The sequence below is a fragment of the Pinus tabuliformis genome, chromosome J (genome assembly GCF_031772625.1).
Source record: "Pinus tabuliformis cultivar Carrire ecotype Pingquan chromosome J, CPIR1, whole genome shotgun sequence".
Lineage (NCBI taxonomy): Eukaryota > Viridiplantae > Streptophyta > Pinopsida > Pinales > Pinaceae > Pinus > Pinus tabuliformis.
In genome coordinates, this window is record NC_142295.1 from 962,036,105 (window position 1) to 962,156,889 (window position 120,785).

Consider the following 120,785-nt stretch of genomic DNA (forward strand, 5'->3'; position numbering starts at 1 on the left):
ATTAAAATAGAGGATCAACACAACACCGGTTCTAGCACTTCCAAATCTCAAACAACCATTTGAAATTCAGATTGGTGCAACTAGATATGCAATGGGAGTAGTGTTGATGCAGCATGGTAAGCCAATATGTTATCATTATGAGACTTTTTCTAATGTAGTAATTAACTATCCAACCTATGATAAGGAGTTGTATGCTCTAGTTCAATGTGTGAAGGAATGGAAACACTATTTGATGGGTAAAGAAATAATTATTCATATTGACTATCAACCTTTGCAATATATTCAATTGCAAACTAAGCTACAACAAGCAAGGCATTTTAGGTGGATGGGATTTTTACAACAATTTCATTTGGTCATCAGGTATAATAAAGGAATTTATAATAAAGTTGCAGATATGTTATCCAAACCTAGAGTCAATGCATCTACCATTCTTAAGCATAATTTGGCCATGCATGAAAGCTATATTGAACAATATGCTCAAGATGAAGACATTAAAGATGTATATGCGACTTTATGTTAAGGCAATCATGTTGAAGAGTTGGATTATCATGTTCATAACAAGTTATTATATAATCTTGGCAAGATGTGTGTTCCACAAGGTGAAAGAGTTAATGTAATAAGAGAAGCCCACACTTCTCTTATTGTTGGTCACTTTGGTGTAGGTAAAACAATTGCTCAACTGCAAAGGTATTATTATTGGCCTCGTATGAATGAAATTGTGTCAAGATATGTAAGAGGATGTTTTAAGTGCGCTACTAGTAAGCTAAGTATCAGGAAATTGGGTTTGTATACTCCACTTCCTATTCCTGGTTATCCTTGGGAAAGGATTTCTATGGATTTTGTAGGAGGATTACTTATGTCTAGAAAAGGTCATGATTATTTGTATGTTGTGGTGGATCAATTAAGCAAAATGTGTGTTTTGATGCCTTGTAAGAAATAGGTAACAAATGAACAAACTACACAAATGTTCTTTCAGAGTGTATACTTTGGCTTACCCACTTCTATTATATCTTATCGAGATTCTCGATTTATTGGGAAGTTTTGGTCAAGTTTTTGGGAACTCATGGATGCAAAATTGAAAAAGAGCACAACCTTTCATCCATGAACTAATAGTCGAACATAGGTAGTGAACAAGACAGTAGTGCATCTACTACGTGGATATTGTGGTAAGCATCATAAACTTTGGGATGAACATTTACATTGTATCCAACATGGATACAATCGAGCCAAGCATTCATCAACTTAGACATCTCCATTCGAAGAATGTATTGGATATTTTCCAAAGTATCCTTTGGAATTTATATTTGGCAAGGATATTGGAGTGGATGGACATAGTGATGTGGATAAAGCCAAGTGATTCATTGAACAAATCCAATTGATGCATCACACAATACAGGGACAATTGGAAAATAGTCAGGTCAGGTACAAAGCTAGGCATGATAAGTAACGAGTTAATTATTATCTTCAATTTGGAGATCAAGTATGGTTGTATATCAGCAAGGAAATACTACAAGGTGGAGGTAAAAAGCTAAAACCAATCAGGTATGGTCCTTTCAAGATTGTGGAAAAGATTGTTAATAATGCTTTTCGATTAGATTTGCCACCTTACATGCAAATTTATTCTGTTGTGAATGTGGAAAACTTGAGGTTGTATGAACCTCTTATGATCGTTGATCAAGAAGATAATGTTCAAATTCCATCTATATAATAATTTTCTCTTGAATACTTAGATGAACTGCAAGAAGCTACCATTCTTGATAGGAGAATAATAACTTCACACAGAGGTAATGTGGAATATCTTCGTGTGGGGCTCAAAGGTACCAATATAATTAAAGCACAATGGATAGAGATCGGGAAAGTGAGGGAGTTGTACCCTCACTTACTTGCTGAGTAAGAACAAACTTTTGGTGGTCCAAAAGCTTTTAGTGGGGAGGAGTGATCCAAGGGATCTAGAAAATGCTCAAAAATCAAAGTGCTCATATTCTCCTGAAACTAGCGCCAAGTTGTAGAGATCATCACTTTGATTCCAATGATGCTTGAATCGTGTCAATCTGACACCGTATGAGCAAGTTATGGCATTTTGAAGTTTTTTCCAAACAGTAAAAGAGTAAACCTACAGGGTTGACAGTGCAGGGTACGAATGTTGGCGTTGCAGTCCATACGCTGACGTGGTAATTGATGGTTGGTGGTATGGATAGGCAGATAGGCCAATTGCACAAGGGTACATGGCACTGACATTTGCAATACGGTATTGAGGTGGGCCAATTAGAGGGCACCACATGGCCCTATGAAAGGCCACTAAGTGGCCTCAAATTTCATGCCAACATTTCTTGGTCGAACTGGCCTCCGAAGGATTTGAACCATTGGCCTTCTTTCTATGAAACCAACGTTCGACCAATAGGGATATGTTATGGCTTATTAAACGACGGGCAGATGTTTTAATTTATTATCATAATAATTGAAGGTTTGCAATAAAACGCTTGACAACTCTAACGCTTGGTTATATGGCATATACGTGACCAACGATAGGTGCTATAGGAAGAGGTGGCATAAACAATAACGTGCTTGGTTGTATGGGATTCCACATGCCTAGAGCCATCAGAATATGCTCGAAGCTATGGTTCAACACCAATGTGAATAGGTGTTACACCAAGGGTTATATGGTGGCACGTGACTAGAGGCAGGGCTGACGACTGGTGCTAATCACCAATGGTGGATCGCCAAATATGACTAGTGCGCAAACCGCTCGATGGTTATAATTTTGTATTATTTAATATAAACAATATTCAACACAACCACCGACACGTTTAGCTATTCAAACCCATGACCAATGCCATAACAATGCTTGCACCAAACTAGTCGGGATACGAGCCCATATTGTTGAATCTTTTGCAGAACAAAGCCTTTTTGTAGAGTTGTTTAATAGTCCTATGTTGTAAGGGGGGTATTTTGCTCATTTTTAAGCCTTTTTGAGCTCCGAGAGAACCTACATGGGGGGTTTTTTAGCATTTTGAACAACATGGAAGTGTTAGTTTTTCAGTCTGAAGCTGGTAAATTGATGTATTAAGCACTTGAACATTTTAATAAAGCGGTCACCACTGGAAGTTAGACTAGGATATGTAGCCAAAGATGGGTAAACTTCGTTATCAAGTTGTGGCTTGTCTATGTTGTGTTTTTATCCTCTTTGTTTTGTAATTTCCTGCAATTTACTTTCGTTTATGTATTTTTGAAATTATGATTTGTTGCGCAAAGAGACATAAACTAACTTGCAAATTGTTTAGTAATACCTTCACTTTTGTTTTTTGGATCAAATTTGGTATCAGAGCATGGTTGTGTAAAGGTTTGACAGGATTTGCATGAATCTAAAAATAAAGGAACTAAAACCTTTACTTTGCCTAAAAAAAAGGGTGGCAAAGATCCAATGTTATACCTTCTAAAGCTTGCACCTATTGTTTCTTAAGAACATGAGTAGATTATTACAAATTGTTGGCATAGGATGATGTAAGAACAAAACATTTCTAACATTTGAGAGAAATCGACCCATTGCTAGACCCATGGGAGGCAAGAGAGTTTTTGACACCAGATTTCGGGGCTTTCTTGTTTCGATTTTTCCTAGTTCTAGCTAAAGGAGTGGAATAATGCATATTATTTTTTAGCACATCTAAATAGGAAGGAGAAGAAGATGGGGGGTTTAATTTCCTCCTCATCCTTCGTTCCAACTTATTCTTCTTTCTTTTCTATAGGGATTTTGTCAGTATCCTCGGATAAAGACTTTTCCTCGACAGATGAATTAATATTCTTTGGAGACACTTGATTTATGAATGGTTTATCAAATTAGGCCTCATCACCCATAACTTCTGCCACTTGAGACTTCAAAACTTCATATCTACTGCTAAAGAAAGGATGTTTAGGCTTGTTAGCATGCTACCTCTTAGTCATTTGCTTCTTGTGTTTCCTTTTAACTAGTTTGAATGCTCCTTGCTCATCATTTCTATGAGAAAATGATAGAGGATTAGAAGAAAGTTGAGAAGTTGGAGCCTTAGGACAATTTTTTACAAAGTGCCCATACTCATGAAAATAATTACATTTAAAGGAACTTGTTCATAAACTAGGGTCTGAAGATGGGATCGACTATCCAAGTTAAGCTGAATAACCTCAGGAAGTCCCTTTGAAAAATCCATTTCAACATAAATTATGGCACAAGAGAAGTTATTCTCCTTATCCATGTCACTAGAAATAAATCAACACAATTTATATCCTATAGCCTTGAAAATACCTTCACCCTAGAAAAGAAGGGGAATATATGACAATCTAATCCACACTGGTGTAGAAGAAATTTTCATGGGGTTGAAATCTAGAGACCAATGGGTGAGAAACATTCCTCTAGTGCCCATGAAAAAAGGTCAATATTTGTAGATTTGATGTCTATCCTCCTTGTTTTAAAAAGAAAAGAATAATAATTACTTCCATGATAGAAAATACCAACGAGCTCGTGATTTACCCAATTAACAAAGACCCGTTCTAAAACATAATTATAGCTAGGGAAAGTGCCAATGAACCTTCCAATCAACCATCTTTCTTTCAATATAGTCACATTCTTCTTCGCAGAGGAGAAAATTCCAAATCAAGAGAGGGAATTGATTCCACCTTTTCAACAAATCTACTTTGGAGACCCATTGAACAAGCAATGATCTCAACCACTCAAGAACTAGAGAAACACCACTAGATCATAGTCTAGCAACAGGAAAGACCCCAATGAGCTGGGAACACATGGAACAAGAAAATAATTGCCAAGATAATAGCAAACTGAGCTAGCTGAAAATCAAGACAAACCCCGATTCAATGGAAAAAAACTCCAAAGGTATCATGAAGACTGAAAAAATCTGCACTTAACCACAAATGAAACTCCAATGCACAGCAAAAATGATCAACACAAAGGGGACGAACAACAACCACTAGAATACCCTAGATTCTCACTCTCAAATCTTCAATTCCATTACTTCCCTAAGATAGTTGTATTACAAAAAATGTACGAAGATTACATGTTTTGAGGCATTTGGCTAGCCAGATACAAGATTGTGCTAGAAGCAAAAGAGGCTAGTTATCACAAAATTGTGGTAGGTAGGACCACCTGCCTTTGTGAAGAAAACCAAATGACCACCCAAATAGTTTATATCATAAAAAAAATAGCAGAAGGGTAGAAGCCTCAAAATGACTCGAGTCACAATGGAAGACTAAGCAATGTTAAGTGTTACTTGTTGGGGTTATCCTTACCCTACTTAAGCTCAGGAGGATCTTACCATTCCACTAGTGTTGTTCTATAGTAGTCCTCATCATTAGGTGGAGGGTGCTTAGTTGGCCGAGGGTGCCCAACTGGTGGATGGTGCATTACTAAAAAAGAGTGCCCATCTAACGGTTGATGCATTATAGGTAGAGAATGGGTGACAAAGCTTGGGAAACCAGTATGAGCTTCCTTACTACAAGATGTTCTAGGATCCACAAGAATGTTCTCCATGGTATTACACTATTATCGAGGCCTAAATGAGGATTGTCCCTCAATGTGACGTGTATGTTTCCTGCAGGGTCTAGTATCTTGCAAGGTAGAATCCATAAAGCTTTGTGAAAAGGAGTTGTTTGCAGATGAGCAAGTATGTTGGAGTTAAATCCCTAGAGCACTAACGATGGCTGTAGAAATTATGGTATAGATTTGCAATTGCTCATGAAGTTTTAATCAAAATCACAGGACATAAACCTAATCTACTACTCTGCGGAAGTTAATTCACATTTTAGAACAAAAATTTCAGGCATGCAATAAGAAATCACACACATGCAAATAAAATTTTCTCGAGGAAAGAAAACTGCTAAAAACCCCAATGCCTGCTTGCATTAATATGATGAATAAAGATGTGTTACAATTGCTTTGCTCAATTGAGCACAACCTACAAGTGAATAACCTATCTCTCTACTCACTTAGAAGCTCTGACCCAAACTTAGTCAAAATTTTCCTTTGCTTGAGCCCTTATTTTCTTACACAATTCCTGAGTAATTGAGCCTCTATTAAATAGGAAATTCCTCTAATTCATTGGCAATTCCCAAGGATGGTCAACCTGCTCTCATGCAATACTCGTACACTCAACTAGTCTGCAAATGTTGGTTAATTGCCTTGGAAACTCCACCACAACTGGGCAACTCATATTCTTTGTATGCATGAGCTAATTATTAGCTGGCTGATCAGTTAATTAGATGATCACTGAGTTAGACTGATGTTCCACTACTTAACTGACTACCAACTAGTTATATTAATAATTAGAACTAGTTTAATTGGTTACAACTGAAATTAACTCAACCTAGGCTCCTAAAATTTAAGAATCACAACATACAACTGAACTTCATGCCCCTAACTTGAATTAACTGAGCTAGACTCCTATAAATTAGGAGTCAACTCAATTACACTGAACTTCAACTCATTAACTCGGATTGAGTGTTCTTAACTAAGTGACAAGAGCCATGTCACCTCAATTAACTCCTCCAAGTTGTCTATTGATGTGGTATTTCGAATTTCCTCAATTTGATTAAGGCAAAAATCAAAATTGAGACTTTCTTGCTACATTTTCAACACTCCCTCTCAGCAATAAAGGAATTATCAACCACCGCTATCTTGCACCTGCGGAATGTACTGCATGAAACACCTCTCACTGTTGTTGTTGTCACTGCAACATTTGCAGCTGAGAAGCATGAATAAAAAATTGAATCAACTGTGTCTGCAACTGTCTACTAAGAAAACTATGTTGTTGTTGACTCTGCTACTGAGCCTCTTGCTCTGTTGTGAACACTCCTCTACACTCCTCAGTATCTAACTGACACTAATCCTCTTACTACTAAATATTGTGGGCCCCCATAACAAGGTAATGATCCACCAGGAGAATGCCTCAATGGACCCTACCCAAATTTTTGCAACTCTTGGACTATGGCTCTACATCGCCCCACCTCACACCTAGAGGTATAGCTGCATGCATAGCGAAATCTGATCTACTCATATTATTGTTGCTACTGCTCTATTGTTGCTTCCACACTGCTGCTACAAACACTGCAATAATGAGTATGATCTCCCCAGATCTTGAAGTACTAGCTTCCATAGGGTTGCTCCCTCATAAATTAGACTCCCTTTGATTTTTGATTTCCTTGTGGGAAATATCGCTACTCATCAATCTACCAATATCAATGATCACAACTCCTTTTTGTGTCACTAAACATTGGCCCACAAATACTAGCAAGCTTCTAGATCCATTAAGAAGTCTACACATGGGGTCTTTTGGATTTGCCTTGAACTAGGGCTCCATAACTCTACCTCCTAATAGCTCATTAGTTTTTCAATGATCATTATACATGAGGACTTTAATGACTAGTTTCTAATGTGAATCCAACTCTGATACCATGTAGAAATTATGGTGTATATTTTCAACTGCTCATGAAGTTTTAATCAAAACCACAAGACACAAACCTACTCTACTGCTCTGCAGAAGTTAATTCACAATTTAGAACAAAAAAATTGAGACATGCAATAAGAAATCACACACATGCAAATAATATTTTTCCTAGGGAAAGCAAATTGCTAAAAACCCCAATGCCTGCTCACATTAATCTGATGAATAAATATGTATTGCAATTGCTTTACTCAACTGAGCACAACCTGCAAGTGAATAACATATCTCTCTGCTCACGGAGAAGCTCTGACCCAAACTTAGTCAATTTTTGCTTATGCTTGATCCCCTATTTTCTTGCACAATTCCTGAGTAATTGAGCCCCTATTAAATAAGAAATTCCTCTAATTCATTGCACAATTCCCAAGGATGGTCGACCTGACCTCATGCAACACCCATACACTCAAATAGTTTACAATGGTTGGTTAACTGCCTTGGAAACTCCACCATGACTGGGCAACTCATATTCTTTGCGTGCATGAGCTAATTATTAGACTATTGATCTATTAACTAGATGATCACTGAGTTAGGTTGATGTCCCACCACTTAATTGACAACCAACTAGTTCTATTAACAATGAGAACTAGTTTAATTGATTACAACTGAAATTAACTCAACCTAAGCTCCTAAAATTGAGGAATCACTACATATAATTGAACTTCATGCCCCTGACTCGAATGAATTGAGCTAGACTCCTATAAAATAGGAATCAACTCAAGTAAAATGAACTTCAACTCATTAACTAGAATTGAGTGTTCTTAATTGAGTGACAAAAGCCACGTCACCTCAGTTAACTCCTCCAAGTTGTCTATTGATGTCGAATTCCAAATTTCCTTAATTTGATTAAGGCAAAAATCAAAACTGAGACTTTCTTGCTACATTTTCAACAATGGCTCGTAGTGCAACTGTTGAAAAGTGTAACTAGATTTAGTCTTCATAATGACATGTGTAAATTGTGATTTGATGTAATTGATGATAATAAGAAAATATAATTATTTTTGTAGTACTTGAATCATGGGTTTCATGATCAAGGAATTTTATTTTAGTTAAAGTTCCCATTGTGAACCTTTAGGTTTTGTCATCTAGTCATAAAAGTTAATTTGAGTCAATGTCATGTATGAAGGACCCTTCTTGGGAATGTTACATTTTTGCATGAGTCATTAAATGTATAAGAAGGCCCTCAGAGACCAAGCAAAGACACCTTCTACAAGTTGACTACAAGATGGAATAAATGATCTCCTCCAAAAGACATGTCAGCTCACTCTCCCTTAAGTCAGCCTAATTCGACTGGGAAACAACTATAAATAGGCAGCTCATCCTCGTTTCATAGATATGCAATTCGGTCATGGTTTGAAATAAGCAGAAGTGCAAGAATCACTGAAAGGAAGCCTCATAACCAACGAAGAAAGGGAAAAAGAAGAGCAAAGTCTTTGGTGCTATTTTTGGGTTTGTTTGGGGCTAGGTACACTCCACATGTGTGAGAATTTGATGTTGTCTACTGCAGGAAGAGCGAGTTACCACAGTCACATTGTGCAGACAGTTTTTGGGTGAAGAACAAGGAAGGTCTCAAGTTGAAGTGTCAAGAAGAAGTCCGCTTCTAGAGCAAGGATAATTAAGAGCCAAAGTTGATCATTCTCATGTGCTGAGGGTTTTTGAATTAGGACCGAGAAATTGCAGGTCTGAAATAGAGAAGAGGAAGCCGAGGTTGCCGTGAAGGACGAAGGAACAAGGAATTTGACTTTCGTTGACTCAAGAAGGAAAAGGAAGCTTTGTGTATTGGTATTGGAATGGAAAATAGGTCAAGGGTCTTGGTCTTGGTATTCATCAATTAAAGTATCTATAAGAAGAAGAATTTGCTCGGGTTTTCCTCTCAAGTGGGAGAGGTTTTGGCCCCAAATGGTAGCCTATATTTTGTTTCTCTTGTCTCTTTATGCTTGATGCATTGGTAGTTGTTTGATGAAGAATAACACTATACTAAATTAAGTAAAAGAAGTTCCTAATATAAGAAGTAAAAAGCATTCACAAGAAATTATCTAAAGAAGAGAAATCACTTAATCTCTCTACCCTAGATTTTCTCAACATGGTATTAGAGCTAAGCTGACTAAGTCAAGGAAGGGTATCTTATCAAGGAACACTCACGGATCAAATCTCTAGGAAGGCATCAAAGAAAAGATCATCTTGAAGTCAAGATCTACAAAGGAAGCATCATAACCCTAGATCAAAGAAAGTCTACACCAACAAGAAGTCTTGGAATCCTCATGTTGAAGAGATTCATCTAATAGAAGCACTTCAAGATCAAGATCAAATAATCATCTTGAAGAAAGTAAAAACCCTAGCTCAAAGAAGCATTTTTGGGATCCGCTCTCAATCAGTTTGAAGTTGAAGTGTCTTGAAGACTATTCATCCAGAGGAAGCTATATCAAAAGGCGTTGTCATCAAGATTATAAGGCGATCTCTCTCTCATTGAACCAAGGTCCTTACCATTGAATACATCACCAAAAAGTCATCATTGATCTTCATCAACAAAGACATCACTATTAAAGGATCCAAATAGATCTCACTCTTTGTGGGATCAAGGATCATTCTTGAATAAAAATACCTTTATCAAGGAGAATTTTTTATCCTCTATATCATCATCAACATCAAGGAAGCAACAAGAAGAAGGAGCATCCTATCAAGTAAGTATATTTATGTCCACATTTGAATCTATCAAAATGTCTTTTTGCAAGGAAAGCAACAAATTGGTTGGGGCTTCAAACTATCTTGCATGGAAGAAAAGGATAAATATGAATCTCATTGAAAATGAGGTGATAAAATATGTCAAAGGATCTATCACAAATCCAGGAAAGGAAGGTGGTCAATCTCTTGCATTGTATATGAAAGCGGAAGTTAGGGCTCAAAGGATTCTCATAATATCCATCAAGGATCCCCTCATCCTATATGTATCCAAACTTGAAACTTCAAAAGAAATCTATGACAAACTGGTAGAGTTGTATTCCATAAGCACCGCTGGAGAAGTCATCTCATTAAGGCAAGAACTCTAAAAGATGAAGATTTCAAAGGAAGATGGAATAGCCTCATACTTTAAGAGGATATATGAGATTTGAGATCAACTTCAAGATCTCGGAGAAGTCATGTCTGATAGAGAAATGACTACAGTTGTACTAAATGCACTACCGGAGGAGTGGGGTAACTTTACTTCAAGTATTTATGGGAAGAAAGAAGCTAATCCATTCCAGGATCTATGGTCACCATGCAAGATTCAAGAATCTAGACTTAAAGCCAAATATGATGTGGGAGCAGGTGAGCAAAATCAAGCTTACGCTACAATGACAAGAAGAAAGGGAAAATTTGGAAAGTATGGTTCTCGGAAAAAGAAAAGGAACATGGCTAAGATTCAATGCTATGGGTGTCAAGAATATGGGCACTACAAAAGAGATTGTCATAAGATCAAGAAGGACAATAACAAAAGAGGTAGAGAAGAAGCCAATATCACTGAAGAAGTGGAGGAAGCTGAAAAGAAGAAGTCCAAGAAAGAGTAAGATCTCTACTATGAATGAGATAGTCTTCCTCACCTAAGTTCTTTTTCAAGTTCCTAAGTCTTTTGTTATAAGATATGGCTATCATGATTAACTAAGAAAAATGATGGGATGCATCATGGAACAATAGAAGCATTGAAAGCAAGAGCTTGGAACATCATGAAAGATGGTTGAAATTGAAATCTATGGTAGTCAACTATGAAGGATATAGCTCTTGGGAATCTCATTGGAAACATAAGTGGCACTTATGGAAAAGAAAGAAAAAGGTCATCCAGTACTAGGTTCATCATACATCTATGAAAAGGAAATATCTGTTGGATGGGGATACTCTAGATCCTCAAGATTCTCTGATGGAATCTTCATCGAAAAGTTTGCCGATCAAGAAGGGAAGCAAGTGATTCATCAAGAATTCAAAACTTGTGGAATTCACATGATGATGGTATGATGACATAAAAGGTGAATAAAATCAAGGGATTGAAGCTCTTTTCAATAAAGGAAACTGTTGCAGGATGTTTGGATGACCCAAAGGAAAATGAGATATGTATGCTTGTATTCGATATTGAAGAGTCATGTCATATGGTTGCAGGTAACAATGATCAATGCTCTATCTTGAGAGCATGATCAAAAGAAAATGATCTTATCCTTTAAAAGGATGTTGGAAAGCTTGAGTCACACATTGTCTAGATGAAATCAACATAATATGTCCTCGTATGAAATATGAAGTGGTTGACATTAATTGAAGGAACTCTGATTTGAAGTTCATGGGAATGAAATGTGTGAATAAATGAAGGAAGAGATAGTGAGATATGCGACCATGGAAAAGACAATCAACATCCAAAGACCAAGAAGATTTAACTAAATATCTCCATGAAAGATATCAAGACCCTGATGGAGTCTGAAAAAGAAAGAGACCCTTCACTATATAGATATATATGGTATATGTGTCGATATGTATGCAGGATGCTGATGCAAACTAAAAGATGTCATAATGAAAGACTATCACAAAGGTAATTTTGATTTAATGTTCATTTCTTTATTTTTGAACAAATATCTTGATGGGCTTATGCAAGGTTGCTGAGGGAAGATCTATGGATGTCTTCCACCATCGATGCACATGTAGTAGGATGAAAGATCCTTAAGGAAACATGGTATGAAGAAGGCAACATGGCATGATGGATCACTTTCCGATCACGACATGGGTGACTCATGGATGAAAGTGATGGATGGTCAGTGCCCTATGAAGAAGTCCCAAGTATGAAGACTCCTTGATAATGAAAATAAGTTCATGACATCGTGAGGAGGAGTTCTTCAAGCAACTGGTTGTCCCATCATCTCCACTCGAGGAGTTGTTGTAGGTCCCTAATTAAGAGGGAGCCTGGAAACAAGTTTCTTACTTGGAAGAAACTTGGAAGCAAAACTCCTAAGCCAAGAGGGAGCTTAGGTACATTCCTTCCATAGGAATGAGTACATTCCTTTCGTAGGAATGAGTAGATTCCTTCCGTAGTAATGACTACATTCCTTTGTTGGAATAGATATGTTCTCCCTAATTAAGAGGGAGAGATAGACACATCATTCTTATCTTCACTTGGGAAGACAAAATGGAGGATTAGGTAAACATCTGGCATCCGATGCTCTTTGAGGATGTGTTAGGGCATCCAAGACAAAAGTAGTCATAGAGGACTGATAGTTTTTGAGGATTGGGAATCCAAGATAAGAATAGTCCGGGTGGAACACACTTTGAGAACCCGGGTGGAGTATGTTCCAAGAGAGACAATGATGAGGGTGTCTATACATCATTGGTCTTACCAACATTGTGATATGATCTTGTGCAGAGATAGAGTTATTAGTCAAGGCCTTGCTATGTGACAATGCTAGTCGATATGATGCTAAACAGATGGGTTGCCAATCTGACTCTTCTTATGAGAATTCGTCAGATTGAGAATGACCAAGTACCATTATGAATACCTCCCTAGTTAAGAGGGAGTGTTGAAAAGTGTAACTAGGTTTAGTCTTCATAATGATGTGTGGAAATTGTGATTTATGTAATTGATTAAAATAAGAAAATCAAATTATTTTTGTAGTACCTGAATCATGGGTTTCATGATCAAGGAATTTTATTTTAGTTAAGGTTCCCATTGTGAACCTTTAGGTTTTGTCATCTATTCATAAAAGTCAATTTGAGTCAAGGTCATGTATGAAGGACCCTTCATAGGCATGTTGCATTTTTGCATGAGTCATTCAATGTATAAGAAGGCCCTCCAAGACCAAGCAAAGACACCTCCTACAAGTCGGCTACAAGATGGAATAAATGATCTCCTCCAAAAGACATGTTGGCTCACTCTCGCTCAAGTCGGCCTAATTTGATTGGGAAACAACTATAAATAGGTAGCTCAACCTCATTTTAGAGATATGCAATTCGATCATGCTCTGAAATACGCAAAAGTGTGAGAATCACTGAAAGGAAGCCTCATAACTAATGAAGAAAGGGGAAAAGAAGAGCGAAATCTTTGGTGCTATTTTTGGGTCTGTTTTGGGCTAGGTACACTCCACACGTGCGAGAATCTGCTGTTGCCTATTGCAAGAAGAGCGAGTTACCATAGTCACATTGTGAAGACAAATTTTGGGTGAAGAACAAGGAAGGCCTCAAGCCAAAGTGTCAAGAAGAAGTCTGCTTCTAGAGCGAGGATAATCAAGAGCCAAAGTTGATCATTCTCATGTGCTGAGGGTTTCTGAATTATGGCCGAGAAATTGTAGGTCTGAAATAGCAAAGAGGAAGCCGAGGTTTTTGTGAAGGAGGAAGGAACAAGGAATTTGACTTTCGTTGACTCAAGAAGGAAGAGGAAGCTTTGTGTCTTGGTATTGGAGTGACAAATAGGTCAAGGGTCTTGGTCTTGGTATTTGTCAATTGAAGTCTCTATAAGAAGAAGAATTTGTTCGAGTTTTCCTCTCAAGAAATTGTTCAGTGCCCTAGTTATGCCAAGTGGGGAGAGGCAACTTGCCTCTGTTTCTGCTTCCCCGATGAGGTCTACCACACTCACTTACCATAACGACTGCGAAGGGATGCTATAACCAATGTTTCTACCTTTTGTTGCCCATGCTTATGGCAGTCTTAACATTCTCTATAGGCAAACCATTACTGCTATCAAGTGGATGTGTGTACCATAACTTGATGGGCCATAAATACTGAGTCGAAAGGAGTTTGCCACCATTTCGATCTCTTAGATTGTGGACAAACCAGGGGGCTGGCTCGAGGCACTATTGTTCCCTCAAAGCGAATGCTTTGAACACATTAATTACAAGGACAATTAATGCATCTCTCTACCATCTAGACACCCTAATTCGAGGTTTAATAAATAATTTTTTAACTAATATACAAAAATCTAAAAAAATAATTAATCCTTCTTCAAATAATAAATATAATGATATTTTTTAATAAATATTTATCTTGACTTAAAAAAGACATTACAAAATAATAAATAAAATAACTATGAAAGAATTAGAACCGACCGACATTATGTGTATTTAACCATTATCTCGTATTGATCCCCATCCTCGCTGAGATTTAATGAAAACTCGGTAGGTATCCCAATTCCTCTCTCGGCTTTAATGAAATCTTGGTAGGTGGCTGGTTTTACAGAGCTTCTAGCCTTCGCCACCAGAATTTATAGAATCTGTAATTGATGGCGCCTGCGCAAAGGCTCTAGGGAATGCAAAGGCAGGTTTTGAGTTTATACAGAGGATTCTTGCGAGCAGCCCGATCCAAAGATTTCCCCGAGCGATGCAGAGTAGAGCAAATTGTATCAGCAGAGTTCAGAAAGAATGCAAAGTCCTTAGGTAAAAAGGATATCACCTACATCGAGTATTTGCTCTGTAGAGGCAACAAGCATTTTGAGCTCTTGAAGACCGCCACTGTAGGTTTATCGGTTGTTGAGGTCAGATGATTTTTGTTTTATATTTTCTCGGTGATTGCATTTGATTTGGTGTAAACTGCAGCTGGTCTAGGGTTTTCAGTGTTTTGGATTTGGGGTTCCTTAGAGAGAAAGTTGTATTAGCATGGCGGGTTCCGAGGGGCAGATCAAGGTTCTCGCTAAAATCCGATTCTGCATGAAGGATCGAACCCTAACCCTAACCTCAGGTCTTTATGTATGCCTATATATCTGAAGGCCTAATTTTAGGCCTGGTTGTCAATAACCCTAAACCGTAATTTTAGGCCATGAGCCGTAAACGGCAATTTTAGGCCATGATGGTTGTCAATAGCGGTAAACCGCAATTTTAGGCCATGATGGTTGTCAATAGCCCTAAAGCGCAATTTTAGGCCATGATGTATATCAAATTTCGTTCATTTTAATCAAGATTGAATGTGAAACTCATTGGCCCTAAACATACCGAAGTTAATAAAATTGTCCTAGAGGCGATTTGAATTTTTATTATCTTCTGAAGTGGGCAATGCCCTGGACATCATCCTTTTAAATATGCTGAGGATAACTACAAAGCTATAACATATTTATTTATTTCTTTTTATTTTGTTCCAATGAATTCTTTTTGTAATTGGTTATCCTGATTGGTTTTGTTGGAAATTGAAAATTTAGGTTTACAAAACCACAAATAGTTTTATATTTGAGTGAGTGCCCTTGTTTTCAAGGGGTTCGTAAAAAGTCAATGTAAATTGGATATTGTTAATCAGTGATAAAGGAAATGGAAAATGATAATGTTCCTGAATTTATCCCTCTGATTATCATATACAACACTGACTCCATAATATTTTATTTGGGTGGCTGGAACACGTGGAATATATCTTTCTACTTTATTTTTATTATCTCAATGGAAATGCTGATCTGCGACTGTTGCATTATCTACACTTCATTTATTTAGCATTCAAATATCAAGCATGCTATCTTTAGAAGAGGCATTTAGTTCAAGGAAACCCAATTGATTTATGAGCTCAGTTTCTTGAACAGAGCTTAACCATATGCCATTTTTTGCACCCCAATCCATAAACAAAATAATCATCAGGCTTATAATGGTCAATTCAAACACCTTCAGTTGCTAGACCTCGCGGGTATAGAAGTTACCACTTTCGTTCTGTTAGCAGAGCTAACTACTGCATCTGTGACTGGTTGGAAGTCTCAGTGACCTTGATGGCTTACAGATGTTGTGCATGTCCTAGGTGAATTTGGCATAATAGATACCCATTTGTTGTGACACCTAAGCCAAAGGTAGGCCACTTTCTTATGAAGGGGTCATTTATCAATCACGGAAAAAGAAAAGTAATCAAAATGTGTCAAGACGAAGGCATGGTTGTTTTAGATACACCAAAATTCTCTCAAGGGCGTCTCTTTCCTAAAGCAGAGATGAAATCAGTCTTGAGTTTGTTGAAGCATGTTACATTTTAAGCTGCATTTGTTTTGGCTTAGGGACATTTCTCAAAGAAGAAAGACAGTAAGAGCAGAAATATTTGAAAACAACAACCATAGAATACCAATCCCAATCCTTTAAGAGTATGGGTGATTGATGGTATTTGGGAACACGTGTACAACATGATGTATTTACATTAAAGAAAATATTCATGATATTAAACACCAAAATGGAAACTCAGCTTCCCAACCCAGAGATTCCAAGATGCTAAATGAGTTGTGCATTTATGGATTATTTGCACTTGTAATGATTCATCTAAAATAAAATATATAACCCAATTTCACAAAATTGTAAGCTTAAATATGTTCTAAAATCCAAGGAAATAAATCAACAAAAGGACTTGCAACAAAGGCACTAGTCTGCCAATCCTTTTCAATTGGTTCACATTAACAAAATCTCTCACATCTCCAAGGCACATCTTGAGAGTCAATATAGAAAATGTATTTTTGGTGGATACAATTTACTAAGGCAATTTCATCATGGATCCTGCCTTGAATGCTTAATTCCTCTCATTAGAAGCATCCATTCTCATTTCCCAAACTTGATTGAAGTTGCACATTTATTTATTTGCCTCAAGGTTGTTATTAAATACAAAATAAAACAATAGTGGCAGTGGATAGTATTTCAATTCTTAATGCCCCAATTTTCTAGTCAATCTAAGAGAAAAAAAACACTGAAGTGTTCTTGATAAGTTTCAACATGAAAACATGATGACCAGTCTAGTAAACTAGAAATCAAGACACTGAAGTGTTCTTGATAAGTTTCAACACGAAAACATGATGACCAGTGTAGTAAATTAGAAATCAACTCATCGCAATTGAAGTTTATCTCACGAACTCACACTCATGTTAGGGAGAAAAATTTGTGGTCTTCATTGGCAATGGCACAAGCTAGAAGACCTTACATCGCTACATTTTCAACAAGGTTCTAGTCCAATTCACATTTTTGGGCCCTACTGGTTCAATGAATGGAGATGAGGAAAAATATGGTCTTTGATTCCCTCAAGAATGACCCCCCTTGCCTCAGTGTCATTCTTGTTATGGTGGATCAACTGTTGGGCATCTTGAGGTGGCACTGTTTGCTGCTTCACAAACTCGAGCACCCCATTATCTTCCAACAACACTTATATTTGCTTCTTCCATGAGTAGAAGTTCGAGGCTCCCTCTAAACTATGATCTGACCTTAGTCTTTGGAATGCCATACACTATTCAAAGAATTGCTTTGCTCTTCAAATTCTAGTGCAAGCCTTTCACTTGATCTGCATTGTCCATTAAATGGTCATTCTAGTGCTGGTCTTTAAACTAATTTTTTCTTTGATACCATGTTACTTTCACCAAGATATAGAGTTTCTTAACAACTTATAAGTAGCAAAATAAACTTCAGAGATAAAAACACAATCACACAAATTGATATGCTTGTTTACTTTGGAAACCCAACAAGGAAACCTTGCTTCCTTAGTTGTGGTATTTTTATTGATTGTTCTTGAGCAATTGGATCTACTATAAATCAATTTGTCTCTGAGAGAGCGTTTTGCTTCTTCTCACAAATCTCAGCTAATACAATTGATCTCGGCTTGCCTTGATCACTGCTCAATCTTGGCTCTCTAGCATGCAATTGTTCCTTTGCTGCCTCCTTAACTTGCTCTGTAAACCCTGCTCTCTTTTCCTAGATGTTTGTGCACAAGAAGCTTCCTAAATCCTTGTGCACTAGGTCTGTTAAAATTGGCAACTAGGGCCAAACTCCATGTGGGTCACCTTATTTATGGGAGCTAATATATTTCTTGGATTTCTCTCTTTGAGAGATGTAGGATTGATCTAAAGGTCATCCGATTCTGACATGTATTTATGGAGATATGAATTTATTTATATTATTTGACAATTTGTCAAGGTCGGCCAACAACCAAATTACACCCAGCTCAACCTCAACATTGCATTTAAATAGAGGAGGCCTCAAGTCATTTGTTACACACATCTCTTATGATCTCTCCCCAGTCGTTTGGGTTTGGTGGAAAAAGAGGTCTTGAAGGAGACATAGCCACAGTCACAAATGAGCCCTATCTGCAGCCATGAAGGGAGACCTAGCCGCAGTCAAGAAGAGAGTTTAGATTTCTCTGCCCTAGCCACAACAAGCAAAGGACAGGACAACGAGGGATGGAAGACTGTTTTGGGCATCATTGAGGAGGTCTAGGTGCTGTCTTGAAGGCCGAGGGGAGGGGATTGTTTTAGAGCCTTGTTGAAGGGTGAAGGATCTATAGGACGCTGCAACTATTTTGGGAGACAGGGCTATGCGTTGGGCTTGAAACTGCCCTAAAGGAGTAGTGTGAAGGGCAACACCCTACTGGAGGGCAGCCGCAGTAAGGGGAAGCAATTCTGGGTTAGTTTGAGGGTTGTTAGGCATTGGGGTTGGGTGCCCTCATCAGTCTAGAATTGTGGCAACCAAGATACGCTAGAACAGTGAGCTAGTGCACACATTTTGGAGTGCATCTTGTATGTGTTGGGTCAGTTTTATGGGCAACTTGTAGGAGCCTTTAGGAGTGGTTTGGAGGAACCCACGTGGTCTGTTGGGAATCCTACCAAGCAGCCACGTTGACATAAGTACAAATAAGCCTAAAAGGGACAACATAGAAATTTGGTTTGATAGAAGTGACAGTGTGGTGAAAGAAGCCATCTAAGACATGCCTCAAGCACTGCTTGCAAGGTGTATAAGCCACAATCATAAAGTGAAGTAATGTGCCCTATAAGCTAAGATGAGATCAACCTATGTATACAGTTGGGTGCTAGTAAGTGCTGACAACAAAGACAAGTTCCTGTAGGACTTATATTGCTACGTTGTTGTTGTTGAGTTCTGTTTGATGGAGGACTGTAGGCCTAACTTGTTGCTAGGCTAGATCGCAGGCCATAGCCAACAACAAAGGTTGTTCTAAGGGTTACATTAAGAGTAATCAAGCCAGACTTGGACATCGTGGCAGTGGTGGAGTCTCACCTTGGTACACCACAACCTTTGAAGGATTGTATTGTTGACTGTGTGAAGAATGAGTGCTGCAAATTGATGCCCTAACCTGTGTAGCAGTGACAACAAGTGTAGAAAGAAGTCAACAACATTCTGGAAGATGTATTGGGTCAAAGTTTATCCTTGTTTGGCTCAGATTAATGAGCATCTTGTTGGTGCCATTTGGATGATCTTCAAAGAAAGATCATGTCCTGTTTGACCAACATTGACTTCTCTGGTCAAGGCTTTATATTTGTACCATCTCTCTCTCTGCTGAACTATTGAAGACTAAAGAAGATTTGATAAAGGGTTCCCCACATTGGGGTTTGTACCTGGCTAGTGCTATATCTTGTGTCCTCTTGTCTTGGCTTGTCTTCTACTGTTTATATTTATGTTCTATTTGCATATTACTATCATGCTAATGTGATTGCTAAACTGAATATTGATATTGGGCCAATTAAGAAATTGAAGTAAATTGCTCTTAAGCATAGAACATACCAAAAATTAACATGGTATTAGAGTTGAGGTGAAGACAAAGCCTAAGCAAGAGTGAAAGAGCAATCACTGAAGAGAGTTGGACAAGGATAAAAGGCCCAATGGGTTCCTCATCCCACTTTTCGCTGAAAGCAAGCTCCGTGAAAAGTCTGACTATTATGGATGGAAGATGTCTCTTGATTTGACATTGGAAGAGTAAGAAGTGCTGGATTATGTGAAGGGTAAAATCCCTGGGCCTCCATCAAATGCATCGGCTACTACAAAGAACAAGTACACCATGGGTGAAGTCAAAGCAAAGAAGATTATCAAAGATTCTATTGACAAGCGTCTGTTGGCCTACATCTTCGATTTGAACACCTCCAAGGAGGTCTATGACAGGTTGGTCAGCATGTTCAAGGTTAGTGATGCAAATCAAATTTTATTTTAGAAGCTGAAGGAGTATTACCTCATATCGACCCTCTTCACCACCTCTCCTCCGGGCACTTTGGGCAATTAGCTTATTGATAATGGTGCTTCAAGGCACTTCACCAGATACAAGGAAGCCCTCTCTAATTTGATAGAGAAGGAAACAATCTTGGAGATTATTCTTGGAGATGATGCCACCTATCCCGTAAAGGGTGTAGGGAATGTTACCCTTCAATTGAATTAGGGTAACACGATTCATTTACAAGAAGTTCTTTATGTACTTGATCTCAAGAAGAACCTGGTGTCCATTTCGGCAATGAAAGACAAAGGTTACAAGGTGGCATTCATCGATGGAAAGGTACATGTTTGGAAAAGAAATTTTAAAGATGCTTTTACTCTTGGGTTCAAGGTTGGCACTTTGTATCAAGTTGTAGGAAGTCCATTGGGTACCATGTCTTGTAACACATCTCTACAATCTGAACTATGGCATTGGAGGTTTGCCCATCTTCATTACAAGGCCCTACCCGATATGAGACAGATGGTGATAGGGATGCCCAAGTTCAAAGAAGAGCATGAAGGTATATGTCCGGGATATACCGAGGGAAAAATTAGAAGTAATAGCAAGACCACAGATGTGGAACAACCTGAGGGGTTTGAGGTTCATGACTAGCAATCTCATATTTGCACTTTGAAGAAAGCTCTATATGGTTTGAAGCAAACACCCCGGGCTTGGTATGAGAGGATCGATGGCTATTTGATGAAGTCGAGATTCAATAGGAGTGAAGTTGATCCGAACCTTTACTTTAAGGTTGAAAATGATAGACCTCTCACACTGGTGCTTTATATGCATGACCTCTTTTTGACAGGTGCAGACCACGAGGAGTGAAGCCGATTCGAACCTTTACTTTAAGGTTGAAAATGATAGACCTCTCATACTGGTGCTTTATATGCATGACCTCTTTCTGACAGGTGCAGACCCTCTAATTTACAATTGTAAGAGGGAGTTGGATTCCGATTTTGGAATGGTGGACTGCAAGCCTGTGACTACCCAGATGAAGCTTAACTTTAAGAAGTTATGCAGTAGTGCTGCCGGACCTGAATTGGGAAATGCTTCTGAGTATTGTTAACTCATAGGAGCACTGATGTTCTTGGTGAACTCTTGTTCGGATATATGTTTTGCAGTTAACATGTTGAGCCAATATAGGGTTGAGCCTCATCATTCACATTGGATTGGTGCCAAGAATCTTGTGAGATATCTTCGGGACACAATCACTCGTGAACTGAGATACACTGTTGGAAATATAAGGCTGCATGGTTATTCTGATGCTGACTGAGTAGGCAGTGTGGTGGATCGCAAGAGCACTTCTGGGTGTTGTTTATCTATGGGTTCTGCTTCGATATTCTGGATGAGTAGGAAGCAGAAGTCGATTGCTTTGAGCACCACTGAGTTCGAATACATAGCTGCGAGTATGGCCTCTTGTAAAGTTATCTGGTTGAGGAAACTCTTCAGTGAGTTATTTGGACATGTGCTGGATACCACTGTGATCCTCTGTGACAACCAGAGTGAGATCCGATTATCAGAGAATCCTGTATTTCATGATCGCTCCCAGCACATAGACATCGGGTACCACTTTATGTAGGATATGGTACAATGAGGAGCAATAAGGCTCCATCATATTGGGATGATGAGCAGGTCGCCGATATTCTAATGAAGCCCTTGGGAAAGGTCAAATTCTTGAGTTTCTGAGAATGACTAGGAGTCGTGGAGAGACCCTCTCTTTAGGGTCTTGTATGATATGGACATTGAGCTCTGGGAGCTCCGGGGGGCTTGGGGGTACTTCTTGGAGCGATGAGAAACCATAGGGTGAGTGGTTCAGCCTTCCCCTAGTGGTCTGCTATGTAGGCAAGATGAGTGGTTCATCCTTCTCCTGCTGAGACACAATCATAGGGTGAGTGGTTCAGCCTTCCCCTAGTGATTTGTTGTGTACAGGGTGAGTGGTTCAGCCTTCCACTGAGATACCCCATGGCGACATGTAGGCAGGATGAGTGGTTCATCCTTCTCCTACTGAGACATCCTACCCATGCAGCCTGGGACTCATGGGAAGTACCTATCATTTGGTCAATGAGTAGGGAAATGAGGATAGGGACCATAGTACTACCAATGTACGCATCGTGTACTATCGTACTCCCTATGCTAGGATGACCGATATTGATTTGGGATCAATTGGAACTGATTTCGGATCAATAAGAGTGGTATGAAACACTCTCTTTATTTGGAACTGATTTCGGATCAATAAGAGTGATATGAGACACTCTCTTTATATGGGGTTGACTTCGGGTTAGTAGAGAATGGTATGATACATTTTCGATCACTTCTTCTTCATAGTTTAGTAGAGTAGAGCATAACAGTGCATTGATGGCAGAGATAGTACCGACTGACAGATGGAGTTCTCCCTAGTTGAGAGGGAGTGTTAACATTGGCAACTAGGGCCAAACTCCATGTGGGTCAACTTATTTATGGCAGCTGATATTTTTCTTGGATTCCTCTCTTTGAGAGGTGTAGGATTGATCTAAAGATCATTCGATTCCAACATGTATTTATGGATATATGAATTTATTTATATTATTTGACAATTTTTCAAGGTCGGCCAACAACCAAATTACCCCCAGCTCAACCTCAACGTTGCATTTAAATAGAGGAGGCCTCAAGTCATTTGTTACACACCTCTTATGATCTCTCTCCACTCGTTTGGGTTTGGTGAAAAAAGAGGTCTTGAAGGAGACATAGCCGCAGTCACAAAGGAGCCCTAGCTGCAATCATGAAGGGAGACCTAGCCGCAGTCAAGAAGAGAGTTCAGATATCTCTGCCCTAGCCACAGTAAGCAAAGGACAGGACAACAAGGGATGAAAGACTATTTTGGGCATCGTTGAGGAGGCCGAGGTGCTGTATTGAAGGCCGAGGGTGAGGGGACTGTATTAGAGCCTTGTTGAAGGGTGAACAATCCTGCTAAGAAGCTGTCACAGGCATAGTGAAGGATCTATAGGATGCCACAACTATTTTGGGAGACAAGTCTGTGCGTTGGGATTGAAACTGCCCTAAAGGAGCAGCGTGAAGGGCAACATCCTATTGGAGGATATCTGCAGCAAGGGGAAGCAATTCTAGGTTAGTTTGAGGGTTGTTAGGGACTGTGGTTGGGTGCCCTAACCAATCCAGAATTGCGGCAGCCAGGATACTCTAGAACAATGAGCTAGTGCACACATTTTGGAGTGCTTCTTGTATGTGTTGGGTCAGGTTGATGGGCAACTTGTAGGAGGCCTTAGGAGTGGTTTGGAGGAACCCACGTGGTTTGTTGGGAAGCCTACCAAGTAGCGACGTTGACATAAGTACAAAGAAGCCTAAAAGAGACAAACATAGAAATTCGGTTCGCTGGAAGTGACAGCGTGGTGAAAGAAGCCATCCAAGACATGCCTTAAGGGCTGCTTGCAAGGTGTATGAGCCACAGTCATAAATTGAAGTAATGCGCCCTATAAGCTAAGATCAGATCAACTTATGTATACAGTTGGGTGCTAGTAAGTGTTGACAGCAAAGACAAGTTCCTGTAGGACTTATATTGCTATGTTGTTGTTGTTGAGTTCTGTTTGATGGAGGACCGTAGGCCTAACTTGGTGCTGGGCTAGGCCGCAAGCCATAGCTAGCAGCAAAGGCTGTTCTAAGGGTTACATTAAGAGTAATCAAGCTAGACTTGGACAATGTGGCAGTGGTGGAGTCTCACCTTGGTACACCGTAGCCTTTGAAGCACTGTATTTTTGACTGTGTGAAGAATGAGTTTTGCAAATTGATTCCCTAACCTGTGTAGTAGTGACAGCAAGTGCAACAAGAAGTCAACAACATTCTGGAAGATATATTGGGCCAAATTTAATCCTTGTTTGGCTCAGATTAATGAGCATCTTGTTGGCACCATTTGGATGATCTTCAAAGAAAGATTCTATCCTGTTTGGTTAACATTGACTTCTCTGGTCAAGGCTTTACTACTGCTATCATAAACTATCAATTTTGTATATTTGTACTATCTCTCTCTCTCTCTCTGCTAAACTATTGAAGACTAAAGAAGATTTGATCAAGGGTTTCCCCACATTGGGGTTTGTCCCTGGCTGGTGCCACATCTTGTGTCCTCTTGTCTTGGCTTATATTCTTTTGTTTATATTATGTTCTATCTGCATTTTACTATGATGCTAATGTGATTGCTAATTTGAACATTGATATTGGGCTAATTAAGAAATTGAAGTAAATTGCTCTTAAGCATAGAACATACCAAAAATTAACAAGGTCCCCATTTCCCAGCGCACACCAGGCTCTGAAATCCTAGTGCAAATTTGCTCCTATTTCCTTACGCAGATTTGGCTCTTATCTTGTAGCACAATTCCTCCTATTCTCTTGCGCACTTGTGATTTCCTAGTCCTTAAGACACAAGCTTTGCGCAAAATCTCCTAAATACTTGCGCACTTATGATCTCTTATTCCTTAGGACAAAATTAAGAATAATCTCACAAACCTTGTGAATTGTATTGTCTCACAAACCTTGTGAACAAAGTCTACGATTTCTCATGCTTTCATCCTCCTCTTTATAGACCCAATTCGAGTATGCAAGGGGCCTAGCTCAATTTAGAAACTCGACTTTTGATTGATGAGTTAACAGAGTCTAATTGATTCTCTCTTTAATCAACAATTGTAGTATTAACTTGTTTTCCCTTCAATCAAGATTGAAGACTAACTCGCTCTAACTGAACTTGTAATTGCCACCTCGTTTTATAGTTAAATTGATGAAGACGCCACTTAACTGAAGCTCCAATCGATTTATGCCATCTTGATGATTATTCCAGTAATTTGGAAATCAACTAATTGTAATTGAATTCTAACTCATGAGCTCACACTCATACTGAGAGAAAGATAAATTAGGGTCTTTACTGGATAAGTCACAGGTCAAAAGACCTTTACTTGCTGCATTTTCAACACTAGCTAGCTTATCTCGAACTTGAATGAACCTGGTAAGGGACGTAATGATGGGCTCTCCTTTGCTCAACTGAATATGTCTTAGCTTGTCCTTCAATGCGAGCTTCCTGACATCACTAGAACCTTGATACAAATCCAAGATGAGTTTCCACATCTTGTATGTTGTCTTCTTCCCATGGAGATGAGGGATAATATGGTCTTTGACCCCCTCAAGAATGATTTGCCTAGCCTTGGTGTCATTCTTGTTATGCTAGATCAACTCTTGGGGATCTGTAGGTGGAACTATTTGATTCGCCACAAATTCTAGCACCCCCTTATCTTCCAACACCATTGAGATCCACTCTCTCCATCAACAGAAGTTAAAGGTTCCCTCTAAACAATGATTTGTGCTTTAGCCCTTGGAAGGACATACTGCTTATTCGAAAATTGCTCTTCAAAATTCTAGTGCAAGCATGCTGACTGATTTGCGCCCTTCACTGACTTAACAATTCTGGTGCTAGTCTTTATGCAGAACTCTGCTTTGATACCATTTTAATTTTCATGAAACTCTCCAACTACTTAGATGAATTACTAGAAATTGAAACCAAATTTACTTTCACCAAGATACAAAGTCTCTGAACGATATATAAGCAACGGAAAAACACTAGAGAAAAAAAAACATGCACACGAAATTTACATGCTTGTTTTACTTAGGAAACCAAAAAAGGAAAACTTGCTTTCTTTGTTGTGGTATTTTGTTGATTGTTCTTGAGCAAATGGATCTATTACAATTCACGCTGCAACTACAACCTACTTTCTATCTCTGAGAATGTGCTAGGCTTCTCCTCGCTAATCTTAGCTTTTACAATTGATCTCGACCTGCCTTGATCACTACTTGATCTCGACCCTGCACACAATTGTTGCCTTGTTGAATAGCCTTGATTTTCTTTGCGAATCTTGAGCTCCTTAGTTCCACAATCCTTATGCACTAGGCTCCTAAATTCTTGTGCACAAGTTCCTATTTCCTTGCGCACAAGATCTTATTTCCTAGCGCACTTGGTCTCCTCTTTCCTTGCGCACTTGAGCCTTGTTTCCTTGTGCACAATCTCCTATTTCCTAGCGCACAATTGCTTGTCAATTATGTGCACTCTACAGACAAAGAATGATCTTATGAGTTTGTGCCTTCGTACTTCTCTTTATAGATAGAATTTGAACCATGCAAGGATGCCTAGTTTGATTAGCAGTTCACTTGAGTTTTCTTCAATTGTGATTGTGAGTTAACTGAGAACTGAACTCATTCTCTCTCCAATTAGCTCTGAAGTCTTAACTCATTCTCTTTCCAATGAACATTGAAGTCTTAAATCATTCTAATTGAACTTGTCACTTCCACCTCGTCTTGTACTCTAACTGAAGAAGACTCCACTTAATTGAAGCTCCAACACCATGCATGAAAACACGACCATTCTAATAAACTGAAAATCAACTCATTATAATTGAAGTCTATCTCATGAACTCACTCTCATGTTAGATAAAGACAAATTTGTGGTCGTCACTGGCTAAGACACAAGCCAAAAGACCTTCCATCGCTACATTTTCGACACTCCCAACTTATCTTTGAAATATACGAAACTACCTCTTACCAATGCCTTGGTCAAGATATCTATTGTCTGCTCTTTTGTTGGAATGTATGGTAGTTTTTCTATCCGTTTTTGCATTGCCCATGAGATGATGATCCCTGATCTCGATATGATTGGAGCAATCATGAAACACTAGATTCTTAGAAAGCTTAATGCAATTTTGATTGTCACAGTGTACCATAGTGGGCTCCATCCCCTGCCTGAAAATTCCCAAAAGCAACTTCCTCATCCAGATAGCTTCACATGCTGCCAAATTGGTAGCCACGTACTTGGCCTTTGTTGAACTGAGTGCAACTGATCTCTACTTCTTGTTGAACTAGGAAATAATTGCTGACCTAATGCTGAAGACACAACTTGAAGTACTCTTCTGATTTGTTCACCTCCTTGCCCGATTTGCATCAGTGAAGCCCTAAAGCACTACATCAACCTATTTATACCATAATCCACAATTTGCCATACCTCTGAGATACCTCAAAACATGCGTCGTAGTAAGCCAGTGAACTCTAGTAGGATCCATCATGAACTGGTTCAACTACCATAATCCGCAATTTGCCATACCTCTGAGATACCTCAAAACATGCTTCATAGTAAGCCAGTGAACTCTAGTAGGATCCATCATGAACTGGTTCAACTGGTTCATTGCAAAACATATGTTAGGCCATGTGTTGACTAAGTACATCAACGACTTGATGAGCTGCCTGTATAATGTAGCATTTACTTGGTTTGCTTTGCTAGCGTTCGCCTTCCTCCATTTTGTAACTAGAGGTGTGGTCATGGGCATGGAATCCTGCATATGAAACCTCTTGAGGATCTCTATAATGTACTTCTCGTGCCCCAAAAAGATTTCCCAATCACCTTGCCATACCTGCAGCTCGAGGAAATAATGCATAAGCCCTATATCCTTCATCTCAAACTCCTTTGCAAGGCCTGCCTTGCAATCCTAAATCAAGGTGTCTGCTCTAGTCAAAATAACATCGTAAACATAGAGCACTAGAATCAGCAGAAGTCCTCCAACCGCGATGCAATACAGGTTGGCATCTGTCTCACTCTTAGTGAAGCCCCATCCTTGAAGGTAGATATCACCACAAGTGTACCATGCTCTCAAAGCCTGCTTGTGCTCGTAAAGAGCTCTCTGTAACGAACAAGCATGAGTGTCATTGCTGAAGGTCTCAAACCCCTTTTGTTGCTCCATATAAATCTCTTCCTCAACCACCCTGTTAAGGAATGTTGTCTTCTTGATGAATGAATAACGTGCCACAAGAGCAAATGTCTCCTCATAGTCAATGTCCTCAACTTGCAAGAAACCCTCGGCCACAAACTTGGCCTTGTACTTCTCCACACTCTCATTTGCTCCATGCTTCACCTTATACACCTAGCGTGTGCCTACTACTGATTTGCCTTTTGGTAGTGGCACAATATCCCAAACATCATTCTTCATGATGGAGGAATATTCCTCCACCATGGCATCTCGCCGAACTTGTTGAGAGTCTATCTCCTCATAACAAGAAGGCTTTGTGTCTAACAACTCAGTCATTATTGCCATATATCTGATGTACCTTTGTGATTGCTTGCTCTACTTGAACATAGAGCTAGGAGTCTCAATTTGCTCTTGGGCATCTTGAATCAACCTCTCGACCCACTTGGCTCTCTTCCTACCTGTGGTGGGAGTCACTGACTGAGTGGCTGCCTCCACTCATCCTGGTATCTCCTCCTCATCTTGCTATGACTCCTGGTCATTTTGTTGGGCGACACACTTGCCACTTAGTTGAGACTTGACATGTGATACTGGCTGAGACTCCTGCTTGGGAGTGAGTAGCTCCTCAGGTACTCCAACTTGCTCTCGCTCCAAGGATTCCCTCAAAGCTCTATCCTCTTGGAATCCCACGTCTCTCTTGATAACTATCTTCTTGAGCGATGGTATATATACCTTGAATGCCTGAGATGTCTCACTGTAACCCACGAAAAGTCTCCTTTAAGTTGTGGGTTCCAACTTCTTCTTGCTCTCTTTGGACATATGTAAGTAAAATTTTGTCCCAAAGATGTGGAAGTGAGAAACATCAAGCTTCTTGCTTGTGAAAGCCTCCTCCAGTGTAACTTGTTCAAGCACTCTATGTGGATCCTTGTTTTGTAGAAATATTGTTGTATTGCATGCCTCTACACACTAGAACATGGGTATCGCCTGATCATCCAACAAGGCCTTGGCCGCTCTAACTATGATGCGGTTCTTCCTCTCAGCTACCATGTTCTTCCGAGGGTTATGGGGTGCTGTAAGCTCTCTCCTAATGCCCTCTTTGGCACACATGTCCCTGAAGGCATTGGAGACATATTCCCCACCATTGTTACTCAATGCTTTGATCTTCATCTTGGTTTGGTTTTCTACCAAGGCCTTAAACTCCATGAACTTGGAGAAGACCTCCTCCTCCTTCATAAAGAAGATTCGTGTTTTTTGAGAATAGTCATCTATGAAAGTGATAGTACCTATTGCTCATGAGTGGCGGAGAAGATAAGGGCTCATATACATCTAAATGTACCAACTTCAAAATCCCTTTGGCTCTCTTGTCTCGGTCCTGAAAAGATGACTTGGCATACTTGCCAAATGTGCACCCATTTCACACATCATGTTGGTCGAATGTGCACTGTGGTAGTCCTATGGCTATTTGCTAAAGGATCTTCAACGCCCCATGATGCAAATGTCCTTGCGTCTGTGCCAAAGCTCCCCCATGTCTCTGCTCTACGCACTTCCTGCCTTGCTACTGAAGGCTGCGCATGACTCAACTTGCAACTTGTAAAGATTCTTCATCTTTACATTAATTTGCTTCGTATATCCATAAGCTAAATGGTTGAGGTAAGCCCTTACCTCTGTTAAAATAGCCATCACAACCCTTGTCCTCTAGGGTAGCAATAGAAACAAGGTTCTTCTTAAGGCCCGGAACATAGAGGACATCCTTGAGATGGAGAGAGCTACTAGGCTACCTCTCAAAACTGACAATACCTACTCCCCTAGTCATGTACTTGCGATCATCTACTAGCTCAATGTGAAACTGCATGTCTTCCTCTTTCAATTGGCTGAAATATTCCTTGTTCCTTGTCATGTGGAAGGTGCTAAAATTCTAGTGATGCAAAGACTAGAATAGTTTTTCACAATTTGATAACCACTTCTATTGATATATACCATTACTTCTTCATCCTTTCATCAGCAAGTAGATATGCATGAAAAACTTCAACCAATGACTCTTCAACAAGAGTAGTAAATATAAATCATAATACACAATGAACAAGAGACAACAAGATTTGGTTCACATCTAGCTAGCGCAAAACCCACTCAGGGGAGAATCCAAATTTCTTTCCTCATGAGAGAGAGATTCTATCCATCGATAGTACATCAAAAATGTTTCAACCATCCCAAAATGATTAACAATAAGGTACCTATCCAAGTGTGTTCATATAATGAGAGAGATGTCAGTTCTATTCAATAAGAAGGTCTGAATAAGAAGGCCGATTTGTAGCCTTGAATCTATTGTCAAAGAAGGCTGAAGACACCACTGTGATTAGCAAAGAATAGCCCAAAGTATATACCCAAACTAAGCTCAGTCAACTTCAAAAAAGTCGGAACATAGAGCGAGTCTCCCTGCAATTTTTTGGCCACAAGAGCATCAACAAAACGGAGATAAAAATTGATCCCAAGTCAACATCAACAAAACAGAGATAAAAATTGATCCCAAGTCACTGTGTCAATGGACCCTTGAAGGAGGTCAAACTGTAGTAAAAAAAAATCCCTTGAAAAACTTCTTCGCACATGTGAGTAAGCCTGTAATAGAAGTTTGAATTCTCTTGTAGTTGCAGACCGAATCGTTGAGCTTGATGATGGACGAAATGATGCCAATGATCACTTATTAATAGGCATCAAATGAGGGCTAATTAGCCCTAGTAGGGCCAACTTGTAGGTGATTTCTTCTCCGTGTTTTTGATGAAAAATGTCGACCATAACTACTTTAAAATTCAACACTCCCTCATAGCTAGGGAGGTAGTTTTTCATTCTCTCTCATGATCCATCTTCTCGACCAATTCATAGGTCCCTCGGCCTACACTATTGAGTTTGAGAAAGACAATGGGGGGCAAGTATACCTCCACGAAGATGAAAGAGTTTTGTGGGAGTGTTGGCATCAAGAGGGAGCTCATTGTGCCTTGCAACCCCCAACAAAATGGGGTGGCAGAGAGGAAGAACATGACCATTGTGGGTGCAGCTAGAGCGACGTTGCATGATCAAAGTTTACCTTTCTTCTTGTGGGTTGAGGCATGTAACATTGCTATTTATTTGCAGAACATGAGCCCACATAGAATCTTGGGGAGCAATACTCGTGAGGAGGTATTTACCGGCAAGAAGCTGGAAGTTGGGCACATCAGGGTATTTGCTTGGCTTACATATTCACATGTCCTTTAGGAGTGTAAAAATTTCTGTTTTCCCACCCCGGTTTTCAGTTTCTCCTTATTTCTCCCATGTAGTTAAATGCCCATTCCCATAACCATACATTTAACAGACTGAAAAAAATAAATATTGCTGAAAACACAAATTCTGGAAATTTTTCAGAATGCTGGAAATTGCAGAATTAAAAATCAGCAATTAAAAACAGCCATTAAAACACATTAAAACACTGATATTTTTGGTCAACTTGACCCTGGAAAAACCCCCTACAACTCTTGGGAAAACCAGTTTGAGAGCTCTTCTTTATTTCTGAAAATTGTCTTTTTACAGTGAGAATTATTCAGCAAAAAATCAGCAAGCAAATTTACAACTTATCTCCTTTCCCGTGCCTCACAGCAATCTGGAAATTACAGCAAACAGGACAGCAATAAATGCTGTACGACCTCCGTTTTGTGTGCAGAAAAATCAACAAACTGCTCCTCGATTTTTGTGCAAAAATATGCCTTTCACTATGTGCTGAATCAGCTGTACAAATCTACTCAACTGCTGCCTTGGAATGTGTGCCAAGCTGCTGTCTCCTTCTCCTTCCTGCTCAGAAATCTCTCTTGCTCTCTTGCTCTCCTTCTCCCAATCTGCTCATGAAAGAATGAATGACCTTTTCCTCCTTTTCCTCCTTTAATATAACTCCAAGTGACTTTTGGGTGATCCAAGTGACTTTTGGGTGATCTCTAAATCCAATGGCTGAAATAGATTTAGATCAATGGTTGAGATTAAATGCTCATTTAAATCTCACTTTTTATTTTTTAATTCACCCCACTTTAATAAAGACCCACTAGTCATTTATTTCCAAAGTCACTTTTCCTTTCTAATTTTTCATTTACTTTAAAATTAGACTTAGTAACTTTATCACTTAAAGTCACTTTTAAATTAGATTTAACTTTATAAAATTATAAAGTCACTTTAGGAGAAAAATTAAATTCTTTTGGACACTTTTCCCTAGGCCAAAGATCAAAGCCTAAGGGAACCACCTGTCCTCCGGTACCAAATTTCAACACTCCCTCTTACCGAGGAAGGTGTTCCTCACCACACCCATCTTGTCTCTGAAGTAGACATGCTTGCCCCGTGGTAAGGCTTTGGTAAGGATATCTGCAACCTGCTCATCAGTGGAAATATACTCAAGCTTCACAGCTCCCTTCTGAACATAGTCTCTAATGAAATGATATCTGATCCCGATATGCTTTGACCTGTCATGAAATACTGGATTCTCCGTGAGTTTAATGCAACTCTGATTATCACAGTAAATCACTGAAGGTCTCAACGGCTGACCAAATAAGCCAAACAACATCTTGCGAAGCCAGATGGCCTCACAACTAGCTAGACTGGCTGCCATATACTCTGCTTCCGCTGAACTCAGTGCTATTGACTGCTGCTTCCGGCTGAACCATGACACTACTGCTGAACCCAACCCAAAACAGCACCCTGAAGTGCTCTTCCTATCAGAAGCACAACCTGCCCAATCAGAATCAGTGTATCCTGCCAATCTCACTCCATCTCCCTGCCTGTAGTCCAGACCATAATCCACTGTCCCCTGCAAGTACCGCAAGATGTGTTTTGCAGCCACCCAGTGAACCTTCCTAGGCTCACTCATAAACTGACTCATCGTGTTGACTGCAAAACAGATATCTGGTCTAGTGTTGACCAAATACATCAAGGAACCAATCAGCTGCCTGTACAATGTGCGATCCACCAACTCGGAATTCGAAGCATGAAGCTTCTTCCAGTTGGTGATCATCGGTGTCGACATGGGTCTACAATCCTCCATGTGGAATCTGCTAAGGATGTCCACAATATACTTCCCCTGCCCCAGGAAGAAATGCCCCTCCTCCTGCCACACCTCCAAACCCAAAAAGTAATGCATCAAGCCGATGTCCTTCATCTCAAACTCCGCCGCAAGATCTCTCTTGCAGTGCTCTATGAGTCTCTCTGCACCTGTAATGATCAAGTCATCCACATACAGCACCAGAATGAGAGGCTCCTCACCAATCACAATAAAGTAAAGGTTCGGATCTGCCTCACTCTTTGTGAAACCCATCCCCTGCAAGTATGTATCTATCCTAGAGTACCAAGCTTTGGGAGCTTGCTTCAGGCCATAAAGGGCCTTCTTCAGTCTACACACATGGGACTCCTTCCCATGCACCTCAAAGCCCTGTGGCTGCTCAATGTACACCTCCTCCTGTATGAAGCCATTGAGAAATGCGGTCTTCACATCCATCTGGTGGATTTTCCAACCCATCTCTGCTGCTATCGATATAATGGAGCGGATCGAAGTATATCGAGCCACGGGAGCGAAGGTCTCCTCATAATCAACTCCCTCTACCTGGGAGAACCCTCTAGCCACAAACCTCGCTTTGAATTTCTCAATGCTGCCATCTGCAGCATGCTTTACCTTGTAAAGCCATCTGGAAGTAACCACGGATTTGCCCTCAGGCCTCGGCACCACCTCCCAAACATCATTCTTCATGATAGAAGAATACTCCTCCTGCATGGCCTCTCTCCAGACCTGCTGGCTAGCTGCCTCCTCATAGCTAGAAGGCTCAGAGTCAAGGATGCTGGTAACCATCGCCATATAACTACAAAACCTCTCAGGTGGTCTACTCTCTCTGACCGGCCTCTTCGGCTCAGCAACAGATGTGGCATCTCTCAAGGTGTCCTGAAGCCACTTGGGCTTCCTCTTCCCTGAGCGCACTTCTCCCACCGGAGAATGAAACTCCTCCTCATCATCATCAGTAGCCTGAACTCCTGACTGTCTGTCTGCTATCCTCCTGCCTGCACCTGAACCTGTAGAAGCTGAGGTACCGTGTGAACTGTCCATCAGTGGACTCCCTAGTGAACTGCTCTGCATGCTGCCCTGAGCACCACCCCTCTGGCTCGATGAGCCACTGCTCACTGACGGACCTGACATCCTCATAGATGTACCTCCGGATCCTCCTGATCCCTGCCCACTGGATCCCTGCGACTGACTCAACTGCTGCTGAGGGTCTGGCTGATCCAGATACTCTAACTCCCGTGACCTCCTAAAGGCCCTGTCCTCCTCGAACTTCACATCCCGTCTGACAACAACTCTCCTCTGTGCAGGAATGTAAATCCGAAAGGCCTTTGAGGTCTCACTGTAGCCCACAAAGATACCCTTCTCTGCGGTGGGCTCTAGTTTGGTCCTCTTCTCCTTGGGTATATAGGAGTATGTAATGCATCCAAAGATATGAAGATGACCAAGATCAGGCTTCTTCCCAGAGAAAGCCTCCTCCGGAGTCATGTGCCCCAAGGCACGATGCGGACTCCTGTTCTGCAAGTAAACAGCTGTGTTGCAGGCCTCTGCCCACAAGAACAATGGCAACCCCTGATCATGTAACATAGCTTTGGCAACCTCTATGATGGATCTGTTCTTCCTCTCCGCAACCCCGTTCTGCTGGGGGTTGTAAGGAACAGTGAACTCCCTCCTAATGCCTGCCTCCGCACAATAGTCAACAAACTCTCCAAGGGTGTACTCTCCTCCATTGTCCGACCTCAAGGACTTGATCTTTCGACCTATCTGTGTCTCCACAAGAGCTCTGAACTCCTGAAACCGCTTGAAGACCTCACTCTTGGTCTTCAAGAAATAAATCCAGGTCCTCCTGGAGTGATCATCAATGAATAAAACATAGTACTCATACCCACTCAAGGAAACATGAGACATCCGACCGCTCACATCGGAATGAATCAAATCAAGTATCCCCGTCGCTCTGCTGTCACTGCTGGGAAAAGGGGATTTGCCAAATTTGCCCATCGCACAACCTCTGCAAGTATCAAAGTGATCAGTACTGAAATCTGGCACACCTGTAGTGATCTCCCGCAATGTCCTCAAGGCTCCATGATACATGTGTCCCATCCTGCGGTGCCAAATCTCACACAGCTCAGAACTGCTAGCTCTGCTGTCGGTACTACTGCTCAATGCCAAAAGGGGCTGAAATGCAAACTTGTACACCTTTGCATGGCGTACACCTATCACTCTAGCTGAATCAGCTGGAGCGCCCCTGGGATACATCAACACCTGTCCTCCCCTGAACAGTACCTCATATCCTCTGTCCTCCAAAGCTGAGACGGATATGAGGTTCTTCCTCATCCCTGGCACATAAAGAACCTCTGACACCTTCAAGGGAGGTTTGGACTCCCTTTGAAATGTCACTGTCCCCACCCCGACTGCTCTAACAACTCTGTCATCACCAAGTACTACCTCAATATCAGTGCCACTCTCTGAAAGCTCTGAGAAGTACTCACGGACTCCTGTCATGTGACGTGAAGCCCCACTGTCCACATACCAAATACCTGTAGATGCTCCGCTAATCGAGGGAAAAGCATGCTCCCTCTGAACCTGTGTGGCAGGTGATCCTGCACTAGAGGACTCACATGTAGTGAACGCAAACTCCCGGTCAAAACGACCTGCAAAGTCCTCAATCTCAGCTGAAGCTGCCACGTCCTGGTTCTTTCCCTTCTTCTTCTTCTTCTCCGGACACACAACTGCATAGTGTCCCATCTTTTGACAATTCCAACACTTCACCTTGGAATAGTCCTTCTGTGTGTTCCCCGGTTTACCTTTACCTTTGCCTTTGCCCCCACCACTGCTTGTGGAACCCTGCTTCTTCCCTTTGCCTTTCTTGCCTCCTGCCACCAGTGCTACATCCTCATCCTGCTCAACTGGCTTGGCTGCCCCAAGCTGTCCTTTCCTGATCTCTGTCTGAATGCAATCATCCCAAAACCTCTCCCATGTGGGAAGGGTCTCACGTGCACAAACCCCATCAGCAAAGTTCAACCATGAACGGGGGAGGCCATTCACTGCAATACGCACCAACTCAGTGGATGGAATGGCCTCTCCAATCGCTGCCAACTCATCTCTCACATTGGTAATCTTTGTGAGATATCCAGCTGCACTATCATTACCCATCTTAATGTTCTTCAGCTTCTCCTTCAAGACCATCTTCCGGTTCTCATTGGTACTCTGGTAGAGATTGGACAATGCTGTCCACATCTCATGGGCATTGCTCTTTCCTCTCACATGAGGAATGCAATGGTCTTTGATTCCGTCTAGAATCAGCCTCTTACCCTTATTGTTCTTCTTTTTATACTCAGCCAACTGAGTAACATCAGTGGGCACAACAACAGGGTTCTGTGCGGTATGCACCATGATATCCCAGACTTCTGCCTCCTCAAAGATACTCTGCATTCTCTCCTTCCAAACGCTGTAATTTATATGCCCATTCAGCCTATCCTCCACCCTCAATCCCAATGACATTCTGCTGTCCTAAAACTGAAAAATAGCACTGCTGTAGTAAAGATAAAACTGCTGTTTATGAAAAAATCAGCTTGCTGGAATTTTCTGAGTGAAAAATCAGCAACTGTAATTTTTCTTTTTGCTGTCCCAAACTGCCCTTCAGCACTCAAGCTCTGATACCATGTAAAAATTTCTGTTTTCCCACCCCGGTTTTCAGTTTCTCCTTATTTCTCCCATGTAGTTAAATGCCCATTCCCATAACCATACATTTAACAGACTGAAAAAAATAAATATTGCTGAAAACACATATTCTGGAAATTTTTCAGAATGCTGGAAATTGCAGAATTAAAAATCAGCAATTAAAAACAGCCATTAAAACACATTAAAACACTGATATTTTTGGTCAACTTGACCCTGGAAAAACCCCCTACAACTCTTGGGGAAAACCAGTTTGAGAGCTCTTCTTTATTTCTGAAAATTGTCTTTTTACAGTGAGAATTATTCAGCAAAAAATCAGCAAGCAAATTTACAACTTATCTCCTTTCCCGTGCCTCACAGCAATCTGGAAATTACAGCAAACAGGACAGCAATAAATGCTGTACGACCTCCGTTTTGTGTGCAGAAAAATCAGCAAACTGCTCCTCGATTTTTGTGCAAAAATATGCCTTTCACTATGTGCTGAATCAGCTGTACAAATCTACTCAACTGCTGCCTTGAAATGTGTGCCAAGCTGCTGTCTCCTTCTCCTTCCTGCTCAGAAATCTCTCTTGCTCTCTTGCTCTCCTTCTCCCAATCTGTTCATGAAAGAATGAATGACCTTTTCCTCCTTTAATATAACTCCAAGTGACTTTTGGGTGATCCAAGTGACTTTTGGGTGATCTCTAAATCCAATGGCTGAAATAGATTTAGATCAATGGTTGAGATTAAATGCTCATTTAAATCTCACTTTTTATTTTTTAATTCACCCCACTTTAATAAAGACCCACTAGTCATTTATTTCCAAAGTCACTTTTCCTTTCTAATTTTTCATTTACTTTAAAATTAGACTTAGTAACTTTATCACTTAAAGTCACTTTTAAATTAGATTTAACTTTATAAAATTATAAAGTCACTTTAGGAGAAAAATTAAATTCTTTTGGACACTTTTCCCTAGGCCAAAGATCAAAGCCTAAGGGAACCACCTGTCCTCCGGTACCAAATTTCAACAAGGAGAAGAGGACAAAGTTGGAACCCATATCCTAGTGGGTTACAGTGAGACCAATAGAGCCTATAGTATACATCTTCCTGCACAGAGGAAGATTGTCTTGAGGCGGGATATGACATTTGAGGAGGAGAGGGATTTGAGGAGGTCTCGGGAGATTGATCAGGTAGAGCAGTAGGCTCCTCAGCAAGGGCCTACAATACAGGTTTCAAGAGTATCAGGTGGTGTATCAGGGTGAGGAGGTTCACCTTCTTCAAGGGTGACAGGTTCACAGAGTATAGGTTCGTCCGATTCAGGGTCACATGGGGCAGGTTCGTCAGGCACAGTATCTTAGAGTCCAGGATCTCCTTTGGTTATAGCGGAGCCTTCCTCATCAGGAGGAGAGGCACTAGTTGAGGATTTTCCCATGCCACCATAGGAGACTAGTGCAGGGAAGAGGAAGCCAAGATGGCTTCAGGGGACCCTAAAGGAGGTTCATGAGGCAGTGGGGATACCCAAGTGGTCAGTGAGGGAGAGCAAACCACCGGAGAGGTTGGGTGGCTTTGTGGCAGAAGTTGTGGAGACAAAGCTAACTATATTTGAGGAGGCCGCTAGTTAGCAGATCTGGATGGATGTTGGGGAGTATGCCTCTATCATGAAGAAACCAATCTGGGAGGTAGTGCCATGTCCCGAGGGGAAGTCAGTGGTGACTTCCAGGTGGCTTTACAAGATCAAACATGTTGGTGATGGCAGCATGGAGAAGTTCAAAGCTCGATTTGTGGCGAGGGGGATTCTCACTGGTAGAGGGAGTTGACTATGAGGAGACTTTTGCACCGGTTGCTCGTTATACTTCCATTAGATTAGTGATATCTATAGCAATGGAGATGGGATGGAGGATTCACCAGATGGATGTGAAGACCACCTTTCTCAATGGTGTTATACAGGAGGAGGTGTACATTGAGCAGCCTGAGGGCTTTGATCCGCATGGGCGGGAGTCTCATATGTGTAGGTTGAAGAAACCCTTGTATCGATTGGATCAGGCTTCGAGGACATGGTACGAGAGGATAGATGCCTACTTGTGGCAAATGGGTTTCGATAAGAGTGATGCAGATCCAAACCTATACTTTATCATGATAGGTGACGATCCACTCATTCTAGTTCTGTGTGTGGATGACTTGTTTATTACAAGGGAGGACAAACTCACCCAACACTGCAAGAGATATCTTGCTTCAGAGTTTGATATGGCTGGTATGGGGTTGATTCATTATTTTCTGGGGTTGGAGGTTTGGCAAGAGGATGGACATATCTTCGTGGGCCATGGCAGGTATTTAGGTGATATCTTGAGGAGATTCCGTATGGATGGTTGTAGGCCTATGGATACTCTTGTGATCACCAACTGGAAGAAGTTGCATGCTTCTGATTCCAAGTTGGTGAACCCCACTTTTTATCGACAACTGATCGGTTCATTGATGTATCTGTTTAACACTAGACCAAATATTTGCTTTGTAGTCAACACATTGAGTCAGTTTATGATGGAGCCCAGGAGAGTACACTGGGTGGTTGTAAAACATGTGTTGAGGTACGTACATGGCACAGTGGATTATGCTCTGGACTATGTCAGGTGTGATGGAGTTAGATTGATTGGTTGCACAAACTCAGATTGGGCGGGCAGTGCTAGTTTCTGGAAGAGTACTTCCAGATGTTGTTTCTTGTTGGGCCCGATGATTGTGTCATGGTTCAGTAGGAAACAAAGGTTAGTGGCATTGAGCAGTGCAGAGGTAGAGTATATGGCAGCGAGTCAAGCAGGGTGTGAGGCTTTGTGGCTTCGCAAGATGCTTCATGGTTTATTTGGTCAGATGTTGGAACCGACTTTGATCTACTGTGATAATTAGAGTTATATTAAACTCTCTGAGAATCTAGTATTTCATGACCAGTTAAAACATATAGAGGTCATATACCACTTCATCAGAGACTGGGTTCAGTGAAGGGCAATGAAGCTTAAGTATACATCCACTAATGAACATGTAGCAAACATTCTCATCATGTCATTGTCAAGGGGCAATCATGTATTTTTCAGAGATAGGATGGGAGTGTTGAGCAACACCTTCCTTGGTAAGAGGGAGTGTTGAAAATAGTACCAAGGAGAGGTATTACCAGGCTTTTATCCCTTTTAGCTTAGTGGGAACATTAATGATTTTTGTCTCAATGACATTTATGAGTTATATTAATGTTATGGGTGGAAAAGGTACTTAGAAGTGTTGTACCATGTACTTTTTCTAATATTAAAGTCACATGTACTTTATAAAGTGACTTTATGTGAAAAGTACTAAGTGTACTTTCCTAATATAAAAGTGAGGTGAAAAATAACTTTATGAGAAAAATTAGAAAATGTGCACAACTTGAAAAAGGTATTAAGAAACTTTTAAGTGATGGGGCCATTGTATGAGGGTCATTTGGGAGAAATGATCTCAACCACACATCTTGAGCTTTGAGGATGAAATCTCAACCAATGTGGAAAAAGTCAAAGTTGGGATTAAATTGACAAGGTTGCAGAAATTGAAAAAGTCGTTAAAGTTGGTAGTTTTTTGAAAAAGTTGGCCAAACTAAAAAAATACAAAAAAATTCATTTTTTAAAAAATCTGGAGTTTTTTCAATAAAATCCGGATTTTTTCAATAAAATCTGGATTTTTTCAATAAAATCCCTACTTTTTCAATAAAATCCTGATTTTTTCATAAAAAAAATTAAAATCGTTAAAGAAACTACCTCATTCACGATTTTTTGGAAGAAGTTCCTATTTAATCTTGATTTTTTCAACCGGGAAAAAATTGGCAAAAAATCGGCCAGCCAAAAATATCGCGTTTTGGGGATTTAATCCTGATTTTCCTTGACTCTTTCCACACGGATTCTCAACCATTGGATCCTAGGTTTAGGGATTCAATCTTTTCCAAGGAGACAAAAGAGGAAAAAGGGAAATCATTCTTCACTTCACACTTGAGAGAGAGCACAAGGAGAAGAGAGCTAAGGAGAAAATTTCAAGGAGAGGAGGAGATTTCAGCTGGAAGAAGGGACTTGATTTTCTAGGAGAAAGGGGCAGCATGAAATCCGAGGAGTAGCAGCTCAAATTTCAAAGGAACAACTCGAATTTCAAGGGAACAACAACATGCAAATCGAGGATAACAACAGCCACACTCAGCATGAATTTCGAGGCAGTAGACACAAACTTCAAGGGTGGTTTCAACGCTGTTTAGGCCTGAAATTCGAGTCATGAATTTGGGAACAACTACAGGAGGCACAATTTTTGAAGAGTTGTTTTGTTGCATTTTGGCATGGATTTCAAGGCAGTACAATCAGCATTTCAGCACAGAAATCGAGGCAGATTCTGGGCACTGAAATCGAGGATCTGAGCAGAGGAAAAATGCAAAAATTCTGGGCACAAAAGTCTGTGAAAATCTGATTTGTTCAGTGGGCACGAATTTCCAGAATTTGTGCATTTAATGCTACAGCGAAAAGGGAGATAAGTACTTTTTTGTTTTTATGTACTTATTCTTAATTTCTCAAGCAATAAAATCCTCCTTTGAAGACCGGTTTTCCCGAGGAGGCTGTGGGGTTTTCCCGGGGTCAGCTTGACCAAAAACTAGTGTCTCTTATGTGTTAAATATTTGTGTAAATTTTTGCATTAATTATCAGCTGTTAGGAAAGAGAAAAATAGTAGAAACACTCTTTATGTTTGCAATAAATGCATTTTGAATTTTATATCAGCATGTCAAAATTGTGGGTTGGGCCTAAACAAACATATGCAAAATTGTAAATTGGGTTAAGGGTGCAGTGCATTTAATTTTTACACTCACTCTCTCTAAATTTCTTAAATCATACTCAAGAACACTTATTTTGGATGTTTGTCAAAGCTGCTATAATTATACTCACATGATCTATGTAACCATGTAGCAATGTGACTGATGAGATGAGAAAGAACAACATAATCAACCTCCAATGCAATCAATCATGAAATTTTACGAGTCAGAAAGATGCCGTGATGTATTTGCTACTAAGCAAATTTATGAAGGCTGTTGTTTGGAACATGGAACATGGTTTTTCAATAGTATTGAACATGAAAGTATAAGAGCCAAAACTCTTAGAATCTGCCTATTGTAACACCTTCGTCATCCTCAGCTCAATTGGATCATGATTAACACTGATGTCCAAACAATGATTAGGCAAAGGATCTTCTTGAAAAATAAAATATGAATGCAATATGAGTTGCAGATTGTGAAAGAGATCAACTTTTGTTTGGACTAAATATTGTTCCTACTATAATGGTATTTGATTGGATTGTCCTTGAATCCTAGTGGGTATAAGCACTAACAAGGTCTCTTGTTGATCAAATTTTGGATATGATATGGATTGGATCATTATATTATTTGTCATACATCTTGATGCTTTAAGAGTGGAAAAATTGGAGGAATCAACTCACACGATTATTTTATCAATGGGTCCTAGTTTGGTGAATTGGGGTTTTTAACCTTTGGGAGGCAACTTGAGGCATTTAATGAAGTTTTTTGGGGTCCAAAATCTTTCGCTTTTGCCAGACCCCTTGGGGTTGTTCTACACTCGTATACCTTTCCACTGGCGCAATAAAGGCCTCAACTCGAGTCCGTATGCAAAAGTTATGCCACCTGAAAGTTGAACTTCCTGTTTTGACCACCATGGTTCAAGAGGATGCCACATCAACCCCATTACTCATGGAAACGGCGTTGTTCGTGTGATCATGATGGACAAGACTCTAGAAGGGTCAATATTGTGACTCTAGTTAATAGTTGAAAGAGTCAAACTTAACCACTGGTTGGATATCGAGCTATGTTATAACCAGACCACTAGGAAGAAAAGGGGTTCCATTCTATTCAAGTGCATTTTGTTCCTGTTATCGCTCAAACTAGCAGGGGTACTAGGAGGGGATCTTATAGAGTAACTAGTAGGTCAAGGGAAACAATGGAGCGAGAATCCACTGTCACCTTAGCTAAAGCTTCTTGCTCTTTATGGACTTTCACTGATGGGTGACCCTATATAAAGGGGAATCACTAGATGAATGGAATAATGAGAGGACAAGGAGTGATCCCGAAGGCCTATTCACAAAAGGGACTCAATTATATGGCTTTCTTTCTCGGGAAGCAAGGTGATATGCTCTCTAGGAAGGGTTAAGAGGATTCTTGAGGCTAGGGTTTGGGAATATATCTTGCAAAGATGATTCCTAGGCATGGAAATCCTTATGGAGAATTGGTTTTTGTGTGATCTCTGTGGAATTGGCATAAATAGGTTGTGAGACCACGCGGGACCAAGCATACCCAAAATTAGGTCAAGGGTATGGAGTTGATCACCCAATGAGAGACTTGACCTAATTAGGGAGGAGAAGAGGATCAAAGGACAAATTTTCTTTGAGGTTTGAATTCAATGATCCTAATGAGGACACTAGCCAAGGGAAACCTAGGAAAGTAATGGTCCTTGAGCTAGGGCTTGCTATATCTCGAGATCTCATTGGCAAATTTGCTTCAAATCTGGGGGGCCTCTAGAGAAAACCTCAACGTAGTTGTGGACCAAAAATTGAAGTGTTTGGATGGCTAGATTGTGAGATACTTGATGCCTTAGGTGACCTATGTGGGTTAGGCCTAGAAAAAGAGGGAGGTGAAAAGAATAAGCATTGAAAGTGATCACCTATGGAGGATTAGTGCCTTGTCCTTTGGGAGAGATGGAGTCAAGGGGAATTTGTGGTTTGGAAAGAGTTTACCCAATCAAGGAGGTCGACCTTAAAACAACTTCACATGGCATTAGGGCTTGAAAGCAACAGCTTCAAGAACTTTATACTTCGGTTTGCAATAATCGGTGACTTATCAAGATGTATTTATCACAAATTATGTTTAGGAACATTCATCCATTCATACATGGCCCATTACATAATGCAACGCTATAAAAGATCACAATTTCCACTAATTCGTATAGAAAAATAGTAAATATCAGACTTGTATAGTGAAAATCCCAACAACATTCATGTGATAAAGTAAATATTAAGAATAAGCATGAAAATAGCACTTACATGTACAAAACAGTATACCCGATCATCAAATTATGCCAATAATTAAGCTCCAAGACAAGAGAGAGATATCCAAACATCAAAATTCATCCATCACATCCAAAATCATCCTCTAAAAGGGATAGTGAAAATCTCACAAGAGCAAAATAACCCAATTCAAGTTATGATGAATGAGAGAGAATGACTCTCTTCTATTTATACAATCCTCTTTAAGGGATTTGAATGGCCTAATTTGGACTATTAATGCCCATAAAATAAAATAATGTGCAAAATAACAATACTTTTGCTGACAAGCCCACCAAAATAGCTCAATAACGTAGGAATAAGCCTCTCACGAGGGCAAAATGATCAATATAGTGAGTTGTTTGGCCTTTGAGGAGGCCTAATGGAGTCCAAGGTCTGCCATGATGTAAAAAAAGACTCTCAAACATAGTGGAAAACGGGTTGACCCCTTGTTTTCTAAGCAATAACTTGTGGTGCTCCCAAGTGGGTGTAGGGGCACAAGGACATCCTCATGGGTTTCCAAGTGGGTCAAAAATGCTTGTAGATTGTTTGTAAGGGCTAGGATGATGACATAAGCCATCCCTCTACAGTGAGATACATCCTCTGGACCTTGGAACATCTGGCAAGTGTGTGGTGCAAGTGTGGAGTCAGTTGGGCATGGTGAACTAGGTGCATCATCCTCATCCAAAAGGTGGAACACGAGCAATCAATGAGTGGTGTTGGGGATCCATGAAGTACTTTTGCAATGGTGGAGGCCCATGGCTCTCAACGCTCACCCTACAAGTGCTAATGTGGCCCTCTAGAGGGCTAGGACCCCATATAAGGATACCAAGCCCCAAATGGAGATCCACTTGCAATCCTTCATAAGATCCAATGTGTCCCTTTGCCTTCTAATACAATAAATCATTAGAATAATCAAGTAAAAGAACTTACAAGTCATGGAATCAATCGGGTACTTCGTGGTGGCATGCCCTTCCATAGTGGGCTTTGGCATGTGCAAGAGTCTCCAAGCAAAATAAGGGGTTAATCAAAGACCTTATTAGGTGGTTTCAACCTTTAAAGGGGGTGACATGTCCATGGTACATCTTGCAAGTGGCAAGTGGCAAATGATATAGTAATGATATAGTAATGATATAGAGTGTAGGAGGGAGCAAATCGTGGTACATGAGTTACCCCAACCTTTGTTTTTCCACCTTTCTTTATATGCCTTTTGCCTTTGATTGATTTTTCTTCATAATTGCTTGGGGCTAGAGGGGATGAGAGCATGATGCGTCCTACATGGCAATGGGTACCCCCTTATGGTGGGGTGGTTCATTGCCCACCAGGGGTTGGGACAATCATGGGTTCTTTAATGATGGAGGGGGCTCATCTAGGGCCCATAGGAACTAGGGTGATGGCCATGGATAAGGGGTAGAGCTCATGTTTGGCTTTTATCCACGTGCTAAATTTGCATGTCCGGACCATTTTTTGCATTTTGTGGTACATTTCCTGTTGAGAGTGGCCAAATTGTGCTTTTTCTTTTCTTTTTAGCTGCATCAACCTCTAGGGAATTGTTCTAGGCGCGACCCAAGGTGTGGACAAGGGGAGGGGGAAGCTAACCCTGTGTGGACTTGGATGGGAAAAGAGATGAATGGGGCTAAAATGAGTGGAAGGGGATGATGTATGTGGTTTCAAGGAGTGCGGCCACGCAACCAAAGTCGGGATTTACCAAGTAGTGCCAACCCTAAAGCTAGTGGCTGGTAAAGGAGATCCCACGGGACTAGGATACAAGGTTTACCATCGAATCGGGCAATGGAGACAAGAATACAGACCTAGCCCACTCTTTCCGCCGAATCCCCCACCAATCCATCCCAAAAGTGCCCATGATAAGTAAGGAAAATTACTCAACTATACCAATGAAAAGCCACACATTTGGGGTCGGGAGGGCCACCTTCAAACATACTATCATAACAAGTGGGTGAGGGACCACATGGCTAGCTCAGGTAGCGGAGATAATGGCACATTGAGCTATTTGGTGGCTGCAAGGGGCTACTGACAGTCGACTGAGGACCATATAGGAGAAATTTTTTCTCCTATATACACTACCCATAGGTGGTGGATAATAATTCCATAGATGAGTAGAGTAGCTGAGAGTGAATAAAGTGAGAGCAAAAAAGGGGGGGTTTTTTTTAGTAGCTTACTCTGGATCTTGTAGGTACAATAGTGGTTGGTGTTTTGTGTGGATTATAATTTCCTTTCCTACCAGATAGTGCTTCCACTTTTTGACAACTTGTACGGGAGCTTAAAGATCCTTGTCAAATAAGGTAGTTGAGAACCTCCCCATGTAATACTACAGAATGGAGGAATACAAGCCTTCCACGCGTCAAGATTGCTTCCATAACATACCCACTCTCATCTATCTCCACCTTGAAGGCTGCTGCAAGTTTGGTGGTATAATCCATGAAGTGTCTAGTTATAATATGAACGATAAAGTGTCATGGTATTCCATTAGACATCACAACAAATTTGATAAAATTATACTGAGAATCCAAAATCTATACTATGAGGGTTAATTTTTCCTTACATTCCTAGATTTATTAAGTCATTGCTGTTTTGCTTATGCATGCTACATATAAAATGTGGAAAATAGAGAAAAGGTAAAAATACAATCACTCATAAACCATAATAACACCAAGATATGATCTGGGAAACCCTTACGGGAGAAAAATCAGTTGGAAGGTGAGACTACTTTGCTCTCTCTTTGTCCTCTCAGCTACTTTGCTCATCTATGGAACAAAATGCTCTAGTGGCTTGGTTATAATATAGCTGTGATCTTTGATGTGGGTGGCCTTGAAAGCATGTTAGCCAACTTGTTTGTGTTGCTCTCCTTATACTTTATCACTAAATGAAATTGCTGTAAAAACCCCATCCACTTGTAATACCTGGTTTGTTGTAGCTTACTTTGGGCTTGCAAGTATTGTAGTGGTTGGTGAATTGTGTGGATTTCTATCTCCTTTTCCATTAGATAATGTTTCCACTTTTTGATAACATGTACTAGGGCATAGAGCTCCTTGTCATAAGTAGGGTAGTTGAGAACCACCCCATGAAATATTTCATAATGATAGCATACAAGCCTTCCTCCTTGCATCAACACTGCTCCCATAACATATCCACTCGCATTTGTCTCCACTTTGAAGGGTTGTTACAAGTTCGATAATGCCATAATTGATACTTGACTAATTTCCCGTTGAACTCCTCAAAGGCTGTTTGCTAACCCTTTCCCCATTGGAAGCTCTTACCACTCATTGTTATGGCGTGGAGTGGTTGCTATTGTTGAAAACGAGGCTATGAATTTCCTCATGTATTGTGCTGCTCCAATGAAACTTTTGACCTAAGAAACATTGGTAGGCACCAACCACTTCATGATGGCCTCCATCTTGGTAGGATCTATCTTCAATTCTTCTTCACCAATCACATATATTAAAAACACCAAAAACTATTGTGCAAACACACATTTCTTGAGCTTTACCAGTGGCTAGTACTTCTTCAATGTCTCTAGCAGTTACATCAAATGTGAAATGTGCTCCTCCCATGTAGCACAGTATACCAATATATCATCCAAATAAACAATAACAAATGAATTTATAAAAGGGCACAATATGTCATTCTTAATCTCATGAACGTAGCTGGTGCATTGCATAGGCCGAATGACATAACTAACACTCATAAAAAGCTTCTTTGGTTTTGATAGTAACCTTCCAACTATCTTCTTCTTTGACTCGAACATGGTGATACACTGACTTTAAGTCCAACTTGGGGAAGTATTTTTCTTCCTACAACTGGTCCCACAGATCATCTATCCTTGGTAGGGGGATAACTTTTCTTGAGCGTAGGTTTGTTTAACTCCTTGTATTCAATACGCATCCGCCAAGTCCCATCCTTCTTTGGCACAATTATGATGGGTAACCCACATGGTGAGGTACTTGGTCAAATGACACCTTGTTCTAGTAGCTGCTACAATTGCTTCTTCACCTCATTTGCTTCTATAATGGATTGGCTGTACAACCCAATGTTTGGCAACAAAGAGTCTGATAATAGCTGGATCTTGTTCTCCACTTCCCTTTTGGGTGGTAGCCCTTTAGGCTTGTGGGACACACCCTTGTATGCCTGTAGCAACTCTTTCAGTTGTTGTTTCTGTTCCTTAGTGCACCCATCTAGTGATGACTTAGCTCTCATTGACTCTTATACAAATTGATTCTCTTAGATATAACAAAGCATACTTCTTGCTAGAACAAATCAGTGTCTCAGCCTAGTTGGCACTTACTAATGAGATCTTTGATGATGAAGGAATTTTTGTCCTTCATGAGGTGGTATTAGTTGGCTCTCTACATGAAGATCGCATCTTGCATGTACTTAGAGGGACTCCCAAACACAACTGCACATACATTACGTGGAAATACATCCAACTTCATCAATAAAATCAACACTAATAGCAAATTTGATTCTACACTATTTGTTTACCTTTATCTCTGGCTCCTTGTTGACCCATCCTAATGGATATGGGCTAGGATGATCATGGACCTCTAGTCCAAGTTTCTTGACTTGATCTGTTGCTATGAAATTCGCCTGTGATCTTGAATTGAGCATAACATCAATTTTTGTCTTCTTGACCTATATCTTTATATGGAAGAGTCTAGTCATTTCCTTCTCTTCTTGTTATTGAAGGCTACTAAGATTCACCCCCTTTTGCACTGATGTACAAAGAATCTTCTTATCCACGTTTGAGCTGCTTTCCACCTGGTTGCTCAAATTAGTGGCCATGAAATTTTTCTTCTTAGCATCTTTCTTTTGGTTTTTCGAGTTGAGCTCTAGATGTAATTTCCAACATTTCTCCTTTGTGTGACCATCAATGTTACAATGGTTGCTAGAATCGTTGCATTGGTGTGTTGTGGCTGCTAGCTTTTTGTCCTTCCCTCTTTTCCACTTCTTCCATTCTTTGGATGCTTCTTGGTGTTAATTCTACTACCCTTTCGATTGCCCTTTATGACACTTGGGGTTTTCCCTTCCTGTTTTGACCGCTATGATAAACCTGGGGTTTTCCCTTCCTGTTTTGACCACCATGATTCAAGTGGATGCCATGTTAGTGCCATTACTCATGGAAAAGGGGCTAGCCACGTGATCATAACGAAGAAGACTTTAGAAGGGTCAATATTGTAATTCTAGTTAAGATTTGAAGGAGTCAAACTAAAGCACTTGTTGGCTATTGAGTTATGTTATAATCAGGCCACTAGGAGGAGAAGAGGTTCCATTCTATTCGAGTGCATTTTGTTCCATAAATGAGTAGAGTAGCTGAGAGTGGATAGAGAGAGAGAGAGCACATAGAGAGGATTTATGTTCTTTGTAGTCCACAAGCCACTAGTCTCACTCCTTTATACATGCATCCATTTCCATTCACAAAATTAGAGAGTGGCCTCACCTTTCAACTGGGTTTTCTCCAATAAGGGTTTCTCAGATCATATCTTTGTGTTATTATGATTTGTGACTGATTGTATTTTTACTTGTTCTCTATTGTCCACGTTTTATATATTGCATGCATAAGCAAAAAACAATAACTTAATAAATCCAGGAATCTAAGGAAAAATTAACCCTCATAGTATAAATTTTGGATTTCAGTATAAATTTATCATATCTATTTTGACAAACTGTCAAGTGGAATATCCATGGCAGTTTACGGATCAACATGGCTGATTTGTTGTTCTTCTTGTTGTATTTTATCATCTTTAATGGAAAAATCCAAGGAAATCACTACTAAACTTGGCTTTTCAACTTCATCTTCTTGGAACTTTGCATATGGCTCGAGTTTTGCAACCATTAGTTCATGATTATCCAAGCATGAGTCACTTTCATTCTCTTTATCATTGCAAGTTTGATAAGATGCAAGGTTTTCATCATCATATTCTTCTACAACAACAAGAAGTTGTTGCAATCTTTTGGCGACCTCCAAGAATTTTTGTACTCTTCAGGTGACCTAGAAAGCTTGCCCTAAATTTGTTGGTTTTTGACTCCAAAGGAGTGTACAAAACATTGAATCACAAGAATAATTATAATCCACCATAATGATTTTTGATCAGAATGCAAGGGGTTCTTATCATATGTATTGATGAATCTGATATGATATTCAGTTTGACCTTTTCTCTTCTTAATGTGAGAAAACTCCAAACTTTATCCCACACAAATTATATGTATTCAATATCCATGATCAATCATGATCTTTTTGTAATGGAGTTGCCAATGGATGTTGTTAGGTGGTGATCCATCCTTGTGTTATGGAATAAATTTTCAGGTTCACTAAAGCCTAAAACAATGCCTTATGTATGATCAAATCATGAGAATTTCCTCTTGTTAGCCAATATGATTCGATCCTACATCAGATAGAGTCGCTATATGAGTAAAAATAAAATATAGCAGTTAAAAAAATCACCAATGTCATTAGAATGATTGAAGATTAATGTTGGTTCCTCATGATAATTTCCTCTTGTTAGCCAATATGATCTGATTCTACATTAGTTGGAGGCTAGATGAGTAAAAATAAAATATAGCAATTAAAAAAAAATCACCAATGTTATTAGAATGATTGAAGATTGACATTGGTTCCTTGCAACAATGCCAAATTGTTAGCACACAAATTTGCACCACATTAAAACGCTAACTCCAATATTTGTAGCACAAAAGTGAAGTGATAACTAATAGGCAAATCATCCCAAAGGTCACTAGTTGATTGCCTTTCCATTTGGATTGGTTCTTGCCAATCTTGGGGGGTGTCCCTTGCTTGTCATGCATTGAAAATCATCTAAAAATCTGCAAAGTAGCATAAGAAATCAACACATAATATGGATCCTTGGCATGCAATCAGACAACCAAGGATAAAAATGGTTGGTTAATTAGAAATAAATGTGACAATTTTAATTAGTAAACAACAAAATATGAAAGAAAGGAAAAAGGAAAAGCACTCTAAATGACTAATAAAATGAAAGTAGAGGAAATACTATCTATATCACCATATAACAATGTTGCACATATTGTGATAATATCATAATTATTGCGATATTATCGCCGAAAGAGCCTCTGTTGATACTGTCACTGGAAAAATCACGATAATTTGCCCAGTTTAATTTATTGCTATAATTCCGAAATTGTTGCGAGACTATGGGAAATTATCAGCCTATTATAAAAAAACGCGAATATAAGTTGCAGTTTGGGTTTTTCAAAGGTCATTTTCATTTTTTCTTTTGCTAAGATTGAGTTCTGAGGGTTGTGTGAGTCTTGTGACCATTTTTCATCAAGCAAACAAGGGAAAATCCATAGTTTTCTTTGCTATCAAAAGAACATTTTTGGAGTGGAGATTTACTCCAATATAGCATATCCATTTATGTAAAACAAATTGCCTTCCTTTTCTTTCTTTTCCAAGATTAGTATATGCTATAAATTTAGAGTTTGCCTCTTCGTACCCTCTTTTGCATTTCCAAATTTGTGTTATGTGGTAGGTCCAAAACTTGAAAATTTAATCAAAGTTCCACAAAATGGGAAAGCCAATGGGCCTTGGTGAGCCATGTCATGGAAAACCATTGGACAAAATGTGGTAGTACGGCGAACCATGTGAGGATGACAATAAAACAAAGATGAGGTGTAAGCTTTGTGGAATGGAAATGTTTCGCGGAATCGCTCGCTTGAAATACAACCTTGCGAAAATTCCAGGGCGTGATGTGGATATTTTCCCTTTAGCTACCCCAAAAGTTGTCCTTATTGCAAAGAACTGAATTCTTAATACTACTAGAAAGAGAGATTAGAGGGAAGAATTAAGGAATTTCATGGGAACCACAAGCATCTCAAGGGCTAGGGAAACCTAATCCTCGACCACACCTTCTCAGTGTAGTATTATTATCAGATTATTATAGTATCTAGAATCTAGATGCTTCATGATGGTCATCTCATGAGATACGCTTATTTTTGTTTTAATGAGATTTTGTATTAAGTTTTAACTATTATCTCATAAGAACTTATGACTAAGGAGTCAAGGCAAAATGACAAATATTGTATTTCAGACTTCAATATCTACATCTTATACATTTTATATTGTAGTTTTATTTTTATATTTGTGTGACAATGTGTTTGTTTGATGTTGATATTTGCTTTAAAAGAATATAAATTTGAAAAAATGTTACGATTCTAGACAAATATCGTATTTCAGTGTCTACTATCAACGATTGGTGTACCACTTGACATCTTATACTTTTTATATTGTAGTTTTATTTTCATATTTGTGTGATTGTGTTTGTTTGATGCTCATGTTGCTTTAAAAGAATAAAAATTTGAAAAAAAAAAACATATTTTGTAATTTTTTCAAGTTTCTTGATAATTTTCGATATTTTCCATGGTATTGTTAATAATTTAAATTTTGGACCCCTGGCGATAAATTGCTGATAATGATAAATGTAACATTGTTGTATAGAACATGAAATATTGTGTCCATGAGCCAAAAAGCTAGAAGAAAAGCGTGGTCAAACTTTGTCTTTGTATTCGTTAAAATATTGTTTACTCATCGAGACAAGGTACAAGATAGATAACGTTAAAAATGCCCTACATGAAATGTAAATAGAGAGAAAGGAAGAAAGAAATGACAAAAAAGAAGCTCAACTAACTACTCTCAAGAAAACTTTGCTAAACAATGGCCATTTAAACTCACTTTATAGAACTCTTCCTTGTAAAGGAGATGTATCTCTCATGCAATATGCCTTGGAAAATTGTGTTGAAGTGGGTGGAAGTGGAGAAGTTCGCATGTGCCTAAACCATTCACCTTGTTAGAAGTGACAAGGAGTGGAGTGAAGTCAAACAAGACCAAGTTCAACTCTCCCATGTGCCTTGAGTGAAGTGGAGTGAGGAGAGGTGACCTCATGCATTCTCTTCTATGAAGTTGAATTAAGAGAGAGAGAGAGAGAGAGAGAGAGGTCCATATGTGCTAGTTCAACTCCCCATGTGCTTTGAGTGGAATGAGCCATGCATTTTTTCCATTTTATTAAGGATAACTCAACAAGGTAGCCTCATGCACGCTCATGTGCATTGAAGTGAAGTGAACTAAACTAGAGTGAGGTTGAGTCAACTACAGTCCTTAAGAGGAGGCAGAATGGAGATCCGGTTTCTCATTGTTGAAAGGCCTTTGAACATTTTCTTGCAAGGATTTGAATCCTTAGGAACCCATCATCGACTTAGCGTGTACAAGTATGGAAAACTTCCAAATGAATTTTTCTTGAGAACTCCTAGATACTTTGCCTTGCAAAATTTTTCAAGGCCTACTACACCACCAATATAGCTCAAAACACATCCTCATATTTCATGCGTTCCACATATGTTTTGATCGTCTTCACTCCCACTTTGGCCTCTACTAGAAAGAACAATATTTGTCGAGAAGGATTGTTGCGCTTGGCTTTATTAATAACAAGATCTTCCTCTTTTGGGTCTTTTCCGAACTTATCGAGGAACTATTCTTGGTCATGTTGATCTCGAAATCACTCATGGGATAATCTCTGTCATTGAGCATCTGAAGAATGGTTTGTTGGATTCTAAAGAGCTTGTTTGTCTGCTCATCCAAAACCATGGTGGGTTGTTATGCCTCTTTGTTTAATTCCTTCACGAGTTACTTTCAAAGCATAGGAGTTGTTTGTCTTGAAACCATAAACCCTTTCGCCTCTGCTATCTTATATATGTTACTAGAAATGGAGAACCTCTTGCACTCAAAATATAACATAGGCTTTTAAAAATTTGCAAAAAAGATAAATCTAACTTTCAACCTTCAGATGGGAAATTGATGATAAATCTGAAATCAACCAAGAATGGTTACATCCAGAACAAAAGTTAGAGCCTCATACATCTCACTAGCAATTAGACAACCTTTCAATCATTTGACTTTGACCATGGTTGGTCCTTGCTTTGACATCAATGACGACATCTCAACTATCTCCCCCTTTGTCATTGATGGCAATACTACTACAATATTTCTCCCTTTTGTTCTTGTCTTTCCCTTTGGCATCAATGGAAAATGGGGTGCTTCACCTAACAATGTCTTTCCCATTGACCACATATTTACAACACTTCTTGACTTGTGCTCCCCCGGTTTGAATTATCTCCTTCATTTCAGTCACTATAACCTTCTTGAGCTCCCCTTGGGCATATGCTTTGATTTTTTTCTTTTTCTTTGGTTGTCATGCTAGGGTCATCACCATTATCAACATCACTTATCTTGAAATCGTTTTTATCTCCCTATAGTTTTAGGCAACAAAAGTCAAATAAAGCCCACATTTGTTTTAAGTTGTTTTGAATGGGTGTGCTACTGACAATAATAAGCGCTAGGAATCTTTCGAAGGTTTGTGGCACATTGAGTATTGGGATTTTTGATGATGTGCCTTTCATCCAATATCATGTAACAATACCCTCACTTGTATATCCATCTCTTCCATGATAATCCCCTCTAATTACTTTCCAATTAATTTGAACAACATCTTCTTCCTCAACAATACAATTTTCTTTAATTATAGATTCCATTCCTTCTGCTATGTCATCAACTGCCCTTTTTGTCAATAGTCCAAGATGGTCACATAACTTTTTCAATATAGTTAGAGCAGCTAGAGTTGAACCATCAACTAACAAATGAGCCACTTCACTCTTAAGAAATGCTGAGTGCAATTGTTGTTGTCATGTTATTGATTTAAGCTATATAATTATATCATTCTTTTTGCTAGTTTCTGATGAGCAGAATCCACAGATCGTGGGAAGACTTCACTTTTGCGATGACACAAAAAGTACGATTGAATTCATGCTTTCAATTCCTATGTAGCTTTGAAACCAATCCATATTTGTTCAAAGACGTCTATTGTTTTTTCAGAGTTGGTTGAAAATTCTTAATAGCCTTGCTCTCAAATGAGTCAGTGGCAATCAATGTTGTAATCAAAATACCCATTGAACTAATAAGCAAAGGGTAACATATGGCAGTAAAATCATGATTATTTCCACATGATAGGATGGATGCCATGCCAAGAGCAGCAAAGGAAGCTTCAACATAGGATCCAAACAAGTTTGAGCCCATGCCAACTATGTCTTCATATTAAGATAATCATTTTCTTGATAGGAATGACATCCATTTGGCATTATTTCATCATGGCAATGTTACATGGTGATGAGCTTCCTTAATTTAGACTTGGATCTCGAACATGCAAAGATAACTCTTGGTTTTTTGTCTTTGGCTCTACTTGTTTTCTTCTCCAAATTTTGTGGAATTTTTAGATAATGTCTATTCTTTAATTTGCTTAGGAATCCACTTCATGCCACTTCTACAGTCGTGTGCTATATGACCAAAATTGTGACATTGATAGCATTCTATATTGAGATTGAAAAATGGAGTAGTTTTGTAATTTCTACTATCATAACCATTAGGAACTCTATCTTGTATGACTGCAAACTTACTTCTAGGATTTTAATGATAATCTTTACAATCATCGCCATAGTCTGCTCTACACTTTCTTGCCTTGTGACAAAAATTAGTGCATGAATAACAATAACCAAAAAATATCCTTATGTACCTGGATGAGTAGCATTCTTTTGACGATTTCTTGAAGTTGTTCTGCCTTGGAGGAGGCTTAGACTTTTGCAGATCCTTACTACTGCTTGCCTTGAGAGCATTTGCATAGCTTCTTGGTGGAGTGGTTCTTTCAAATTCATCTTGATTTCTTTTCCCACTTTCACTGTGACTAGAGCTTTGAAGGATATTAACTTTCAAGTTTTACCTTGATTTTGCTTTTAGGTGACTTAGGGCTTTCATCATCTTTGCATGAAGTCTCACCTATATAGCCAAGACCTGATTTGTCAAATGGTGACCTTTGGCAACTAAGGTTGTTATCTAACACTTGTGTGCTCTTCAGATTCTTGTATAGCTTGTCAACTTCATTTCTCAACGAGATAATTTCTTCTTCAAGCCTCTCTCAATCTTCTTTCTTCATCAGCTGGATCTTCATCACTTCTTCTACTCTCTTTGTTTCTTCTAGCTGAATTTTCAAGGGGATGACTTCTTCTCCATGTCTCCTTTCTTATTGATCAAATTTTGCTTCAAACTTGTTCAAATCCTTGGATCTTTGCTTAAGATGGTTTGTCATATTTTTTGTTGTTGTAGTTTTTCAGCTTCCTCTAATTGGAGTCTTAGGAGGATAACTTCTTGCTTTGTATTATCAAGGTCATGATTCTTTTCTTCAACATCTTGCATCTGCTCCTAAAGTTCTTTATTATCTTTTCTCAATCTATTTATTTCTTCTAGAGCAACCACAAGCTCTACTTTAGCCTTTGCTTTAGAGTCTTCTTCATCTTCATAGTCTCTTATGCTTTTGGTGTTTTCATCTATCTCTTTTGATTCCTAACCATTTTTTTTTGTTCTTGTTCCACATACTTTGGTTTTGGCTCAACAGACACGAAGACAAATTCTCCATAAAGCTTTTGTAGTTTTTCCCAGAGGTTTTTGGCTGAAGAACATTGACCCACCTTGATTTTTATGGAATTTGATAGGCCATTCAATATGGCTTTTAATGCTTTCTTGTTGTTTTCCCTTTACTCTTTTGCAACTACATCTGTTGATGGAGTTTTTGAGGCTGTGTACTTTGTAAGCATTGAATCTTAGACATCATATCTTAGAGCCATCAAATAGAACTACATTCTTTTGCTCCATGACACATAATTTGTTCCATCGAACGAGGGAGCTTTGCCAACCTGATTAACTTTTGATTTCATGATTGAGGAGGAGATGTCTTCAAAGGGTTTGGAGGTTTTCCTTCTTGACTTTGCCATTTGTGTTTCTAGGATCTACCGTCCAACTATTAAGCTATGCTTGAAGGAATCGACTCCAATACCAATTGTTGAAAATGCTGGGAAGGGTGAATCAATATTTCTTTCAATTGTTTATTAGCTAGTTAAGATTTTCCTTATTTAGAAGCATAATTTATGCCAAAACAAAAGTAATTTTATTATTGAAAACAATAGTGAGGATTCCAATCCTCTTTTACAAAATCAGGCTCCAACCTTTTCAAATAATTTAATTTTACAAGGCACCAACCTTGTATAAGTACACCAATCCTTTCAAGCAAATCCAGGCTCCAACTTGGTTTATATGAGGACACCAATCCTCTCAAGCTAATTTAAGCACCAACCTGATCTATATGAGGACACCAATCCTCTTAGGCTCCAACCTTTCCTAAAGCACTTCAAATACAACTCAATCACTAGTTAAACAAATAAATCAAGGTACTGCTTCACGATGTCTTCTAGAATTGCTTCAAGATGGTTTCAATGATTGATCCAAAATCTCTTCAATGGCTGCTCCAAAACCTCTTCAATAACTACTCAAAAGATTCTTCAAGGTTAGCTTTAAGTCTGCTCCAAACATGCTCCAAAGTCTACTTCAAAATTGTCTTCAAGTCTGTTCAAAGAATGTCTTCAAGTCTGTTCTAAAAATATATCCAAGGGCTGCTTTTAAAAACTGCTTCTATCCTAACTTCTCTTGGCCCATTAACTTTGGCAATTCAATGACACATGCACATTCAACAACTTCAACACCAACATGCTCCATAATCTCATGGTTGCAAATAAGGTGCCCCCAGTAGCAACACTCGCATATTCGCAGCCATACAAGGCATGTAGCAAATCTCAATTCTTCTTGTATGCTCACATCAATGATTGATACTCATTGTAGATCACAATCAATTCAAGAGACGACGATCAATCTTCAAATTTCTCATCAACGTTCTCAGATTACACATAGATAACACTGTGACCTTTGTACTAGAACAAACAAAAAACCCAAAAAGAATCGTTCACAATCTTCAGATCGCATATTATTTTATCAACCTTGAATATTGCACTTGTTAATTTTAGTTAACAATGGTATGTTCTATGCTTCACACAATTACTTCAATGTCCTTTAGCAACCCAATGCCAATTTCCAATTTAGTTTCCAATAACAATCACATTAACCATTAATCACTTTGGCAGTGACTATAGATAGAACATGAAATAACAAAATGCAGAAGACAAGCCAAGACAAGAGGACACCAGATTTGGTGGATGCTAGGGAAAAACCCCAAGATGGGGAAAACTCTTTGACCAATTCTTCTTATTATTATATCAAATGTTTAGTAGAGAGGGAGAGAGTACAAAAAGTCAAAATTGACTTGCCAAACCAAAGTCAAAATAGTCTTGTCAAATCTACAGTTAACTGCAGTCAAATTCAGTGCTAAGTAGAAAGTCAAAGATGGTCAACACAACAATAAAACATACCCTTTGAAGCTTGATCAAACACAGTCAAACTCGGCCTCCTTAGTTGGTCAAAGTCAACCCAAAACAGTCATCCAAACAACAGTCAAACTTGGTCAACTTGAAGTTAACCCTGCGACCTAACAGGTTTGCGATCAATGTAGGTCAAAGTGCCCAAAAAATCTTGATTTCTGTGTCAAATAGTACGACTTGCTAAAAACAAAAATTTCCCACAAAAATCACAGTCAAAGGATGAGTCAAAGTGGCTGGTCAACGCTTGTCAAATCCTGCAACAACAATAAAATTCTGGCCCTATAATGTGCCTAGAAATTCGTCGTCCTTTCTATCCACACGTGTGAGATGAAGAGCTGTCCAATAGCTGTACGAACCAATCAGATGAAGAGAGAAAAGAATGTATGAGTGAGTGAGATTCCAAATGAGGTTTGAGGTCACTTATATCTATACAAGTCGTTGAGGGTGAAGTGACACGTTCATTGGGCTTCATGAGCCTACATGATGATGTGTCCAACCTCTACAATTTACACGTGTGGGCATAAATTCAAAAACACATTTCTTCTTGTCCAAATTTGATGATCTTTAGCTCGATTTTGGTCCTCTTGAAAAGAAGAATTCAATGCAATCATCATCTCCATCAAATGAGCTGTCTAAAGTGGAATTTGGCCCTAGGTGCTAATTTTATCACTCCCTCTCAACTAGGGAGAATTCCACCTGCCAATCCATCCATCATCATCGATCATCATGCCATGCTGACGTCATGTATCATATTTTTATCTTGTCTCTACTCTATTGAACATTGATATAGATAATGAAGAAGAATTGATCGAGAGTGAGTCATACCACTCTCCACTGACAAAAGTCAGTCCAAAGGTAGAACCTCAATCAGATTTGATCCCAGATCAAGTTGTTGAACATCATGCATCCTGGACATAGGGAGTACGACAATACACGATGCATCCATTTGTAGTGCTATGGTCCCTATCCACTTTTCCCAACTCATTGGCCAGATGAATGGTACTTCCCATGAGTTCCATTCCAGACTACATGGGTAGGATGTATGCTAGGGCATCTGTAGGAGAAGGTGAACAACTCATCATGGTCATATGCCATAGAAGAAGGTGAACCACTCATCTTATGCATATATCATCAATCGTAGGGGAAGGTGAACCACTCACCCTACACACATGTCAATCATCACAAGGTATCACAGGGGAAGGTGAACCACTCACCTTGTACACAACGCACCTATAGGGGAAGGTGAACCACTCACCTTATGGTCGCTCATAGCTCCAAGAAGTACTCGAAGCCCCAAGAGCTCCCGAAGCTCAATGTCCTACTCAAGAGGGACTCTCATGAGAGGGTCCTTCCACAACTCCAACTCTCTCTCGGAAGGCTAAGAATTTGACATTTACCATGGGCTTCGTGAGGATGTTTGCATCTCTCTCTTCAAAACTGATGTGTTGGAGCCTTATTGCTCCTTGTTGTACCATATCTCAGATAAAGTGGTACTTCATATTAATGTGCGTGGAGAAGTTGTGGAACATGTGCTCAAATAGCTCACTAAAGAGCTTCCTCAACCAAACAACTTCACAACAAACCATACTAGCTGCAATGTATTCGGCTTCAGCAGTGCTTAGAGCAACTGATTTTTGCTTCTTGCTCATCCAAGAAATCGAAGCAGACCCTAATGAGAAGCAACATCCAGATGTGCTCTTTTGATCCACTACACTGCCAACCCAGTGAACATTAATATATCCATGTAGCCTCAAATTCCCGACAATGTATCTTACCCATACTTGATTGTGCCATAGAGATATCTCAAGAGGTTCTTAGCAACAATCCAATGTATGTGATGAGGCTCAACCATAAATTGACTCAAAGTATTCACAACGAAGCATATGTCTAGACAAGAGTTTACCAAGAACATTAGGGCCCCCACAAGTTGTTGATACTCGGAAGGGTTTGCCAATTCGGTCCCAACAACACTTCCACATAACTTCTTGAAGTTGAGTTCCATCGAAGTAGACAGAGATCCACCATACCACATCTCTCTAGCAACTTCACAATGTATTTTCCTTGAGAAAGGAAAATCTTGCTTGGCTTTTGCCAGATCTCCAGGCCTAGGAAGTAGTGTGCATAAGTCCTAGATCCTTCATCGCGGACTCATAAGTCAACTCCCTCTTGCATTGATAAATGAGAGGGTCTGCACCAGTCAGAAAGAGATCATCAACATAAAGGACCAAAATGAGAGGCATGCCCTTTTCAATCTTGAAGTATCGGTTTGGATCAACATAGCTCTTTGTAAATCCCAACTTCATAAGATAATTGTTAATCCATTTGTACCAAGCCCTAGGGGATTGCTTCAACCCATAGAGGGATTTCTTTGACCTGCATACACGTGGCCTTCGATCTTGAACTTTGAACCTCTGAGGTTGTTACAAGTAGACTTCCTCCTTAAGCTAGCCATTTAAGAAAGTAGTCTTAACATCCATTTGATGTAGGCTCCATCCTTGAGTGGCAACAAGAGCGATAATAGATTGGATAGTGGTATATCGGGCAATTGGTGCAAATATCTTGTCGTAGTCCACTCCTTCCTTTTGAGAGAAGCCTCGAGCAACGAATCTGGCCTTATATTTTCAGCACTCCCATCAGCTTCGTGTTTAATTTTGTATAGCCATTTTGAGGTGACTACGGACTTGTCCTTGGGTCTAGGTACCATGTCCCAGACATCATTCTTCATGATTGATTCATATTCTTCATTCATCACATCCTTCCATATTTGGTGCTTTATCGCTTCTTTGAATGTGCATGGTTCAACTTGAACAATAGTACTCATAGCAGCCAAATATCCTTGGTACCTTTTTGGCTTTTTACTTTCCCGAAATGTCCATCTTGGAGCAATATTTCTTTCAACATCTTCGAGAGTATATTTGAGCCACAAAGGTCTTTTCCTTGAGGTTGAGGGATCACCAGGAGGCGGATCAATGGGATCCATCGGGCCTTCAACATTGGGCATAGGCTCATCCGTCGGAGGTCCATCTTGTTTTTCCGCAACATCATTATCATCCTTCCTTGGGATAAGGAGATCTTTGGCTTTCACAAGGGCAATATCTTCATCAAAGGTAACATCACAACTTACTTCCACATCTCTTTGACCAGGCACATAGATTCTATATGCCTTTGAATTTTCACTGTAGCCGACGAATATTCCTTTCTTTGAATCCCTTGTTGAATCGTTCACCCTGTCTCCTTGGACCAACGCTATTTTTTGTCTTTGCATGAACGTAGAAAGCAGTGGGTTCATTTCCATTTGAGGGCTTGTCTCTCTCCATCATCCTCATCTCCTCTTGAGTGCATTGAGCCAACAATTCATCAAAACTAGGTATCCTGTCATTTTTGAGAATGGTGGTGTTAATCACATCCCATGATCTTGGAAGACCTCCAAGTGCTATGGGAGTGAGCTCCTTGTCAGCAATAACTTCTCTAATAGATAGTAGGTCATTATTGATTTGTTTTATTCTCATGATGTAGGATTGGATAGACTCCCCTTTATCCATCTTGATGTCCTTCAACTTGTTCTTGAGAAAGCGGATTCGATTTGCATTGTTCACTTTGAACATCCCAACTAGCTTATCATACATCTCCTTAGATGTTCCCAAATCAAAAATATAGGAAACCAAATACTTTTGAATGGAGTCTATGATAATTCTCTTAGCTTTGACCTCACCTTTCTTATGCTTCGTCTTCGCAGCAACAGGTGCATTTGAAGGAGGCTCCATGGATTTTCCCTACACATAGTCCATTGCATCATGCTCTTCGAAAGTCAAGTCCAAAGTCATCTTCCATGCATGATAGTCAGATTTGTCTTTGAGCTTATCCTCAGTTTTGAAGTAAGATTTAGAAGCCATTGAGACTTGTCCATTAGTCTTGTCCAACAGATCTCTCTTAGTGATTGCTTTTCTCTCTCTTGCTTGGGATTTATCTTCACTTAGGATGTGATACCATGTTAATTTTAGTTAACAATGGTATGTTCTATGCTTAGCACAATTACTTCAATGTCCTTTAGCAGCCCAATGACAATTTCCAATTTAGTTTCCAATAACAATCACATAAGCCATTAATCACATTGACAGTAACTGTAGATAGAACATGAAATAACAAAATGCAGAAGACAAGCCAAGACTTCAAATGTTCAGTAGAGAGAGAGTACAAAAAGCCAAAATTGACTTGCCAAATCAAAGTCAAAACAATCCTGTCAAATCTGCAGTCAATTTTAGCCCTAAGCAGAAAGTCAAATATGGTCAACACAACAGTGAAGCATCCCCTTTGAAGCTTGATCAAAGGCATTCAAACTCAGCCTCCTTAGTTGATCAAAGCTAGCCCAAAATAGTGATCCAAACAACAATCAAACTCGATGAACCTAAAGTCAACCTTGCAGTGAAACAAGCCTGTGGTCAACACAAGTCAAAGTGCCCATAAATTCTTGATTTATGTCAACGCTAGTCAAACCCTGCAACAACTTTGAAATTTCAGCCTTGTAATCTGTCCAGAAATTCGTCCTCCTTTCTAGGCACACGTGTGAGATGAAGAGCTACCCAATCGTTGTAAGAACCAATCAGATGAGGAGAGAAAAGAATGTGTGAGTGAGTGAGATGCCAAATGAGGTTTGAGGTCACTTATATTTATACAAGTCATTGAGCGTGAAGTGACACGTCCATTGGGCTTCATGAGCCTAGATGATGATGTGGGCCGACCTTGACAATTTGCACATGTGTGGGCATAAATTCAAAAACACATTTCTAGTTGTCCAAATTTGATGATCTTTAGGTCAATTTTGGTCCTCTCGAAAAGAGGAATTCAATGCAATCATCATCTCCATCAAATGAGCTGTCCAAAGTGGAATTCATCCCTAGTTGCCAATTTTAACAACGTCCAAAGTGGAATTCATCCCTAGTTGCCAATTTTAACAACACCATCTGACAATTGCCCCCAACTCTTCTTCAATGGCAAGGCCTTCTTTTTCAAGTTAAGAGATATATCTCTTTTTTTAATCCATGAGTTAATTCCTCTCCAATCTTGTGAATTAATTATCTTACTTATACTAGCCGAGAGGGCTCTTTGTGGTTGACTTGTGCATTTGATTTGGGGACGACTTGTAAATGCAAGTTTAATCCGCTCCATTTCCCTATTGTATTCGTCGTTCTTCTTCTTTGTTTGGTCAAGGGAAGTCTCCTTAAGAGGAGGCAGAATGGAGATTCAATTTCTCATTGTCGGAGGGCCTTCAAACATTCTCCTGCTGCAAGGATTCAAATCCTTGGGAATCCATCATCGACATAGTGTGTACAGGTCTGGAAAACTTCCAAATGAAATTTTCTTGAGAACTCCTGGAGACTTTGCCTTGCAAAAGGTGTCAAGTCTTGTTGCACCACCAATATAGCTTGAAACACACCCTCAGATTCCATGCATTCCACATATGTTTTGATGGTCTTCACTCCCACTTTGGCCTCCACCAGAAAGAAGACAAATTTTTGTTCAGAAGGATTGTTGCGCATGGCTTTGTTGATAACAAGATCCTCCTTCTTTGGGTCTTTTCCGAACTTATTGAGGAATCGCTCTTTGGTCATGTTGATCTCGAAGTCACCCACGCGATAATCTCTGTCATTGAGCATCTGAAGAAGGGTTCATTGGATTCTAAAGAGCTTGTTTGTTTGCTCATCCAACGCCAGGGTGGGCTGCTCTGCACTTTTGCTTAATTCCTTCACGAGTTACTTTCAAAGCATAGAAATTTTGTGACTTGAAACCATAAACCCTTTTGCGATTACTGGGAATGGAGAACCTCTTGCACTCAAAATGTAATGTAGACTTACCAAAATTTGCAAAACAAATAAATCTAATGTTCAACCTTTGGATGGGGAGATAGGTGATAAATCTGAAATCAACGAAGAATAGGTTACATCTAGAACAAAAGCTAAAGCCTCTTACATCTCACTAGCAATCTGGAAACCTTTCAATGATCCAACTTTGACGATGGTTGGCCCTTGCTTTGACATCAATGACAATATATCATGATTTCCGTTACACCAAAACCTATAGTTGTTAGTAAACAAACGCATTGCTAGATTTAATGGATCCTCAAGAGTCGGTTAAGCACATGTCACGCAACACATGGGGAGAGCTGGATTATCCAATGCCCAACAATCCCCCCCCACATTGCGAGTTGAGGGTGTTTTGAACTCGAGACCTTTGGCTCTGATACCAATAGTTGGGAATCGCGATTGTCATCAAACCAAAACCCGCAGGTGTTCTTCAACGATCACATTGCTAGAGATAAGGATCCACGAGAGGTAGTTAGTCCATGTCATGGAACACACAGGGAGCGTTGGTTTATCCAATGTCCAACAATCTCCCCCCAGTGCGAGACGGTTGTGTATCGAATTCGTGAACTATGCTTTGATACGACTTGTTGGAATCACGATTGCCATTACACCAAAACCCGCAGGTGTTAGTAAAAAAAATCCTCGAGAGTCGGTTAAGCATATGTCACGAAACATACGTGGAGCACTGGATTATCTAATGCCCAACAGATCCCTTGCCAAATCTAGCACGCCTAAAAATGAGCATTGCTAAAAATAAAAAATGTTTGCATGTCAATGAAGTTAGGCTCATTGAATTTAAATTTTTGCAAGGAATTTGGATATGTGCTTAGAATCTCCATGCGAGCCTCAGAACCTCAACTACTAAAAATAGTAATGTCTCACTTGTCGTGCAGAAATAGGTCCATCAGAATCATGAGCTCACACTTTTGACATTAAAGCCTTTGAACTCTCGCTACAAGAAATAGTAGTGCCCTCCAAAACTGATGAAAGTGACCATGACTATGAATTGGGCTGAAATTATTGAAAAATCCTTCATCTGATCTCTATGAAAGCTGGCTCGGACCTGTGTTGAAGCAGCAAACTCTGAAAGCCGACTCTGAAAGCCAGCCGAATGAGAGATGGCTCTTAATCATCTAGTTTGCGAGGAGAAAATCTAAGGGTTAACAAGGCCCAAAGGATTTTTGTATTGAAACTTGATCTCCAAGCGCACCTTGGTATCCATGATATTAGCATCAATATTATGAAACTTAATGAGCCATCACACTTGGACAAAGAGGTGCATGTGTCTCACTGGGAAAGGTACCATTCCAGAGTTCTATTGATCAGTTTGAGATATGTTTTTTCGATAAACTAACTAGAACCATAGGAAGCAAGCACAACAGTTTATCTGGCTGGTCAAGAAATGACTCTACCATATCAAGCTAAGTGCATTTTACATCTGAACTTTGAACAAAGATTTACTGATCTTTAACAGAACTTATTAAGTAAGAAGCTATGAAACCAGATTCGTTGTATTTTCCTCAAGTGTCCGAATCATACGAATCGGACACGATTCGCCCTAATTCGAATCCTAAATTTGGGACATGTCGTGTCCTAACGGGACATGCTCGATTCTGGGTCGTGTCCCGTTAAGACACAACGTGTCTTGAAAATCGGATTCGAATCCGGCGAAAAGGAACCCCGGGGGCCTTTAAAAACACCGCATTCCTATTTTTCTTTACCATTTTTTCTCATTCCTTTTGCAAACAGTGAGCTGTGGGTTTGCTGTTAGAAGTTTGGAGCAAGGAGCCAAGGGGTCGGAGTGCCTCCAAGGAGATTCAAGCACTAGGTAAGTGCATTTCATCGCTATTTTTTTACACTTGTATTACAACAGTTTGTAGATGCATTTCTTTTACAAATTTGTGCATGTTTTGTTTATTTTTTATTTTTACAATATTCATGGCTCAATCAAGGGCAACAGGTAGGGGGCAAAGGAAGGGGAAGAATGTCCCCATTGGAGATGCCCCTCCTCCCCCAATATCATCAGAGTCTGCTGCAAGTAATGTTGAGGGAAGACTTCCTCCTAAAGGTAACATTGAGAAATATCCTTTGTGGAAATATGTCACAAGAGAGGATGGGCCAAGCAACAAGGGGAAGGGAGGAGGCAATGTGCATTGGATATGCAACTTTTGCCACAATACTTTCACAAGCACATATTTTCGTGTGAAAGGCCATTTGTTGGCTTTACTAGGTTGTGGAGTTGGAGTTTGTACAACTGTTCCTTTACAAAAGAGGAAAGAAATGGAAAAAGAATTCACTGTTGGTATGGCAAATGTGGCTGCAAAATCAAGCAAACCCAAGAATGATGACCCTCTTCCATTTTTTAGGAAAGGAACCACCAAATTTCCATTTCAGAGTTCTATTGGGGGACAAGCAGCAAAAGAAAGGCAATTTCACTTGGTCCAATGGACAAGATTTTTCAAAAAGAGAAACGGGAAGAGCTTGATCTCACCATTGCCTTCTTTTTTGATACAAGAGCATCCTACTCAAATGTCATTGTTTATTTGGTTGATTTAGGGGGTGATGTTTTTCTTAATTATTTTATAAACTATGTACATTTAAAGAGAAAAATCTGAGTGTGTGGTTTATTGTAAATATTCTCTTATAATTGAGCATATGAGAGGAATTGGGTTGTATAGATATGTTAGGGATTATGAGCTCCTTGAATAGAGATTAGTTGAGTCAAAAGAGGGATAAGATATTTTAGGGATTTAGTTCAGTGATCTATAGAGAAAATCATGGATGTAGAGTAATCCATAACTATGTAATTAATTCTATAAATGTAAGCCTGCATATGAGGATAGAAGGATAAGGGAGAAGTAGTGTTAGAGGAAAAGACAAAGATGGGTGTGAGGAATGTGTGAGGGACATTTCAAATGTAGAAATCGGGCCAAGCATTTTATGTATATAGTTTGATTGATGGAAGAAAGTTTTCATTATGTTATTTCATTGATTAAATACCTGTTGAAGTCTTGGATAAGAGATTAACTCCTTTAATGTTCTGTGTTGAAGCAATTTTATCATTGTAAAAGACCATTGTAATAAGTCAAATCTTTAGATCTGAAAATATGCATTGAAGAAGCCTGTGATGCCGAGCTGAAGTTATCAACGCAGAAGGTATTTGCAGAAGTCATGAAACTTAACCAGCTATTACGAGATCTCTTAGTGATTGGAGCAGCATAAAGTGTTTTAAAAATTTGGGGTGCGTATGTGTAATTTCTTTATAGCATTGAAGGAGGTATCTTGTCTGTCCACGGAGATCGAGTCATATCCATGAAGGAGAACTTTGTTTTATGCAAAGTAAGAAGGTGAAATCAAGTTAGGAGCTCGACAATCAAATAAAGTTTCATATATGTATGACATGTTGATTCTTTGATTGGGTAAGAGTATGGCAGAGTTAATGGATGTTTGATGTAATTTCCATCATAAGTGAACAAGTGCAGAGGGAGCGTCGGATCATTTAGGCGGAAGAAGAATAGCGGAGGAATAGACTGCGGGGAATAGGAGTGTACGAATGTCTTGATCATGGTCGAAGGCCCGCATTCAATCACAATCGTCGATCTCAATTTCAACGCTTACGTCACAGTCAACTGTGGGGGTTAAGTTGTTTTTAACTCGTGTGTTAGTTGAAGGGCTGCAGACCATTGGATCACTGTTGATGCTGACTGTTGGATTAATCGCATCGCATCATTCATGAGCGAATGAACCCTGGCCGAGAGGAATTGCGATATGCGATGTGCGATGATCGGGTGGATCAACAACTGTCAGATTGAATGGTAAGATCAACGACGTAGAGTGAAGCGCTTGTGCAAAAGGGAAAGTCAACGTAGGAAGTCAACGTGGGATCAATTGCTGTTCAATTGTTGTTCAGTTGCTATTCAATTGTTGTTCAATTGCTGTTCAGTTGCTGTTCAATCGCGATTGTCGTTCAGTTGCTGTTCAATCGCGATTGCTGTTAAATTGCGATCGCTCTTCAATTGCGATTTGAGGTCTGGTCTTGTGTGCATTCAGGTGGGACCAACATTCGCCGACGGATTTAGAAATGCTGTTTGGTGATTGGTCCGGTTTTTGTTAAAATCCACCAATAGAAATGCTTCCAATTTGTATAGGTGGCCCATAACCCACAGGTTTACGTAAGGTGATTGTGAAAACCAGGGAAATTTCCGTTAGGCGGTTTTTCTCTTGCATCATTTTTCTATCAAAACTTCATATCCTTTCATGTTGCACGCTCACCTCTTTTTATTGAGATGTGCCGAGCTCTAACTCACGGGTCTCCATCATGGTATGTGCCTCCTGGTTCAAAAAAGCTTAGAACTCAATTATTGATGAAGGCAAAAAGTGCTTGAGCCTATTAAAGCATCATGGCCAACATTTGGGGTTAGCATTGTTTGTGATGGATGGACAGATCCAGCACGACACCCACTCATCAACTTCATGTTGTCTTCCTTGAATGGTCCAATTTTCTTGAAAGCAATGGATACACTTGGGGAATACAAGGATGCACAATTTATGGGTGAGTTGTTTATTAAAGTTATTGAAGATGTAGGTGTTGATTCTTGTGCGCAAATCATTACAGATTACAGATAATGCACCTGTTTGCAAGGCTGCTGGCATGATTGTGGAAGCTAAATATCCACAAGTGTTTTGGACACCTTGCATTGTCCATTCATTGAACTTAGCACTAAAATCCATTGCTTTTGATGTGCTTTGGATTGGTAACATTATTGAGGATGCACAACATATCCGTAACTTTGTGCAAAATCATACAAATGCCCTCACTATCTACAAGGAGTACAACAATCTATCATTGTTGAAGATTGTTGATACATGGTTTGCCTCTTCATTCATCATATTGAAGAGGTTGAGGGAGGTCAAGACTGCTCTTGGGGCCATGGTTATTTCTGAGTTTTGGTTTTTTTTGGAGAAGATCAAGTAGCCTCTAAAAGAGTGAAGGACACAGTGCTAGATGATGCTTGGTGGGAGAGGGTAGATCTAATTATTCAGATCATGGACCCTATCATTTCTTTGCTTCGATTTGTAGATACAGACAAACCCATCTTAGGAGAGGTTTATGAGGGATGGGATTCCATGATTGAGTCCGTGAGGAACATTATTCTACAGAGTGAGTGCCCCAATTATGAGACATCACCAGAGGCTTTCTGTGGTACTATATAGGATATTCTTGTCAGTAGATGGGACAAGAATTGCACACCTTTACATTGTTTGGCTCACTCATTGAACCCAAAATACTACAACCATGAGTGGCTGAATGGTGGACCTTCCCACAGATTCCCTCCTCACATGGATGGTGAAATCTCACAGGGGAGGAAAGATGCATTCAGGCAGGTTTTTCAGGATAGAGCATTGCTTGATGAGGTGGAGGATGCCTTTGCAGAGTTTTCCACTGGCACTGGTCGATTTGCAGGATATGATGTGATTAGAGACAGGGGGGCTAAGAAGCCCTATTCTTGGTGGGCAAATCATGGGGCAACAAGCCCTCCTCTACAACAGTTAGCCATGAGGCTCCTCTCTCAGGTGACTTCATCCTCTTGTTGCGAGAGGAATTGGAGCACATATGGGAATTTGTATAGTGTTAAGAAGAGCAAGCTTGAGCAGTCCAGGGCAGAGACAATGGTGTATGTGCACACCAATCTTCGTCTTATTTATAGGCAGAGGGAAGAGTGGTTGAAGGGAAAGACAAAGATGCGGGATGTCTTTCCTGATGATATGGGTCTGGACAACAGTGTTGACTTGGCATTGGCCAACATGGATCTCAATGATCCAGTGCTAGAGCCTATTAGATTTGATGACGGTGATATTGTAGAGGGGTCATCCTCCACACCAGCAGATGCAAAGGTGACTATGGATACAGGGGAGGAGGAGGATGCAGAGGAGAGCAGTGGTGACCATGATGATGAGGACATTGATGTTGATTCTGATGATGACTATGAGGATTGATGACTCATGAGTCATGGGCTACCTACTGCCTTGAGGCTTGTATACCTGTAGTTGTTTTATATTTTCTATTTCTATTTGCCATTGGCATTGCACTACCTATGTAACACATTTTGATTTGATGACTTAATGAGAAAACTACAGTTGTCAGTGTCTTTATCTTACTATCTTGTCTTTCTCCTATTGGATCATTGATGAATTGAATATGTATTATGATTTATCATTTATGAATTTAGAATTTATGATTCATTGATTTATCATTTATGATTTATGTGACATGTATTTGAATTTTGTATGTACTATGCATGCTATAATGTTACTAACTTACTTTGTAAATAGTAAAACTAACATCTAGATGAAGATCTATGTTTGAAATCAATGAATTTGTATCATTAATGAGAATTTGTGTAAGAAATATCTAATTTTTATATATATATATATATATATATATATATATATAACGAATCCTACGTGTCCTGTTCTGGGGGGTCAACGTGTCCGAATCTGACATTCGAATCCCCGTATCCTACGAATCTTGAATCCCATGTCAGGTTGCTTAGGTAAGAAGGAAATGAGTAAATGATACCTCAATAGGCAGGGTTTACATCCCTTGCAATAGGCTACATGAACTCGGAAAGGGGATATGCCCCTTGTCCCCGGTGTGGCTCGAGAGATGCCCATCCTTCACTTGGGAAAAGGACATGCATTCCTAAGCTTTCTAGGGATATGTCTAGTGACCCCAATCCAATTCAAGGGATGTTGCCATTTTATAGGCTTATTAATTCCCCTGAAAAATTGTGGTATGATTGGTTTTTTGGCTTCTCTGTAGATTGTCACATTCTCAGTGCCCATTCTTGGAAGAAAAGAATGTTGTTGTCTTCACAACCACCGCTAACATCCTGTTGTATTTTGTTGGATGGACTAGAAAAAAACTGCATTATTTTTCTAGTCTCCAGTTAAAATAGTTTATTGTGGACTATAGCCGTTGATGTGTGTGTCCTCAATTATAGAATAAAACAAAAATGAAAAATCTAAGACTGATAAGGAGAGGAGAGGGAGAGGAGAGGACCCTTTAGGGGGCTCGACTGATAAGGATGCGTAAGTAGGCTCGACTGTTAAGGATGCGTAAGCAGGCTCGACCATAGGGAGAGGACCTTTAGGTACTCGACCATAAGGATGCGTAAGCAGGCTCGACTGTTAAGGAGAGGACCTTTAGGTACTCGACTGTTAAGGACCCTTTAGGGGGCTCGACTGATAAGGAGAGGAGAGGGAGAGGAGAGGGAGAGGAGAGGACCCTTTAGGGGGCTCAACTGTTAAGGAGAGGAGAGGAGAGGTACGTTAGTGACTCGACCAGCGCCCCCCACCCAATAAGTAAATTGAAAAGAGGAGGTGGGTGATTCTATTCTGGTTCCTATCTCGAATGACGTAATTACGTATATAATGAATGCCGACCAAGACAATGAGTAAGTGACTGCTGGTCATTATGCATGAATGAGATATCTCTTTGTATACGATATTATGATTGATGATTCGAGCGAATCGTACCTATAAACCGCCTAATTGATGGTGAAATGGTGGTAGTTATATATGAGCATATGGTAGTTGCGGCTTCATAAAATAGAGATTCAGATCGTAATGTTCTTCCCTTAGCTATTGTTTCAGTGAGACTACCTATTTACGGGCCCTATTGTTCAGCCTCTTTACGGGGAATTCCCTATGGGATTGCCTATACTATATTATATAAGTAATAGCGCTAGGGCATATCACCCAAGCTAGCGAGACGAGAGAAAGGGATCTATCGCAAGAACTATCACGAGGTCCGTGAAAAGGGCATCATCCGCTGCGGGATCACTGCCCGAAGGTATCATCTCTGCCCCAAGGTGGGTTAGGGGCAACGCTGCTCAGCCAAGCACCAACCGTAGGATAAGGGTTGGAAGCCTGCCAAGGTCAGAGAAGGCGTACATAGAGAAAGCTTCAAAAGGCCATACAATTAGAGAATCTAAATGCCCGATAAGGTCCTTGAAAGTCTAATCGACCTACCTCTGATCTATTTTACTTAAATAAGAGATGAAGTATACCCAATTCAAGTCTCTATTTCCCTCTAGCTTGATAAGGTCGGTATCTCCTGCCCTTCCGAGCGAAGGGCCCTTACTTCTTAGGGGTCACTCACTATTCATATGGTGAGGTATTCTCGGCCAAAAGAATCCTATCGTAAAGGAGGTAGGCTTCTCAGCCCTAGCCCAGTTTGATGAGGGAACTTGGGTAAAGCCACTTAGAAGGTAGGGTCTTGTGAAACGAAGACAGGTTATAAGCCCCAGGTGTTTGGGTAACGCCCTAGTGGATCGAGTCTACTGTCTTTATCTAAGCATGCGTAAGTAAAGAGATAGTGTGCTACGTTGTTTTGATGAGTAAGGGCAACAGTGTGTTTGTTGGGCGGGCATGTCTCCTCACATCCGTTTGGTAGACGGGCTTTTAAGGACCAACCCTGGTAGGCAAAGAGCTGTGTAGCGTAGGGAGCTGTCAAAGGAAGGCATCCTCGTAAATCGTAAAAAGGATCGGCCATATTTCATATTCATAATGCGCGCGATAAGGGCCAGTTGGGCCAATATAGCAGCGTTAGGACCATACTAACGAAGGATCCCACACGTCTATGAAAGGGTTCATGAAAGGCCCAAGTTGAAGCCCCAACTGTATGCCCCAAGCGTATGAAAACCCAAGGTCTTAGAAGCAACCCATCCAAGCGTAATAAAAGTGAAGTAGTTTGAGGAAGCACGTTTTCTTTTGATTATGCCGTATCGTCTTTATACACTTGTTACTGCTATTATTTAGGCCCCCTCCCTTCGGACAACATTGACTGAATGAAAGAAAGTTCCGACAACGTTGAGGTCATACATATTCCCATACCCTGAAAGTTTTATGCTACCCATCGTTCGGAGAAGAATTACATGTCCTACCCTGGCATAGATGGCCCAACGGTTGAATCCATCCTAAACCTTACCCATTTTCGTTTTTCAGGTAAGGGATCTTCTTTATAACCCACCCACCTTTTGATTAGATTATGCAGAGATAACTTCATTGTTTCTTCTTCGCCTCTTCGATCCTCACCTTTCGGCTAGTATAGGACGGGACTTGTATTCTTAAGAAACCTTATCTTATGCGCGTTAGCGGGCACCCACCTCGCCTTCAGTTTCATATTCTTGGAGCATCACATCTTCACCTTTTGAGGGATATGGATGGGGCTCTTATCACAATGACTGACTGTTTGCCGAGCGTGTTCAAACAAGTTGATACATACATCCTGACTGAAGAAACCGTTCAGGCCAAACCCTGACAGGAGGATCAGGAAGGTTGAGTGAGACATATATCCCCATCCCGTTTTCCCTGTTTTCCCATAGTAGACATCTTATTACTGTTTGCTGAATGTTTCAGACAAGGTTGATACATCCTGAAGGAATATTTAGGTCATACATACCCGTACCCTTAAAGTCCTACAAGCTTGAATGCTCACAGAACCTTTCCCTTTGTACCTGACCCCATTGACTGGATTATTTCGTGGATTCAGGGATCTTTGCTACGCCCCTTCTTATTGCATTTGACTTATCACGAAGCTGAACCGGTTGATATCACGCCGGGTATTCTTTATATATGTTATTTCTCCATAACACTTTTGATAGATATATACAACATTTCGGGCGGGCTCTTTACAGCCGTAAGGATTACTGTAAGTGGAGGGGAACAGGATAACCACCAGTAGCAGTAGTAGAATTATACGTGGTAACTGTAAGCCCTGTTGGTTGGATCGAATGAATACAGGCAGACCCACCATTTAGAACTTACCGACGACTTGGCTTGGGCACTGACCACTCCGTGCCTTTATTAGACTTGCCTTTACTTTACGTGCGACCGACCTTACTAACCTTTTGATTCACTTGAACTGCCTAACCTTGATTGGATGGGCGTTCCATAACACTTGATGAAATATTCTTACTTGGTGGGTACCACTCTGACTATTTTCCGCTACGCTCCTGCCTACTCGCTTTACTTATGTGCTTCGCTACGCCCCTCACCTTTGCTTGCGCACCTTTGCTCTTTACCAACCATACCTCCTATCCCAACTTACTGATGAGATGGGGAAATTTTGATCAAAATACGATCAATTTCTTTGTGCACACGGAAAACCACTGAATCATATATAATATGATGAAGACATATAGCGGAATTCACTCACTATATTATATATGAAACACGGTTTTCCAGATGAATCACTTGGCTTGGCCTTCAATGAGTGGGAAAAGGGAGGAACTTGAGTTGCTCGACTGATAAGGAGAGGAACTTGAGTTGCTCGACTGATAAGGAGAGGAACGAGCCGGGACCCCATTCAATAGAGGGGATCGGATCTCACCAATGATCAGTGGGGGCATTCGGGCTAAGCTAAGCAGGTACCATAGTTTGTTTGAACCACGACGCCTATCTATCAGTCAGTCAGGCAGGTTGTAGTAAGCCTGGCTTTGTTTCTCACACTATGGTGGGTGGAGGAGGGTTACCCAAGGGTTAAGATCCGGGAGTGTGAGCAGTACGAGCCGAGAGGCTCCCATACTGTTTGGAGGGCAGGGGGCAGAGATGCCAAACCTGACCCCTATCTATCGCCGTAGACGCTGTTTCTTTGAAAGATTATGTTTCTCGGGTATCCAATAAATTCATCCAAAGGACCCCCCGAATAAGAAGGCCCCCACTTCACTATTTCCTACCCTAAAAGCCTGAGCTAGATTGAGATAAAAAAGAGTATCCTGTACCTTATAGAAGGTAAGGTCCCCTTTCTTTATTCCCCTAAAAGAGCTAGAAGGTAAGGTAAGGTAAGGTAATTGATTGCTTGTCCGCACCGGGCAAGGTCCGGCAGGGCTTGCTTGACGTTAGGAAAGCAAGGAGAACCTGACCTGAGCGAAAGGGAGAACCTTCTTCACTTTCTTTAAGGAGTATGGGTGGAGAAATGCGGGTCGCTGCTGGGAGGTCCAACCCTAAGCTTATCTCTGCGACCATAATGAATAGAATATCTAATGGTGCGAAGCCGCTTGTCCCTCCGGGGGCATGGATTTTCTCTTCCATTCAGTTGCTAAAAGAGTCATGATGACGTTGACAAACGATATTGAGTTCCACACGAAGGAGGGAAATATGCCATTTGCTGCTATTCCATTCATTCGTGTCTTAAGTTCGAAGGGGATCTCAATATGTAATGAAGAAACGATAGTAGCTCGTCGTTCCATAGGCTTTCTCATATTTCTTCAGAGGAGTTTTGGTAATACTTCCAAAGCGATTTTCGACGGGAGAATCGGAGCTATTCAGAGGAATTGCAGCAATTCCCCAATCCTAACGAAGTGGTTTCTCTGGAATCCAATGAACAACAGCAATTACTTAGGATCAGCTTGCATTCAATTACGCCGGAAATTGTCGAATCATTACCGAATGAGACGACACGCTATGCGCCTAAGTGCGAAAGGACAGTGCAAGCTGTGTCATGCCGAAACCTAAATGTGGAGTCAGCAACACCTCCAAATGCCATTTCTTCCCGTCGCATCCGTCTTCGGGACGATATAGTCACAGGGTTTCACTTCTCAGTGTGTGATCAATTTGTCCCCTGCACCACCGATACGAAAAAAGCTTTTCTCGTAGAACCGATCCGAGAAGGCTTGGTGGTATCAAGATGGTATCAAGAATGGTTTATCGAAATGGAGGGCGACTCGACCTAAGAACGAACGGAAAGGTTCAATTTACTTATTGGGTGGGGGGGCTTTTGGTCGAGCCTGCTGTCGCATCCTCTCCTTAACAGTCGAGCACCTAAAGGTCCTTAGGCGGCCCTCACCCATATGATGGGTGAGCGAGAAATCGATGGCGGCGATGGCGGCTCGATGGTCGAGCTTCCAAATCGATGGCGGCCTTGACAGTCGAGTGTACTAACGCACTCTCACCATATGAATAGTGAGTGACCCCTATGAAGTAGGGGCGATGGCGGCCTTGACAGTCGAGTGTACTATCCTTGATGCTTATTGGGGGCATCAGAATGAGTGAGTGACTTCGTTGATGGCGGCCTTGACAGTCGAGTGTACTAACACACCCTCACCCATCGGAATGAGTGAGTGACTTCGTCGATGGCGGCCTTGACAGTCGAGTGTACTAACGCACCCTCACCCATATGAATGAGTGAGTGACCCCTAAGTAATATGGGGCCCTCGCCCTTTTCTTTGGTCGAGCAAGCTAGAAATTGATTTTACTTATTGGGTGGCCCCTCTCAAATAAGTAACTAAAAGCCTACTTACGCATCCTTTCATTTTGATCCAATCAATCAATTAGGTAGGGAATTCGGGAGAGATCTCAATTCGGGATCTTGCGAAGAAAATGACTCTTAAAATGAAAGCCCCTTCCTGGGCCTATTGCCCCCTGGGTTTGATCTCTTCTTCATTTAGGTAGGGCCGGCGCCCCTTACGCTTTGCTCAGGTAAGGGAGAACACTTCCTAATCATTGCCTCCCTGCGCCTCTATGCATGCGAGTCTTACTGGCACTATACTCCTTATTCACCCGGCCACCTCTATACAGAACTGGCCGTGGCTTGCTTTATTCAAGCGAACTGCCCCGAAACCTTACCTGAGCATAGCGAAGGAAGGAAAGAAGGTAAGGGCAAGTTCCGGACCAAACAAATGAGAAGCGAGGGGTTGGTTTTGGTGTTCATCGACACAAATCCCATTCATAGCATAGTGAGAAGGAGTCTTCATTGGGATGAACTGGGGTGAGACAAAGTGTAGCGCAGTCTGGTTAGCGCGGCTGTTTTGGGTACAGAGGGCCATAGGTTCAAATCCTGTCACCTTGATGCGAAACTTAGTCAACCCCAATCATGCGAAACTTAGTCAACCCAAATACGAACATCACTCGGCCGTTATCACCTCATCTTACTATTCACAAGCCGCAGTTTACTCCGACGTTTCCAATTTACCATAGAATCCCCGGGGCTTTCCTAGCCACTATGGTTTCGTTTAGTCCCCCTTTTTGCCTGGAAATAGGTTTTTTCAGCCTCACTTATGAGAATTTCTACCAACTTGCCTCAGGTTTCTCCGTCAATTTCCCGAAGTTAACTCTAAGCTTAGTCAATCTCACTTCATTAGCGCCGCGCTATCATATGGGTAACGGAGTTCGTCATTCATGGTGGGATTTGGGGTTTCCCCAATCCTCTCCAATAATCCGGATTTCCGAATTTCCTACGTTATGTGTCGCTTTCTCAGCTTTCGGAAGGATTCTCCAAAGAATCTATTGCTGATCTAGCGGTCTCGCCCAACATTGATTTCTCTATCATCGGAGGGTGAGAGAGAGAAGGAAGGTTATACCTTCCCCCCTCGCCAGTAGAACCTTGCGGAATTCACCTTACTTCATCTTATCTTACTCCGTTCCTCCTTTCCGCATCGGACAAGGAAGATGCGGCAACTCTCAAACTTGAAATTGTCGTCGATGGAATAGCTAGATCCTCAAGAACCACCGGCATATATGGGACTGGGGGCAGTGATAGGGACTCCACGAGTTCACCTTCTGTGACAACCTCACCTTTCGTTGTTCCAAGAACCAAAGATGGGGCACAACCTTCCATCCTGTCAATGGTGAAAAGAAAGGAGAAGCAAGAAGCAAATAGGGTTGTGGGGAGGTGTCTTTTCTGGAGCAACATACCTTTGAGCATTGCAAAGACCAATACATTCTTCCAATCAATATTTGATGTTGTCATTGTTGTTGGCCCAAGGTATAAAGCCCCTACCTTCGAGGAGTTGCGAGGGCTAATCTTCAATCTAGTATTGATATCATAGTAAGAAATGTGTAATTCTTTTGACATTTTACGTATATAATAATCCCCCCTATCTCTTTTGACTTGGACTAACACCTCTTAGCTTCGATAACGCTTCGCTAACGCTTCGATAACGCTCCTCGCTCCGTGAAACTCGCTACTGCTCGCTTAGCTCACTCGCTGCTCTCGCTTTCCTTCCAACCAAAAAGTATCATTAGCCACTTCCTGCCTTTAGGACTGGGGTGCTTCCTCGGGTAACCCAGTCCGTAGGGCCACACTGGACATCAAGGCACCTAGGACGAGGGAGCATAAGGGACAGACTGCCCTCACCTCTTTGGGTCAGTTGGCGGGTTGTAGGGAGAGCTAAATGAGGACTACGAGGTAAATAAAGGAGCGCTGCGGGCTTTATGCGTTCGTTCGGAGAAACAACTAAATGAATCACGAACTTGAACTAAGAGACATTCATTCTTCTTTCTTCTTGTGCCGGGCCTAAACCCATCCATTCATAGTGATTTACAAACTGATCCGGCCCTTTATTGGAATGGAGAATAGAATTAGGCAAGCACTTCTTAAGAAAGCAAATAGAAATGTTTAAGTAAGTAATAGCTCCTGGCACTGCCTGGCCCACCTAAATTACTTTTGCTTCCGTTCGGTCCTCCCACGCAGCAGGTCTACGGTTGATGCTCATAGGTATAGCAAAATAGATGTTTTCTATCAAAAGACAATGCTTACCTATATCATGACTACCAACCCGAGCGTGCCTATCCGTTCGTTGTTACTATCCAGATTAGGATTTCTACTCGCCCTCACCACTCCGTGCCTTCCTTTTACTTAACTGTTCCTACCCTGTTCTCTTTTTCCAGAACACTGACTTCATTCTTCTCCTGGGTACCACGTATCACCTATTGGTCTGGCCAAGCCTTGCCGAAAGAAGAGCTACTATTCCTGCTCCAGCTGCTAGTACCGGAAATATACCAGTTCCTATTCCAACAGCTGCCTACTCTTCTTCCTAAACGAGTACTACATATGATTATGATATGCGAGGTTATGAAATTCCGCTTGTAGCGGTTGCAGTGCCGGAAGAGTCCGGTTGCTGGTCCCGCTGACTTTCTTGCTTGCTTTGCTTGTGTACCGGTTGTTGACGAAAGGAAAGGCGAGCACTATGTTCACGCGGTGATATTCTCTCTTTCCAAGAGTACTACTGAAGAAAGCAAGCGAGCAGGAAGTGGGGTAGTTCATACCACAGCTAATAGTCCGTGACCATTTCACCGCACTCGGATGTGGCCACGCGTTCCATCTAAGTCGGTCAATCGTTCCTCAAACCCAGTCAGCTCGATCGACTGAATCAGAAAAGGCTACTGCTTTGCACAGGTAGTCCGGATGCTGCCTTGATAAGAACAACTCGAATAAAGAGAGCTCTCAGTGCTTATTGCTTGTCTGCTTCTTATAAGATCAGGTGATACTTATTGATTGAATTCATGATATTCCTGTATTATTGATTGAATGAGCTTACTACTCTCCCTGCCCTTCCACTCGGATTCTCTATCTTATACGAGATATAAGGTTCTACATATCCGGTTCTACTTCTTTCTTTAAGACTCTAATTAAGGTTCTCTTTCTAGCTTGCTTTAAGACTCTAATGAAGGAGCTCGCCTTCGGCTATTGAGAATACCAAGCACCATAAGCAGGTGAGCCAGCCTAACTCTATTCTGACGCTTCCTCTTCCGAGCTTGCGTAGGGCCCATCGGATAAGACCAGGAGTGACCATTGACTTTCTGTTACCCAGTCTAAGCTCGCTTGCCTACCAGACTGGAGAAGCACCACTCGCGTTCTTTGAAGTGATAGCTGAGTAAAGGGTAACTTGTTGTAGAGCTCATTAGGCGGATTAATAAGAGAGTTACAGAACGAGCGGATAAGACTTCTGGCTCCGGAACCTCGTACACGAAAGCAAGCTTCCCTTTCTTTGGTAAATCGTTCTGTTCTAGTTCTTAGGTGGCTTTCTGACTCTAGACTCTAATTCAGGTGATGGGAACTTGTTTGCTGTATTTAAGACTGTTAGTCAGGTGTTACTTGTTTCTTGCTCTTCTTCTGGTCTCCGATCGTCCTCGCTTCCAGTAGTCTCGATCCCTTTCTGATGGATGGAATGAATGAGCTATCAGATCAGTCTGATCTTCTTTCTGGAATACAGGATCTGAACTACTCTCATTCTGAACTCCCATTTATTGATGGAATCCCGGAATAGAAATCTCAATCTTTCTTGCCTGCCGTATTCTATGGCTTGGGTTCTTCTCCCTTTGATCGAGCTAGCCTTACGTAACACTCTCTTTCTGGCTTGCCTACTACCCTGACTACTATCAACTAGCCTTCTTGCTTGAATAAAGGAATCACACTCCCGTGCTTCATTGCCTCTCTGTTCTCCCTTTCTGTTCAGTGATAGTGAATTCCAGAGCTTACTGTCTTCTAGTTGCTTCTCCCTTTCATAAAGTAGTCTTCCTGGCTTTAATGAGCTGGAAGTGCGTGCATGAGCTGCTTCCCGGAGAACATAACTCGAATTATGAACAAGTCGTTTTTGGTCGATGAGGACCCTTTAGGGGGCTCGACTGATAAGGAGAGGAAGGGTAGGTTTTCTTTTCTCGTGATCTCAGGGTGATTATATTATATACGATGCTCAGTATTCGTTCCCCATCTCAGAGTGAGATGGATAGAGAGGTTGAGAATGATTCCTAATGAGAGAGATAGCTGGCTGGGGGAGAGGTTGAGAATGAGCCGGGTAGGTCCGAAAGTAAGTAGTGGTTGATAAGACTTGTCATCTCTGTAGAAAGTGGGCTCTGATGCTTGAAAGGTCTCGTACCCGCCCTCTCTTTTGTTGCGGTCAAGCCCCACCTATATAATGCTTTGGGGGTGAGTGATCAGGTTCTTTCCCTCTCAATATCTCGGGGTAACTCGTTACTTCTGACTGGAAGACAGACCTTCTGGCTGACCGACTTCCTGAGAAAGAAGACCTTCAGGGAGACAGAAATCTATAGCTGACCGAATATCCTTCCGTACCGTACCGTGATACTGGGTGAATGGGAGACAGGGAGACAGAACCAAGGAAAGGTATTTATCCATCCTATGCTTCTGTCAATAATCAATATCCTTCCTGCTAGTCATAAACGTACGTACCACTGCACATTTTCTTTTTGGTGGGATGATTGGGCTATCGGCTATGCGTAATTACATATATAAAGAATAGCACTACTTCAGTAATAAATCAATCTATTTACTGCTAGTCATAAGGAAGGCAACTCCACGCTTCCACGCTTCTACGCTTCCTTATCTTCTGCCCAATGAGAATCAATCTATAGGTGCCGTAAGGCCGCTCTCAATTATGGGGAGAGGAAGGCAGGAGCTCAGGTAATGTAGGAAGGCAACTCTTGAATTCCACTTTCTCGCCAACAGATAAGATAGTCAGGCAGGCAGGCCCACGAACCCCTGCCCACTTCTGCTTGACCCGCCCAAAGAGAAGAAATCTATGTCCTGTTTGCTAGTCATAACGAAGGCAACCCTCGCCCTATAGATGCTCTTGGCTGGCCTCTTAGAATATAGGCGAGATAGATGCTCTAAAGAGGCGAGATAGAGAATGAATCTGCCCTGGTACCACTTAAGAAAAGATGGATTAAGAGGCGATACAGATTGGAGAAAGAGGTGATTAAGGCACCTTTCATGCACCAACCCGCGCCGCTTCAATCTTGGTTGGCGAGAATAAATCTGCCCTTAAAGAGATAAGAAGGAGATAAGAATATAGGAAGATAAGAAGAAGATAAGAATATGGGAGATAAGAAGATAAGAAGATGGGAAGATAAGAATATGGGTCTATAAGAAGGTTATGGGTTGGGAGTTAAGAAGGATGACTGACTCACTCGTTCACTTCTTTCCTGCTCGATTGACCTAGGGAGATCGAGGAGCGAGAAATCCCCTGCTTGGCCTTATTGATCGAACTAAGGTAGGCGGGTGAGTTAGCGCGGCGACAGACAGATCCTTCCTTGATGCTTATTGGGTGGTGGGCTTATGGTCGAGCCTGCTTGCGCATCCTGACAAAGAAATATCACTCGCATGCAATATGAATGCCAAATTGGCGATAGAGGCTAGCTGTAGTGTGTTTCCCAATGAATCGTTATTACATACATAATATGACTGCCCATTGGTGTTTCCCATTGCTTCGCGCCCATCAATGAATCATATTGCTCCTCTTGGTTCACGGACGTAGGGGAGATTCCGTCAAGTGGACCGAACCCACATTGGATAGAGGAGTAGGCCCCTTGTCAATAGCAGCCGATCGATAAGCAAGCGCCGGGTGGGAAGACGCCGATCGGGCTTTGCTTTATAGGCTGATCACGTACGACCGACATTCATTTCCTCATGGCCTTTCGTCGAAGCATACATTCCGATATGCATGCACCACAGTAGGCATTGAAGTGGCATCAATGCTATCTATCTCTATCTCCCAATCAATAGGTCGAGGAGGTCGAGGAATACGAGAGTGGAGGGACTCGGTTCTGCAACTGTCGACAGGTGAAATGCTGTGTATGTATCGTGCCTACTGTCTCGATCGGTGAATGAATGAAGGAAGCCAGCTTTGGTGGGCTTTCCCCAAGGCGACACCGAAGGCCTACCTCCTTTAGTGCGTCCCTCACCATATGAATAGTGAGTGACTCCGTCCCTCACCTCCTCCATGAGGATGATCCACTGGATTCATCGCAACACCTCTCACTATGGGGCGTCTACCTAACCACCGGCTTTGTCCCGCTTTCCTAAGCTTACGTGCACCATGTAACGGATTGGAAACTTGTCTTTCTTTCTTGAGGTCTTGTCGAATATGTCATTATGGTCGATCAATCTTTCGACTACGTTCCCTACGAGATTTGTCATTTTCACCCAATTAGGAGGGGGCGGAGGTTTTCACATATTTCCCTACTATTCTTGCCCCACGAGGAGATTGTTTTCGGGCTTGCGTTAGGCACTACATAGAATAGTGTTTTTATTTACTTTTTTAAGCAGGAAGACAGAAAGTGGGTGGCATGACACAGGAACCGCCTTTCGTAGGATCATCATGCGTGGGAACTACCCTTTGGATTACTCCCTTACTTATAATATCTTACGCCCTTTGGTCGGTGGGCACTTTGAACATGTTGGCACTTTGAACATCACCATTTACCTGCCGGCCTACAGAATGAATTTCGGTTGGACCTACAGCAAGTCTTGGTTGGATCATTTTCACTGCTTGGATTTAGTCAATACAGCTAGCCAGACCCCGGATATTGGATGGAAGAAGGAATCACCTTACATGCATTAAATCATCGATTTGGATAAAGAAAACAAAGAGTTCGATAACCCGGTGGATGAAATGACTCCGAACCCAGATCAACGAGGTCCTATATATCTCAAATTGCATCTCAGAAGGTTTTTAGGATCCACCGGAACAACCTTACTGGGGTGCCTGTGCCCCCAACCGGGTGGGTGCCTTAATATGGAGCCCGAAATCCGCAAATTAGTCCACAGGCCGGCCGATCAGGCGAGCTTTAGAGAATAGACCTTGTTGATCTAGGAATAACCTTATTATTACGTATATAATTTATGACACTTCTTATTTGCTTTCGTTTTCACCACCCTTCCTCTTCTATACTGACATGATTTTACGTTGGGTACGCGCGCTTTGAACAATGGAGGGAATAGTCCTATCTGCCCTTAATAACCCATTCATTCAGCCAGCAAATAATCGAAGTAGGGGAGGCATGCTATGAACCCCTTTACTTACTTATTGGAAGGAATAACCTTAATGAAATGCGGGTACGCAGTCGAGTTACCTACTGAAAAAGAAAAGTGATTTACCCTATATGGACCATACCTGACCTGTTGGAACCCTCAACAACCAATCTTTTCTTTATTCAATGCGCGTTTCTCGGGATCCACCGGAACAACCTCAAAATACCAAGCTTGTTCTGAGGGTACCTGCCCGATAGCCTTATAATCGCACAAGGTGGAACAATATATACCCATACCCAATTACTTATGAGATATCTTATGCGCTTGCTGGGGTCGGAGGCACTTTGAACATTTATTTGTCTCAACTTTTGAAGCCTACACGATGAATTCATGGTAGTTTACCTATACTCAGAACCTTTAGTATTAACCTTACCTTTACGCGTACTCCTGGATCAATTACTTGAACTTAGAGAGCACTCTTTGGGACATACATAACTCGAAAATGAAGCCTTCATTGGTCATGTATCCAATAGGAAACCAACAAATGCATACATATCTAATTTTTTGTAAATTAAATTTTTATTTAATTTATCAATGGGGGAAATCGGTAACTAGAACATACAATCATTGCTGCCTCCAAGATCACATAGTGCTGCTGCCTAGAAACCCCCACCCCCCCGGCCTATTATGATAGCACACAAACCATACTGAGCGAGGTTACCCGTGATTCCAACCGAGGCGGGTGGCATTAGCACCATGAATCCCAACCACTCAGGCTACTCCTGACTGGCTGTATCAGATCTGAGTTAAAAAAGGTCAATGCATTATTTTCTTAACCCTAAACCTTGTTTGGAACATGTATAATTTGAAAATAGAGCCCAACAATCATTTTTTTCCACCATGGAGATGAAATATACAGCAACATTGTTTGTCATTTGGTGAGTGGTAAAAACTACTTTTGGGCCCCAATTTCGAGCTTGGGGTGCTATTTGCAGTTGCAAGGACTGGTTTTTTCTGTTCTGGCTCCTTCTTGCTGTGGACACCATTTTCTTTCTGTTTCCATCCCTTTTTTTCCATGTAGGCTTCATCTTCTTGCTGTGGACAGTGATTGTATGCAGTGGGTATCTGCGTTTTGGTATGTGGGCACCATTTTGCTGCCATGGGCTTCAATTTTTAGTTTTGGGCAGTTTTCTGTTGTTGGTACCATATTCTCGTATCCTACAATGATTTTATATAACACACACCATTGTCTTGATGTTGGCATTCATTTCAAGCTTCATTATATATATATATATATATAACTGAAGAAATAAGCTCACAGAATTTCACCCACTTCCCCAGAGTCCTAGATGGAGGTTGGTATTAACCAGCAGCTCGAATGAGCAGATGGTAACATCAGAGGACTTGGATGGGAATGGATCCTGTGATCTCATATCAGACTGCATCTTTGGCAGATATGTCAAATCAACCAAGCTAACATGTTCGCGCGCACACAGAAACACCCGTTCTTGGCATGCTCTATTTTTCAGAGTTTGTTCTTAGTAGTTCCTGTACTAAAGATGCCCTCCATACCTGAGATTCATTGCAAGTTTGACGTGTTTGCGTGTGTGTTTTGATGCACCCATGAGCTTGGTCAACTGAGATTCATTGCACCCTTAAGTGTAAAATATTGATGTACATACCTGCACTTGGCATAGCCTATTTTGGAGGTTTGTACTGGGTACCCCATCTCTAGAAATGTCGAGTACCCGGCTACTAGAAATGTTCCCATACAAGAGACTCCATGCAACTTTGATGTGCATGTGTGTGTTTTTATGCACCCATGAACCTGGGGTACTAGACATTTCTAGTACCCTGGGTACTAGAATGTCCCCATACAAGAGACTCCATGCAACTTTGATGTGCATGTTTGTGTTTTGATGCACCCATGAACCTGGACAACTCAATGTAATGCATAAGTACCAAGTGTACAATATTGATGTGTTTTATTTGTAGCACATGCAGACATGTGCATGAAAGTTACCAGACTTGGAGTCAGGAAGAACTCGGTGAGGCAGAAGAGTCAAGAGTTTAACTCAGATCTAGAAAAACTCTGCAAAAGCTCGGGAGAAACTTAACAAGGACACAAATAGTAAGGAACACACATACACAACTATAAAGAGGTACACAAGCACACCATATTGGATTGGAAAAAAACTCGCGAAAGCAATTGGGGAGGATAGTTTGACTCATGAGTCTAACTCTTTTCCAGCCCAATCCAAGTTGAACTCACGAGTCGGTGAGTTTGACTCGTGATTCCTGTGAAAATGATGTGCACACTTAGAGAGCAAGTCAAGTCATGTATTTGGTACGATCAACTCTTAGAACAATTAAACAATTTCTGAAAGATTGAACTCAGGTGAAAAAAAGTTTGTGGAAGTTCACTGTCTCTCCTTCAAATGCAGAGCTATGAGTGACGTGTATAAATCCCAAGAACAGCAACCTGTTCAGGAGTTCTGGCCTTTGACAAATAAATTTTGATTCATGTGAAGCCTATAGGGCATAACATTCTAGAATTTATGAATTGGAAAACAGAAAGTTAACAGTAATAGCTAACTGTACTTTGGAGTTTAATTGAAAAAAGTGTGGTATTTAATGACATAAAACAACTGGTTGTTATGGTTGTGCTTAAAGATATTGCTCAACTTGCTATGTTAAGTTGTAATGTGGCTTGTCCACGTCAATTCATTTATTTGGTATGGTGAGCTATCAGAACAATAAGCAGTTCCTGAAAAAATTGAACTTGGGAGAAAAATGTTTGTGGAAGTGCACAAGCACTTTCTCCTTCAAATTCAGCGCTATAAGTGACTTGTATATATTGCAAGAATGGCAAGCCATCCAAGCAGAACTCTTGTTCAATTTCTAAGGATTTGGTATTTATCAGTCCTTAAAAAATGAAGTCTAACATCTGATCAATGGTAATGCTCTCCAATCCAAGTAGAATTTCTTCCAAAATTTTATGTAATTTGATGATTTTTTTCCATGATGTGCATCATGGTTATATCCCCAAGATGTAAAATAGTCGGTGATGGTGTTTTATTAAGGCACTTCTTGTGTTAAGGTCATGGGTTTGAAACCCTGTGGGTACAAATAATCCAGCCATTCAAGGGTTGGTCTGGCCCAGGCTGGGTGCAATCCCCAGGGGATTTTGATGGCTTAGATACCCTTGGGTCGTGGTTTCTCAGTCAAAGGCTAGTCCTGCAAGTCACAGACAAATTAGCAAACCAAAAAATATCATGGTTATAATCTCTCTCTCCCTCTCTCTCTCTCTATATATATATGTGTGTGTGTGTCTGTAGATATCTTTGTTTAAATGTGTAAAAGTATATCGAACATACACCATGCCATAAAGAAAAAGGCATCCACACACATGCACTTCTACTTCTGTTGAACTGCAGTTAAATATATTGACCATATGATTATATATTAATGATGTTGACTTTAACTATAGCTGAAAGTTGATCGTGATTGATTGAAACTGATTGCTGTAAAAATTTGTATATATAATCTTTGATAGAAAAAGATCATGATGAACTGCAGTTAAATTTCACACACATAAATTAAATCTAACACATTATTTTGGCATCCAGGTTGATAAATCGACTATCTTATGCCATGGTAATTACTTTTCAGACTTAACAAGATCTGTGTCTGAAGTGTGAACTCTTTAGAATGCATTCGTAAGAATTTTACCTAGAAAATATATTACAGGAAGAAGATGACCTTTTTTATCTTAGTGGGAATGCTCATGCTGACAAGGGTTGGCCTTCTTTTCCTCAGGTTTTTAAATGTTTCTCATGAGGAACATGCATGCACTTTTGGGCATGAATTTCTGCCTTCCTCTCTTCTTGAACTTGCAAATCTTCCTTGATGGCATTAGCCACACCCAATCCATGTCAAAATTGTTAGAGGCCTGCTGAAAAAGGGTGGAACATAACTAACTCTTTAAGTTCCTGAGAAGATACGATACTGCATGAACATTATAACAAAATGCATAAGAACTTTAACGTTACTAACTCTTTAAGTCCCTGAAAAGATATGATACTGCATGAATGTTATTACAAAATGCATAAGAACTTTAACGTGAATACATCCGTATAGATACCTTGGGGAGGTTCATAACAGGAAACTATTCAGAGTTCAACTGTTTGCCTTTTGAAAATATAAATGATCTTACTCTTGATCATAGGAATTTAGATAACTGTTTCATATAAATGATGTGAACTAATAAACGGATTTTGGAAGATGGACAACCCTAGGGCAATGCTTTTTCTTCTTAAAGCATGTGCAGCTCATATCAGACCTTGATTGAAGCAAGGCTTTGTAAGCTTTAACTATCTAAATTTTGTTCATAATAATAATAGTAATAGTTAAGTTATTAACTTAGTTTAAATGAATAAGTGGGATCTTAAAGACACTTTGACAACTAAGGGTTTATTTGTGTGGATTCCTAAATGTATAACCCAACTTATTCTGGCAAGTTGTGACATGGCTTGTGCAACATCAAACTATTTAGTCCGTATGGTACAACTCTTAGAACAACAAAAAGATCCTGAAAGATAGAATTCAGGTGAAAAGAAATTTAGGGATCTACACGAGAATAAGTCTTTTCTCATTGAAAACCAGAGATATGAGTAGAATGAATCCAAGAACAACACATCCAAGCAGAATTTTTGACCAATTTCTGGAGACTGGCTACTTATTCAAGTCCTCCGCGTTTGAAAATGCAGTCTAAAATTTGAGAATATTCTGCAACCTAAGCAGAACAGTTTCAATTTTTTTGGTAATTTGGTGGTTTCCTATCTTGAGTATTATGTGTTGGTATAGGCACATATTCCTATATATGTATGCCTGTGTGATGTTAAAATATATAAAGAGAATAGATATGGGTATATGTACTTGTATATATCCCTGCTCTTGATCACAGTTAATTTCAATTAAAAATTGACCATACATCACTGTGGTTAGAAATAGATTGCAAGTGAACATAGTTAAGTTCCATTATTATATATTTTAAATTCAAACAATGATTGTGGTGTCCCAGCAGATAATTCATAGGAGTGAGAAATGATTGAATGGAAGCAAGCAGTAAATGCTAAATCTGCAGTAAAGAGAAAGAAAAGCAGCACCAGCTAGAGAGAAAAATAACCCAAGAGCAGCATGAGATAAAGAGAAATAACCCAATCACAAGAGAGGGCAACATTTTATGGTGTCCAATGGCCAAATCACTTTTATAAAAACGATCACAAGATTTATGAAAACACAAGTGAGAGCTATGTATATATACACAAGAGTATGGTGTTTCCAATGTTTTAAGACTCCGACTCCGACTCCGACTCCGACTCCGACTCGGCCGAGGATCGACTCCGACTCCGACTTCGAAATGGTAATGACTCGGCCGGCTCGATTTCAATGACTCGGTCGTTGTAAAAAATACATTAAATATTTATTTTTTTAATAAAAAAACATAATTTTAAAGATTTTAAACATAATTTTAAAGATTTTCATTCATGTTTCCAAACACACAGCATTATAATATAGATGGAAGACAACATATGATCAAAGTAGGCTCATGAACCAATCCATTATATCAAAATGGTACCCAATGGCAATACATAGTCAACTGTCATACATGATCGAAGACTCAAAACAAAAAACACATAACCAAGGAGGCTAGAAATGGCCTCTACAACAAAAGTAAACTGTGACGGTGACCAGACTCCAGTACTAGTACTACTGGGCCACTGGCTAGTAGCTACTGTCAGAGGAGCCAAGATCACGTCGATCAATCTCTGGATCATCATCATCAGAGTCAGACAGGGGGCCCCATGGCTCCTCATCATCATCATCATCCCCAACTGCAACTGTAGAAGTGGTACCACTAGCAGGCTGTGCAACTGCAGCAGATGCAAGCTGAGATAGAGTAGATATGCGGCTGCGCTTCTGTCGTGGCTGAGCAGAGGAAGCACCTACAACTGGAGTCCCTGCTGGCTGTGAGACTGAGGCTGGTGGATTGGGATCTGCATTCAACTGAATAGGCTGAAGTTGAACAACATGTTCAAGTTCAACTGATGTCTCCAGATCTAAATCTAAATCAAGATCCTTATCAGGATCAAACTCTGCTGGACAACTCTTCACTACCCAATCTGATGTTGGATCAATGTCTTCCAACACAATGGGATCTGAATCAGGTCTTTTGTTCAGCAAATGGTTTTGTCTGAGCCGGAGGTTGTATTGGACAAAAACTAGATCATTTAACCGTTTTTGATCCAAACGGTTTCTCTTCTTTGTGTGAATCCTCTCAAAGACAACCCAATTGCGCTCACACCCAGATGCACTGCAAGTTTGACTCAAAATACGAATTGCAAACCTTTGCAATTAAGGACAATGGCTACCAAAGGCCTCCCACCATTGTGCTGCAAAAAACATAGGAGTGTAATGAGTTAGCTCAACAAAATTACAAATTATATCTAACTTTCAAATTATAAACGATTTAACAAACTTAAAAAAAAAGTAAAACTATTAAGAATTTGAAAATTGAAATTTTTGTTTACCTGGCTCATCTGCTTCTCTTGCAATCTTTGCTAGGTTCTTCCCAAAGGTACCTGCTGCATTGCTGAGGATATTGGCCTGTCGGTGTATCTCCAGCTGATCAGACTCCAATGGGATCATGCGTTCAATGCAATCAACCAGTCCATCTCTGACCTCCCCCCTCAAAGCTCCTGACTCCTTAGCTTTATAATGATACCGTGGGTTCAAAAAATATCCAGCTGCATGTATAGGGCGATGGAGTTGATTGTTCCATCTTTCATCAATGATTGCCCAAATGGGCCCATACTTTGCCACTCTATCCTTGTATACCGTCTTTATTTGCTCATTTGCTTGATCCATAGCCTCATAAATGAAGCCCATAGCCAACCTTTCCCCATCCACCAACCGCAACACCTTAACTAGTGGCTCAGCAAGCTTCACAATCTCTACTGCCTTTCTCCAAAAAGTTTCTTCATGGACTTTCCTTTTCAATTCTTTGCCTTCTGGTTTGTTAGACCAATTGCTTTGATTCCATTCATCATTGGAAAACATCTTTTGCAAGTTTCTATGTTGGGAAAGCATAGATTGCAATGTCAAAAAATGTGTAGCAAATCTAGTGATGGCAGGCCTAATAATATCCTTGCCCCCAGTGTGTTTCCTCATGAGGCTCAAAACCAATGTATGATTGTAGATAAATTTTGTTATGCTTTTGGCATGATCTATAGTGTTTTTGACCCAATCTAATTTTCCAATATCCTCAAGCATGAGGTCTATGCAATGTGCAACGCATGGGGTCCAAAATATGTTCTTGTGTTTTTCCTCTAACAGTTTACAAGCAAGAACATAGTTAGAGGCATTATCTGTGATGATTTGAACAACATTAGCCACCCCCACCTCCTCAACAACCTGATCCAATAGCTGAAACAACAAGTGGCCATCTTTTATCTTATTAGATGCATCAACTGATTTTAAAAACATGGTTCCCTGTGGGCAGAAGACAAGAAAGTTTATGATGGTACGGTTTCTTTGATCAGTCCATCCATCTGACATGATGGTACACCCTGTTCTTGCCCATGAGTCCCTGAACTCTTGCAAATACTCATTAATGGATTGAATTTCTTTCTGCAAACGAAATCCCCTTAGCTCATGCATAGTAGGGCCTTTGAAGCCTTTTCCAGCAGCATGTATGGCATCAAACATAGGCTCATAATATGGTGAACGAGCAACATTAAAGGGGATATCAGCATCATACCACCATCTAGCTATGTAATCACAAGCAGTCTCCCTCAATTCTTTCTTCCAATGGTCATCTAAAGTGGGCTGCATTTGAGTTTTACTAACTTCAGGACCATGTGCATCTGATGGAGAGGAGGGAGTGAAATAACTTTTGATAGTCACATCACCCTTTTTCAAATTCATTCTACCCTTTCCCTTATCTTGAACAGAACCAAAAGAGGGAGGAACATATCGGAAAGGGTTGGATGCCTCAGTTTGAGGGATAGAGGAAGAACCCTCAAAATCATAGTGGGGGTTGGTAGCCATCATTTTTTGTATCTCCCTCTTCCTCCCAATTTCAGCCTGTATGTCTTTTTGCCTAGCCTTATCTTCTTTAAATTTCTCAAAGCTGGCCAACAAATTCTTTCTAATCTCCCCAATTTCTGGTGAGGTACATGGGGTAATTTGGCCTCTAATCCCTGCGAAGTGTTGTTTCAGCCTATTAATGCCCCCAGGACCTTCCTTAATTTTCCTATGGCAAAATTTGCATTGCATTTGACTATCAACCATTTCAACATATGCCCAAGCAGGATCTCTTGCTCTAGGTGCCATTTTTTGACTAGGAAATGAAAGTAAACAATCTGAAAATGACAAAAAAAAACATTGATTCAATGTTCATTTATTTGACAAAAAACACTCTCTAAGCTTTCTAGATATGCACCTAAAATTTACTAAGCAAAAACAGATTTATAGAGGTGGAAAAAAATACCTCCAGGCACAAACTGCCTCCTCAAGCTTGCTCCAAGAATCAGCTCCTTAATGCTGCTCCAAATGGCTGCCCAAGAAGCTCCTCACTCCAGCTACAATGCTCCTCCAAGACTCCTCACTGTTGCTCCAAAACAAGCTCAAGAACTGCTCACTAACTCTCAAAGAAGACTCTCACTCAACTGCATAAGACTGCTGTGAGTGAATGAGAGCACTTGGGTGTGTTAAATAGGGTTTGGGAGGGGGAAATGGACCCCAAAAATCATTTAGCATACTCATATAGCTGTTTGGGGTCCAAACCAAACATAAAACAGTTAAAAAATACATTAAAAAAGGTATATTTGTTTGCTGTTTACGCGCCTGGGCCGTTCCTTTGTGACTCGGCCGAGTCATATCGGAAACGGCCGGGTTGGCCGAGTCACCCATGACTCGGCTAACCGGACCGTTTCCTAGGCCGGGTCACAAACCTTGCATGTGAATTGGATCAAGCCGGCCGTTTCGGTTTCGAAACGACCGTTTCTTAAAACAGGGGTTGTTTCACCCAAGAGGGATTATGAGCCAACTATGTCGGCCTTAACCAAACGTAGAAATAAATCATGAATATTGACTAGGTTGGTCTTAGCCATGTTGGAATATTGGTAGTTCAAAAGGTATTTCCAATTGTAAAAGCCCTCGAGGCAAATTCTGGTTTTCTTAATGGGCTCTGCACCCAAGTTGGGGGGTTTGGACCGAAAGTGAGTGGGCTTAGAACCCAAGGAAAACATTTATAATCCTAATTTAATTATTGCCAGGTTAACCTTGGAAAAGTATAAAAACAAGGGAAATGGGGCAAAAGGAGCATTCTTCTTATAAGGATTAAGGCTAAAAGTGGCTTAGCCAAGGCAACAAAAGGAGCCACAACTGAAGAAGGATAGATTTGTGGACAAGGCCCACTTTGCTTAAGGTTCTGTTGGTTGGGAATGGCTAGACAAAAGTTTTGTGTAGACCGCTGGCAACTTGAAGTGAGGCCACAACCAAGGAATAGGCTGCAGGTCTAAACAAACCAGCCATAGCACGCAAGGAGGAGGGTCGTAGGGCTATTGTAGCAACTTGTTAGGCTCAGGGAGGTATCCACTGGTTTGTGTAAGGTAAAAATAGGAGGCCAAGGTAGAAAAAGAGTTGACTAAGGCTACCATACTAGGGAGTAGGGCTGGTTGAAGGGTAAAGGAGTAGGAAATATTCTAGTAAAGGGGCCAAAGGCCTAATGGAGTTGGCATAGGGCCCAAGATAGCTACAACAACAGGACCATGGGCTAAAGGATCATGCCCATGTAAGTTGATTTGTGTTAATCTAATTTGGGTTGGTGAAAGCCCTAGTTTGGTACAACTAAGTATTTATAGTGATGTAGGTGTCTTTATGAGGGAAGGAAAGGCTTAGAGGACAAAGTCTTAGCCCTAGGGTATTGGTCAAAAGGACTTGACATTGTATTTGGCATTGTATTGTGATATAAAGGGCCATTATCTTTGGTAGAAGAGCCCCATGAGTTTTCTTATCAATGGAATTGTAAGAAACAAGTTTTGGGCATAAAATATTGTGTACTATCATTGATCTAATTGCTAGTATATTTTGTTGTGCAAAATTGTTTAAAGTTAGGAATTGCTAGTGTGTTTATGTTTCCTAGCTAAGGCATAAACCATACCTAGGGTGCGTGGATTTCTAACATGGTGTCAGAGCTACTTCGAAGAGCAGTTGGATTTGAGATGCGCACATGTGTCAGCTCTGAGAGGGAGTTGTGAAGCTATTGCAGGAAGCAACATTGTTGCCAAGAGAGTTGGCTAGGTATGCCTTGTAAGACATGGAGCAAAATGTTCAGACAAGGAGCTATGGATTATTGTAGCTTGGGGTGGCGAAATGGGAGTTATGGTGGAGAACTCGGTGCACAACATTATGTTGAGTGGTGGGATGCCAATATTGTTGATGGACTTCCGTTGACTTGTCAAAGTAAGTTGCGACAACCCAAGTGCCTTGGTAGGGAGTGCTTTGGCATGGACGGGGTAGCTTCATATGGATTGCAGTTTGATGAGTTTTGTGAGATAGTATATTCATTGGGTTGTAGAGTTGCAGATTTGATAGTGGAACCATGTGCATATGAAGTGTTTGATCCAAGAGGATGAGAAAACTTGCAGAGTCGAGGTGCGGTGGGCTAGCGTGGACTAGGCCAAATGTTCAACCACAACTCGACACCGACCTTGAAAGGACACAAGTTTAGTTGCAACACATGCATAAGTTTTCATGAGGTTACTTTCTTGGAGGGAAAAGCAGAGTGTGCTAAGGGATGGTTGTGTAGGCTCAGAGGGAGTTTGGCTTTAGGATACTACAAGATTTAGAGGGAGAGTCAACAACCCAGTGGAAGTCTAACCTTCAGGTTCAAGTGAGAGAGTGGAGTGTTCTAGGCCATGCAAGGAAAGTCACAAACCATGCAAGGAAAGTCGTGGTGCATGCAAGGAAAGTTGTAGATCATGCAAGGAAGTTATGGTGCACGCAAGGAAATGTCATGGTACATTCAAGGAAGTCATGGACCATGCTAGGAAAGTCATGATCATGCAAGAAAAGTCATGGCCATGCAAGGAAAAGTCATGGCACATGCAAGGAAGCCATGGCCATGCAAGGAAAGTCATGGAGTTGGAGATTTCTAGGAAGAAGTCATGGAGTTGGAGATTTCTAGCAACAAGGAAAGTCATGGTTTGGATGGCCATGCAAGATGCTCTGAAGCGGGAGGCTTCTAGGAGCATGATGTCTTCAAAGATCCAGGTCTTCCAAAAGGATGTGGTTTCAGATCAAATTTAGAGGCAGGTTGAAATACCTTCCTCATTAAGAGGGAGTGTTGAAATATTGGTAGTTCAAAAGGTATTTCTGGTTGGAAAAGCCCTTGAGGATTTTTGGTTTGGTTAATGGGCCTTGCATCCAACTTTGGGGCTTTGGACACAAAGTGAGTGGGATTTTAACCCAAGGAAAACATTTGTTATTCTAACTTAAATATTGTTGGTGTAAGTTGTCAAGTCGGCTCAGGTTGGCTAGCAAGGCCAAGAGACACAACCTTTGAAAAGTATAAATACAAAGGTAAGGAGACAAAAGGAGCATTTTTCTTGTGAAGATCAAGGCTAAAAGTGACTTAGCCAAGGCAATAAAAGGAGTTGCAACTAAAGAAGGAAAGCTATGTGGACAAGGTTGAGTTTGCTTAAGGTTTTGCTGGTTGGGAAGGGTTGGACAAAAGTTTTTGTGTAGACCACTAACAACTTGAAGTGATGCTATAACCAAGGAATAGGTTGCAAGCCTAAACAAACCAGCCATAGCAAGTGGGGAGGGCTGTAGGAAAGCTGTAGGAGAGATGCAAGGTTGTTGTAGCAACTTGCTAGGCTTAGTGAGGCATTTGCTAGCCTATGTAATGTAAAAATATAGAGGTTGATGCAAAAAAAGAGCTAATTAATGTTATTGTAGTAGCGAGCTGGGATGGTTGAAGGGTAAAGGAGTAAGTGATAAGCTTGTAAAGGGCTCGAAGGCCTAAAGGAGCTGGCAGAGGGCCCAAGAAAGCTACAACAAGAGGACTATGGGCTAAAGGACCATGCCTAGGTAAGATGATTTGTGTTTGAGTAATCTAATGTATGCTAGTAAAAGCGCCCTAGTTTGCTACAACTCAGTATTTTGAGTGTTGTAGGTGTTTTAATAAGGGCAAGAAAGGCTTAGAGAACAAAGCGCCAACCCTAGGGTATTGGTCAAAAGGACTTAACATTGTATTTGGCATTATACTGGGATATAAAGGGCCATTATCCTTGGTATGGGAGCCCTGCAAGTTTTCTTATTAATGGAATTGTAAGAAACAAGTTTTGGGCATATAATATTGTGTACTATCATTGATTTAATTGTTGGTATATTCCGCTATGCAAAATTGTATAAAGTTAGGCACTGCTAGTGTGTTTATGTTTCCTAGCTAAGGCATAGACCAGACCTAGGGTGCGTGGATTTCTAACAAGCCAATCATAATACATAAAATAATTATTAAAATCCTATGTCAACCTTGGTTGAGTGAAACTATACTATTCTCAACAACCCCCCATTAAATTGAAGAGTGGGTTGTAGAGAAAAATGATGAAATAAAAACGAAAGTGGATTTATGGAAACTCAACTCGATATAGGGTTGAGCATGGATGAATTAGAAACAAGAGTGGGTTTATGGATACTTGATATGAAATAGTGTTGGTCATGGCTTAAATACAAATGAGAGTGGGATATGGATAGCCAACTCAATATACAAATGAGAGTGGGCTGATGGATACCTAAATCAACACAAGCGAGTGGGTTTATGGATACCTGGTTCAATATAAATGAGTGTGTTGATGGATACCTAACTGAACACAAGTGAGAGTGGGTTTATGTATACCTAGTTCAGTAAAAATGATAGCGGGTTTATTAATCCCTAGCTCAATATAAGGTTAGCTTTAGATGAAAATGGAAATGGGTTTAGAATTATCTAGCTCAAGATAGGCCAATTTTAGTTGAAAATGAAGGTTACACCATTAGGGTAATTTGAGAAAAAAAAAATGGGCGTCAACAAAAAATGTACAGTCAAAATTGACTTTAAAAGAACCTCTAGATTCAAGAAGATGATGTCAACCATAAGGGTAAATTTTTTTGGAGGGAAAGGAAGATAACTACTTTTTTAAATCATATTTCTGGTTTATATCCTTAAATTTTTACTCAAATTTCACGTGTAAGCGCTTGTTGGATGCAAAATCTTGTGAGTGCCTATGTTTGGAATTTGCAAAAAGTAGTTTTGTTTCTTCCCCTTTGATAATTCATAACTCTTATTTTATTATTTTTGTTAGGGGGCTCATTTTAGATCTCAAATTTTAGCTACGGAGAGAAGAAATTCACAAGATACATCTCTTCTTAAAATTGAATACAAGCCAAATAGAGAAGCCATTACATATAATCCCCCTTGCATGCCAGATCTCCCAAATTAGTATGATTCTATAAGTTGGCAAAGGTGGCCTCTAGTAGAGGTTTTGTGAAGAGATGTTAGTAAGTTGGTTTGTCAAAAGCCAAAAAGCTTGGCACAAGCTGTCCTTGAGAATGAAGTTATTGAATGTAGTTGTGTAGAGCCAAATAGTCTTCTAGATGGGATTGAAATGATTCATCAACATTGCACTACCCAATGACTATAGGAGTAACATCATAATGTGGAAGTGAAAGATCCAGTGAAACATGTTGGTTTACTAAAGGTTCATAGACTAGCACCCACTTTCCTTAAGAATGGGTCACATAATGTAATTCATCCGGATTAGACCAACATCATGTAGAGAAAGTTACATTGGAACATGTCGAGAATCATTCGTGGGCAAAACAATAGTGGAAAATACCTTTGTGGACTGTGAATAGGAAGTTAGGAACTTCATTAAAGAGACCATTTGAACATCAATCCTCTTGTGACACGAAGGATCATATAAACTATGGTAGAACATGGACCCATTTACTTGATCCAAAAATGTATAAATGCAAAATTGATGGGAGCCATATCTTGAACATCAAGAGGAAGAGGTTGCTCCATGTGCATTCATAAACTCTTGCTCCAAATAAAGGTAGTTATTTGATCTTCCCAAATATCATAATTAACTTGTTATAATGAGTGAAACATCCATTGCAAGTCAATAAGCTCAATAAAGAAGCTTCCCTCCATGTGCATCTACAAAATCTTGCTCCAAAGATAGGTACTTGATCTGCACAAATATCAAAATTATCTCCTTAGGATGAGTGAAACATCCCTGCATAACAGTAGGTTCAACAAGGAAGCCTTCATAAAGTCTTCAAAAGTTTTGCCTTTATAAACCCAAGAGAAAGAGAGGTATCAACTTCCTTTAAAAAATATGCAATGTGCCTTGAGGAATGGTTTATGCCCTAGGAAATTATGGAAAAATTGCACTAGCCTTGAAGATGTTGATTTTTTGTAGCATCAAGAGGTATTCTCATATGTGAAAAGGCCTTCCAAGTTGGCCAAAGAAAAGTATACAAAATGAAAATGAAAATTATTATTTTGGGCTTCATGTAGACCCCAAAAATCAAGTCGACCCCACAAGTGAAGGAGTGTGACTTTTGGTCAAAAGTCACCCCATCTAACTCTTATCCTCCACTTTGACCAATTTACACACAAAATTTCTTTTATTCTTCTGCTCATGTGCGAAGTCAAGGAGGGCGAATTTGATTTTTTGACCAAGTATAGAAGTTGTTGTTTGACCTCATTTTGACTGAATGCGATTTGCTTCATCTGACCAAGAATCAGGTTACTGTTTGATTGAGATTGACTAAGATTGACCGCCGAAAGGAGGTTGTTTTGACTTTAGGAAATTCAGACTTTGACTGCAGGCCCTTTAATGTTCAAACTTGACCTTGGATGGATTTTAGATTGTTGACCAACATTGACTCTTGGTATTTTTGGAGGTTTAACGATCTTGGAAAAACTAGTATTTGACCAAGTTTGATTGGTATTTTTGGAGGTTTGACCATCTTGGACTAACTAGTATTTGACCAGGTTTGATTGGTGAATTATTTTGAGGAATATCAACTTCACTTGGTAAAAATGACTAACAAAGAATTTCTTTGTTCAGGGGTTGATAGTTGAAAGAGATCTTATAGAACTTGGGTGGATAAAGGTTGATCTTGACTAGCCAACTCGATATACAAATGAGAGTGGGTTGATGGATGCCTAAATCAACACAAGTGAGAGTGGGTTTATGGATACCCGGTTCAATATAAATGAGTGTGCTGATGGATACCTAACTGAACACAAGTGAGAGTGGGCTTATGGATACCTAGTTCAATAAAAATGATAGTGGGTTTATGAATCCCTAGCTCAATATAAGGTTAGCCTTAGATGAAAATGGCAATGGGTTTAAAAATATCTAGCTCAATATAGGCCAATTTTAGTTGAAAATGAAGGTTACACCATTAAGGTAATTTGAGGAAAAAAATGGGCATCAACAACGAATGTACAATCAAAATTGACTTTAAAAGAACCTCTAGGATTCAATAAGATGATGTCAACCATAAGGGTAAATATTTTTGGAGCGAAAGGAAGATAACTACTTTTTTAATCATATATTTGGTTTATCTCCTTATATTTTTACTCAAATTTCATGTGTAAGCGCTTGTTGGATGTGAAATCTAGTGAGTGCCTACGTTTGGAATTTGCAAAAAGTAGTTTTGTTTCTTTCCCTTTGATAATTCATAACTCTTGTTTTATTATTTTTGTTAGGGGGCTCATTTTAGATCTCAAATTTTAGCTATGGAGATAAGAAATTCACAAGATACATCTCTTCTTAAAGCTGAATACAAGCCAAATAGAGAAGCCATTACATATAATCCCCCTTGCATGCCAGATCTCCCAAATTAATATGATTCCATAAGTTGGCAAAGGCGGCCTCTAGTAGAGGTTTTGTGAAGAGATGTTAGTAAGATGGTTTGTCAATAGCTAAAAAGCTTGGCATAAGCTATCCTTGAGAATTGAACTTATTGAATGTAGTTGTGTAGGGCCAGATAGTCTTCTACATGGGATTGAAATTATTCATCAACATTGCACTACCCAACGACTATAGGAGTAGCATCATAATGTGGAAGAGGAAGATCCAATGAAGCATGTTGGTTTAGTGAAGGTACATAGACTAGCACACACTTTTCTTAAGAATGGCGCCACATAATGTAATGCATCCAGATTAGACCAACATCATATAGAGAATGTTCCATTGGAACATGTCGAGAATCATTTGTAGGCAAAACAATAGTGGAAAATACCTTGGTGGGCTGTGAATAGGAAGTTAGGAACTTCATTAATGAGATCATTTGAACATCAATCCTCTTGTGACAAGAAGGATCATATAAACTATGGTAGAACATGGACCCATTTACTTGATCCAAAAATGTAGAAATGCAAAATTGGTGGGAGCCATATCTTGAACATCAAGAGGAAGAGGTTGCTGCATGTACATTCATAAACTCTTGCTCCAAATAAAGGTAGTTAGTTGATCTCCCCAAATATCATAAAGCTGAATACAAGCCAAATAGAGAAGCCATTACATATAATCCCCCTTGCATGCCAGATCTCCCAAATTAATATGATTCCATAAGTTGGCAAAGGCGGCCTCTAGTAGAGGTTTTGTGAAGAGATGTTAGTAAGATGGTTTGTCAATAGCTAAAAAGCTTGGCATAAGCTATCCTTGAGAATTGAACTTATTGAATGTAGTTGTGTAGGGCCAGATAGTCTTCTACATGGGATTGAAATTATTCATCAACATTGCACTACCCAACGACTATAGGAGTAGCATCATAATGTGGAAGAGGAAGATCCAATGAAGCATGTTGGTTTAGTGAAGGTACATAGACTAGCACACACTTTTCTTAAGAATGGCGCCACATAATGTAATGCATCCAAAACAATAGTGGAAAATACCTTGGTGGGCTGTGAATAGGAAGTTAGGAACTTCATTAATGAGATCATTTGAACATCAATCCTCTTGTGACAAGAAGGATCATATAAACTATGGTAGAACATGGACCCATTTACTTGATCCAAAAATGTAGAAATGCAAAATTGGTGGGAGCCATATCTTGAACATCAAGAGGAAGAGGTTGCTGCATGTACATTCATAAACTCTTGCTCCAAATAAAGGTAGTTAGTTGATCTCCCCAAATATCATAATTAACTTGTTATAATGAGTGAAACATCCATTGCAAGTCAATAAGCTCAATAAAGAAGCTTCCCTCGATGTGCATCTACAAAATCTTGCTCCAAAGAAAGGTATTTGATTTGCCCAAATATCATAATGAACTCCTTAGGATGAGTGAAACATCCTTGCATGATAATAGGTTCAACAAGGAAGCTTTCATAAAGTCTTCAAAAGTTTCACCTTTATAAATCCAAGAGAAAGAGAGGTATGAACTTCCTTTAAAAAATATGCAATGTGCCTTGAGGAAGAGTTTATACCCTAGGAAATTCTAGAAAAATTGCGCTAGCCTTAAATATGTTGAGTTTTTGTAGGTATTCTCGTATGTGAAAAGGCCTTCGAATTTGGCCAAAGAAAATTATACAAAATGAAAATGAAAATTATTATTTTGGGCTTCAAGTGGACCCCAAAAGCTAAGTCGACCCCACAAGTGAAGGAGTGTCACTTTTGGTCAAAATTCACCCCATCTAACTAATATCCTACACTTGACTAATATACTAGAAGAGTAAGGTGAATTATTTTGAGGAATATCAACTTCACTTGGTAAAAATGACTAACAAAGAATTTCTTTGTTCAGGGATTGATAGTTGAAAGAGATCTTATAGAACTTGGGTGGACAAAGGTTGAGCTTGACTAGGCATAACAATGTTAAGCATTTTGGAAATGGACTCGAGTAATTTGAAACAACTGACTCCCATCTTTGGCTATAATAGCTTGTTGACTATGCAAATAACATTCAGAGCACTAACTACTTTGGGAAAATGATAAGTTTGTGGGACAACGAACTGAGCTAATAAACACTCCCATACTGCGAATTCATCTCTTTGATCTTGATGTCGTTGAAACATGCAATTTCTTATTTCAAATAAGTCAAACTCACATTTGGTATTAATTACGTCTGCATCTTTATCAATTAATGGCAATTTGTCTAAATTCACGGAGGCTTCAAGAAAGGGTCTTCGCTTAGGTTGAGCTTTAACCACCTTTCCTTTCCTTAGATACATTTTACCAATTAAAAATTTGAGAAGAAGAGAAATAATTACTTGGAAAATAGAAATTTAGTTGAGCCTTTATTCATTGTTGCTGCTCACTGTCAGTAAGCTTGCCAACTTTGGTATTTCCCAAGCTCTTCACTGTGTAGTAATTATTGATAATCACTTTAGCTTTGACTGTTGAAGTTTCAATCGTAGACACACAGTGACAAAAAATTCGAAGAACTAGTCCAACTTGCTTCCAATGTGGGTCCCTTTACTGAGTTAGCATGACACATGGTTGATTTGACTCCAAACTGTGGCAGAATATCAAGGGGGTGTGTGTTTAGAAAAGCATGAGGGGGAGGGGGGGGGGTTTATTTACGAGTGGGTGCCATGTACCTCGAGAGTTGTTTCATTAAAACCACAAATTGTGCAACCCCTTGCATTAAACTCGAAACGATAAGGGGGGTCTGCTATCTGATCGTGACTGTCCTTTCTTGAAACAACATCAACACCCTTGATAATAACAAGCACTTTATTCAACCTTTAATCAACAAACTTTATAATAATGCTATATTTTAAAATTATTTGATTTTCATACTTTTGTACTAAAGGCTTTGGGAAATGAATCGCTGATGACCCTTGTTCCATTCTTAAAATTGAAATCTTGCGTATAGGGCCATAATGTCATTTTTCTCCTTGGCAATTTCATTTCTTGTAGCACAGGTTCAACATCAACACTTGTTGTTCTTGTGTTCAACACAAAAGGACCAACTTCAACTTTCAACTTGAACAATGTAGGGCATTTTCTATGCAAAAAATGTATCTGATCAACGTTCAAACTCTGCTTGATGAACTCTAATGCAAAAATCATTATAGGAAGAAAAACTTGCAATCTATATGAAGACCCCATGTAACTTGCTCTTTGTAAAATTTTGATATAAATACTAATCTCCCACTTTAACATCTTTGCTGAGTTGCAAGAATGTTTTAATCTCTGGGAAAACTCTTGGAGGTGCTGTACCATTTAGAAGGGTGAAAACTATTGACAAAAAATGATTAACAAATTTTGAAAAAGAAAATTATTCAGAATGTCTTCTAAATATAGATGTCCAATAAATAACTGGGAATTCATGTCCCTATGAATCTTGCTTTTGTAGGGAAAAAGATGAGGAAATCGTTCTAAATGAAAACACAAAAATAAGTATATGAATATCGATTGATACCTAAATGACTTATGAAGGTTAAATTTTGATAATTGATCATTGATGACATCAAAGAAATATTGGCAGTAATTGAAAATGATATGAGGATTTCTTTGATGGGGAAATGATCTTCCTTGAGATTTCAGGGAATATATTGGAAGAGTAGGGTGGATTATTTTGAGGAATATCAACTTTGTTAACTGAGAATTTCTTTGTTCAGGTGTTAATTGCTAAAAGAGATCTTGTGGAACTTGGGTGGCTAGAGGTTGAGTTTGACTAGGCATAACAATGTTAAGCATTTTGGAAATGGACTTGGGAGTAATTTGAAACAATTGACTCCCATCTTTGGCTAGAATAGCTTGTTGACTATGAAAATAATGTTTAGAGCACCAACTAACTAGTTCAGGAAAATAATAGGTTTGTGGGATGACAAATTGAGCTAATAAAGATTCACATACTCCAAATTCATCTCTTTGATCTTGATGTCACTAAAATGCCCAATTTCTTATTTCAAATAAGTCAAACTCACATTCAGTATCAATTACGTCTGCATCTTTATCAATTAACAACAATTTGTGTAAATTCATAGAGGCTTCAAGCAATGGTTTTGGCTCAGGTTGACTTTAATCGTTCCTCTTCGTCGATGCATTTTACCAATTAAAATGTTGAGAAGAAGAGAAAGAATAACCCAGAAAATATAAATTTAGCCAAGTTTTTATTCACTGTTGTTGGTTGTTGTCTGTAAGCTTGCCAACTTTGGCATTTCCCAGGCTCATAACTGTGTAACAATTATCGATAACCTTTGTTTTAGCTTTGAACTTTAGAGTTTTAATTGTAGATACATGGCAACAAATAATTAGGAGAATTGGTCAAGCTGGCTTCCATTTTGGGTCCCTCTGTTGAGTTAACATAACACATGGTTGATTTGACTTCAAACCATGACAAAATAGCGTGGGGGAAGGGGAGTGGTGGGGAAAACCATGAGTGGGGTTTGCTATTTACAAGTGGACGCCACGTAGCTTGAGAGTTGTTTCATAAAAACCATGAATCACAGACCCTGCCCCCTACGCATTGAACTCCCAACGATCAGTGGGGTCTGCGATTTGATTGTGATCATCCATTTTTGAAACAACATCAACACCCTTGATAATAGCAAATCACTCTATCATAGTGCTTTATTCAACCTTTAATCAACAAACTTATAATAGTGCTATATTTTAAAATTATTTATAGTAGTGTTTTAAATGAAAAAAAGAAGTTATAATATCGTACCTTTCCATAGGTGCAAAAATTTAAATATTTTACTTTTTTTTTGAATTTTTTTGCCAAGAAAATGTTACAACAATGACAACAAATAACCTGAATAGGAATATTATGACCTACACCCAAGCATTGACCCAACAATTTGTATGAACCTTTTACAAGTGGATGCCGCATACCTTTAGAGTTGTTTCATAAAAACCATGAATCATGGACCCTGCCACCTGTGCATTAAATTCCCAACGATCTAAGGGAGTCATCGATTTGCTTGCGATCATCCATTCTTGAAACAACATCAACATCCTTGATAATAGCAAAGCCCTCTATCATTGTGCTTTATTCAAAATTTAATCAACAAACTTATAATAGCGCTATATTTTAAAATGATTTAGAGTAGTGCTTTAAATGAAAAAAATTGTTATAATATCAAAACTTTACATAGGTGCAAAAATTTAAATATTTTACAATATTTTGAATTTTTTTTGCCAAGAAAATGTTACAACAATGACAACAAATAACGTGAATAGGAAAATTATGACCTACACCCAAACATTGCCCCAACAATTTGTATGAGCCTTAAAAGGACAACATGAAAGGTTTGTGCACTACTAGCAGCCTCACTCAACCTGTTCAAGTGAAGGTAGCAAAGAATATTGGCATCAAGAGGATGATATTGCAGGTTCAAATTGTAGTTCTACCTCAAACATTTCATAGGCTTGGAAACACTCCTAACGTTATATCAAGCCACTTTGGTGATATGACATACTATAAACATAATTAAATGTTAGAATCATTCGTTGGTCCAGAGGGAGATGAATCTTTGCTGATATGTACAAAGTCAAAAATGTCATCAAAGAGATTTTGACAAGAGAATATTTTTATGGCAATTTTGGGTTCAACCCCCAGGAGGCTAGGTTGTCGTTGGAGGCTAAGGATATTTTAGGTCAATCAAAGGCTAAGTTCTAGAGGAGTTAACAAGACAAAGGCATGTCCATAAGGAGACTTGGAGACTACATCTTGTATTGAAGTCTTGAATAAGAAAGTACTAGGGTTTGTGTCATGCATGACTTAATGAAGAAACCTTGGGAGAAGATGAAAGAATCCAAGTTTGATGAGATTGCAGATGGACTTTGTTGATTTCTGCAAGGAAGCAAGGATCAAGAGGGAGTTGACAATTCCATACAACTCACAGTGGTTTAATCAAAAGGCACATCGTGAAGGTTGCCAAGGTAGTAATTCTAGCATCAGGAAGAACAAAGCAACGTTTGTAACAAGAGGGTTCTCCCAGTAAAAGGGAGCAACTACAATATGACTTACAACTTCAACATAAGGACTTGCTTGCGTGATAGAGAGAGCAATAGTGGAAGGAGGATTTGCTTCGATGACAAAGGGAGTTTAGCTTTGAAGATTGAAATGAAGGATTCTGGCTAGGTCTAAAGGACTTTGACTAGAAAGATGAATGGCCCATGATAATGGCAGGGGCAGAGATTGGAATGAAGGGTTTTGGCTAGGTCATAAAAGACTTTGATCAATAAGAAGCTTCAATTAGAGAAACTTACTAAAGGGTTTTACTCTCAAGAGAAGAGAGGTTTTGGCCCTGACAGAGAGCCAACATCTTGTGTTCTTGTTCTTATGTTTTTGGTAGCAGTTTGATGAAGTATACACACATGCATTAATAATAATAAGAAGAAGACTAAGCTAACAAGAGAAAGTAAAAGGACTCCACAAATTGTTATCAAGTCAAGAAGAATCACACTACACCTAATGGCCCTTGATTCTTCAACATGGTATCAGGGGTAAGGTGACACATCAAGGAAAGGACATCTCAAGAACACTCATCAAGGAAGGACATCTCAAGAACACTCATCAAGGAAGGACATCTACAAAGTTGAAGCATCTAGCCAAGAAGTCTCAATCACTTCAAGGACAAGAAGGTCTACCATCTATCATTCATCAAGGACGACTACAAAGCAAGAAGAAGAGCCTTACACGGAGGCACCTACAAGAAGAGAAGATCAAAGAAGGACCTACATCAAGCTACAAGTCATCAAGCAAGCCCACTGGGAGAAAGCAACTTGAATAACATCAAGATCTAAGGAAGGCAAACCATCAAGTCTTCAAGGAGAAAGCAAGCCCACTACATCTCAAAATCAGTGTATGTCCCCCTCTGAATATACATCAATGTCTTTTTGCAAGGAAAACAACAAATTGGTAGGTACCAATAACTTTCTTGCATTGAAGAAGAGCATTGATTTACTTCTCAAGGAGAATGAACTCCTAGAACACACCAAAGGGAATGTTACTATTCCTGCTAAGGAACAAACTCAAGCCTTAGCCAAGTATAATAAGGATGAGACAAGTGCTCAAAGGATTTTAATCGAATCTATCAAGGACTCTCTCATTCCTTATGTCTCTAAACTTAAAACATCAAAAGAAATCCATGATAAACTAGTAGAGTTATTCTTGGTAACCACAATTGAAGAAGTGATATCTCTACGAAATGAATTGTACAAAATGAAGATATCAAAGGAAGGAATAACTCCCTACTATGAAGATCTCTAAGATGAGGGATCAACTTCAAGAGCTAGGGGAAGTCATGTCCGACAGAGAAATGCCAACTGTAGTACTCAATGCTCTACTTGAGGATTGGGGCAACTTCACATCAAGCATATATGCAAAGGAAGCCACCCCATTAAGTGAAATGTGGTCCCTATGCAAGATAGAGGAAACAAGACTCAAAGCAAAGGATGATGTGGGATCAAAGGAGCAAGCATTTGCTACCATGGCCGAGAGAAAATGAAAATTTGGCAAAATTTGGTCCACGAAGAACGAACAACAAAGATATGTCCAAAATCCAATGCTATGGATGCCAAGAATATGGACACTACAAAAGGAATTGTCCTAACTGTTGTATGTTGCATTGTATCTTTATTGCTCACAAATTTGTGCATTGTAGTGTTCCATGGGACCTCTAATCTTATAATCCAATCGAAATTCAAATTAATCATGATTTAATTGAGGGTTTAATCTCACTTGCAGGAAAATTGGACTTTTCAAGCTTGAAAGCAATGGATTTATATGTTGTTAAAAACCCCCGCATGGGCCCTAAGAGAGATTAAGTTAACACTTGAATCCTTATGTCAAGAGCTCTACCACTGATCTCGAGGCCATGGCCAAGGTACTTAAGGCTTTCCTCTGGAAGCCGAAGGTCTTCTTGTATTAGGATCCAGTTCTGGACACCACTGTCATGCTTGGAGTTGTTCCTTCCAGGTATGGCTTTGCTAGTGGGGATACTGGCTTTGGCATTTACTTTTTCATAGCCTGAGGAAATGCCATGGTCCCTACAATGGAGATGACCAAGTGGTTTGACACTAACTAGTAAGTTTGATCCCGATGAACTCGACCTTTCTGAGGATTGCTAAGTCTAGTTATTGCGCATTATGCCATGATCTAAGCAGATTGTGTTGTCTTTGTTCTTTTCAAACACTATATTATTTTAGAGTTGGGCACGAATATCAAATTTACCTACTCATCACACAAGGTGGTGGAAGAGTACAAGGATGCTAAAGAGGCGACTTATCTATACTTCACTTCAACGTTTATGGATTATTTGTTTGTTTCCATATACCTATGGTTGAATCCCAGGCAGGGTTAGCCTATTAGGAGGCAAGCTTAAAATCTCCCCTGCCTTCCACTTTCTAAATTGAAATTCCCCTTTATTGCATTGTTTTTGAAAGTTTTATTAGAAATGCAAATTAGAATTGACTTGATGATAAATGGGTATTTCAAATAGCTACACCTAGCTGGATAGGGGATAAGTGGCCCGTTTAATGCCCTTGGATATGGGTGCTTGATGGTGGACAAGTGGCCTGCCTAGGTCCCTTGAATTTGGGCACTCGATGGGGACAAGTGGCTCGTTCAATGCCCTTGGATATGGGTGCTTGATGGTGGACAAGTGGCCTGCCCAGGTCTCTTGAATTTGGGCACTCGATGTGGACAAGTGCCTTGCCTAGGTCCTTAGAGATGGATGTTTGAGGGGCTTTGGATGCTGGATGGGCGACAAGTGGCTTGTTTAGTTTCTTGGATTTGGACACTGGGTGGATGGCAAGTTGTTGGTTCAAGGCCCTCATATCTGGATGCTAGATGGGTGACAAGAGGCTTGCCTAGGCCCCTATGATTTTGGCCCTTAATAGTTGACAAGTGGCGAGCTCAAGGCCCTTTGATCTGGGCTCTCGATGGGTGACACTTGGCGGGCTTAGGCCCCTTGGATTTGCGTGTTGGATGGGCAACAAGTGGCGGGGTTAGGCCCCTTGGATTTGCGAACTAGATGGGTGACAAGTGATGGGGTCATGCCCCTTTGATTAGGCAGCTGTATGTGTGACAAGTGGTAGGGTTATGCCCCTTTGATCATGCCGTTGTATGTGTGACAAGTGGTAGGGTTATGCCCCTTCAATCAAGTTGTTGGATGTGTGACAAGTGGTATGCCGAGGGCCCTCAAATCTGGGTGCTTGATGGATGACAAGTGGTGGGCCCAGGGACCTTGGATCTAGGCTCTCTTGGATGACAAGTGGCTTGCCCAGGTCCCTCCAATTTGGGTGCTTGATGGATGAGTAGTGGCTTGCCAAGGTCTGTTGGCTCTAGGTGCTCGATTGATGAGAAGTGGCTTGCCCAGGTTTGTTGGATTTGGGTGTTCGATAGATGACAAGCGACCAATTCACATCCCCTTGGATTTGTGTGCTCGATGAATGACAAGTGGTGTGCTTAGTGTCCTCAGATCTAGGTACTCGATGGATGACAAGTGGTGGGCGTAGGGCCCTAAAATCTGTCAGTGTGATCACTGACAGGTAGCCTGCTTAGCGCCTTCAAATCTGTGTTCGATGGGCAAGTGGTGGGCTTAGGGCCTTAAGATTTGTTAGTTTGATCACTGACAAGTAAAGTAGCCTGCTTAACGCCTTCAGACCTTTGTGTTTGATGGACATCAAGTGGCCTGTTCGACACCCTTGGATTTGGGCGCATGATGGTGGATAAGTGCCCTGCCCAGGGCCCTAAGACTTGGGTGCTTGATGGTGAACAAGTGGCTTGGCTAGGTCCCTTAGTTCTAGGGTGCTAAATGGGCGAAAGTAGCTAGTTAGGGCCCTTGGGTGCTCGATGGTGAACAAGTGGCTTGGCTAGGTCCCTTAGATCTAGGAGTTGAATGGGCAAGAAGTAGCTAGTCAAATCTTTGTGTTCGATGGGCAAGTGGTGGGCTTAGGGCCCTAAGATTTGTTAGTTTGATCACTAACAAGTAAAGTAGCCTGCTTAGCGCCTTCAGATCTTTGTGTTTGATGGACATCAAGTAGCCTGTTCGACACCCTTGGATTTGGGCGCATGATGGTGGATAAGTGCCTTGCCTAGGGACCTAAGACTTCGGTGCTCGATGGTGGATAAGTGCCCTGCCCAGGGCCCTAACACTTGGGTGCTCGATGGTGAACAAGTGGCTTGGCTAGGTCCCTTAGATCTAGGTGCAGAATGGGCGAGAAGTATCTAGTTAGGGCCCTTGGATTTGGATGCTGAATGGGTAGCAAGTGGCTTGCATATGCCCCTCTGTTTTTGGCCCTCAATGACTGACAAGTGGCAGGGTCAAGGCCCTTGGATTTGGGCTCTCGATGGGCAACATGTGGAGGGATCAGGGCCCTCAGATTTGCCCGTTGTATAGGTGACAAGTGGTAAGTGTAGGCCCCTCTAATATATGAACATGGGCAATCCTATCGATCAAGCAACTAGATGTGTGACAAGTGGTGGGGTGATGCCCCTTCGATCATGTTGTTGGATGTGTGACAAGTGCTCTGTCCAAGGCCCTTGAATTTGGTGTTTGATGGATGGCAAGTGGCGGGCTCAAGGCCCTTGGATTTGGGCTCTCTTGGATGAAAACTTGTGAGTTGAGGGCCTTGGATTCGAGATCTGGCGTGCTGAGGGCCCTTTGATCTGGGCTCTCATTGAGGACAAGTGGGAGGCTCAAGGCCCTCTAGCCAGGGCATTGGACGTGTGTCAAGTGGCCTGGCCAAGGTCCTCCGATCTATGTGCTTAATAAATGACAAGTGGCTTGATAAGGTGTGTTTGTGTCTTTGATCTGGGCACTTGATGGATGACAAGCTTCTTGCCCATGTCCCTGTGATCTGTTCACTTGATGGATGACAAGTGCCTTGCCTATATCCCTCTAATATGGGAGAAAAGTGGCTTGCCCAACACCCTCCGATCTAGGTGTTGGATGGATGACAAGTGGGATGTCTAGGTTTGTGTGACAAGTTGCTTGTCTGGTCCCTCGTATTTGGGCTCTTTTGGATGACAAGTGGTGTAGATCCAATGGTCAACATTTAGTGCCTAGGGCCTTGTCAAGTGGTGTAGATTTGGCGGCTAGGGCCCTTGCCAAGTGGCATAGATCTAGCAGCTAAGGCCCTCTTAAGTGGTGCATATCCAATGGTCGAGATTTGGCGGTTGGGCCTTGCTAAGTGGCATAGATCTAATGGCTAAGATCCAATGACCCGACATTATCAAATGTTGTAGATTCAATGGCCGAGATTTGGTGCATTGCCCAATGGCTAGCTACTTCACATCAAGTAACCCTAACATGTTGCATCAAGTAACCCTAACACTTCGCATAAGGGGCTTTTGTTAGTGGGGTCCCCAACATCTTACAAATAATTAACGATATTTTAACATCCACTAGACTAAAAAAATAATGAATAAATAAATGAACGATATTTTAACATCCACTATGCTTAAAAAAACTAAAACTAATGAATAAGTAAATAAATGATATTTTAACATCCACTAGACTTAAAAAAAGTCTCTATGTGATCACCACTAGTTAGACGGTCAAATCATATATTAATAATGCCTCAAATTCATTAAATCAAATCATATATCAATAATGCCTCAAATTCATTAAATCAAATCATATATCAATAATGCCTCAAACATTTTAACATCCACTCCACTAAAAAATAGTCTCCATGTGACCACCCGTTAGACGGTCAAATAGAATATTAATAATGTATGAATGACATTTTAACATCCACTCCACTAAAAAAAATAGTCTCTATGGGACTAACCGTTAGACTGTCAAATAATATATTAATAATGCCTCAAATTCCTATTTCTTTGAGCTCGCTAAACGGACCCTCCTTCGGTAAGCAGATTGTCCTTAGCACAACTGACTTTCACAGAGGTGCCCGCTGTAGTGGATCTCGGCCCAACGGTGGATAGGTAAACGACCATTAGTAGCGAACCAGCCCCGCAGATCCAATGGCCAAGATCTAGCGGCCAGGGCACTGCGAAGCGGCGGAGATCAGTAGCCCAGATGTCTTGCCCAACACACTGACATGCCGCGCTCGCGCAACAGACTGGCACAGACGCTGTGTCAATGCAATGCCACGTGGCGCAGTAGAATGGCCCAGATGTGATGTCATTGCACTGCCAAGTGGTGCAGTACCAATGGCCCAGATGTGATGTCATTGCACTGCCAAGTGGTGCAGTACCAATGGCCAGATGTCGTGTCCATGCACTGCCAAGTGGTGCAGTACCAATGGTCAGATGCCGTGTCCATGCACTGCCGAGTGGTGCAGTACAATGGCCCAGATGTGGTGTCCATGCTCTGCCAGGTGGCACGGTAACAATGGCCCAGATGTGGTGTCCATGCTCTGCCAGGTGGCACGGTAACAATGGCCCAGATGTGGACACGCTCTGCCAGGTGGCACAGTAACAATGGCCCAGATGTGTACACGCTCTGCCAGGTGGCACGGTAACAATGGCCCAGATGTGTCCACGCTCTGCCAGGTGGCACGGTAACAATGGCCCAGGCACAGTAACAATGGCTCAGATGTGTCCACGCTCTGCCAGGTGGCACGGTAACAATGGCCCAGGCACAGTAACAATGGCTCAGATGTGTCTACGCTCTGCCAGGTGGCACGGTAACAATGGCCCAGATGTGTCCACGCTCTGCCAGGTGGCACGGTAACATTGGCCCAGGCACAGTAACAATGTCGCAGATGTGTCCACGCTCTGCCAGGTGGCACGGTAACAATGGCCCAGATGTCGTGTCCACACACTGCCAAGTGCCAGAGAACACTTGGCACTTGGATCAAGGGCCCTCCTATCCGCCCGGTCGATGGAACGTAAGTAAAGATTCACTGTAATATCATGAACTTACTGTGTTATGTTGGAATGCGGCGTCCGTATTTGATAAAATTATCCATGGGAACTTAGTGACAGATAAATTCTCGGTGTTAACTTATCTGCGGGTCACTATTTTTGGATACGCTGATAGCTTACTACAGACAAGTTATTGTCGATAATTTACAGAAGTTATGTGAAAATAATACGCTATCACTGATAACTTATGTGAAAATAATACGCTATCGTTGATGACGTATCTGAAAATAATAAGCTATCATCTGAAAATGATACGTTATCACTGATAACGTATCTGAGAATAATAAGCTATCATCTGAAAATGATACGTTATCACTGATAACCTATCTGAGAATCTGATATCGTATCTGAGAATAATAAGCTATCATCTGAAAATAATAAGCTATCACTGATAACGTATCTGGGATAAGAAGCCAACAGTGATAACGTATATGAAATTAATAAGTTATCACTGATAACTTACATAAAATAATAAGTTATCATTGATAACTTATTGCTTATGACTTATTATCTAAGACTTATCATATAACTTATCGTCCGATAAGTTCTCTTCTTAAGACTTATCATCTGATAACTTATCAGATCTGACAGATTTGGGCCGTTGGATGTCGCCCAATCTGAGCCGTGAGATCTGGCAGATCTAGGCCGTCGGATCTTGCCCAATCTGGGCCGTCGGATCTCGTCCAATCTGAGCCGATGGTTTTCGCCGAATCTAGACCGTCAGATCTCGCCCAATCTAGGCCGTCGGATCTCGATCAATGTGGGCCGTCGGATCTGGCCCAATCCGAGCCGTTGGTTCTCGGCCAATCTGGGCCGTCGGATCTGGCCCAATTTGAGCCGTCGGATCTCGCAGATCTTGGCCGTCGGATCTGGTAAATATGGACCGTCAGATCTGGCAGATTTGGGCCGTTGGATGTCGCCGAATCTGAGCCGTGAGATCTGGCAGATCTAGGTCGTCGGATCTCGCCCAATCTGGGCCGTCGGATCTCGTCCAATCTGAGCCGTCGGTTTTTGCCGAATCTAGACCGTCGGATCTCGACCAATTTGGGCCGTCGGATCTGGCCCAATCCGAGCCGTTGGTTCTCGGCCAATCTAGGCCGTCGGATCTAGCCCAATTTGAGCCGTCAGATCTGGCCCAATATGTGCCGTCCGATCTAGCCGATCTGGGCCGTCGGATCTGGTAAATATGGACCGTCAGATCTGACAGATTTGGGCCGTTGGATGTCGCCCAATCTGAGCCGTTAGATCTGGAAGATCTAGGCCGTCGGATCTCGTCCAATCTGAGCCGTCGGTTTTCGCCGAATCTAGACCGTCAGATCTCGCCCAATCTAGGCCGTCGGATCGCGACCAATTTGGGCCGTCGGATCTGGCCCAATCCGAGCCGTTAGATCTGACAGATCTGGACCGTCGGATCTTGCACAATCTGGGCCGTCGGATTCGGCAGATCTTGGCCGTCGAATCTCTCCAAATCTTGACCGTCGGCCCTCGCTAAATCTAACCGTCAGATTGGCTATGGCTCCACGGGAGGCGCCACATCGGTGAAAGAGGCACCATTTGGGAAAATCCGAGACTGCAGCCGTGGCGCATCTCAAATCCGTTCCAGCTCCTGAGCGCATTTCAGATCGATTCCGGTGGGTACTGGTGGGCGCAACCAGATAAACATGTGATTCATTCAGCGAAATTATGAGATGGGGCATGATGTTTTGACTGAAAAACGAATTTATGGGTTACTAACTGCACCATTATGTATCCTGCTCTGAAAAAAACTGATTTTGAAGGAGGAGCTGCGCTGGTCAGTGCTGGGACGGTGTCAAACACTTTCCATACCCTCGGCGGGGCAGAAGGGGCCGCCCACGTACAAAAATAGACGAGAGATTAGGTTTGTTGCGCATCTATACAACAGTTAAATACTCATTTCCCATTCAACTGCACTCACGGCACCATTATTCCTGAAGTGACTCTTCAGTGCAAAGTTAATAACCCTTGGATTATGGCTGATATTTATATATGGTTACAATGGGCGGGTGCTATTTTGTGGATATTCTCCTTTGGAGATCAAGAGTATCGGTGGCCGGTGGGATATTGCATTTCAAGCGCCAGCGTTCTTGCAATTCACAGGTGCGTTTCGAAATTGGTGCGCTTTTTGATCTTGCCATCCTCCATTGTTTTTGCTGTTCCTCTGAGATTCAACATTTCTACAGATACCTGAAAGATATAGCCCAGATCCCAAATATTCTTATATATTTTCGGGGCTATTAATCGGACAAAATTAATAGGATAGAAACAATCCATGATATACTATGTAACAAAAGCTTAAAAAATATTAAAAAATAGAAGAAAGATTTGTGAATATACTGGTCTACTTTACCAGTTGCCAATTGGGTACTAGCACGGGAATTAGAGTCAATTATACAAATGAAATGAGCTAAAAAAATTAGTATTTTAGCTGGGTACTAGCACGGGGATTAGAGTCCATTATACAAATGAAATGACTTAAAAAATAAGTATTTTAAGCTCATCAAAGTATTAGAAATATATTTTATGATTTTTGTTTTTATTATTATAATTAAGATAAAGTTGAAATAATATTCATTTTATGACTTTTGTTTTTATTATTATAATTAAGATAAAGTTTAGTTTTTATTATTATAATTAAGATAAAGTTTAGAGAAATAATGAGATCACTCGTAATGAAGTTATAATGTATGGGTTTTAGTTTTCATTTTATGACAGGTTGGCGGTGCTATTTGCATGCTCATGGATCATATAGATGTTTATCAATTTATAACATCATATGGCCACAACCTTGAATGACGATCGATCTTGCAATAGAGGAAATGAATTATGTGTTGTGGATCCACCATCTAATCATATTTCTTGCACCAATAAAGCGTTAACTTGTTCAATATTTTGTCACTATTATTTTTTAATCTACATTCAATGCATGTTATCAATTGCAACATGGCAAGATATTACAATAGTGACCCAACAAACAAACAAATCGATAGGTTGTGGTTGGCTAAACACAATTTTTGAAAATAGTATACAAGCAATAATGTGACCAAACATGGTGAATGGAGCAATAATTTTAGAAATTCCCCCAAAGGGACATTGTGGTAGTGATATTAAAGGCTAAACTTATTTAAAATAAAAAATGAAAATAGTATACAAGCAATAATGTGACCAAACATGGTGAATGGAGCAATAATTTTAGAAATTCCCCCAAAGGGACATTGTGGTAGTGATATTAAAGGCTAAACTTATTTAAAATAAAAAATGACAATAGATTGGGGATAAGCCAATATCAGGGAGAAATAGAATTCATGCACATGGAACATTTCATTTAAATAAAAAACAATAATACCATATAATACTCTAAACAATCTAATTTTGGTATTCATCTATTCAAAACATCATAATTTTGATATTGGTTTATTTGACACAATTATTTTCAGTAATGTCATTTTAATGTGATATTAATAATATAAATACTTTTCATTTGGTTATATCAAGCATTTTCAATTAGCAATAAATTTTAGTTTTTCAATTTATGATTAAATTTTGAAATGACATTTTCAAAACATCATAATTTTGGTATTCATCTATTTAAAACATCACAATTTTGATATTCATTTATTTGACAATTATTTTTAGTAATGTCATTTTAAGCTGATCTTAATAATATAAATATTTTTTATTTAGTTATATCAAGCATTTTTCAGTTAGCAATAAAAAGCTGATCTTAATAATATAAATATTTTTTATTTAGTTATATCAAGCATTTTTCAGTTAGCAATAAATTTTAGTTTTTATGATTAAATTTTGAAATGATGTTTTCAAAACATCATAATTTTGGTATTCATCTATTCAAAACACCATAATCATGCATCTATTCAAAATATCATAATTTTGATATTCATCTATTTGACATAGTTATTTTCAGTAAGGTCATTTTAATGTGATAATAATAATATAAATACTTTTCATATGGTTACATGAAGCATTTTTCAATTAGCAATAAATTTTAGTTTTTCAATTTATGATTAAATTTTGAAATGTACTTTTAAATTGAATATGTTGATTACAAAACATTAATATATATAATATATATATACTTACTATTATCACAAAACTCTTTAAAACTCTTTAAATGGAGGATGTGGTGGTGGAGCAATTTATGATAAAATTTTGAAATGACATTTGAAATGCATTTATAAATTAAATATGTTGATTACACAACATTAATATGCATACCTACTATTAAACTTGAAATGGAAGATGTGGTGGCAAAGCAATTTTATACTTATTTGAAAACCACTTAAAGTAACCGCGTAGAGCTAATTCCTTTCAAACTGTTATTGTTATTTGCTATTGAAAATGATGTTAGAAGATCTATTGAAAATGATGAACATAGAAGACTAGATATTTGGAGGCTCTTTGATTGTTATTAAATGGTTTAATGAGATACACTCACATATTGTTTCCAACTGTTATTGTTATTTGCCATTGAAAATGATGTTAGAAGATTTATTGAAAACTATGTTCAATGATGAACATAGAAGACTAGATATTTGGAGGCTCTTTTGTTATTAAATGGTTTAATGAGATACACTCACATATTGTTTCCTATTCTCGTGGAAATTTTGAGGCTGATGGTTTTTTTTATTATTATCAAATTTCATGTGTTCATATGTATAGGGAAAGGAACTCTATTGCAGGTGCTCTTTCCAAGGTTGGTGCTGGATAGGAGAGGGGGACTTTGGAAGATCCAAGAATAATTAACAGAGACATATACAAAATACTAGCAAACACAAATGGTTTATCAATCTTCTTGATATTATTAGCATTTTGGTTACCTTTTCAGTGAAATTTTGATGTTCCAAATAGCTAGAGTTTGATGATATATTATTTATCAGATGATATGTATTTAGTTTATGGGTCTTTTTATATGATGGGTGACTATTTTGCATATAAAATTAATTTTTTGGCATGCACTTTAAAAATGTAATATTCACCTCAGTGAAAACTATGATTTTTCTTCGAAAAAATATAATTTTATAATATTAACTTTAATTTTCCTTCGAAGAAATGAAATGTGTATTTTCGAAATGTCAATTTTTATAATTCTACTTTATTTAAGTCTAATAATATAATGCATAGTGTTGACTCGATAGCTCAATTCAAATAGCATTCTAATCCATTGCAAGATACATTATTATTATGAACTATGTAACCCAAATCAATTGCAAAATTAGCATTCTAATCCATTGCAAGATACAATATTATTATGAACTATGCAACCCAAACCAATTGTAAAAATCTAATATAAAATTGTTGCATTTAGGGGCTAAAGTTCACTTGATCATTCATCTTAAATCATATTTTAATTCACATAAAAGGTGCTTCATTATATGCTAAACATTACGACAAAAATTAAAACATTGTAATTGAATGATTAATTTTATAATACAAGCATGAATTCTAAGTAATAAAAGAAGATAAAGGAACTAAAGCATGAATTCTAAGTAATAAAAGAAGATAAAGGAACTAATGTTATGTCTCAATTATATTATTGCTAAATAAAAAAATCGGAACATAATAATTGATATTTCTATGTTGCATTATTATTATTATTATTTTGCAATATCTTTTTTTAGTTAAGTTTTTAATAAGATTGAAGGTGAGTCAATTTTTTTTTTGAAAGTTCTTAATATACTTGAAGGTGAAGTGATGTTACTCAAAACTTTTTTTCTATTAAAAGTGCAAAAAAATATCACTTGGATGAGAAAGTTAAGTTTTAAGTTTTTCCAACTACTTAGTATAATCTAAGTCTGACAATAATATGATATTATTTAATCCAATTATATCATATTATTTAATCCAATTATAATTATATAAATAATTTATATAGTATTTTAAATTAGTATCAACAATTTTATTATTAATAAAAAATAAGTTAATCTTTTTATTTATATTTTATGTTTATTAAGATGACCTTATATATGTCATAAATACTTTTTATGCATTTCATAAATAAATAATACTTCATATATTATTAAAATTCAAGAAATTATTTTTATACATTTCCTAAATAATTTATAAATTATTAAAATTCAAGAAATTATTTTTATACATTTCCTAAATACTTCATATATTATTAAAATTCAAGAAATTATTTTTATACATTTCCTAAATAATTTATATATTATTAAAATTCAAGAAATTATTTTTATACATTTCCTAAATACTTCATATATTATTAAAATTCAAGAAATTATTTTTATACATTTCCTAAATACTTCATATATTCCTAAAATTCAAGAAATTATTTTATACATTTCCTAAATACTTCATATATTATTAAAACTCAGGAAATTTCATTCTATTGGCAACATGATACCATTCATAAATAACATTGAACTTCTAAACTTTCTAATAATTTCTTCTATTATTTAAAGATGAAAAGAGATATTATACCATTGATAAATAGCTAAGTGTTTTAAACCTATAATTTCCAAACCATCTTCTATTATTTAAAGATGAAAAGAGATATTATACCATTGATAAATAGCTAAGTGTTTTAAACCTATAATTTCCAAACCAATTTTGATAAGCATAGGCATTTTCATAGATTGTGAAAGTTGACAAATAATTTGCAAAAACTATTCATTGTAAAATGTAAAAATGTATCTGCATAACAAGAAAGTACCGTTCATAAATAAAGTACCGTTCATAAATAGTTAAGTGTTTTAAACCTATAAATTCCAAACCAATTTTGATAAGCTTTGATAGGTTGTGAAAGTTGACAAATAATTTGCAAAAACTATTCATGGTACAATGTAAAAATGTATCTGCATAACAAGAAAGTACCATTCATAAATAGTTAAATGTTTTCAACCTATAATTTCCAAACCAATTTTAATAAGCATAAGATTTTTTTTATAGGTTGTGAAAGTTGACAAAGAATTTGCAAAAATTATTCATTTTAAAATGTAAAAATGTATCTGCATAACAAGAAAGTACTGTTCATAAATAGTTAAGTGTTTTAAACCTATAATTTCCAAACCAATTTTGATAAGCTTTGATAGGTTGTGAAAGTTGACAAATAATTTGCAAAAACTATTCATTGTACAATGTAAAAATATATCTGCATAATGAGAAAGCAAACATTGACGATTTTATCATTTTGTTATGCATTGCCCTATCCATTATGTAGAACACGTTTGCAATCTCTTCCCTACATTGAAACAACTATTTTAAATCAAGTTTTCCAATTTTTATAAGCATAAAATTTTGCCTGATAAAAATTACTTATAACAATAGCACAATCAACTCTCCACATTCTAAAAACTTGCATGGATTTTTTTTTTTTTTTTCATGAAAAGAGAAGACAAAAAAAAAGCCTCCTTCAAGATTTTTAATAAAATTCCAATAAAATGAAAATTAATGTCAATAAAATCCAATGAAATGAAAATCAATGTCAATTAAATATGAGTTGAAAGCATTGATTCATGATTATGAAATTTAGCTTTGCTTTTCCATATATTCAGACGAATTTCATGAGCAATACAAAAATCTTGCTAAACCCTATAATAGTAATCAACGTTGCATCAATTAGGATTGTGTCTAAATCTCTTAAAATATCCACCTTTTCCATATATTCAAAAGAATTTAGTGAGCAATAAAAAAAATCTTGCTAAACCCTATCAATAGTAATCAACGTTTCATCAATTAAGATTATGTGTCTAGATCTCTTAAAATATCCACCAACTAAACCCTATCAATAGTAATCAACGTTTCGTTGATTAAGATTGTGTGTCTAGATCTCTTAAAATATCCACCAACTAAAGGGTACTCATGACTGAGCACAAGGACATTATTCTATTTCCATTTGAATGTTAAACCCTATCAATAGTAATCAACGTTTCATCAATTAAGATTATGTGTCTAAATCTCTTAAAATATCCACTGTCTAGATCTCTTAAAATATCCACCAACTAAACCCTATCAATAGTAATCAACGTTTCGTTGATTAAGATTATGTGTCTAAATCTCTTAAAATATCCACCAACTAAAGGGTACTCATGACTGAGCACAAGGACATTATTCTATTTCCATTTGAATGTTAAACCCTATCAATAG

The 120,785-nt window shown here is 39.8% G+C and overlaps 1 protein-coding gene across 5 annotated transcripts; it reads left to right on the forward strand.

Moving 5' to 3' along the window:
* The first annotated feature begins 14,534 nt into the window (after positions 1-14,534).
* LOC149230020 (succinate dehydrogenase assembly factor 1, mitochondrial-like) lies at positions 14,535-117,626 on the forward strand. Of its 5 annotated transcripts, none has more exons than XR_016247982.1 (2): positions 14,535-14,952; positions 117,342-117,626. XR_016247982.1 is itself a non-coding variant. In XM_089378824.1 (2 exons), the coding sequence occupies exons 1-2, from the start codon at positions 14,728-14,730 to the stop codon at positions 87,413-87,415; spliced, it is 297 nt and encodes a 98-aa protein (XP_089234950.1). In that variant the 5' UTR covers positions 14,535-14,727; the 3' UTR covers positions 87,416-87,451. The 5 variants fall into 5 exon arrangements, 2 of the variants coding, with proteins under 2 accessions (XP_089234950.1, XP_089234951.1); XR_016247984.1 differs by having other exon boundaries at positions 117,362-117,626; XR_016247985.1 differs by lacking the exon at positions 117,342-117,626 and adding an exon at positions 41,804-47,232.
* Positions 117,627-120,785: the final 3,159 nt, after the last annotated feature.

Excerpts from the sequence above, each read along its gene's own strand:
- LOC149230020 (XM_089378824.1), top strand. The coding sequence starts at position 14,728 with ATGCAAAGGCAGGTTTTGAGTTTATACAGAGGATTCTTGCGAGCAGCC. Across the intron at positions 14,953-87,343 it reads TAGGTTTATCGGTTGTTGAG|GTTGATAAATCGACTATCTT; the intron begins GTCAGATGATTT and ends TTTGGCATCCAG.